The sequence below is a fragment of the Vombatus ursinus genome, unplaced genomic scaffold (assembly GCF_900497805.2).
Source record: "Vombatus ursinus unplaced genomic scaffold, bare-nosed wombat genome assembly UNPS02001419.1, whole genome shotgun sequence".
Classification (NCBI taxonomy): domain Eukaryota; kingdom Metazoa; phylum Chordata; class Mammalia; order Diprotodontia; family Vombatidae; genus Vombatus; species Vombatus ursinus.
In genome coordinates, this window is record NW_020941197.1 from 21,899,315 (window position 1) to 22,043,493 (window position 144,179).

Sequence of the window (144,179 nt, forward strand, 5' to 3'; positions counted from 1 at the left end):
GGGAGAGAGGAGGGAGGAATTCATCAAATGGATTAAATTTTTGAGAATCTGACTAAAGTTTTTTCCTGTTTCCACATCCACAAAATGGCGAAGCAGGCAAAAAACATTGGCAGATTGACCATGGAACTAACCAATCATTTTAGAATCCTGCCCCGCCTCCCACCTCTCTCTTTCTTGTACAGGGAGACCCCTCCCTCAAGTGAAAAAGGTTGGGTAAGAAGGTTAGGGGTTTGCAATGGGCTCTACCTGTCTGAGGAGATGGATCCCCAAGTTGTTGCCTGGGAATGTCATCTTTCAGGTAAAACTTCCTTGTGACGTCACGGCCTCAAACAAAAGAGTGTGGGTGTAGCAGAAAGAGCACTGAGCCTCAGGAGTCCTGGCTTTTTAGGGTCAGTCATTCCATCATAGATTTAGAGCCAGAAGTACTCTAAAGGACCTCTCATCCGACCCTTCTTATTTTATGCATGAAGAAGCTGAGACACAGAAAGATTTAAGTGACTTGTCCAGACTCACAGCTAATAAGTATCTGAGGCAGGATACGAACCCAAACTCTTCTGATTCCAAGTTCATAGCATATTATACCATGCTGCCTCCCTGAGTTTTAGTTACCTCATCTGTAAAATGGGCCCCACAATATCAGCCCTAATATGGAGTTGTTGCAAATATCAAATAGGAAAAAGTTTGTAAAAGCGCTTTATAAGCATGAAGCATTCTGCTAATGCGATGAATTGATTGTTACTGTTATTATAGTTATTGTGATGGGTAGTTACGTTACTTTCTGTTTTTAGAGATTTCTATATATTCAGGTTCCCTGAGTTCATCAGGTTGAGGTGGGATGGGTAATGGGTTTGGATAGGGCATGGTAAGTTCGTATTCCTCGTCCTGGAAGCTGGGGGACGGCTCGGGTCTAGAAGGGACCCTCACGACGGCATATTCAGTCTCATGCCCAGGAGCCAGCTTAAGCTTGGGGCCAACATTCTCATAGTCCTCCTCCGTGGAGTTTATGGAAGGCATTCGTCGAGGCACGTGCGTGATGAGGGCATAGAACGGCTCCTTTGCGTTGTCTTCCTGGCTTTCCTGCCAATTGGTTAAAAAAAAAAAAGGCCACATTTGCCTCAGGCGCTCTCTCACCTCCTGCTTTTGGGCAACCCTCCTCCAGTGGTGCCTTCTCCTTTTCTCCCCCTAAACTACAGCTCCTCCTCCCCTGCTGTGCTCTCCGGCCTGCCCTGTCCTAGCAGTGCCCAGTTTACTAGGGCGCTCTGCTCTCAGCTAGCTGTCATAGAGGAAAGCTTTATCCATGAACATTTCAATGAAGATTTGTGACAAATAACAGCTGAGGATGTTCCCTTCCCAAGCTCTGCATTTCTTAAACTTGAGAGGACAGCATTTTATGCGAAAGGGTGGATTTCTAATTGTCTCAAACTCAGTGGTAGATGAAAGGGAGAGGGGTTTCCTTTTATCCCTCCAGATGATGCCACATGGTGGGGGGCAACCCTGTACGTATACTCCCTGGCATGTCCTTGAGTGCACAAGCCCGAGGAGTCTGCATTCTTAGGTCTGTTTCAGAAAAGCAAAATTAATTTCTCCTTACCTGATGATAAGAAGGTGAAACTTCTTCACCTAGAAGAAGAAAGATAAAGCAGTCACTATATAGGTCAGGCCTCTAGGGGTACAGGATTTTGGGGGGGGGGAACAGGCATGGAGCTACAGATGAGGAAAAGAATGAGCAGAGGCCTCTCCTATCGGGAGCCAATCCTATTTCTCTGCAGGCATGAGCTGCTGAACAGAGCTGGAGGAAGTCACAATGGATGTGACAGGGTCCACTCCAAATCAATGTTACTTAACTTCACCATGGCAAAGCAATTCTTTTACTTCTCTCTAATTGATTCTTATTCCTACTCCCCATAGAAGATGTTCCAACCTTCTCTACTCAAAGCTCCCACACTTCCTTCTCCCTCTACCCACTTTTTCAGCTGATGACTTCTCCGATTACTTTACTGAGAAAACAGAGGACATTCACTGTGACTTCCTCTTCTCCCCTCCTCTTTATCTCAAAACCCCATTGACACAGTCTCTCCTTCTTCCTTTAGTCTCTGATAATGAGGTAGTCCTTCTCCTCAACAAGGCCAAGCCCTCTCCATGTATTCTTTTTTTTTTCTTTCGCTTTTTGGTGAGGCAACCAGGGTTAAGTGACTTGCCCAGTGTTGCACAGCTAGTAAGTGTCAAGTATCTAAGGCCAAATTTGAACTCAGGTCCTCCTGACTTCAAGGTTCTATCCACTGTGCCACCTAGCTGCCCCATCTCCAAGGATTCTTGATCCCATTGCCTCCAATCTCCTCTAATAGATTGCCTCTTCCTTCATCTTCCCACCCTCCCAGCCATTTCCAATCTCATCCTATCTACGGGTTCCTTCCCTTCTGCCCACAAACATGGCCAAACCTCTTCATCCTTAAGAAACCTTCACTAGTCCTTTCCATCCCTTCAAGTTGTATTTTTCTCCCTTTCCAGACAAACTTCAGGAAAAGGCTGTCTGGAATCATTGCCCCCATTCCCTCTCTTCTCACTCCTCAACCCTTTGCAATCTGGTTTCCCCACTCAACTTGAGCTTCAATTTCTTTAACTGGCAAATCTAATGGCCTTTCCTCAGTTCTCCTTCTTCTTGACCCTTCTGTAACATTTAGCATTGTTGGCTTTTCTTTTTTCACCTCGATCCTTTTTTCTCTGCTCTTTTGTGACATTGCCCTCTCTTGGCTCTCCTTCTATCTGTCTGCCCACTTCTCAATCCTTTGCTGACTCTTAATTCATACCATATTCCCTCACTGAAGGCATAATCTAAGATTCTGTCCTAGGTCCATTCTCATTTCTCCATAATCTTTCACTTGTTTGGCTTCCTCAGTTCCCATGTTTTGAATTATTATCTCTTTGCAAACTCATGTTTCTCCCAAACTCCAGTTTCAAATCACCAAATAACTATTGGACATTTCAAGTTGAATATCTCATAAATACCTCAAACTTAAACTGTCCTAGGCAGCTAGGTATCACAATAGATGGAGTATTGGACCTGGTGTCAGGAAGACCTGAGTTCAAAATCAGGCATCAGAAATTTACTAGCTGTGTGGCTCTGGGCAAGTCCCTTGAGCTTTGTTTGCCTCAGTTTCCTCACTGTAAAATGGAATAATAATAACAACCACAGTTACTCTACAGGGTTGTTATAAAGATCAGTTGAGATAAAGTGCTATGTAAATGCTAGTTAATATGATGATAACGATGATGTCCAAAATAGAGTCAAGTCTAACTCTCTCCTGATCTTCCTTATTTCTATTCATGGTATAACCATCCTTCCAGTCTCCAAGTCTGTAATCTCTGCATTATCCATGATTCCTCATCCTCTATCCAATCAATTGCCAGATCTTATTGTTTCTACCTCCACAACATATCTTGCATCTGAGTCCTTCTCTGTTCTCATATAACCACCACCTTACTTCAGGTCCTCATCATTTCTATTCTGGACTACTGCAATGACCTCCCAATTGGTCTCTCTGCCTCCACTCCAATCCATCCTACGTATGATTTTGAAAGTGCAGATAGAAATGTGGATTTTGGTTTCTTACAAGATAGAAGTGAATCATTTCATACTATAGATCCTGCTTTAAAGCAGGGATAGGTCAAGATCAGACTTCTGAGTGAATCAGAAAGTCCTTGGGCCTGGGTCCAAGAAGTCACTTCCACACTTCAGAACCTGAACTGCCATCTGCTGCTTGGTAGATCAAATTGATGGAAAAACTGATTAGAGCTGATTAAAGGGAAAAGTTTGCTTTTCCATGAAACATTCTTCCTTTACCTTTCTTGGCACTACCATCTACTTCATGAGAAGTGGAAATCAATTACGTAAGGAAGCAGACCTGGACTTAGGAGAACTGCTTTTGACTGAAAGAGTCAGTCACCAAACCTTTCTAAGAAATGATCATGGAAAAGCTTTTCAGTCTCAAGGAAGGAAGGAAGGAAAGAAGGAAGGAAGGAAGAAAGGAAGGAAGGAAAGAAAGAAGGAAAGAAGGAAGGAAAAAGTATCATGAATGAAGTTAAATGATACGCTATTCAGGAATTAAAAGAATTATGCATAGATATATATCTAGATTATATAGAATTTGCAGGATTCTGACACTACTGTAGCAGAAAGAATTTTTTTCATCAAATGATAGGGTTAAAGATGTAGTCTGGCACTGTGGCTAGAGTTTGACATTAAACCATACCAGTGACATCAATTGTTACACGTGGTTATTTAAAAACCACTTTTGGTGTGGCTTCTAACACTCAGCATAGCACATATGGTGACTGAGATACAAATGATCTATTTGGCGAATTATTTAAAACCCCTTATGGCCAGTGATAGAAACTGGGGGAGGGGAAGGACAGATGAAGGGCAATAGAGAACTTTCTAACCTGCCCAATTTGAAAAATTATTTTCATCTTATGTCAGTGATTGAATAATTACATAATCAGATAAGGGATAAATAAATCCAATAAAGAACAAAATAAAGCCTATTTTTTATGGATTACACACAAAGGCAACATAAGGATATTGTGATTTTGAATTGGTAGACAGCCTTTACAATGCTCCAAGATGCCAGACTGGCAGATAGTCTTCAGGGTAGCCAACCACTACTACTTACTCCCTTGAAAAATTGAAGTATCTCCACAGACTAGTGGGAAAATGCCATATACTTTTTAAAGCAATCTTTAATTGATATGAATTTAATTAAATGGCACCAAGCTAAAATTAAAAAAAATTAATTACTTGTAATGTGTAGAATACTGTGCTACCAGGATACATAAAATAATAGAATTTTTAGGAGCACAACAGACTGAAGTTACAAGACAGAATAGCTCCTGAGTATCACTGTCAAAAAACAGCAATAAAATTCCAAAGAACTCCTAAAAGAAGTTTGCTTTGAGAAAAACTAAAAAAAATTAACAGACAAAAGCTTTCTGACACAATGATAGATTAAAAGAGACAAAAATGCTAGAAGAAAAATATCATAGAAAAACCACAGAAATATCAGAACTAAAATTAGAATTTTCTAAAGATACAGTAGAGTAGATAATAAATACATTGAAGTAAAAAAAAAAAAAGAAAAGAAATGAAATTAGCCAAAAAAATCATAAGATATAATAAAGAGCTGGGTATTCATAAGAAATCCTAGGGAGAATCAATAAATATTCAATCAATTAAGAATCTGTGATGTGCCAGCCACTGTGCTAAGAACTAAAAATTATTATGAAATAGCAGTTAAGAAATACCTTGGAGGAAATATAAATAGAACAATAGACTTAGTGAAAATCAGAAGTATTTTCCTGGAGTACATGATATCCGAAACAGAAGAAGAAGAAAAGAAACATGTCCAACAAATTACACAAAATAATCATGTTGTTTCAATAAATAATTGAATGGCACAAACAAACTTGAAGAGGAAAAGAAAGAGGAAAGGAAAGAGCAGGGCAAAGAGGGCGAAATGGGTAAAGAGTATATGTTGTGTTGTGTGTGTGTTATGGTTGGGATGAGATTAGTACTAATGAAATAAGGAAAATTGTATGATTTCTGATAAAATAAATAATTTTACAAAATATAGTGAGCTAATAGAATATATTGCATTTGCGGTGAGATGAATAATTCTTATCTATTCAAGAAATAGAAGTTACAAGAGAAAAAAAAAGAAAGATTTTATTATTAGCCAGAGTCAAATAAAGAACTTATGAACAACTGCAAAAAAAATCTAGAATAAAAAGGAAAGAAAGAGACAAGGAAGGAATCATCGCTGTAAATTCAAATACTTAAATGGATCTGTGATCTTGTCTATGCAATGCAGATCACAAACCAGACATGTCTGCCTATCCTGTCTAATTCAACCTAGTACCCAGAACCCAAAAGCACTACGAATAACAGCACCCAAGGCCATCAATCCCATTTCTGTCCTAGCTCAGATAGATATTATCTCAAGAAACAAGCTCTGTGGAAATGCGACCTATTTGATGCCTCTTTGCTGGCGCTTTAGTTCCTATCTCCACAGCGGAGGCATCTACTGAATACTTGGAAAAGAAAGTTTTACGTAGTAATATAGTCCTTGGCACCATAAAATGATTCAACATCAGGAGTAGATATGGTCTTATCAATGGAAATGACGTTAAACAAAAATGCATTAACATACGTTTTGCTGCTGTACCCTAAGAACAATGGAGCCTTTCCATCTGATTTGCAGAAGAAACTTCCTATCTGTGTTGTTTTCCCCATTAGAATGTGTGGTCCTTGGGAGCACAAAATTGACCGTCTTGCTTATCTCTAGCTACGGCGCTTAGCCCAGTGCATTGCATATAATCTGTGTTCATTCATTCATCATTCATTCATTGATTCTAGGCATGGTATACAAGCGGTACAATTGCATGGATACAGGACACGGAGTGCTGTGTATAAGGAATGGAAAGAAGTCCAGTTTAGTTGGACTATAGAATGTAGGAAAGAGAAGAATGTATAATTAGTTTTGGAAAGATAAGTTGGGGAAAATTATGAAGCATTTGAAAAACCAAACAGATGAAATATTTTTTGGACATGATCAACTTGGTAATTTATTTTGCTTGGCTATGCATATTTGTTATGAGATTTTTTTTTTCCAATGGGGAGAAGAAGAGAAAAAATATTTTTGTTAACTGAAAAAAAAATTAAAAAGAAGAACCCTCTCCCTAAATGCTGTTGAGAGCTGAAGAAGAAGAAGAAGAAGAAGAAGAAGAAGAAAATGGATTTATATTTTACTGTAGAGACAATAGGGGGCCAGTAGAATTTATTGAGTAAGGGAGTGACGCAGTTGTTGTTGTTTTTGTTGTTTGTCCTTCATTTTCAAAGAGCACCAATGACATCATGGGGTGATGTCTTGACTCATTCGTGAATTGGATGTAAATGAGGAAGAGCTGACTTAGTGACATAGTTAGATCTGAGCTTAAGAAAAATCATTTTGGCAGCTATGTGAAGAATGAATTTGATTAAGGTAGGAAGGCCAGTTAAGAGACCAGTTCCTCTTAGTTGGGTAAGAGTTGATGAGGGCTTGAGCTAATCAGGTGTCTATGTGAAGAGAAGGAAGAACTCTGATGTAAGAGATTCTTCAGAATAAAAATAACAGAATTTGGTAATTGATTGCATATGTGAGGTGAGAAAGAAGGAGCTGTTGAGGTTAACACTGAGGTTTTGAACTTGGAAGTCTAGAAGAACTGTGCTGTCTTCAAGACAGAGAGTTTAGGGATGGTGTGGTGTGGTTGGGAGGAAAGATAATGAGTTCTGTCTGACACTTCAATTTTTAGATGCCTGTAGTATACCCAATTAAAAATGTCCAATAGGCAATTGGCAATGCAGGCTTGGAGAACAACTTGGATTATACACACATACTATATATATTTACATATAATATACATATATATTAGTGCATTGAATATGAATTTTATACTACATATGAATTCATATTCATTTTATTCACATATGCATAAATGTAAATACATACATAAATATATCCCAACTGAAGCTGTAAGAAATAAACTTCATTTAGTATAATGAGGGGCAGCACAGTGTAATAACAGTATTGATTTAGCTGATATTAATATGGTTGTGATGAGGAAACTGAGACTCAGAGGTTAAATGACACATTCAGTTAATAGATCATATAGTGGAAAGAACACTGGTTCTAAAGTAAAAAGACTTGGGTTTGAATTTTAGCCATGCTAGCCATACCAGGGTTACAAGAGGAAGACAAGATGGACCAGCCTTGTGTTGAGGGTGAGGGATGATGTGGACAGCCAGAGTATTCCACAAGTACCTCTGTGATTCAGGAGAAAGTGAGGAGCATGTGTGGTGGATCAAAGTGATGAATTTATGGCATAACATTTTCCAGTCTGGCTTCCAGCATCATCATTCATGTGAAATGGCTCTTCCCAAAGTGATCAGTGACCTCTTAACTGACAAATCTAATGATCTGTTTTTTTAGTCCTCATTCTTCTTGACCTCTTTGCTGTATTTGACAATGTTAGTCAGCTTCTCTTCCTAGATTCTCTATACTTTCTGGGATTTTGTGAAACTGTTCTTTCTTAGTTTTCCTCCTACTTATCCAACCACTCCTCAGACAGCTTTGCTGAGTCATCAATATTATGTTCCTTAATTGTAGATGTATGCCAAGACTCCTTACTGAGAACTCCTTTCTTCTCTATCCACGTTCTTTCTCTATGCTCTTATCAACTCTCATGATTTTAATTATCATCTCCATGCAGATGACTCAAAGATCAATTATACTCTTTTTTCTCCATTGTTGCCCTCAAATGCATCCTTCTCTTTTTTTTTTAATTTGAAGATCTATTCCACCTTCTCCTTAGCAACTAAAATAGGTCCCTTCAAACTCCTTCCACATGCAGATACACACCAGGATAGTTCAGCCAGCTTTGAAATTTAAAATCAAAATCTCCTCATTGGAATGGACCTCAGAGGTCATCTAGTCCATTACTTACCTAGAGGGTTATTTTATGAGAAGAAAAGGATATATATCACAAAGAGATAGCTAGCTAGATAGATAGATCCCTGACAAGTACTCATCCAATATCTATTTGGTGATCTCTAATGATAGGTATATTTCTATCTGAGGCAACCTATTCCATTTTTGGATAGCATTAATTATTAAGAAGTTTTTCTTTATATTTATTCAAAAGTCAGCATCTCTACAGTTTTGACCATCATCATCATCATCATCAATCATCATCATCATCCCTAATACTTCTCCAGGATAAATATTCCCAGTTCCTTTAATTTCTCCTCTGATGGTCTGTTATCCCCTCACCATCCTAGTTACCCTCCTTTGAATACACTCCAGCTTATTAAAATCCTTTATAAAATATGATGCCTAATTTTTTTTTATCACAGTGCTTCAGATGTGTAATCAGGGTTGCATACTGAGTACTTCCTTAGCCCTGGACAATATTCTATAAATGTAGCCTAAGTTCAGATGAGCAATTTAGGATGGTTAACTCATATTTAGCTCAAATTTCTCTAAAGCTACAGATCTTTTGCATTTGCATTTGCTTGTCTGGACATATCATGTACTAATTTAGTCAATTTTGTGATCCATGTATAGGATTTTACATTTATCCTTTATGAATTTAATCTTTTTTTAATTAACTTATTTGGAATTATCAACAATCACTTCCATAAGCTTTTGAGTTTTAAATTTTTCTCCCCCTCCCTCCCCAAGACAGTGCACAAACTGATATAGGCTATACATATATATTCCTATTAAACACATTTTCACATTAGTGATGTTGTAAGTAAGAATTAGAACCAATAGGAGGAACCACCAGAAAGATCAATTTAATCTTTAAAAAAGAAATGTATCAATATTAAAAAAAAAGGAATTAAGAACTTACTTTCCTTGTGGAACTCTTTCTTTCTTCTCTTTATTACTTGTCTAAAAAGAAAGGAAACAATTATTTGTTTGTTTTATTTGTCTAAATATATATTTGTATTATATGTATAAAAAGAAAGGAAACAAACTTCAATATTTACTACATCTGAAAAGGTTCTTATAATGGTAGTAAGAGATTGAATCCAATCTCTTTAATATATCCAAAGCTGTAGCTGCACTAATGACAAAGTGAAACTTTGAGTCCATGGCCCTCAAATAGAGCAAAAGTCAAGCCATGGCAAGGATTTCACATTAGAGGCAAGATGGTAGAGTGGACAAAGAACAATACTTGAAATCTGGATGAATTGGGTTTGAATGCTACCTTATTATCTGTGGGACTGTGTGTGTGTGTGTGTGTGTGTGTGTGTGTGTGTGAGTCAATTTACCTCTTGGAGCTTCTGTTTCTTTATCTGTGAAATGAGGATAGCTGTATTGCTTACCTCACAGGGTTTCATCAATTGAAATAACGTTTTTTCACAAACTTTTAAGGTACTGGAACATGGATAGGGTCTGGACTTGGATTCCATTAGTACAGCGAACTGCCAGATGAGGAAACTTTCTTCCAAAACATGTCAGCACTTTCTCTTTGACTTAGAGTCTTAGAGAATTTGTTAGAATGCTGAGAAGTTAAGAGACTTGACTAGGGTCACACAGCCAGGTTGTGTCAAAGATAGGACTTGAACCCAGTTATTCTTGGCTACAAGGCTGGCTCTCTACTCTTTATGCTGTGCTGCCTTTTTAAAGCGTTAATTATCATCATCATCATCATCATCATTCTGATGATCTACAAACTTTTCCTGTAGAAGTCAAATTCCTTAGGAAACAGGACATTTCCTTTTTGTCTTTGTTTTGCCAGCTTCTAGCAGAGCTCAACTAGTCAGGTTACTACGTACACTATTCAATTTCTTTCCTAAATTGCAAGTTTTGTTATCATCTAGAGACAGGATTTTTGGTGGACAAAGTGGCTAGCCATCTCTATGTGGGCTGAGGGGCCAAAAACGTTTGTCCATCATCTAAAAATATCTGCCTCAATTCATCTAGCATAAGGTTGCAAAGCTCTCCTTCCTGGCCTAAAATTTCCACTGATAAAATAATAATAGTAATTTATATTGTGCCTAGTATAGCCCACTAAAGTTAAGTGCTTTACAAATATCTCATTTTATCTTCACAACCACTCTGGGAGATAGGTGCTTTTGTTATTTACTTATATTTATATAATTATACTGTTGTATTATTAGAGTCACCATTATGGTTTAACAGACATAAAACAGACATCCCCAAACTCACCCTTGCATCACCATACTTAAGATAACTTTTTCTTTACAGGGAAGGGAAAAAAATGTGAAAGATGCAAAATTTGTCCTTGAGTTCTCTAGCATCCCTCTTCTCGACTTTGATTTTATATTGTAGGTATTGTGGCTTAGAAGAAAGGACAAGCTTAGGAGTCAGGTGATCTGGATTCACCCTCCTACCTCTTTCACTTATTCTTCAAGATTAAATACTTGTTCCATAGACTCTTTGGGACCTAGGCCATCTGCAGTGAAATGTACCAGAAGTGCATTTTGTTCTTTAATATTAAACTTGTCTTATGCTCCTTCATAATTTCTTCACTGCTCCCAACTTCTTACAGATCTCTTCAACACTATCAGAAGCAGGAGGGCCTTCTTTGTCCTTCAGTCGGGTTCTGGGGCCACTCAAACTTGCCTCCTTTTGTCCTACAAATTCTTGTTGTTCAGCCGTTTCAGTCATGTCTGAGTCTTTATGACCCCATTTGGGATTTTCTTGGCAAAGATACCAAAGTCGTTTGCCATTTCCTTCTCTAGCTCATTTTACAGATAAGGAAACTGAGGTAAGCAGGGTTAAGTGACTTGCCCAGAGTCACATGGCTAGTAAGTGTCTGAGGCCAGATTTGAACTCAGGAAGATGAGCCTTCCTGACTCCAGGCCCATTGTTCTATCTACTGTGCCACCCGGCTATCCCCTACAAATTCTACTAGTCTTTCACCATAACAAGGATGAAGGGTGCTCGGGAGATCCGTGTCTTCATTACTCTTGGACTTCACTTCTGGGTGTCCTTACGCTGTGAACTTTCTCCATCACATCCCAGTGGGCATTTTCTCCCTGCCCCCTACTTTTCAGCTCTCTTGTCTTTCACATTAGAATGTAAGGTTCTTGAAGGCAGAAACTTTCTTTCTTCTTGCCTGTAGTTGCATTTCCAGTGCTTAATCCAGTGCCTGGCACATAGGAAGAGCTTAATAAATGCTTGTTGAGTTGATAACAAGAGGAAAGTCACTTGACCTCCCTGGGACCCGCTTCCTTCATTTTTAAAATGAGTAAATTAGACTAGATTTTTTCTTCCAGCTCTACACCTATGATTCTAAGGTCCTCTACAGGGGCTCTTCTTTGTCTCCTCTTCAAGCATCTCTTTTGTCCTCATTTAAGAACCTACACATTATCTATCATTCATACCTCAGAGTGAATTTAAGCAAATGAGCTAGCATTCCAACCATATTTGTATTTTAAACTCACTTTCTCCATTTACAGAATAAAAGGGTTTATTTTATTCGGGAATTTCAGGTGTCTGGTATCTGAAAAATATGTTTTTTATGTGTGTGTGGGGGGGGAGGAAGTTCTTTCTACGTCTCTGAAATCATTCCAGATAAACAAAGTAGGTGGCTGTACATACATAAGAATGTCCTCTTTTGTTAGACTGTATTAACCAACTTAGAAGGGGATGTTCAAATCCACAGTGGCCCTGGGATATCTGAAGGGTCTTTACTACTTTAAGGTTACTGATTCTTATTGGACAGAACTAGGGGCTTTAGTCCCAACATGGGGTCTGAATCATATATGGATTTAGAGGTAGAACCAGAGGCCATGGAAGTGATCTAATCCAATTCTCTAATTTTACAAATGGGAAAATTGAGACCCGGTTTTTTTTTCCAGTAGTAAGTGGGAAAGTTTGTAGACAATGACCATAACTACCTGCTACATAGAGGATTTGAATGAGGATTTTGAATTATTCACCAGATAGTAGTTACCTTGATACAGCATTCATCCCAGGGGCTAGAGTCAGTGAAGTGAGGCCAGGGGAACAAGTCGACTTTTCTTTTGTTGTTGTTTAGTTGTATCAGTCATGTCTGACTTTTTGTGACCCCATTTTTGGGGTTTTCTTGGCAAAGATACTGGAATGGTTTGCCATTTCTTTCTGTAGCTTATTTTATAGATGAGGAACTGAGGCAAACAAGGTTAAGTGACTTGCCCAGGGTCACACGGCTAATAAGTGTCTGAAGCAGGATTTGAACTCGTCTTCTTGATTCCAAGCCCAACACTATATCCACCAGTGATCCCATATAAAAATAGCTAGCATTTATAAGTTGGTTTAATGTTTGCAAAGCACTTTACATATATTACCCCATTTGATTCTTGCTGTAACCTTGTAAAGTATTTGAATAATTGTCATATGGAAGAGGAATTAGTATCCCTTCACTTGGCCCCAGAGGAAGAACTAAGGAGCAAAAGGTAGATGCTATGTAGAAGCAGGTTAGGTTCCATGTAAGGAAACCCTCTTAACTACAGCTGTCTAAACAGTGGTGCAGACTTCCTCAGAAAGTACTGGCATCTCTGTAGGTCTTTTTAAAAGTCTCGATGACCTCTCGGCATGTGAAGAAAATCTTTTTTCAGATACTGGTTGGATTAGACGGTCCCTAGGTTCCTAGCAACTGTGAAATGCTGATTCTGTGACAGGTTCTTTCTCCCTGGGGAGAAAACTGCCGGGCTGACCCAACACCGTGCACCCATTTGTGCTTGCTAAATGTCTGCGGATGTTTGATTCACTGCTCTTCCTTCACCTCCTTTAAAAAAAAAAAGGAACCAGCAAAAGCTGCCCCGTAGGCTCTATCGTCAGCAAAGACTGTATTGTCTTCTGAGGTTGTTAGGCCCTGGGCTCCTATTCTCCTCTGGTATTTCAGACGCAGGCCGCTATGAAAGGAGTAGGTGGAAAGAGTTTGGTCCGGTTCAGATTAACTGACATCAGAGGCCCTTTCCCACAAACCTCAAAATAATATCAGTGAAGCAGGAGGAAAAGGAAGTGGCCGCCTCAAAAAACAGAAACCAAGAGCTACAGATGAAATGATTGAAGAGGAGATTGGGTACAAAGATACGTGAAATGAGTGTGCAAAATAGCAACGGATTTAAAGCGTCTTGGTCTAATTTAACTGTGTGTGTTTCTGTTCACCTTGGTCCTGGCAGTAGCAGAGCACTCAAAGCACATGAGATCTCTCTTGCCTTCTCCCTCTTCTTTAGCTGGTCACTGTTTGAAGGTGACTTCTGAGTCCAAAGAGGGCAATCAGTTACCAGCAACCATTTCTTAAACACTCGCTATATGACAAACATGGTGTATTGGGGAATGCAAAAACAAAACAAAACAATTAGGGGAGATAACACGTAAGTAGATACAAAATGTAGAGAGTAAATATGAGATAATTTGGGGGAAAAGAGAGGAGGAATAAGCATTTATTAAGCACCTACTATATGCTAGTCACTGTGTTAAGCGCTTTATAAATATTATCTCATTTGATCCTTACCACAAACTATTATTTTGTGATATAACAAACAAATACATGATATTTGTTACATACATAGTGAATTATCTCTATTTAACACTTGAGGAAACTGAGATCAACAGTAGTTAAGTGACTTGCCTAGGGTCACACAGATAGTAAATGTCTGAGGTCACATTTGAACTCAGATCTTCCTGACTCTAGGCCCACCTAGCTACTAGCCTACTAGTTGGGGGTGAGGCGTCAGAAAGGGCTTCATGTAAAAAGTGGTGCTTGAGCTGAGCTTCAAAGGAATCTGGGGGCAGGGGGGTAGCTCAGTTGCATAGTGGTTAGAACACCGGCCCTGGAGTCAGGAGGACTTGAGGTCAAATCTGGTCTCAGACCAGACATTGGACACTTACTAGCTGTGTGACCATGGGCAAGTCACTTACCCCCAATTGCCTGGCAAAAAAAAGGAATCTAGGAATTCTAAGCTATAGAGGAGGAAGGAGGGCATTCTAGGCATGGGGCACAGCCTGTGCAAAGGCAAGAACACAGAAGATGCAATGTCTTGTCTGAAGAATACCAAGAAGGCCAACCTGTCTAGCCAAGAGAGTTCCTAAAGGGGAGTAAGGTGTGATAAGTCAGGAAAGGGTAGGCTGAAGTTAGACTGGGAAGGGATTTAAATGCCAAATGAAGGCATTAGTATCCCATCCTGTAGGCAATAGGGAGCCAAAGGAGGTTTTTGAGCTGATGAGTGGCCAGACCTGTGCTTTAGGTATTAATTTCACAATTATGTAAAGGAACGACTGGAGAGAGGAGAGAAGTGAGGCAGGGAGTCCACGCCTCCTCCATAGGGCTTTTTTTAAGTTAATGAACCCCAAGACTTTGGCCCTATAACATGACATTCAATTTGGCAACAAATACTGCTCAGTTTGGTTCTCACCTGTACTTTTTCTGTTCTAGGTTTCCAGTTCTCGGCTTCCTGTGTTCCTCTTGGTTGTCCTTTGGCTGGCTACAATAAAACACACCAGGTTCAGTGCTCCTTCCCAGCCCCTTTACACTCTCTCACACTCATTTTTATTTTTGAGGCAGTTAGGGTTAAGTGACTTACCCAGGGTCACACAACTAATAAATGTCTGAAGCTGGATTTGAACTCAGGTCCTCCTGACTTCAGGGCTGGTATTCGGTCCACTGTGCCACCTAGCTGCCCAATCTCCTAGTCTTTTATTGGTGCCCGCAGGAGCAGCAAACCTGCCCTCTACGTCCTCCAGTTAGGCTCTGGGGTCACCCCAACTTGTCTCTGGCTTTTGTCCCACAAGCTCTACTAAATTTAATCTCCTTGAGCCTTAGTTTCTCACCTGTGAAATGCAGACATGGGACAAGATGTCCTCGGAGGTCCCTTCCAGCTCTAGGTTTGCCATAAGATTATCCCATGTGATCCTCACAGCCTTGTTCGGCAGATGCTATTATTATTTCTATTTTACAGATAAGGACTGATTAAATGACTTGGCCAAAGTCACAAATAAATGAGATAGGATTAGAACCTGGTCTCTCTGACTTTAAGTCCAGAAGTTTCTCCATTAAACCTTGCAAAGTGCCTTCCTCTCTATTCCAAAGGCCAAAACCTTAATAAATCCCTGTTTGCTTCAGTGCAGCACTGCAGAATGAACGGCAGCCGCCCAATGAGGCTCTCTGCCATTTGTTCCAAGTGTAACGCCGGCTAAGACAGAGCCCTCTTTAATCCCTATCTTGTGGGCAGGGGTGGCCTCCTTTGATTGGCTGCCTGAATCTTTAAAAATGGAAAGACTGAGCCATTAACTCTTTTTTCCACCACCTTTTTGGATTTGCTCTTTTCCAGTGACTCATATTTGCTGTGTCTAGTATGCATGGGATGCCGTGAGCTGAAGCCCAGAGAGGAGAAGGAAAATCCTCCCCCCCCTCCCTTTTTTACCTCTAACTCTGAAAAATGGTCCTAGTGATGTTTGTTTCTATTCTTTGTTGTTTGTCCTCAGTTTCAGGGATGGGAGATAATCCTGTTGGATAGGGATCTTGAGGCCAGACTGCAGGCAGGGGGTGCAGCCAGACTGATCCCCATAGAAGCCCTGAAAAGCCAGGCCTCCAGGGACTCGAAACCGGGTCTGTGCTCTCTGGGAACCCAAATAAGCCACGAACCTAATTCCTTTCCCCTCCCTAGAGACTGAGGTGGTGCCAGTAGGGAGGGAGATTCTGCCTCCCACATGTTGGGGAGTAAATCTGTATATTTGTGACTATACTTTTTGCAGTAAATGTTCTCTTTGTAAAAGCTCCACAGTGTTACATGTAGGGCCTTGTCTGGGATAAAGTTGGGCCCTTCCCTTTTGCAGAGACCCCTGGAGAGATTCTCTGGTAGCAATGAAGCAGGTTCAACGTTACAACGCCCACATGACTCAAGTAACCAGGGAAGGAGATTTCTCAGACCCTCTTCTGGTGTGATCTTTGAAGAAAAACAATACAAAACAAAACAAAACAAAAAAAAACCTCCTCAGGTAGTATTTACATTTGGAGCTCTTGAACCAGAACAAAACAAAAGAAGAAACAAACAACCCCCCAAACCAACAATATCCAATCCTTTCCTATTTATGAATCTCAAATCAAATGCATCTCTAGAGAGAAAACCTTTCTTCTGATATAGTATAGTTAAGCAAAAAGTGTTCTTAAGCTGGAGTCAGAGGCAACCTGGGTTCAAATCCTGCCTCTTTTATTTACTATCTGTGTACCCTTGGACAAATCACCCAATGTTTATGGGCCGTGGTTTCCCCATTTGTAAAAGGAGGGAGTTGAAGAAGATAACATCGAAGGTTCGTCCTAGGTCTATGTCTACGGCTTCCCGGTTAAAGAGTACTAAGGTACCTTTCTGAGGTGGTCAATTCGTATCAATTCATATTTTGTAATAGTGATCAAATTATAAATACTTTGTGTATCACCACCATTATTATCTGTAGGTATTTACTGAAGAATGTGTGCGTGTGTGTGTGTGTGTGTGTGTGTGTGTGTGTGAGAGAGAGAGAGAAGGAGAGAGGGAAAGGGGGGGAGGGAGGGAGGGACAGAGACAGAGACAGAGAGACAGAGAGAGATTGTGGTTGAGTCATTTTTTAGTTGTGTCCAATTCTTATGACCCCAAGATACTGGAGTATTTTGCCATTTCCTTCTTCAGCTCATTTGATAGATGAAGAAACTGAGGCAAACAGGGTTAAGTGACTTGCTCAGGGTCACACAACTAGTAAGTGTCTGAGGCCAGATTTGAACTCAGAAAGATGAATCTTCCTGACTCCAGGCCCAGCTTTCTTGTCCACTGCATCACCTAGCAGCCCAAGCAAACATACCTTAATTGTCCTAAGTCTTGCCCAGGGTCTTCCTGACTCTAGGCCTCTCGCTCTATTCACTGTACCACCCAGCTGCCCATGAGATATGGATTACAAGAATATTAAGCAGCTCTGATTTGAGGTCAATCAGGAATCAGCAGCCAAAGAGGCTTAATGAAGGGTAAGAGACACTAACTGAGAGAAGCTGAGGAGAAAAGTTGAAGCATCAGAAGATTGAAGAGAAAAGACAGAACTCGGAAGTTATTGGAGCTGAGAGCTTGTTGAAAGCAGAGCCCAGCTAACTTGAGGGTCTGCTGTTTATATAAAGAGCTGATCTGTTTGGAGGAAAGCTCTTCTGTCTGAAAGAGCTGATTGATGGAAAGGAGACTCCTCTGCTGTAGATGAAGGGCTAGCTTCCTTGTTCTCGAGTAACAGCTACAGCATGAAGGCAAACCCACTCAAAGGCATGCTTTATTTTGCCTTTTATTGCCCTGGAGAAGGGAAATCCTTCAAAGCAAATGGAAAACAAAACCCAAACAGCTTTATAGATTCCAGTATTAAAGATGAATGCTTTTCACTGAAGGAGTGTCACACTGGCTAAAGGGACAAATACCTGGGAAACTCTGCGGATGCCAGGCTTAAAGCTGCTATTAGCTAGAAGAGCTTTTTTCATTGTTTCATTAGCCTGAGAGTAATAGGGGAGCAGAGAGGATCAGAAGAGAAGAAGGTGACATGTGGAGACCATAGGCTTGAAGTCCAGAGGTAAGAGTTGTCTAAAACACGTCAGTTTCCCTACTCATGTTCCTCACTGCCGGGTTTTTTCTAAGTGAGTACCAACTCTACTTCTCATCACATTAAAAACAAAACAAAGTAATAACAAAACTTCTGTCCACTGGTGGGGTTATATGGCCCAGATTTATAGGAGGGCTGTTATGTTTTGATTGGTCATTACTTTTACTTCTGTTGAGTAAGTATTATTCATGCTTTTGTTTTTTTGCTTAGCAAATGTTTTATGCTTGAGTTAATGGCATCATTGTGATTGATTTGTGTAAGTGGAAAGTATATTAATGGGAGCTCATTAGCTAGCATTGATGAGCATAGATGTGTTTTCCCCCACCCTAGGGTTACCCCTAGTTTTAAGAGTAACTTGTAGCAGTGTGGCAGCTGTGGCTGGCCCCCTTTCTGGGAAAATTCCCAGACTTGCCAAAAGGAGTACAAATTGAGGTGAATTAGGGTTAGTGCCATATTACATACTCATGCCCTCTTTATACCTAATAAACTTTGTATTTATGTTGTATGTTTTGTGTTTAACTTACATGTGTACTTACTTTATCCTTCAAAGACAATATAAACTCCCTGAAGACAAGAACTATGCCATCTTTATCTTTTTGTCCCCAGCTTAGACCAGTGCCTGGCTTATAATAGGATTTTAATGAATGTTGAATTGTATTGAATCACCCTCCCATTTAGGGAAGAATGGTAATAATAGCTTACATTTATGTAGTGCTTTACAATTTATAAATTGTTTTCCATTTATCATCTCGTTTGATTCTTCCAAAACTTGTGAAGCAAGCAATACAGGTCTTATCCTCGTTTTACAGATAAGGAAGAGGAGACCCAGAGAAGTGGAGACACTTAGCCAGGTTCACACACTGATTAAGTAGCAGAGCTGGAAACCAAACCCAGTTCAGGAAGAAAGTTTCCTTAGCTACCCACCTCTGTTTGAATAGGACAGTGTCTTGCTAGAAGGAAATAAAGTTGCAAAGTTCTGCTTCATGGGAACTACCTTTTTTCAAAGATAACACTGAGGTAGACACAATAGGTGGGATTCTGGGAAGGACAGAAAACCCCTTGAGGGTGGTTAAAGTCTTATTTAAAAAACATATTTCCTATATTTAAACTGGATTTCTGTGTATTATGTTTTCCTTCCTTTTTTTTTTAATTGCGCAAAATGTTGCAGAGAAAACAGCTGGTTCTTTGCCTAAAGCAGCTACACTGGAACAGCTGTGAACTTCAAGAGAAAATGATCACTTCTTTGCTTTGTCCTGCAATAATGTGGCTTTCCAGGGATCTCCCAGCTCTGACTTTTTAATTAGTCCCATTCTTCCTTCTCTGATCTATGTCTCCCAACTATCATTCATCATTTCACTGCTGACACTTAGCCCTCAGAGGGACTAGAGACAGATGTCCTCCCACAGGGTCCCCAATTGTTTTGGTCAGTAATTTCAAGCTCCTCCCCACCCACTTCTTTTTGCCAAATTAAAAAACAAAAACAAACTTTGGAGAAAGAACTTTTGTGAGTTCACCTCCTCTTTCGGAATCCTGCACTGGTGATATCTAATTCAATTTGGAACCATAAGAGTTCCTCCAACAGCTCTACTGTTCCTAAGCACACATCTCTCATTCGGTGCCCCAGACTGTACCCCGGACTACTCCTCTTCCTTCTTTTTTCAACTCCCAAACACCAAAAGGGGGTGTCTGGATAGAAACGTTACTCATTCTATTCACCCTCAGGGAGAGAAGTTAAACTCACAGTTCCCTGGTAGCAGCAGAGATTAAGTTTTAGTAACTTAAAACTTCCAAAAGCACTAAAGATTTTGCAGTGCATACATACACACACACACGTGTGTGTGTGTGTGTGTGTGTGTGTGTGTGAGAGAGAGAGAGAGAGAGAGAGAGAGAGAGAGAGAGAGAGAGAGAGATCTCCAAATAGAATGAAAGCAACTTTAGAAAAAGACTTCTTTTATTTTTGTTCTTGTAATTCCCGGTCCTTAGTACAGGGCAAGACACACTGTAGGCATTATAAGTCTTTCCTCTAATATAAACCTGTGTGATGCTCCACCCCACCCCACCCCACCTCCCCAATGCCTCCTGCTCTTGCCCTCAATTGCACTAAATCTCTTGGTGTCCTAGGCGACTAACTTTCCAAGACCAAGGGATCCTCACCTTTTTTATACTATAGATCCTTATGGCAGTCTGTTGAAACTTCTAACCCCCTTCTCAGAATTACATTTTTAAACGCATAAAACAAAATACATAGGATTACAAAGGAAACAAGATGTTAGTGAAAATAAAGATGAATTTTTTTCCTGTTCAAGTTCAGAGACCCCCTTCTGTTTACCCATGCTCTAAGATGATAAATTTCAAGTGAGTGACTGACCTGCCTATGTGGAAAGAGGTTCTACATTGGGAATTTTTTACTCTAGTGAAATCACTTGTGAAAGAAAAGAAAAATGGGCACATTCCATTTTCATATACGTCAGAATGTTTCATACATTGGCTTATTCTTTTCAAACATACAAATGATGTTTTTTTCCTAAGCAATTCCTAAGCATCAACGAGAAAACTGAGCCATGAAAACGCTTAAGTGAACTTGTCCCATAGAAAATGAGTCCCTTCTGGAGTGTGTTGTGTGTGTGTGTGCTTGGGGAAGCAGGGGAGGGAATAAGCATTTATATAGAGCCCACTATGTTCCAGACACTGTCCTAAGTGCTTTACAAGTATTATCTCATTTGATTTTCACAACAGCCTTGTGAAGTAGGTGCTATTATTATCCCCATTTTGTAGTTGAAGAAATTGAGGCGAACAGAGGTTAAGTGACTTGCCCAGGGTCACACAGCTAATAAGTTGCTGAGACTGGACTTGAATTCAAAAAGATGAGTCTTCTCGACTCCAGGCCCCGTGCTCTATCCTTCAAGTCACATAGCTGCTGTGGTGGACACAGTGAGACTTGTATCATAGGATCATAGGTCGAGAGCTGGAGGAGACAGACCTCAGAGGTCAGCTAGCCTAATCCTATCATTTTACAAAAGAGGAGCCTGCGGCTGTCCAAGGAGATTAAGTGACATTCCCAAGGTCATACAGGTAGTAAACATCAGAGTCAGGGTTCAAACCCAGGTAATCTCATCTCAGACACTTACTAGCTCTGTGATGCAGGCTAAGCCACCTGGCCTTCAGGGACCCCACGTTCCTTATCTGTAAAATGAAGAAACTGGATTCGATGGTCTATAAGGCGTCTTCCACCTCTCCGTCTTTGTTCTTCAGCCACATACAGAACCGTATTGGGAGGGAGCCCAGGTCTGTCTTAGGCTACATGGCTTCCTTCTGTTACCCACGTCCCCAACTCATCCCCATCCCAGATGGAAAGGCGTAAAGCCTTTCTATCTGCAAAGTTTCTTCCTGTAGGGCAGCTCCCTTGTTGCTCTCTGCCCAGCTCCCCGACGGGACAGAGCCCTGAGCCTGCCTAGACTCACCTGAATCTTCTTCGGAGACAGTTCCCCATCCTTTCATTGGGATTCTTAAGCCCAGCTCCTTGTTTCACTTCCCTCTTCATCTGCCCTGTACCAGACCTCAGGACAGAAGGAAACCTAATGTGAAGAGGGCAGCATCATTATTGAACTGCTAGTCTAGGGCACAGTCTAGAGGAAAAAAGACTTTCTAGAAAGGCGAGGAGGATGATAAGGAGGAAACAGAGGGAGGAGAAGAAAGGAATGCATGTCCAACTTTGTGGGTGCCTGGGTCTGCATGTGACTTCCGGAAATGCTAGACAGTGAGATGATGAAACTTGTAGTCCTCACTTCAGTGTTCCAATAAGCCCTGAGGAGGCAGAGTGTGCCAGCTAGTGTGAAATCTCACAGTCCAGACCCTCACCACCTCTCTCCTAGATCATTTCAATGGCGTCCAAGTTGGGCTCCCTGCCTCAAGTCTTTCCCAGCTCTAGTCCATCCTCCACATGACTGCCAAAATGATTTCTCTTTTCTTTTTCCACCACTGATAAATCATAGTTTATTTTTTCTACTTAATAGAATTTTATTTTTTCCAATTACATGTAAAGATAGTTTTCAACATTCACTTTTATAAGATTTTGAGTTCCAAGTTTTTTCTCCCTCCCTTCTTCTCCTCTCTCTCCCTTCCCCTTCTCTTCAAGACGGCAAGCCATCTGATATAGGCTATGTACAATCATATTAAACGTATTTCCACATTAGTCATGCTGTGAAAGAATCAGAACAAAAGGGAAAAGCCATGAGAAAGAAAAAAAAGAAAGAAAATAATATGCTTTGATCTGCATTCAGACTCAATAGTTCTTTCTCTGGAAGCGGATAGCATTTTCCATCAGGAATCTTTTGAAATTGTCTTAGATTGCTGAGAAAAGCTAAATCTATCAAAGATGATCATTGCACAGTGTTGCTGTTACTGTAGTACAATGTTCTTCTGATTCTGCTCCAAAGTGATTTTTCTTAAGGGCAGATCTGGCCAAGTCGTTTGCTACTCAGTAAACTCTGGTGTTTCCCTGTTGCCTGTAAGATGAAATTTAGGCTCCTCATGTTAGCCTGTACAACTTTAGCCCAAACCTATTTTTTCAGTTTTGTTTGTATATTTCTTTTTTTTTAATTAATTTATCTATTTTTAGTTTTCAACATTCACTTCCATAAGCTTTTGAGTTCTAAATATTCTCCCCATCTCTCCCCTCCCCTACTCCAACACGGCATGCAATTTGATATAGGCTCTACGTATACATTCATATTGAACCTATTTTCACATTTGTCATGTTGCGAAGAAGAATTAGATCCAATGGAAGAAACCACAAGAAAGAAGAAACAAAAAAGAAAAAAGAAAAGAAAAAAGAGAGAGAACAAATAATATGCTTCAATCTGCATTCAGACTCCATGGTTCTTTTTCTGAATGTGGACAGCATTTTCCATCATGAGTCCTTTGGAGTTATCTTGGATCCTTGAATTGCTAAGAAGAGCTAAGTCTATCAAAGTTAGTCATCACACATTGTGGCTGTTACTGTGAACAGTGTTCTCCTGGTTCTGCTCACTTCACTCAGAATCAGTTCATTCAAGTCTTTCCAGGTTTTTCTGAAGTCTGCCTCATAATGTCTTAAAGCACAATAGTATCGCATTACATTCATATACCACAACTTATTAAGCCATTCCCCAGCTGAGGGGCATCCCCTCAATTTTCAATTCTTTGCCACCACAAAAAGAGCTGCTGTAAATATTTTTGTACATGTCTGTCCTTTCCCCTTTTTTATAATCTTTTTGGGTTATAGACCTAGAAGTGGTATTACTGGGTCAAAAGGTATGCACATTTTTATAGCCCTTTGGGCATAGTTTCAAATTGCTCTCCAAAATGGTTGGATCAGTTCACAACTCCACCAACAATGCATTAGTGTTCCAATTTTCCCATATCTTCTCCAGCATTTATCATTTTCCTGTTTTGTCATGATAGCCAATCTGATAGGTGTGATGTGGTACCTCAGAGTTGTTTTGATTTGCTTTGTTGTTTTGATAATCAATAGTGATTTAGAGCATTTTTTCATATGACTATAGATAACTTTAATTTCTTCATGTGAAAACTTCCTGTTCATATCCTTTGACCATTTGTCAATTGGGGAATGACTTGTATTCTTATAAATTTGACTCACTTCTCTATATATTTTATAAATGAGGCCTTTATCAGAGACACTAGTTGTAAAAGTTCTTTCTTATTTTTCTACTTCCCTGCTAATCTTGGTTGCATTGGCTTTGTTTGTGCAAAAACTTTTCAATTTAATATAATCAAAATTGTCCATTTTACATTTCATAATGTTCTCTATCTCTTGTTTGGTCATAAATTCTTCCATTCTCCATATATCTGACAGGTAAACTACTCCTTGCTCTCACAGTTTGCTTATAGTCTCAGCTTTTATATCTAAATCGTCTACCCATTTTGACTTTATTTTGGTATACAGTATAAGATGTTGGTCTATGCCTAGCTTCTGCCATACTATTTTCCAGTTTTCCCAGCAGTTTTTGTCAAATAGTGAGTTCTTAGCCCAGAAGCTGGAGTCTTTGGGTTTATGTGTCTTGCACACCTAACCTATTCCACTGCTCCACCACTCTATTTCTTAGCCAGTACCAAGTAGTTTTGATGATTGCTGCTTTATAATTAATACAATTTAAGATCTGGTATGGCTAGGCCACCTTCCCTAGCATTTCTTTCCATTAATCCCTTTGATAATCTGGACCTTTTGTTCTTCCAGATGAATTTTGTTACTTTTTTCTAGTTTTATAAACTAATTTTTTAGTAGTTTGATTGGTATGGTACTGAATAAATAAATTAATTTAGGTAGAATTGTAATTTTTATTATATTAGCTCAGCCTACCCATGAGCAACTGATGTTTTTCCAATCATTTAGATCTGACTTTATTTGTGTGAAAAGTGTTTTGTAATTGTGTTCATATAGTTCCTGGGTTTGTTTTGGCAGGATAGACTCCCAAACATTTTATAATGTCTACAGTAAGTTTAAATGGAATTTCTCTTTCTATCTCTTGCTATTGGGCTTTGTTGGTAATATATAGAAGTGTTGATGATTTATGTGAGTTTATTTTGTACCCTGCAACTTTGCTAAAATTGTTTTTTTTTTATTTCAAGTAGTTTTTTACTTGATTCTCTAGGATTCTCTAAACATCATCATATCATCTGCAAAAAGTGATAGTTTTGTTTCTTCTTTGCCTATTCTAATTCCTTCAATTTCTTTTTCTTCTCTTATTGCTAAAGCTAATGTTTCTAGTACTATATTGAATAACAGTGGTGAAAATGGACATTCTTGTTTCACCCCCAATCTTACTGGAAATGCTTCTAGCTTATTACCATTACACATAATGCTTGCTAATGGTTTTAGGTAGATGCTACTTAACATTTTAAGGAAGACTCCATTTATTCCTATGCTCTCTAGTGTTTTTAATAGGAACGGCTGTTGTATTTTGTCAAAAGCTTTTTCTGCATCTATGGAGATAATCATATGGTTTCTGTTAGTTTTGTTGTTGATGTGGTCAATTATGCTGATAGTTTTCCTAATATTGAACCAGCCCTGCTTTCTTGGTATAAATCCCACCTGGTCATAGTGTATTGTTCTTGTGATAAATGTATATTTATTTAGGAAAAAAAGGGGAAAAATTGCACTATTTTTTATTGACTAGATCATCTTAAGTCCTAGGGGATAGGGGGTAGCGGGGACAAAGAATGCAATTCCCCGAATTAATTCTTTTTTTTTTTTGGTGCTAGAGGGTCCAATTTATCAAAAATGCTGTGGAAAGAACACTGGATTCAAAGTCAAAGAACTTGGGTTCAAATCCTAGCTTTCTTACTTACTGCCTACTTCTCTGACTTGACCTCTTGGGGCCTCAAGTCTTCATCAGAGGAGAGTTGGACTATTGTGACTAAAAGACCTTGGAAATTCGTCATTGCTCTAAGTCTATGATCCTATGATAGAAGACAGAATGAGGTTAGGAAAGGGAGGGGCCATGGAAAGACTTGGGGCTAATGGTAAAGGAAGTGACCAATTCTCAGAAATGATTACTCTGCTGATTATAAAACACGAGATGGGTAACAAAGGCTCATAGGATTTAGGGGACCCTTAGACATGGCTTAGTTCAACCACTTTTTATAGAGAAAGAAACTGAGGTCCAGGTCACTCAGCTAGCTAAATGGCAAAACTGGGATTAGAATCTAGGTCCACTTCTCTCAATCTGGTGCTCTTTCTTCTCTACCATCTTGGAAACCTTTCTCTAGGGCCATATCACTCTCATCATTATTGTCACAGAATTCAAGATGGTTTTGTTGATAATTTCCTGTAGGTACACTGTTAGTCAGCAGTTGTCACGACTTCAGAGTCACTGATTCAGCTGCAAAGAAGTCCAGTAACTTACTCACCAAGTGTCTAACCAGGCCACTCTACGTAGCAATCAAAGTAACTGAGTATGACTTGTTTTGGGGGTAGTTGGTGGCACAGTGGGTAGAGCACTAGGCTTAGAAGAAGACTCATCTTCCTGACTTCAAATCTGGTCTTAGATACTTACTAGCTGAGTGAACCTGGGCAAGTCACTTAACCTTGTTTGCCTCAGTTTCCTCATATGTAAAATGAGCTAGAGAAGTAAATGGCAAACTACTCCAGTATCTTTGCCAAGAAAATCCCAAATGGGGTCGTGGAGAGTCAGGCACCACTGAGCAACATCAATAAATGACTTGTTCGGCTTCTGATTGCACAGGAGTCAAATTTAAATATTAAATACATTCAATAAATTAAATAAGTCCTTATTAAGCACCTAATATGCACAAAGACACTATGCCTGGCATAAAATAAAAGTCCCTGACCTCGAGGAACTTACATTCTTCTAGAGTATAGAACAAGTAAGTAAATATAAAGTAATTTCTTTTTTTCTCAATGTAACTTTTGTTCTTTTAGGAATCTGTCCTCCCTACCACCCCTAACTCCCACTGAGAAGAAAACCCAAACTCCAAAACCAAATAAAGATCAAAACAAAAAATAAAGCCTTTGATACCTATGTGCATAGTCCAGCAAAACCAGTTCCCACATTGGTCGTGTCCTAAAATGTCTGTGTGCAGTTTTTAAAATTCACTTTTAAGTTCATTATCTCCTTTCTGCCAGGAGGTGAGTGGTGTGTTTCACCTTTATTCTAGTTTCAAGTCTTTCAAATTTGTTTTTCTTTATAAAGTTTTTTTTTCTCTCTATATAAAGCATTTTCAAGATGGAGAGAGGGTTAATAATGGGACAGGGGAGGAAGAAACAGGGAAAGCCTTTTATAGGAACATAGATTTAGAGATTGGGGCACAGTGGCTAAAGAGTCAGTCTTGCAGTTCGGAAGACTCTTCCTGAGTTCAAATCTGGCCTCGTGCACTTACTGGCTATGTAACACTGGACAAATTACTTAACCCTATTTGCCTCTGTTTCCTCATCTGTATAATGAGCTGGAGAAGGAAATGGCAAACCACTCCAGGTTTTTTGCCAAGAAAACCTCAAATGGAGTTATGACGAGTTGGACACAACTGAAATGACTGAACAAGAAGATTTAGGGATGAAACAGACTTTAGAAGTCATCAAATAAAGCCCCTTCATTTTTCAGTTAAAGAGACTGAGTCTAAAGAGATTGTGACTTGTCCAGGGTTACACAGCTAGTCAGTGTCTGAGGCAGGATTTGAGCTCAGGGCTTCCTGACTCAGGTCCAATGCTTTCTCCACCAAATGCCAAGGAAAAGTCATTTGAATTATGTTTTGGAGAGAACTAGGAATTCTTTGAGGTGGGAATACTTTCCAGAAATGTCAGTCAATATGTATTTACTATGTGCCTACTACATGCCAGGCACTATGCTATTTTCCAGGGATACAAAAGCAGGCAAAAGAGAGTTGCTGCCCTCAAGGATCTCATAATCTAAAGGCAAAGACAAGTAAGTAAGTAAATATATACAAATAAGCAATAGACAGGATAAATGGGAAATAACAGAAGAAAGGCATGAGAATTGAGGGGTTGGGAAAGGCTTCCTGTGGAAGGAGGGGTTTTAGTTGGGACTTGAAGGAAGTCAAGGAGGTCAGTAGGTGGAAATGAGGAGGGAGAACATTCCAGGCATGGGGGACAGCCAATGAAAACACCCAGAACTAAGAGATAGAGCATCTTATTCTTGCACCAACCAGGAGACCAGTGTCACTGGATCCGAGGACGATAGTGGGGAGGGGGCTACTTATGAAGGGCTTTGAACACCAGTGGAACCTCCTGCATAGGGAACTGCTTCACCAGCCTGTTTGACCGGCATGGCTTAAGGTAATTGTCACTTTACATAAATTCGCATTACACAAATTCAACTTTATGTAAAGAATTCTGAAAGATATCTGCATTCCGAAAAGCACACCTATGCTAACATTACTGTACAGTACTATGCTCTCTCCGCTCTTGCTCCCTCAGCTTAACCTCCGCCCCTCCCCCCCCCCAAAAACCTAAAAAAGTACCTCTCCAAATGAAAGTAGAAGAATTGACAGACTGCACAGGACTGAGGACTTGGTCTGGGGGCTTGGCTTGAGACCTCCAGCACAGAGCGAGGAGATCCTTGGCCCACTCAACCAGCCCACCCACCTGCTCTCCTGTCTTCTGTCACTTGGCACTCAGGTACCATGTGTCTGTCCCCAGCCCCTAACATGTCACCTGTCCTTTCCACTGTGTCCATGTCAGCCTCAATGTGTCAGCCCTCCAACAACTTTTTCCTTTAACCTGCATGTGCCTCCTCCTGCTCTTGTTTTTCTATCCCTGGTCCCTATGTGTCCTTGAACTATATCTAGCCCCCTCTCTTTGCAGGTGCATGGACCCTTCATTACCTCTACATTACCTCCTTCCTTACTTCCTTCTCTTCCCCAGGTCTTCGGGCAAATTAGCACTATGTAACCAATCCCACTATACACTGTCCTCTCCGTTGAATTTCTTCTCTTCTTTTCTTGTTCTTCTACCATCATTGCCTAATGTCAACCTAATGTTTTCTACCATTATTCCTAATGCCCAATCCTGTGTTATTCCCATCATCTGCCCTCTTAGATTTCCTTGAACTCAACGTTTCTTCCCATGTCTCTGTACTTTTGTCCAGGTTTGGACTAGACTCTTTCTCACTTCTGCCTTCTAGAACATTTAACTTCCTCCAGGGTTCAACTCAAGCGCCACTTAATTCCTGACAGAGGTGATGGATTCAGATTACATACTGAGACATCTAATTTTGGACATGGTTATGGTGGAAATGGTTTTACTTCACTACTTATTCATTACAAGGGTTTTGGTTTTTTTTTCTGCTTGTGTTTTTTTCCTAAAAAGGAGAGGATGAGGTAACAGGGAGAAAAATAATGCTTGTTAATTAAGAAAAAAAAAAAGACTAGGAGCCATCTGTTGTGCTCTATAATTCTGATGTTTTGAAATTCTGAGAATTATTTTGGATTATTTGGGGACAGAGAAACTCTCAAATGTCCGGAATAGATCATTATAAACAGCAAATTTCAGTTCTTAGAGCAAGCAGCCCAAAACATGCTTTTGGCAAGTTCCTCAAATCAATTTTTAATTTTTTAATATAATTTACTTTTTTCTTTTCTTTTTTTATTTAATTAACTTATTTATTTTTAATTTTCAACATTCACTTCAATAAGCTTTTGAGTTTTAAATTGTCTCCCCCTCCCTTCCCTCCTCCATCTCCAAGACAGTATGCAATCTGATATAAGCTCTACTTATACATATCAATCAATTTCTTAAGTTAATCAGCTAAAAATAATACAAGAAGTAATTAAGACAATTCACTGGAATGTCAATGAAGATCTTAGGACACCAGCCCCATGAAGCAAAACCCCAGGAAATTGTTCCCCAGTGAAGAGAGACACTAGAATCCAAAACCTTTGGGCAAGGAGAGACCTTGACCTCCCTGTCTTCATAGGAAACCTATGATGAAGAGAAGGCCACCAAGGAGTGAAACTGGGTGAGGGAGGAGGAGCTCTTTTGAAGTGAGGTAACTGGGAGGAAGAACCCACTATCTGGTAGCTTTCCTTTTTAACTAAATATTCTACCTACCTAGGTATTTAGCATGATTGTTTCTATATTTGTGAAGAATACAAATGCTGTTAAAGTGTAAATATAACAAATATTCAAATTATCATTTGAAATATTTATTTATACATCCTTTTTTAAGTTTCCAGGGGGCAAAATTCTGATGGCCTCACCCTGATTATTTGTTGTTGTTGAGTCATTTCTGCTGCATCCAACTCTTCTGACCCCCATTTAGGGTTTTCTTGGCAGACATACTGGAATGGTTTGTCATTTCTCTCTCTAGCTCATTTTATAAATGAGAAATTGAGGCAAACAGGGTTAAGTGACTTGCCCAGGGTCACATAACTGGTAAGTGTCTGAGGCTCTGGATTTAAACTCGAGAAGACAAGTCTTCCTGACTCCGGGCCCAGAGCTCTATCCACTGCACCACCTAGCTACCCTACCCTAGTTATCACTCTGATAAAATCATACTGTGAAACTGACTGGGATCCAGCAGAAGAATCATGCAATTACCACAGGGGCTTTAAGAAAGACATCTCCTAACTGGACAAAGTTGAGGAGTTCTGTATCTATTCTGTGTATGTGAATAATAGTATGTATGCTCATACTTTTTCTAAGTTGAAATAAATTAATTTTTATTAAACTCTAAATAATGAGAGAGAGAGAGAATTTGTGTGCGTGACTGCGTGACCATCAAAGACTAACTAGGAAGAGAAAAGGGGTTAGTCTCTATTCCTCAAGCAACAAACAAGTGTTCTGAAACAATGGATGATATCAAATTAGGTATGGAGCCCAGGATCTCACCATTATGATCGACCAATTGTTTCACAAGGTCAATACATGCTGTTGGAAGGGTTCTTGAACTCAAGTAGTCTTGGATCATAGTAGGAAATAATAACAATATTTACAGAGCACTTCCAATCTTTCAAATAACTTTCCATACTGCATGCTGGTGAGATAGAGAATGTCAATATTATTCCTACTTTACAGATGAGGAAACTAAGTCCCAGAGAAATTAAGTAATTTGGCCAATGTCACACAGGCAATAGGTCACAAAGCTAGGATTTGAACTCATATACCTTGAGTGCAAGATCAGTGCCATTCATAAACATATTCTGGATGCTACCTTCTAATCAAGAACAGTACCGGAGATTATTCAGTCAAAATTTAGAAGCTGAAATTCCTCATTAGGTCACTAGGTGGGGAAATTGAGCTGGGAATGTTTCAGGTAGCGGATGTAAGTGTTAAGAATCTGGAAATAAACTTTGGCTATTTTTCTACTTAACACTCAATTGTTAGGAATAAGAATGTTATTAAATATGTACTAACATATCTTATAAATTTTATTATTATTTATTAATCTATTTAATACTATCCAGCAATTATTAATGAAGCATGATACAGTAAAATATTGGACTTGGATTCAGGAAACAAGGGTTTAGATCTTTGCTCTGCTCCTTACCTTGTGACTTTGGGCAGTCAGTTCACCCCTCTACTTAAAAAAAATCAGCTAATTAGTTAATTAATTTTTAACATTCATTTAAAAAATTTTTTGAGTTCCTAGTTATCTCCCTCCATTTAGCCACTGCTGCATCCATTGAAAATGCAAGCAATATGATACCCATTATATGTGAGAGTTGGACATTACTGAAACAACCAAATAACAACAAATACATGAGTTTCTCTCTCTTGACCTCAGTTTCCTCATATGTCAAATGAAGGTGTTGCACCAGAATATCTAGAAAGTCCCTCTTCCTTCTGTTAATACTCTGATCCTATGACAGGTATCATGCGCATTAGTAGAGATCTCAGAGACAGTGTACTGAAGTGTATAGTGGGCCAGCACTGTAGTAGGAAGGCCTAAATTCAAGATGTACTAATTGAGTCACTTAACTTTTTAGCGTTCCAGGAAACTCTTAAAATCAGAAATTCATAGACAAGTTGTTGATCTGCCTCGGCAGAGTATCTGAACATAATATTCTCTACACTAATCAATACATATTGTTATCAAACTAGTTTAAGCTGTGTAGAAATCTCACCTATGCTGATCAATGAATTATTTAAAAAATAATAGCTTGCATTTACATAATGCTTTAAGATTTACAAAGTGCTTTATAAATATCACCTTGTTTGATCCTTACCACACCCTTAGGAAGTCAGTGCTATTATTATGCAATTTGACAGACGAAGAAACTGAGGCAGAGAACCCTTAAGTGACTTACCCAGGATTACACAGATAGTAAGTGCCCTACATACTAGAAAGCAGAAATACATACATATACACACATATATATGTATGTATGTATATATTTATTTATTTATATATATATATATATATATATATATATATACACTTTCATATATATATGGAAGTAGGAATAATCAGTGTTGGAAGATCTGTGGAAACACAGGCACACTAATTCATGAGGGATGTGAATGGACTGCATGTATCCAGAATTGACAGACATATTGTCAGGGGGATGAAGGGAGCCTATAAACATGGTAAGGATATCCTACATCTATCACTGGCATGTTTTCAGGGTCTACAGTATAAACTTTTGGACACCTTCTACTTTGATTTAAACCTAAGGAGTGCAACTTGGGGTGTGCGCACTGGGGATACAGGGCAAGAAGGAGCATGTGAGGAGGGAAAAAAATCAGTCCTATAAAGAGAGTTCCTTCTCAGACCACAAGAGTGAATTTGGCTTCCTGAGGCAGAGGAAGCTATCTTATCTGGTTTCTTTGAGTGGGGTTCTGAGAAAAATTGTGTGTTTGGGGAGCCAGCTTGACAGATCCTGGAAATGGCCAAATCTGATGCTGTTTTTGGTAAAAGCTGCTCTGTGAAAGAAGGAAAGAAGTAGGAGGGTTTGTTCATTCTCAACGACTGGCCAAAACGTTACCCTATCTCAAATGGAATGTTCCAAGTGCAAAATCTTAATATTTCTTTAGTCACATCCATTAAAACCACCACTTGCCTCCCTCAGTAATCACGGGGAACAGGATGCTCTCTCTTTCTGCCAGCTGTTCATTTCATTACTTCTCCCCCCAACATTCTTACCCTTTTACCTGTATTGGATTGGATGGGGCAGGATTTGCATCAAATTCATAATGCAATTTGAGCAGTGCTGAGGAGACTTTGTGACCTCAAATACCTCCACATGTCTCCTAACCAATTTCAATAAATTCTGAAATTCTACTCCTAGATTTGTAAACTCAACCTGATCAAAAGGAAGGAAAGTCACATTACAAAAATGACAATTTTTAAAATGAACTAGCCCAAATGATAACAAATTGAGAAAAAATAATCATCTGCTAGCAAGACTGAACATTTAAAAAAATTAACAAAGAATCAAATATAGATCTTAGATAATCCAATTTCAGAAAATTAAATTTAAGTGGTTCTAGTGTAAAGGAATTATCACAAGGCATAGGAGATGAGTGGAAGGACCTTAGCCCAACTAGATTTATTCTTGTGATGTCATTGGTCCTCTTCAAGAATGAAGGACAAACAGGTTTCAACTAGTAAGTTTTCCCTAAACAAACTTTTTGGTGAAAAAACAATTTCCAAACTTTTTTTATATATAAAGGAATGAGATTTCCTATGAATTAAGGACATCAGTTTGATTATAAACCCAAGATCTGGAGGAAACTCATTGTTATGCCTCTGTGTCATCTGAGGACAATCTCCTAGAATCTATCATTATGCCTTTGACAATTTCTCAGCATCCAGGGAACCAGAGAGAAGATAACTTTGCTATTAGGGTTGAAGAAGGAGAAGAGAACCCAGAAATTTCAGAATATCCTTCATATTTGGTGGAGATGGAGGCTTGGCTTATAACGCACACAGAAAAGAGCTGTTTTGCTTCTGAGAGGCAGAAAAGAATGTTACAGAACAAAAATGGATTTCATCAAATAGATGATAGAAAGATAGATGATAGATTGATATGAATAGATATTAGATAGATGATAGGTAAATAAACAGAATATAATAGATTATTGATTATAGATAGATAGTAGATGATAGGTAGCTAGAACCATTTATTAATTGCTATGTGCCAGGCACTATGTTAAATTTTAGGACTACAAATACCTTCAAGGATTTTACATTCTAATTGGGGAAGACAAAACATAACATGGGTCTGAAAGTTGATGGTAGTCAAAATGGAGCAATTTGGGAAAAATCAGAAAAACTTCTAGCTGGGAAAAACCAAGACCCAATACCTTTTCTTGAGATAGCATATAGTACTCTGCTGCTTTCATTCTTTCATTTGAACTTTCCTGAATAGGAATATGGGAATTGCCTTTACGCTATTACCATTACCCCCTCCGTAGCTTTGGTAAGCACTAATATTTTTAAAATCATAGACCCTTCAGATTTCAAAAGCATTTTTGAGGTCATCTAATCCAGTCTCCCACACAATCCCTTCTCCAAAATCTTTGGCAGAGGGTCATCCAACCTCTTCTTGACTCTAATAATGGAAAGTTCATGATGTCTTGAAAAGTTTTTCGGACTAGAGCTCAAATTGGAATTCTATCTCCATGTAAGTAATTATGTGGAGTTAGATACAGTGCAGCATCAGGGTATCTGTGAGATCTGGGTCCATCACTTTCCCCTCCTGCCTCTTAGATAAAATAAGAAATGTGTTTTATATTTTTAAATTTATTTTTTATCATTTAATTTTTTTTCCTCTCCCCTTCCACTCCTTTCCACTGGAAAAAAAAAGAAAAAGAAAACCCTTGTAACAAATACATAAAACAAATTCCCACATTGGTCATGTCCAAAAGTCTATATCTCATTAAGCATTTTTTAATCTATCACTTCTCTGCCACTGGGTAGCATGCTTCATCTTTGGGTTCCTTCAATCATAACTGGTCATTGCATTGATCAGAGTTCTCAAGTCTTTCAAAGCTGTTTTTCTCTGTAATATTGTTATTGTGCAAGTCATTCTCTTGCTTCTGCTTACTCCACTTTGCATCAGTTCATACAGGACTTCCCAGTTAAAGCATGAAATATGGAAAGGGTAGTCTTTGTTAATCAAGTTCCATTGAAGGAACATCCAAAGATGTCAGGATTTGGGGCCAAGGGGTCACAGTTCAAAAGCCTGTGACCTTTGAAGTAAACCAAACAGCTTCAGCCTCAAGAGAGAAGTCTGCATCGGCATTTGCTCTAGAGGCTGCTTGTGAACTTCTGTTGACTTTTATGATGAGGCAACCCAGCCCTGTCTGCTTCCCCAACCTGTCACAGCTGATTCCTCTGGTAGTAAAGAGACTTCACCTAGAGCTCTTTCTAACCTACATCAAAGGCCAGGCCCCACAACATACTCAGGACAGACTGGATGAACTTTCTCAGGAGAGTATGAGTTACTGGAAATTAAATTAGGTCCAAAGGGTTGAGGCAGCCTGATATTGACAGCTGGGACCCAGGCATCCTTATAATCTATGCCACTTTCCTCTGGTGCTGGGCAGAGCCCAGGTTTAATGGCCACTTAAAAAATATGGGACTACAGCTTTACATAGTATGGACAGCACTTGATACTTTGGTAGATACATGATTTCTTCAGTGTGGGCCTTCTTGTCCTAGGAGATTCTTGGCTATATCTTTACTTAAATCTTCAATAGAGAGTCTAACCAGTGGGTCAGAATGAATGGCAGAAAGAAGATGGAACTTTTTATCTCTTATTTTACTTCCATTTACCCAAAATAATGATATCCTAATGGGAAAAGACAACATAAATGGCCGCCATGAAGTTCAAACCCAAGATACGTAGAATAATTGCAAGAGATGACCTAGCTGCCTTTGATGAGTTCAAAATACCAAGCCAAGGTGAATGAACTACATTCCAAGATTCTGTCATATGTATTTGATGGGCTGTTGTCATTGATTTTTTAGAATTTATGGAGAAGAGAAAAATGTTACAGTATTGCAAAAAGTTAAATATTGCAATTTTTTTTTCATTGAGGCAATTGGGATTAAATGACTTGCCCAGAGTCACACAGCTAGTGAGTGTTATGTGTCTGAGGTCACATTTGAACTCCTGACTCCAGAGTTGGTGCTCTATCCACTGCACCACCTAGCTGCCCTAGCAATTTTCAAAAAAGGGTAAAGAAGGGTCATGTCTCAGAGTATTGTAGTTCAGAGAGGAGTCTATAAACCAAATCTTATCTTAGACTACCAACCTGTCAGGGGATTTGCTAACCCAGAGATCCAGTTTCCTGATTCCTAAGTCAATGAACTAAAGCCAATCGCCTTCTTATGGAAACCGGAAGGTGTAGTTGGTAGTGATGGTAGTGAGAAGAGAAAGGAATAAGGGACGTTCTTACTCTGTTTCTCTGACAGCTTTCTCATCTGTAAAATGAGGGGGTGGACTAGATGGCTCAGATTTCATTTCTGGTTATCCAATGACATAATTCTTGTGAAAAAGTAGGAAGTGGGTGGTGAAATAGAAGTCATGGAAGACAGTGTCCATGATATCCTGGAATTCATGCTAGCTATTAATAGCCAGGCACGTACCCTGGAATTTACGAGGAAGAACTACAGTGGTGCTAGGCTACCATAGGAGTACCTAATGTATAGTGAGCGAAGGAAAATAAACTTCAGTGGCAACTTTACAGACCTTCCAGGCAGGGAAAACAACAACCACCCTTTTTTCCTCCAACAATTAACTGGGTCATATGCAGCATTTATAGTCTGTAGATTAACTTGTGGATAGCTAGGTGGTACAGTGGATAGAGTTCTGCGATTGGAGTCAGGAAGATTCATCTTCCTGAATTCAAACTAACTGTGTGCCCCGGGCAAGTCACTTAATCCTGTTTGCCTCAGTTTCCTCATATGTCAAATGAGGCAGAAAGGGAAATGGCAAACCACTCCAATATCTTTACCAAGAAGACCCCCAAATCCCTATTTGACCCTTCATGAAGTCTGAACAATAATAAACTAACTTGAACAACTGTGCTGAAAAGAGATTTTCTTTATTATTGAAAGAGCTCTCCCCCCCAACCCCAAACAGACCCAAATTTAAGTCCAAATCTCCTTCATCTCAGGATGTTTAGCTTTTAATTTCCTTGAGGCCCTTGTTTTCAAAATCCCCCTAGACAACGGCCCTAAGGCGCTCCTGACTCCAAGTTTCCTTTAGCATTGTTGTCCACTTTCACTTCAGAAAAAAATCCCTAAGTTGTGGGTCCAGAGTGGTCTCTGTGTCATCTCCCCACCTCCACCTCCTGCTGTCTGACTGAATCTATGGTCACTATGACATAGACTGCTCCATCATTTAGTCATCCTCTTTGGCAGCTAGACAAATCCCCTGTTGGATAGCTGACAGACTGGCCACCACATTGATCCTTAGTTAGGCTGCCACTATTTCCTCCTTTCTTGATAGAATTAAATCATCGGAACACAGACCTTGGGCTGGAAGGGACCTCTAGGGCCATCTAATTCATTCAATCACTTAACAGATGAGGAACCTCTGGACCCAGGACAGTCCAGAAATAGAGTGGCCCTTATTCAGTACAGCCTTCTCTTTATCTTGTTGCAACTTTCTGTTCCCAAGATGAAAAAAAAAAAAACCCAGCTTGAGTTCATTCATTTAGCTATCAGGGAATCCAGAACTATGCTTGGATTAACAAAACGTTGGTGGTTAGGATTAGAGTTGTTTCATAGATGTCTCTGAGACATCATTTTAGGCATAGATCACAGGAACAAAACAGGGTAGAAATGCATTAGCTACAATAACAGATAGGGGACTGAAGGATTAATGTGTAAGATCTTCCCTATCCACAGCCCAAGCCAAAGGACAAGGAACTTCCCTAAAGTATTGTTCTGGGATTTGTTCCAACCCAGACCCACCTTGGGGAGCTATTCCTTAGAAACAGGTCTTGAGGTAAATATCCATTGACTTGGCCAGTTCCTGGGCGACCTTTTTAACTAACAAAGATTGTTCTTGAGATCGGAGAGTTTCAATCAATACTCTCAGGTCCTTAGGATCAATCACCTGTTTCTTGGCCCCCTGCCTTCTTTGTGTAAGGATGATAAAAAGGGTGTCTCTTGGGAAAGTGACTTTGGGAGTCTCCCCTCAGAGAGGATGCTCCGCCATAGGGACTTTCCCAGCCGGATACAGGACTCTCCCAGTCAGGTGTTCAGGAATTGGTACTTCCTCAGATTGGTGAGGTATTTCTTCCTCTTTATCTCTCTATCTTTCAGTTAATAGTCTTTGTTTCTAAAATTGTATAATCATATGTAATCACATTTATGTGCATGTATATTTATGATTATTATCATTATTAAATCATTTACAAGCTAGAAAAAGTGTGAACGTCTTTGTGGGTACAGATCCAAACCTGTGAAACAAATTATAAGTGCTGCGCAGCCTGTTACCTTACTGTAACAGGGACTGTGATTAGAAGTCAATGAAAATGCACCCAGCCAGTCATAGCACATTAGTTTTGTTTGGGCCAAATTTCTGGTATTAATGATAACTTGGTGAGCAATACTGTTGACTTCGATTTGTGGCAGACATATGTGATGTGTGGCAAATTAACTGAGACAAAATTAGACCCTTTACCAAAAGACCAAAATAAATTAAAATGATTGCATAATTCACACTCTGGTTCTTTCTAAAATTTGGAAGATGAATTGCTGAGATATTCTGAGGAAAATACTAATTTTTTTTAAAAGTTGTGGCATGACGGTAGAGCCAAGGTAGCAGAGAAAAGGCAGGGATTCACCTGAGCTCTCACATTTCCCCCTCCAAACAACTTTAAATAATGCTTCAGAATGAATTCTGGAGTAGCAGAACCCACAAAAGGAAAGATTGAAACAATTTTCCAGATCAAGACAACTTAGAAGGTCAGCAGGAAAAGTCTGTTACACTGGAGTGAGAGTGGAGTGTACTCCAGGAAAGTCTGCTCCAGTGCAGGGAAAGACCCAACAAACCAGCAGCAAGCCTTGGGAGCAACTGAATCAGTGGCTGTAGGAATGGTTTCTGGACTTTTTAGCCCGTAGATGGTAAAGGAGTCTGACAACTGGTCAGAAGGAGATTCCAGGGATCCTGTTGCTGGCACTGGGTGCAGGATTCTGTTTCATTGCCTATACACGGATCTGGGTTGTAGTCCTGCATGGCAGTCCCAGAGGAGCACTAGCACACCAGAATGTTCTGGGGAGTGGAAGACCATGGTCACAATTTCTTTCTTTCTTTTTTTTTTTTTATTAATTAATTAATTTTTAGTTTTCAACATTTACTTTTATAATATTTGAGTTCTAAATTTTCCTCCCTCTCTTCCCTCACTCCTCTCCAAGATGGCATACAATATGATTTAGGCTATACATGCACAATCATATTAAACATATTTCTACGTTACTCATGTTGTGAAGGAAGAATCAGGACAAAAGGGAAAAATCTCGAGAAAGAAAGAAGAGAGAGAGAATAGTATGCTTTGATCTGCATTCAGACTCCATATTTCTTTCTCTGGATGTGGATAGCATTTTCCAACATGAGTCTTTTGGAATTTTCTTAAATCATTGTGTTGCTGAGAAGAGCTAAGTCTATCAGAGTTGGTCATTGCACAATGTTGCTGTTAACTGGGTATGATGTTCTCCTGGTTCTGCTCACCTCACTCAGCATCAGTTCATTCAAGTCTTTCCAGGTTTTTCTGAAATCTGCCTGCTCATCATTTCTTATGGAACAATAGTATTCCACTACACTGACATACCACAACTTGTTCAGCCATTCCCTAATTGATGGGCATCCTCTCAGTTTCCAGTTCTTTGCCATCACAAAAAGAGCTACTATAAATATTTTTGTATGTGTAGATTCTTATCCCTTTTTTATGATCTCTTTGGAATACAGACCTAGTAGTGGTATTGTTGGATCAAAGGGTATGCACAGTTTTATAGCCCTTTGGGTGTAGTTCCAAATTGCTCTCCAGAATGGTTGGATTACTTCACAACTTCACCAACAATGCATGTGTCCCAATTTTCCCACATCTTCCCCAACATTTATCATTTTCCATTTTTGTCATATTAGCCAATCTGATAGGTATGAGGTGCTACTTTAGAGTTGTTCTAATTTGCATTTCTCTAATCAATAGTGATTTAGAGCATTTTTTCATGTGATTATAGATAGCTTTAGTTAGAAGGAGTATACATAGACAGAGGGCACAGGTTTGAGTTGAATATGATGGAATGGTTATCTAAAAAAATATATAATAAAGGAGTAAGAAAGAGGAATCCCCTGGGAGAAGGTGCAAGAGAGAGGTAGAATAGGGTAAATTATCTCACATACAACAGGTATGAAAGAGCTTTTACAGTGGAGGAGAAGGGGTAGAAAGTTAGCTCTTCAATCTTGCTCTCACTGGAATTGGCTCAAAGAGAGAACAACATACACAGTTGGGTATAAGAATTTATTTTACCCTACAGTAAAGTAGAAGGGAAAAGAGATAAGACAAGGGTGCGGGCACTGATAGAAGGGATGGTGGATTGGGAGAGGTGGTAGTCAGAAGCAAAACACTTTTGATGATGAACAGGGTGAAAGGAGAGAGAGTAGAATTAATAGGAAGAATGTAGGAGGGAGGGAAATACAGTAATCATAACTATAAAATTTTTTACAATAAATTTCTCTAATAAAGGCCCAATTTCTCAAATATATAGAGAATATAGAGAATTGGCCAAATTTATTAAAAAAAAAATAAAAGCCATTCCCCAATCGACAAATGGTGAAATGATATGAACAGGAAGTTTTCAGACAAAGAAATCAATGCTATCTATAGTCATAGGAAAAAATGATCTAAATTACTGTTGATTAGAGAAATGCAAATTAACTCTGAGATACTACCACATACCTATCAGATTGGCTAATACCACAGAAAAGGAAAATGACAATTGTTGGAGGGAATGTGGGAAAACTGAGACATTAATACATTGTTGGTAAAGTTGTGAACTGATTCAAACATTCTGGAGAGCAATTCAATACTATGCCCAAAGGGCAGTAGGCCTATATCCCAAAGAGATTTTAAAAAAAAAAAGAAAGAAAGAAAAGGATCTATATGCACACAAATATTGATAACAGCTCTTTTAGCAGTAGCAAAGAATTGAAAATTGATGGGATGGCCATCAATTGGGGAATGGCTGAACAAGTTGTGGTACATGATTGTGATGAAATACTATTATGCTATAAGAAATGATGAGCAGGCAAATTTCAGAAAAAACAGAAAAGACTTTCATGACCTGATGCAAAGTGGAAGGAGCAGAAGCAGAACAGTGTACCCGGTAACAGCAGTATGGATGATCAGCTGTGAATGATTTAACTATTCTTAGCAATACAATGATTCAAGACTATTCCAAAGAAGTAATAATAAAAAATGCTATGCAACTCCAATGAAAGAACTGATGGAGTCTGAATGCAGATTGAAGCATACTTTTTTTTCACTTTTGTTATTTTTATTTTTTTTTTTATTTCAGAAATAAGCTTTTATCTTCACATGACACTGCCTTTTAAATTCCTTTTAGAACACTTAAGGCAATTTAAAATCACATTTATTGCTTTGCATACACTAGCTCATATAGTTACGTAGATAACAAATACTCAAAAACAAAGCAATACATCTGGCATTTCCCCCAAAAAATGGCAAATATATTTTGTTGGAGAAAGAAATCAAATTATATTCAGAGAATTTGTATTTCAATGGGTAATTACAATTGATAATTATTTAAAACATTACATTGGCAAAACAATTAATATTAATTAACACATAAACAGAAACTGTTCACATGGTAAGCAGTAAAGAAAACAAAACTGAAAACACCCTATTTTAATGGTAATTTTCAAGTAGATTTCTATTATACTGCATTTCCGTTTGAGCTCATTAATAGACCATTCCTATATGTACAAAGATGCAACAACTGATACAGTATTTATTTCAACAACAAATTAAAGGTCATAATATACATAACTTAAATACCCTCCATGCTGTGACTGCTGTTGGCTTCTTATTCCTTGATCATAAACTTCACCCTTTGATGTTCACCAATGAAGTTTTCTTATTAAAAGGCATATTCTTATCTTCGGAGATGATTGGCATCAAACGAAGTTGTATCGTCATCATTATCATCATCATCTTGTTCTAAAAGTGTTCATTCCATATTTTCTAGATTTGTGTCCAAAGCTCTGTATCTTCATCTATTTCTTTGATGCCAATGTGGTGAATAGTTCATGTGTTAATTGTTTTGCTGGTGTAATGTTTTAAGTAATTATCAATTGTAATTACCCATTGAAATACAATTCTGATCACAAAGTACACCAGGACCGGGTCGCTCACCACCATCAGCAGCAACAGGGTCCTCTGGGTCATAGGCTTGTCGCCGGAATTCGGGGACACGGCCAGGCCGCTCCCTCCGACCCCGGCAAGCCGGGCTCCTGGGCCGCTGCCCTTGCCGCTGATCCCGGCCAGCCGGGAAAGGGACACGGTCCTGCCACCGCTCGGAAGGCCCGGGAGGTCCGGGGCTAGGAAGGCGTGAGCTGGGCCCAGGCGACTACGGTCGCGGGGCGTGGGCGGCCACTCTGTTTAGCGGCTGCAGCAGTAGCAGCAGCGCGGCCGGCGGACAGCAAGCAGCGGCAGCGCAAGCTACGCATCATCCCCGCGCCGCCCGCTCACCCCACGCCGCACTCGACGGCCCTGCCTCCCCGGCCCTGGCCCGCCGGGAGGAACCATGGGAGCAGCAGAGGAGGAGGCGGACGCCCAGGAGGAGAAGACCAGGCCGCGGCACACTTAATTTATTTTTCTTGGAATTTTTCTGTCTTTTCTTTCACAAAATTATAATTATGGAAATATGTTTTGCACGAGTATAACATATATCAAATTGCTTGGCTTCTCAATGAGGGGGGAGGACAGGGTAAGAGAGAAAGAATTTGGGATTCAAAAAAAAAAAAAACAAATGTTAAAAATTGTTTTTGCATATAATTGGAAAAAATACTTAAAAAAATAAAAATAGACATACTTTACTTTCAGATCTGTCGTGTTACTGTACTCCCTTCTAAATTGCCTTCTGTGTGTGTGTGTGTGTGTCTGTGTGTTTCAATGGCTCTCATTTTAGGCATCATTCTCTGACCCTGCACCTTCCCCTGCCCCAAAAACTGAGAGAAAGAAAGGAAAAAAAGTCTTCTAACAATTAAACATAGTCAATCAAAACAAATCTGCAGAGTAACCATGTCCAAACATGTTTATCTTTTTCTACACTTTGTGTCTATCATCTCTGTTAGGAGATAAGCTTTGGTCATTGCATTGATCAGAGTTCTTAAGTCTTTCAAAGTTGTTTTCTCTTTATAATGTTGCTGTCCTTTTAACTTATTCTCCTGATTCTGTCCTCTCCACTCTACATTAATTCAGATTATCCAGAATTCCCTGATACTGCTTCTTTCTCCATTTCTTGTAGTATAATAACATTGTACTACATTCACATAGCTTGATTTGTACAGTCATTACCCAGTTGTCTAAGAGGAAATCTAAGGCACCACTTTAGATTACAGCTTTGTTTCTATGTCCCCTTCCAGAAGTGGGAAATCTGTTTTTGTTTGCAGCTCTTATTCCCTACCTCATTTTATCCATCCTTTTAACCTGCTTCTGCTCAAGGCTTGCCTGTTTCCTTGCTGATTTTGATGTATTTGTACACATCACTTTGTGTATAGTAAATGACCAAAGTAATCTAGTGTCTGAAAAACCCAAAGACCCAAGCTTTAGGGGTAAGAACTCAGTATTTGACAAAAATTGCTGGGAAAACTAGAAAGCAGTTTGGCAGAAAGTAGATGTAGACCAATATCTCACACTATATACTAAGATAAGGTTAAAATGGGTACATGATTTAGACATAAAGGGCGTTATCATAAGCAAATAAGGAAAGCATAGAAAATTTTACCTGTCAGATCTATGTGTGAAAGAAGAGTTTATTACCAAACAAGAGATAGAGAGGATTGTGGAAATTATAATGGGTAATTTTGATTACATAAAATTAAAAAGTTTTTGTGCAAACAAAATCAATACAGCTAAAATAAAAGGAAAGCCAGAAACTGGGAAAGAATTTTTACAGCAAGTTTCTCTGATAAAGTTCTCACTTCTCAAAAATGAGTCAATTTAGTAAAAAATAAAAAAAAAATAAGAGCCATTCCCCTGTTGATAAATGGTCAAAAATATGAACAGGCAGTTTTCAGATGAAGAAATCAAAATTACCTTATCATGTGAAAAAAAATGTTCCAAATCACTGTTGATTAGAAAAATGCAAATTAAAACAACTAAGGTACTACTTCTCACCTATCAGATTTGTTAAACATGATAGAAAAGGAAAATGACAAATACTGGAGGGCGTATAGAAAAGCAGGGACACTAATGCACAAACTTTTTTTTTCTCTAATAGTATTTTATGACTCTTCTGGAGCTCAATTTGGAACTATGCCCAAAGGGCAATCAAACTGTGCATGTTCTTTCATCCAGCAATACCACTACTGGGTCTGTATCCCAAAGAGACCAAAGAAAAAGGAAAAGGACCTGTTTGTACAAAAATATTTCTAGCAGTTCTTTTTGTGGTATCAAAGAATTGGAAACAAGGGATGCCCATCAACTGGGGAATGACTGAACGAGTTGTGGAGATGATTGTGTTGGAATACTGTTCTATAAGAAATGATAAATAGGATAGTCTCAGAAAAACCTGAGAAGACCTATAAGAATTGATACACAGTGAAGTGGACATGACCAGGAGATACTTATACACAATAACAGCAATATCGTGAAAATTGAAGCATATTTCTTTTCTTTTCTTTATTTTTCTTGCTTTTTTGCATCATGGCTAATATGTAAGTGTTTTGCATGATTTCACATATATCAATTATAGGATATCATATGACTTGCCATCTATGAGGGAGAGAATTTCAAGCTCAAAATTTTGAAAATGTTAAAAGTACATGATAATTTTAAAATTAAGAACAATAAATCTTTGAATTAAATATTTTAAAAATACTTTGTGTGGGAGTTCAACTTTCCATTGTCCTTTTCAGATGAGAGAGGCTTATCTGATGTCCACCCTTCCCCAAGTTTGTATATTCCTTTTCTCATATACCTCAATTAGTAGAAATCAATTCCATTGCCTTCTTCCTCCTTTCTACACTAGTATACTCCTTTTAACCTCTTTCTTCTTCTCTCTTTGAACCTTCAGAATAGAACCAATCAACTTCTAAGACCTCTGTTTTTTTCTTATTTAACACCCACAATGCACTCTGAAAATATTTAGATTTGAAAACCAGGGATTTTAAACTTTGTATCATGAACCTCTTTCACAGAATAGGCAGGGATGAGAAGCCTTGAGGCCACATGTGGCCTTCTAAGTCCTCGGGTGTGGCCTTTTGACAGAGTCCAGGTTTTTCAGAACAAATCCTTTTATTAATGAGATTTGTTCTGTGAAGTTTGAATTCAGTAAGGGCTGCACTTGAGGACCTGGAGGGCCACATGTGGACTTGAGGCTAAAGGTTCCTCAACCCTGGTAATGAATTGTATAGACCCCTTCTCAATATAATGATTAAATTATTGAGGAAGTCCTAATTTCATTCAGAAATAAGTGAAAATAAAGTTACATTTTCCCTTCCAATTTCAGGAACCCTCTGGAATCTATCTACATATACCAGATTAAGACCCCCTTCCTATTCTGAAGAGATATCTGTCTGTTTTCAAAATTTTTACTGATCTCTAGCCTTTTTTAAGAAACTCTTGAAAGTCCTCTCTTCTGTTAAAGATCCGTTTCCTCCCCTGTAGGATTATACTCAGCATTGCAGGATTTTATTCTTGCTTATAAGTTTATATCATTTTCCTTTTGGAATATTACATTCTTCTCATTTCCAGGTCTTATCTGCTCCTACTTGTGATCTTAAACTGCTTCTTTCTGGCTGCTTGTATTTTTTCTTTCCTATGAGACCTTTGGATTTTGGCCAAGACATTTATGGGACTTTTCCTTTTGGAATTTCCTTCAGGAAGTGATTGGTAGATTCTATCTACATGTTGTCCTCCAGTTCTGGTAAATCTGAATGGCTTTCATTTGTGATTCCTGAAAATATAGTGTCTAACTTTTTTTGGGGGGGGTGGGTTTTCAAGGAGTTCTATGATTATTAAATTATCTCTTGTTCTATTTTCCAGTTAGTTCAGTTTTTTTTTATATCTTTTTATGTTGTTCAATTAGTAACTCAAATCAACTCTCCTCTCCCGGTGTGGGACTTGCAAAGTTTAAGTTTGGATATTCTAAAAGAAGCTGCTAAGCCAGTTACTAAATAAAATTTAAACTATTTGTCAATTCATAAATGATGGAGTTCGCAACGTTTTGCAGTCAAACTCCAGACACAAACATAGGAAAGGCTTCTCTGCTGAATATATAGAATATGTAAGTGCCTAGGACATCAGAGCTTCCTACTCTCCCACTACTATAGCATATTCTTAAGTAACTCAACTATCTACTTGTTTCTCCTTCCTTTTGTTTCAGCACTGTTCCTAATAACCCTGGGAAAGAGGTGTGGCAGGAAATGCTCCAGGCTTCAGCACCTGCAGCTTGGTCCAGGAATATAGGTGTGCACCCTGACCACTAGTTGCTCCTTGGAGCATAAAGTAGGTATGGTCTGGCATCAGGAAGACTTATCTTCATGAGTTCAAATCTAGTCTCAAACACTTACCAGCTCTGTGAGCCTGGGCAAGTCCCTTAACCCTGTTTGCCTCCATTTCTCATCTGTAAAATGAACTGGAGAAGGAAATGGCAAACCACTCCAGTATCTCTGTCAAGAAAACCTCAAATGAGGTCACAAAGAGTAGGACATGACTGGAAAATGACTGAACAACAATAGCCCTAACCTTCAGTGCTTCCTCTGCCCCTTCAAATAATTTCTCTTCTCTAAGAATTTAACACCCTAAATGAAATCCAAGGTATGAAAAACACATGGACAGCACTAACCAAGGTAATAAGACTCTTTGTCCAGCAGTAAATACAAATTCAAATATTGATACTTTAATTTTTAAATACAGCATTATAGTTATTTTAACTCTAATATTAATATATTAACTATGTGACATAGGCTTATTTTATATCTCTATGAGTAAGAAAATATACCAGAAATTTACACTGGGATCTTTGAACAAAACATAAATTTAGATATGAGGAATTCCTAAAAATGTCTTCAGGAAAAATGTTACGAGTCTAATCCAGATTTTACTGAAGTCATTGCCAAGGGATGTTAGGGTAGGATCACTGAAGTTTTGCATCTTCATCTATCCACAACAAGGCAATAGTCAAAAGCTGGAAATGTTGTGTACATAAAAAAATGAATTCTTCAATGAAGAAAGGAAGGTAGCCTTGTTAACCAGTCCTAAGAAAAAGGGTGAAAAAATAAACTTTAAGATGTTAAAGACTTTTGAGATATCAGGGTACATTCTTGAGAATTACGACCATTACAATAATTACAGGAGGTCAAATTAATTTAGATTAGCGTCTCTTGAAATAGTTAATGAAAGTATATTGTGCAAGGGAGTGTGAAGAAGGAGAGATATGAACGGTTACCCTTTTTTATCTTTAAAGTATGAGATAACTGGATAGAACATTAAGGTCCGGTTCTGACAAGCTCCCTGAACATATGGGTGATTAATTGGAGCATTGTGCCAATCCAAAGCACTGAGAGAGCTTGACTTTCCCATAGTTACTCAGACTTTGTATATGAGGCAGAACGCAGATGGGGAACAGAAACAAGAGTCTAAGCAGTTATCAGTTAATGAATTTTGGGTAGCTCAGGCGTCACCCTACTGACTGATGTTGCCACCAAAGCTATTTGAAGGAAATAATTAATCAAAGAAGTGGTTGAGATAATAACGTCATGTTATACTAACTTTGAAGTCTTTCAACTTCCAATTTCTTTCACACTAACTCATTTGTTCTTTTCTATGGAGTTATTTTCTGACTGGTATGGCTAAGTTTTTGGCACATCAGGGTGAGTTCTACTATGTCCTCAGTGACTCCTTTTTCCCTTTAAGTTCAAAGTATTTAATAATTTGTATTTTGATTAAAAGTCCTAAACTTTGTAAAATTGCTTTTATTTTACTTTATTTTTATTGACATATTTTGCTCTTAGATCACCTTCTTTTCTGAAAGTACTTCTTCATACCCCATGAGCAAATATTTTAAAAGAGAAAAAAAGCTGTCCAGCAAAACCAATGAACACCTTGACTGTGCTTGACAATATACAATGCTGTATACCTGATAGTATGTGCAATACCATATCCATAGTCCCTCTGCAAAGAAAAAAGGAAGGTGCATTTTCTCAACTCTTCTCTAGAGCCAAGCTTGGTAGTCTGTAAACCTTTAAAAGGTGCATATAGTCCTTTGTAAAGAAAGGCCTAGTGGACTAGAAAAAGGGATTGCTTAAGACCAAGACAAACATGCACATATGTAATACATATATGTGTACAAATATGCATGTATATATACATGTATCTGTACATACCTTTGTACACACACATCTATACCACAGTTTTTCACACTCCGAGACTATTTCAATTTCCTCTTAATGTGTCTCTTCTCTCCTTCCAGTTTTGCCTTACTTCAAATTTTCTTTCATACTATATCATATTACTGTTTTTTAAAAGCACCATTTTCATTATGTTACTCATCTGCTCAAAATTCTTGGCTTCCTTATGCTTATAGGTTAACATTTAGATTGAGCTTGGTACTCAAAGCCTTCCATGATCTATCTAGTCCTAACCAACACAGCTAGCCTTATCTCTCATCACTATCATGTATGAACCCATTTCCTCTAGGAAGATTGATCTATGGGTCCACTCACTGTTCTCCAAGTGATCCTTTTTTTAAAATTGTGACTTTGTTAAGGCAGTTTTCCCCTATCTGGGATATTTTGTTTTGTTTTATTTTTCTTTGCTTATCTGAATCCTGCTCACCTTTCAAGATCAAACAAGAGTCCCATCTCCACTCCTGCCTAGAGTAATTTCTATTTCCTCCTATCCGACTTCTCTCTATCGCTCAGGTTATAACTCCTTATACTGCCTTGCAATACTCCTGTTTCATGTATGTATGTCATATCTCTTGACCTTGATTGTAAGCTTCCTAAAGATATCTGGGCACTATATTTTACAGTTATTTCATATTTTCCATTAGTACGATACTGGGCAAAGAAAAGGGTCAATAAACATGTGTTGGATTGGGAACTGATCTGGACAGCTTACACCCATGAAAACAATGAATAGAAACATAAAAGGAGAACTAAGGGACATAGGTTGTCAATTAGAATGTAAGGATTTTCAGGAACCAGGACCAAAGAGATTTTTATTTGAAAAGAAGCTTTCCCAAGATAATAGCTGACTGATACTCAGAAACTCAGAAGAACCATTTTAATGGCAGGATATGACATGATTCAAGGAAATGATTCTTTACCTTCTCCTCTGCAACAACGGGTTCTAGGAAATCAGAAATGCTCAAATGCCTCCAAGTTCACCCTGATGTCAGTGGGACAGCTTTTCATGTGTTTGTGAAGATGCTAGGAAGTGAGAAAGGGTATAGTGACACTTCTGGGACCCCTTCTGACACCACTCTTGTCTTGTTATCTGGACATTCACTCCTGTGCTGTCAATCCCTCCCTGTCCCATACTCCTTAGCACTCCTGACTCCTTAGAATGGCATAGTCAGTCACGTACCCTCCGTTCCCTGGAGGTGTCTAGCCTCTTATTACAGTTATTCCTTCCACAACGTGGGGGTTAGGGGTGCAGTGCCCCCGCAGTCTGGAAAACCCACATACAATTTTTAGCCCCTCCTTTGTACCAGAGAAGAAGTCTGAATTATTATGGTATTAAAAGATAAAATGTGTTCGGGGCAGCTAGGTGGCGCAGTGGATAGAGCACTGGCCCTGAAGTCAGGAGTACCTGAGTTCAAATTCGGCCTCAGACCAAACACTTGACACTTACTAGCTGTGTGACCCTGGGCAAGTCACTTAACCCTCAATTGCCTAAAAAAAAAAAAAAAAAAGATAAAATATGTTCATATTACACAATACTATGCATATATTTTACGCATTCCTCAGTTTCTAAACTTTTTTCTGGGTCATGTGCTGGCCTTCACTTGTTTTCTACAGCTTCTGCAAAACTCCTCTCAAATTCTTATTTAATTTCTTATGCTGACCCACAATATATCAAAACCATGATAGGGAAAGTCATGATGTGGAAGGGATAACTGCACTTTCAGTTTCTCCTCCTCTCAATGGAGAAATGTTGGACCACAAGGCAGACAATAGGAAATCGGTGATTTCCTGATAATAACAGCGCTAATAAATTGCTAAATACTATCTCTACTACTGCTTCTGCTGCTAGCTAGGATTTATAGAGTACTTAAGATTAGTAAAGCTCTTTACTAATGGTATTCCATTTTGTCTTCACAACCACCCTGGGAGGTATTAACTATTTATACTCATTTTACAGATGAGAAAACTGAGTCAGGCAGAGGTTAAATGACTTGTCCAGGGCCATATAGCTAGTAAATGTCTGAGGCCAGATCTGAGTTCCATCCACTGGGCCACCTAACTACCTTTCAGATTGGTAGAATGTGGAGTAACATTGTGATTCCTCAAATCAAAATATATAATTTATTGATTGTTTATTCCTATTGGTAGTTAATGTGATTCTGGAATATGCTAATCTACATTTTTATCTATTTTAGCATATCTTAGGGATAAGACACAAAATCAGCCTAGAAAATTCTAGAACCAAAAAAAAATCATTGGCATGAGTGGTACCCTGAGTTTTAACATGCAGTTGGAAATGGTTGATGCTGGGCTGTACCCTCACCTTACACCTCTGGATTCCACTTTGGTTCAGGGCTCCCCACTACCACTTCAGAGGTAAAAGTCCAAAGTCAGGTTGCAAGTTCTCAATGGTACCTGATATGGAAAACTTCTGGCTGTAGTTTTGGTGGGCTTTAGGAATTTGAGTCATCTAGTTCATTCAAGGACTCCAACTCTTACCCCAACTCAAGTCAGTCAATGGGGTTATGGAACTGACCCAACCTTAGTCTCGTCCGTTCCTGTGGCTTCTTCTTCCTTGTGGCCAGCATATGACCCAGAAAAAAGTTTAGAAATTGTGGCTCCTTCTTCCTGTGGCTTTCCCTACTCTCTCCTTTGGAATTCCAGATTCTCTGAAAGATCCTTTACTTGGAACATTCCAAGATAGGAACTTCTTGTTTCCTGCATGATTAGGGGTTCTTTGGCTATGACTACAGAGGTGGGAAATTTCTCAGATCCATCTCTCCCCTCCCCCTAAAACTCCTAGAGCAGTCTCAATGCCTGAACCCCTAAGCTTCCCTGAAGCATGATTGACTCTCTCTTCTGACCATGGTCTGGAGACCCTCTTGCCTAAGGCTCCCTGCTGCCATTCTTGTTTTCTGGGCTGCCCCAATCCCTGTTCCTTGTCATTCTCACCTTCTCCTCCCTTGGCTATCTCCAGGTAAGCCATGTTGCCTTTCTTTTGGAAGGCCTTCCTTTAAACATAATGAATAAAAGAAATTATTGCTTTCAGTATTGATTGGCTCACTAATTCTTTTATGAAGCTTCTTTTTGTACCATCAATGGAGCTTGATAGTGAACATGGGTCATCATTTGAAACATTATTGAAAACTGCATGTTCCCGCCATGAGTTGCTCAATTGACTTTTGAGTCATAATCTTTTAAATAATAAACATATTTTTGAATATGCTTTCAAAGATATGGACCTGTGAAAAATTCAGTAGATTCCATTTTTTTCCCCAAAACAAGGAAAATAAATTGGGTAATATTCTATAGTTCAGACTTCCTTTTACTAAATTGTAAACTCAGCTAGGTGATGCAGTGGATAGAGTGCTGGATCCAGGTAGAGTCAGGAAGACCTGAGTTCAAATCCAGCTTCAGATATATACTAGCTATGTGACCCTGGATAAGTCACCTCACCCTGTTTGCCTCAGTTTCCTCAACTGTGAAATGCGCTGGAAAAGGAAATGGCAAACCTACTTCGGTATCCTGCCCAAGAAAAGTCCACAGAGGCTCATGACTGAAATGACTGAACAGCAACAACAACAAACTTAAAAGGACTGTTTTAATTTACCTCAGTGGTTTTTGAAGGTAGGTCCCTTTCAGAAATGGAATCTGTTGTTAATTTCACATGACCTGCTACAAAGAGAAGATCATATTAGACCACTAGAGAAATAATTGACACCTTCTATCAGTTCAGAATAATCAAATAATACCAGTTCATACAAATGGTGATTTAGAGCCAAGTTGGAATCTCAGCTTTGGGGGTCAGAAACCAGTTTTTAAAAATCTTATTTTTATTGATGCCATTCTTTAAATATCAAATCAAGCTGTCAAGCATATATTAAGCTTTTACTACATGCCAAGCCTTGTACCAAGTGCTTGGGATACAAAGAAAGACAAAAATAAAAACAAAAATCCAGTCCCTGCTCTTGAAAACCTCAGAGTCTAATGGTGGAAACAATATGCAAAGAATAATGTACAAACAACATATAGACAGGATAAATTGGAGATAATCAACGGAGGAAAGGAAGTATAATTCAAGGAAATTGAGAAAAACCTCTTGGGGCCTGTAGGATTTTAGTTGTGACCTGAAAGAAGCCAAGGGAAGTCAGGAGATTGAAAAGAAGAAGAGTATTCTAGGAATAGGTGACAGACAGTGAAAAAGTAGAATTGTGAGATGGAGGGTCTTGTGCAAGGAACAGTATGGAGGCTAGTGTGAGTAGATTGGAGAGTTCATGGAGGAGAGGAAGGTGTAAGAGGGCTGGAAAGGTAGGAGTGGGGCAGGTTAAGAAGGGCTTTAAAAGTCATGAGAGGATTCTGTTTGATCCTGGAGGGAATAAGGAGCAATTACCTAGAGGTTATTGAATGGGAGTGGGGTGACGACATGGTCAGACTTTCAGGAAGATCGGTTTGACAACTAAGCGGAGGATGGACTGGAGTGGGAAAATATGTGAGTCAGAGACGTCAACCAGAAGGCTATTGCAGTAGTCCATGAATGAAGCGATGAGGACCTGTACCGGGTTGGTGGCAATGTCAGAGGAGAGAAGGGAACATAAAGAAGAGATGCTCCAAAGGTAGAATTGACAGCATTTCTCATCACATTCATTGCTTAATTATAATCGTTTCTCCTCCCCTCCCCCAGTGAACCACCCCTTGAAAGATTTTTTTAAAAGGAAAAAATATACACCAATTCTGCAAAGTCTAACCTAACCAATATGTCATCCAACTATGTCTGATAGTACACGCAATATTCCACACCCATAGTCACCTGCAGCTGCAATGAAGGCAAAGAGCGATATAGAAATAACTTTTCGAAGTAAGTAGCCTACAAATTACATGGTGTACCAAAAGGCTTATTGCAGTTTTAAGACCATTAAGATAGTGAATAAGCTTAAGATAGTTTAGGCTTGAATTCAAGTCCTAAATCTAGAATCTCTCATAGTTACTGCAGAATTATTTCTGCAGAGGGTTTTGTAGAAGTTTGAGGGAGGATGTACTTGAGAGGACATAGGAAAGTCAAAGTACGACAATAGCCATAATTCTTGTTCAGTTCTCTTTTCTCTTTCTCCTTGGGATGTTATGGGAAAATGAAGAGGTTTGGGGAAATGGTTGGGTGGAGAGGGAGCAACATAGAAATAAAATAACAAGAGTAAAGAGTTTGAAGGAAGAAAAGATGGAGCATTTGGAGGTTCTAATGTTCTCTACAGAGAGGCAGCACAGGACAGCATCTTGGACTTGGAGTCGGAAAGTTTGGGGTTCAAATCCTCATCTTAATTTGAGAAGTAGAATTGAATTAAAATGTCCATGTTGGTATGAATTTCTTTTTGTAGAAAGAAAACTGGAAAAAAAAACAGATCCAACTCACCATTAGATTTACGTTTTATTACATGTTTGCAAATAGGGACATATTGTTTAGTGTTGTTCTTGCATTTCTTTAGATTAACTGATGTCTGAATTACTAGTATTTTTGTTATTGTTGCAGTACCTTGTATCTAGAGGGTCAAAAAATACAAATTAATTACTGATTGACGTTAAAATACAGTAATATTCAGTTATAACTCTGAGCATCTCTCCTCAAAGCACATTTTCTGTGGGTCAGTTAACGCTTCCAATTAGGTATTAACGAAATAACCTAAGTCACAATTGAAAAATTTGGTTAATTATCCAAGTGTTTTCAACAGTCAGTCTGTGAGGACCTGGTAAAAATCAAAATCCAGTTACTGGATTAATTTTTTTCATTCAACTTGTTAGCTTATGGACTTAGTCTTGTGATTAGTAGGCAGATCGGGAGTCAAACCCTACCTCTGAGCTTCAGGAGGTTCCCCAAAACTTTACTAAATTAAATATGATTGGGGATTTGCATTGGTTGGAGTTTTCCTGACCACAAGATCACAGATCCTTGGTTTAGCGATGTTATAATCTACGGAGGATATAGTAGCAAAAGTAGCTTAAAAACACGTAGGCTATAGAAATAAAGATTTGAAAGGGACCCCTTTAATCTCCTTCCCCATGCAGGTATCTCAGTCATTTCCTAATGACAGAGAGCTCACTACTTGAGTTAGCCTTATGAATGTCTGGACAAATCTAATTTTTAGAGGTTTTTTCCATTTACTAAGTTGTATCTGATGGTCTATAATTTCTACCTGTTAGACTTAGGCAAAATAAGTCTCTTGCCTCATCTACACAAGCCTTTCAAGCACTTGAAGGTAGTGACCTCATTGAATTTATCACTTATTTAAGGCAGTTTTCTTATTTCTAGTCTAGATATTACAAATTCTTTCAACTAGTCATTACACGACATAGTTTCTTGAACTCCTCACTATTTAGGCTCTCCTCAATTAAATTCATTCAGCACTTATTAAGTAACCTACTATGTGCAAGCTATTTTGCCTGGTACCAGAGACACATAGACAAAACCAAAAATGGTCCCTATTCTCAAGGAACTTCCATTCTACTGAACTGTCTGGTTTTGTCAATATACCTATTAAATGTGACATCAAGATCAGAACATCAAAATCCAGCTCTGATATAATCAGTACATAATAGAATGGCACTATTACATCCCTTGCCCTGTATGACCTTACATTTCTATTAATATAGCCTAAGATAATGTTTACTTTTTTAGAAACCATGTCACATATGGAATATTATACCATAATAGACATATGGATTATTACCTAGAGGTCACATAAGACCATGCCTTTACCTGATGACAAGTCTTAGGAATTAGTTTGGGTGCAAAATACATTTTCTGTAACTGACAATCTTTTGCACTTCCATATGCAAGAATAACATAGCTTGCAGTTTCGTCATAAATGTCAGCTTTGGTATCTATTGGTACATCTCTCACATACACATTACAGAGCTGTAATTGCAGATTGTAAGTCCAATCCTATAAGAAAAAAAGGAAACAACATATATTTATTTGTGTGTGAAAATCAGTCTCATTTAACAAGTATAAGTACACTCATTGTTTTCAGATGAGCCAGAAGGGGGAAGGGCAATTAGCATCTCACCTCATAAGCCAAAATTTCCTTGACTTTTTGCGCACCAACACCAAGTGCCAACTTGAGCCATATTTTATATTCTATGGAAGGACAGCACTCTTTAAATGTTTCATACAAATGATACTTGGGGATGAAATAGGTCTGGAAAAGGAAGGGAGGAAGATGTCACATCTAAAAGCAGAAATTTGTCATTTCAGTCCTCATTCTTTTAAGAAAGGTGAAAATATTCTTTGCCATCATGGTTTGAAAAAAATGTTTTTCCAGTTTATAGAAACCATAGGAGTGCAGCTTTCTTTATAGTTCAACTCTCATGGCCATACATTGCTACTGGAAAAACCATATCTTTGACTATACAGACCTTTGTCAGCAAGGTGATGTCACTGTATTTTAGTATACTCTCCAGCTTTGCCATAGCTTTCCTTGCAAGGAGTTTTTAATTTTGTGACTGCCTTCTGCAGTGATCTTTGAGTCCAAGAACATAGAATCTGACATTGCTTCCATTTCTTCTCTATTTGCCAGAAAGTGATAGGACCAGTTGCCAAGATCTCAGTGGTTTTTTTTTTTTTTTGTTGTGGTTTTTTTTTTGTATTAAACTTCAAGCCAGCTTTTACACTCTCCTCTTTCACCCTCATCCAAAGGCTTCTTAATTCCTCTCCACTTTCTGCTAACAGAGTGGTATCATCTGCATATCTGAGATTGTTGATATTTCTCCTGGCAATCTTAATTCCAGCTTTTGATTCACCCAGTCTGGCATTTCACATGATATACTCTGCATGTAAGTTAAATAAACAAGCTGACAATGTACAGCCTTGTTTCACTTCCAATCTTAAATCAATAATTTTTTCTGTATTTGGTTCTAAATGTTGCTTCTTGGCTCATATACAGGTTCCTCAGGAGACAAGTAAGATGATCTGCTACTCATATCTCTTTGAGGACTTGCCACATTTTGTTGTGACCCACAGTCAAAGGCTTTAGTGTAGTCAATGAAGCAGAAATAGATGTTCTACTGGAACTCCTTTGCTTTCTCCATCATCCAGAGTATGTTGGCAATTTGTTCTCTAGTTCCTCTGCCTCTTTAAAAACGAGCTTGCATGTCTAGTAATTCTTGGCTCACTTATTGCTGAGGTCTAGCTCACAGGATCTTAAGTATAACCGTGCAGGTGTGTGAAAAGAGTGCAATTGTTTGTGGCCATCATCCATCTTTAGGATTGGGACCTAAACTGATCTTTTCCAATCCAGTCACCACTGCTGAGTTTTCCAAATTTTCCAAATTTCCAAATTTGCATACTGAGTGCAGCTCGTTAACAGCATCAACTTTTAGGATTTTAAATAGCTCGGCTGGACTTCTATCACCTCCACTAGCCTTATTGTTAGCAATGCTTCCTAAGGCCCACTTGATTTCATTCTCCAGGATGTCTGGCTCTAGATCAATAACCACATCGTTGTGGCCATTAGTGATGTTAAGATCTTTCTTGTACAGTTTTTCTGTGTATTCTTGCCACCTCTTCTAAATCTTGTTTACTTCTGTTAAATTCCTACCATTTTTGCCATTTATCATGCCCATTTTTGCATGAAGTGTTCCTTTGATGTCTCCAATTTTCTTGAAGAGATCTCTTGTCTTTCCCACTCTATTGTTTTCTATTTTTTTCATTGCTCATTTAAGAAAGCCTTCTTACTCCTCCTTGCCATTCTCTTTAATCAAACCTCTGCCCAAAATTTTATTTTATATGTTGCCCCTTTTTGTCACTGGGGGGGAGGAGGAGGATTACCATCATTGAACTTGTCAAAAAAATTTTCATTTCATCTATTTATGTTCATTTTAATTTTAGTCACTTAAATAGCTTATCACTAAGCAGATATTTTATTTTGTGTATCAGCTATTATTTACACAGGTTTTCAAGAAGTGGACAATCAGAAGAAACAGACATTCCACTGATAAAAGCCAATTCTTTTCTTCCAAGGAAGAAAAAGAATCTTAGTTAAGGGAAATTTTGTCCCTTTTGAAATTGTGTTTATATATCTTGAAATAAGACACCACCATCATCATTATGATATCTAACATTTATATAGCACCTACTATGTGTCAGACACTTTGCTAAGTACTTAAATATTTTCTCATTTGATCCTCACAACAACCCTGGGAGGTAGGTGCTATTATTATCACCTTTTTATAGGTGAGAATACTAAGGCAAAGAGTCAGATTAAGTTACTTGCCCAGGGTCATACAGCTAGTGTCAGAGGCCAGATTTGAACTCAGGTTTTTCCAGCTCCAGATCTGGTGCTCTATTCACTGTGCCACCAAAGTATTAGAAAACAACCAAGTTTATGAACCTTTTTTTTTTTAATTCAGAAGTCTAGGCATTAAGATACAGAATGTAAAACATCATCAGCTTGAGGTATTTCATTTTATTAGTAAACTTTCTTCATTTATTTTGGTTTTGAATAGCTCCAGTTCTTTAACAATACCTTCCTCTAAAGAGAAAATTACATGTGCCTTTTTAGAAATTTATACTACTTTAAGGCAGGCCCCCAGAACATTTGGGTGGGAAATTAAAATGATTATGAGCATATTTTAAAAGAGTCTGACATTTGGATTAATAATTTATGAAAACTTCAGAAGAATATGAGATCACAAAGAGAAAGGATAATATCCAGCATATTTACTAGAAGTGAAATTAGATTTTCTTTCCCACTAAGATGGATCAGTACTGTTTCCTTCCCAAGTCCCAATGGCTCTTCATTCTTCTCTGCTTTGAAAGGAGAGTAATGCTAAAGGGAGGCAGTGGCGATGATGGCAGCTGACACTTACATTGGACCAGAGCTCTAGAGCTGGAAGTACCATCAGAGACCGTTTAGTCCAGCCCCATCATCGTACAGATGAGGAGACTGAAGCCTAGGGACTTTGATTTGCCCAAGGTCACACATATAATAAGTCTCAGGACTGGGATATGGACCCAGGTCCTTTGACTTATTTTGGGGTCATCATGTTTTAAAATTTACAAGGTGATTTATGTATATGAATGAATTTGAATTTCACAATAGTGTTTGCTTTTTTGTTTTTTTGTTTTTTTGGTGAGGCAATCAGGGTTAAGTGACTTGCCCAGAGTCACACACCTAGGAAGTGTCAAGTGTCTAAGGCTGGATTTGAACTCAGGTCCTCCTGACTCCAGGGATGGTGTTCTATCCATTGTGCCACCTAGCTGCCCCCACAATAGTATTTTGAGGTAGGTATCACATGTATTATTCTCTTCTCTTTACACATGAGAAAACTGAGGCCCAGAAAGATTATTAGCACTGAACACATCTTTACAACTGATTCCAAATCCAGAATTTTTCCCACTGTAACATGGTGCAATGTGAGTTGGTTATCGGGGGGCTGTTGTTATTGTTCAATTGTTTCAGTCATGTCTGACTCTTCATGACCCCTTTTGGGATCTTCTTGGCAAAGGTACTAGAGTGGTTTGCCATTTCCTTCTCCAGCTCATTTTACAGATGAAGAAACTGAGGCAAACAGGGTTAAATGACTTGCATGGGGTCACACAGCTAGTATATGAGGTCAGATTTGAACTCAGGTCTTCCTGACTCCAGGCCTAGTACTCTGGTATAAAAGGAATATGGAGGGTGGATAGGAAACATTTTGTATTACACATGATGGTTTTTTCCCCCCCAGGAATTGTTTTATGCTTGTTAGGAGATTTAAAAAAACAAACAAAAAACTCCACAAAACTTTATCCCAGTGCAGCAATCACACTGTATATACCTTGATTATAGATTCTGAGCTAAAAACAACTTTAGAGGTAATTTTGTTCGTTTTTATAGATTGAAAGAAACCAAATCCCTAAGAAATAAAGTGAGTTGCCAAGGTGAAACAGGTAGGAAATGACTGAACAGAGATTTAGACCCAAGTCCAGTGCTTTCAAACCCAGTTTTCTTCTTCTTCTTTTTTTTTTTTTGGCTAGGCAATGGGGTTAAGTGACTTGTCCAGGGTCACACAGCTAGTAAGTATTATGTGTCTGATGCCAGATTTGAACTCAAGTCCTCCTGACTCCAGAGCCAGTACTCTATCCACTGCCCCACCTAGCTTCTACCTAGCTGCCCCCTAAAACCAGCCTTCTGAAACACTCACTTTCAAAAACAAATTTAAAAACAATGCCAAAATCAAGTAGTCAGAGATTGGTTTTGGGAGGCCTATCCATAAGGAAAACTAAATCACACGAATAGTGGTAAAATTGGGGGCAACTGAGTGACACAGTGGATAGAGCACTGACATTGGGATCAGAAGCACCTGAGTTCAAATCTGACCTCAGACACTTACCAACTATGTGACCCTATGCAAGTCACTTAACCCTGTTTGAGTTTCCTCATCTGTAAAATGGGCTGAAGAAGGAAATGAAGAAACACTCTAATATCTTTGCCAAGAAAACCCCAAAAGGGGATGTGAAGAGTCAGACATGACTGAAAACAACTAAACAAGAACAAAAGTGGTAAAAATTTATACTCAAAACAAGAAAGTAAGTTGGGAAAAACCTATTCGGGTCCCCCACATTTTCTTGTGGAATGTAGGTCCATGATACAGTGTAGCATGAAAAGAACACTAGATTTAGAGTCAGAGTATGTGGGATCAAATACCTACATTGGTACTTGGCTGTCAGTATAACTTGAGTCAACTCTTGGGACCTCCTTCCTCATCTGACAATCAAAGAGGTTGGATTGGACTCGATGATTCTTCTAGCTCTATATCCTGTACCCCAAGCATTATAGTTCACAGTGATTTCTACCTCTGGCACTTAATATCTAGACTATTTGTTTTCCATTTCATCATAAACTACTTCATGGCGTCTCTTGCGTTCTTCTCTTTGTTTACTTAATTTGATGGTAACCTCTCAGAGAGAAGACTATCTATTTCACTTCATTGTATCTGTCACAACTCTAACACAGTGTTCGAAACACCTGGCACCCAGCAATTACTCTTTGAGTTAAAAAATGTCTTAATTGTATTGGACATACTGTAGACCCAGAATAGAGTCTCTTGTTTGAGAAGTAGATGTGAATCCATTCTGGGCCTGTCAGCCAAATAAGTCTTGGTAATTCTCTTCTTTTACAGAACACTTTGAGAAAGATTATATCCTTTTTTCTTTTTCCACAACATTTATATAGCAACCACTTTGAGGTTCATAAAGTGCTTTGCATACATTAACTTATTTCAATCTCATTTCACCAGCCTTATGAGATAGGTTCTGCAATTATTATTATCCATTTCACAAATGAGGAAACAGCCTCAGAGAAATTCAATGACTGTCCTGTAGTCCTACAATACTGGAAGCGGGATTACAGACCAGGTCTTCCTGAACTACGAGGCTTAGCACTCTATCCAATGTGCCACATCCCATTTCTAAGATGATTGTCACTTAGTAAATTACCACATCTGGTTTAGGAGCAGGCAAAGGTACCCCAACCAGTTTGAGAATCTTCCCATCCCTCAAAGTGCTTGTGTAAAAAGAAATATAGAGACCTGAGGCAGACAGGGTGCTTCTGCTATCTCTGGAAGCAGTCATGCCTTGCTTAATCAACTAGTTGTCTAAATGAAAAGAAAAAAAACTCAGAAAAGCTGGCTGTTATGTTTCAGTTAGCTAGTTAGAGCATGTATTAATTATACACTTATATATTTACATTTATATATTTATATTATTTAAATATTTTATTATGTATACATATTTACATATACATGTATATATTTATATAATTTGTTGTTGTTCAGTTGTATCCAACTCTTTGTGACCCCATATTAGATTTTCTTGGCATAGATACTGGGGTGGTGTACTATTTCCTTCTCTAGTGGATTAAGATAAACAGAGGTTAAGTGACTTTCCCAGGGTCACACGGCTCGTATCTGGGGAAGGATTTGAACTCAGGTGTTCCTGACTCCAGGCCTATCCAATGAACCACCTAGCTGCCTCATATTTATTATTATACATTTTATATATGACATATTATACATATTATTTACAACATATTATATATACATACAACAAATATTTATTATTGTATATATTTACATAAAACTAATTGATTGGATAAATTTTGAAGTAATCGTCCTGGCATTGTGCATGATAAATCTTAATGAGTACCACCTATTAACTAATTTGTTTGAAACTGTTCTTTTGGTATGATGATATACACTGAAGTTCATAAACCAGATTCATTAAACAATTCATTAGGTTAGAAAAAATGTGGACCTTTATAAGTGTCTACCATATGCAGGTTTTGTTCCTTCACAAACCTTTTTATGCCCTCATCCTCAGCCTTCATGTAAATGTGTTAAATATAGAAACATCTTTATTAAAAACTTAATAATGAATAAAAGGAAGCAATTATCAGGGGAAGAGGAAGCCATATCCAAATGTTTCCTGACCTCTACTACAGTTTTACAGATGGCAGTAAATTTCACGGGCTCATTGGTTAAGCAGTTCAATTCTCCTATGATTGCCCCACTGATGAGGTAGTCTGCATAAATTACATGATTTCTTTGTTCTATCTCCGAAACCATTTGGTCAATTCCAAAATAAGGTCTGGCACTCTCTTGCTGTTCACAAACAAAAAACAAGATAAAACATATAATTATCCTTCATTACCCCCTACCAAAAAAAAACAAACTTCCCCCCAAAAAAAACAAAACCCAACCAACCAAACCCAAACCCCTTAATGAACCAACATAATCCCCCTCCAAATAATCATTCAATTTGTGGCTCGTTATCATGCCCCATTCTTTGAATATTTATCCTAATACTTTCACATAATTTGACTTTTGGAATTTTTCATTTCTTTTGAAAAAAAATCCTTAAAGAAGGTGATCACAAAAATGGGGGAAAATGAAGTGGCAGTGAAATATTCCTTCCATGTGTTGCCTTTAATGATTCTTCCTACCTTGTGACTCATGCCCCAGACACAGCTTACCCTAAGTCAATATATTATGAAGGTAGCATGTGTGTGGCTACCTCCCTTTTCCCTTTTTGGAGAAGAGAAGGTGGTAACCCATGTATTGGGTGGGGCAAACAACAGGTTTGTTTGTTTTCAGTAAATAATTGAAGTGGACTGGCTCTTATGCAGAAGAGCTGGGCAAAACTTTCCATCCTCATTCTTATCCAGGTCAGCCAAACCCTTCTACAATCAATCCCTTTCTTCTTCTGTCCTCTTGAACTTCTGCTTGATCACAAGCAAACTCCATGGCATCCTACATTTCTTCCGAATACACTCATTGAATCTGAGAGTTCAAATAGGACTCCAGCAGGTGATCATCCAGTCTTTGCCTTAAGATCTTCAGTGAGAGAGGATCAACTCATTCCTGAGACAGTTCATTTCATTTTGGGGTAGTTCTAATTGCTAGAAAATTTTTCTTATACCGAACCAAAATTTCCTACTCTTCTTCGTCTCTATCCCCTTCCTCAGATGTATTCTCACTTTGACTCAGCTACTCTGAATCCTAATCTTTCTTTAAGGTGCAGCTCTGGGGCCACTTTTTCTACGAGACCTTGATCGATCTGTCCAGCCATTCATGTTTTCTCCCTCCACAAATTACCTTGTGCTAACTGTATCCCTTTGGAAGAATGGAAATTCCTTGAGGGTAGACAAATCTTGCTTTTATATTTCTATCCCTAGTCATTTAATGGATTTATCCACTGAATTTAATGGAGTGAGCCTATTAGTGGTGATTGTTACCCATTTATGAATGTAACTGAAAAGATTGGTATGTAGTGATCAGTCTTCTCTGTTTCACGCCACTGTCAAAAGTGTGCTTCTGAAGCAGGCAGTTTGATATAATTGAAAGTGTCTGGAACTTGGCACCAAATCCTAGTTTACACAGACTAGCTATGCATCTTTGGAAATAAATTATTTAACCTCTGTAAACTTTGTGGATGTGAGTTATTAAAACTTAGTACATGGCTTGCATAACCTACCACCACTTAACCCTGCTTCTTTCTGAACTGGCTTTCCTAAGATGCTTTCCTAAACACCAGATTAAAAGCTAAAAAAGACTTAGAGGTCATTTAGTCTAACTCCATTTTACAGATAAGGAAACTGACGCCTAGAGAGGTCAAATGATTTCATCAAGGTAATACAGGTAGTGAGTAGCAAGGAAAAACTTAGTAAGTTCTTAGTGTTATAAAGTTTTAAATGATATCATCTTAGTACAAATTTTGCCATTATGGATTTCTTACCTTTATCATGCCAGAGATAATCAGATATATTCCTGCAAGATTATCACCTTCTTCAAATATTTTGTTTCCACAATCAAAGGTCAAGACTTTGACTCTTTTCTAAAAATCATCAAATGCTCATATAAGAATGATGTTTTTGTTTGAGGGGAAGTCAAGATAAAATAATGACAACAAAATAAAATAATTTCAAAAACTAGCTCAGAATGAAAGGGTGAAAACAAAACTTGGGAGAGTAAGAAAGGAGAGAAAAATAAGTAGAAGTATAAATATTACCTTAATGAAATCTATGTGAAATTTTGATTTACTTAGCCATGGAACATGGTATAACATTTCATCAAGAGAAGGAAGTCTGACAACAGGTTCAAAATCGTACACTTCTCTTTTTCTGGCAATAATCATCTATAAATTAAATCAAAAAGAAATTTAGTCTTGGCTGGCTTTAATGGAACCACTAAAATAGTTACTGCTAACACAATGACATTTCCTATGTTTTTTTCTTTTGAAATTTCTATCTCCTTTCCTCTTGCCTACCCCTCCAATAAGACTCCTCTTTTCCTCTCCCACTACTTCCTTATGTTGCGATTGCCCAGATGGATGGACAACATTTTTGTTTTGCTTCTCCAACACTACTTTTTTATGAAACTATTTTTTATTAATTTATTTTGATTTATCAATAATCACTTCCATATGCTATTGAGTTTAAAATTTTTCTCCCCCTTCCTCCCCACCACCCTCCCCAAGATGGCACACAATCTGATTTAGGTTATACATTTACATTCATATTAAATATATTTTCATATTAGTGATGTTGTAAGTAAAAATTAAAACCAATAGGAGGAATCATCAGAAAGAGGAAACAAAACTCAACAGAAGAGAAAAAAAATAGCAATTCAACTTCCATAGTTCTTTCTTTGGATGTGGATAGCATTTTTCATCACAAGGCCTCTAGAGATGTCTTAGATCCTTGTACTGCCGGGAAGGGTTAAGTTTATCAATATTAGTCATCACACAATGTGGCTGTTATTGTGTACAACATTCTTTTGGTTTTGCTCACTTCACTTAGCATCAGACCATACAAATCTTTCCAGGTTTTTCTGAAGTCAGCCTGTTCATCATTTCTTATAGCACAATAGTGTTCCATCACATTCATATACCACAACTTGCTCAGCCATTTCCCAATTGATGGGCATTCTCTCAATTTCCAATTCTTTGCCACCACAAAAAGAGCAGCTACAAATATTTTTGTACATGTGAGTCCTTTTCCCTTTTGTATGATCTCTTTGGGATATAGCCCTAGAAGTGCTATTGTTGGGTCAAAGGGTATGCACATTTTTATAGCCCTTTGGGCATAGGTCCAAATTGCTCTCCAGAATTGTTGGATCATTTCACATTTCCACCAACAATGCATTATTGTTCCAATTTTCCCACATCTTCTCCAACATTTATCATTTTCCTGTGTTGTCATGTTGGTCAATCTGATAGGTGTGATGTGGTACCTCAGCATTGTTTTGATTTGCATTTCTCTAATCAATAGTGATTTAGAGCATTTTTTCATATGACTATAGATGGCTTTCATTTCTTCATCTGAGAACTGTCTGTTCATATCCTTTGACCATTTATCAATTGGGGAATGGCTTGTATTCTTATAAATTTGACTCAATTCTCTATATATTTTAGAAATGAGGCCCTTATCAGAGAGACTGGTTGTAAAAATTCTTTCCCAATTTTCTACCTTCCTTCTAATCTTAGTTGCATTGGCTTTGTTTGTGCAAAAACTTTTCAATTTAATGTAATCAAAATTATCCATTTTGCTTTTCGTAATGCTATCTCCTGTTTGCTCATGAATTCTTCTGTTCTCCATAGATCTGATAGGTACATAGGTATCCTTGCTCTCCCAGTTTGCTTATAGTATCAGCCTTTATATCTAAATCATGAACCCATTTTGACTTTATTTTGGTATATGATGTGAGATTTTGGTGCCATACTCTTTTCCAGTTTTCCCAGCAATTTTTTTCAAAGAGTGGGTTCTGAGATAAGTCTCAGAAGCTGGGGTCTTTGGGCTTATCAAATAATAGATTACTATAGTCATTGACTACTGTGTCTTGCATATTTGACCTATTCCACTGATCCACCACTCTATTTCTTAGCCAGTACCAAGCAGTTTTGATGATTGCTGCTTTATAATACAATTTAAGATCTAGAATGGCTAGGACACCTTCCCCTGCATTTCTTTCCATGAGTTCCCTTGATATTCTGGACCTTTTGTTCTTCCAAATGAATCTTGTTATTATTTTTTCTAACTCTATAAAATAATTTTTGGTAGTTTGATTGGTATGGCACTGAATAAGTAAATTAACTTAGGTAGAATTGTCATTTTTATTATATTAGCTCAGCCTACCCATGAGCAACTGATGTTTTTCCAATTATTTAGATCTGACTTTATTTGTGTGAAAAGTGTTTTGTAATTGTGTACATAGAGTTCCTGGGTTTGTTTCAGGAGATAGACTCCTAAATATTTTATAATGTCTACAGTAAGTTTAAATGGAACTTCTCTTTCTATCTCCTGCTGTTGGACTTTGTTGGTAATATATAGAAATGCTGATGATTTATGTGAGTTTATTTTATAGCCTGCAACTTTGCTAAAGTTGTTTATTATTTCAAGTAGTTTTTAACTTGATTCTCCAGGATTCTCTAAGTGTAACATCATGTCATCTGCAAAGAGTGATAGCTTTGTTTCTTCTTTGCCTATTCTAATACATTCAATTTCTTTTTCTTCTCTTATTGCTAAAGCTAATGTTTCCAGTACAATATTGAATAACAGTGGTGAAAATGACATCCTTGTTTCACCCCCGATCTTACTGGAAATGCTTCTAACTTGTCCCCATTACATATTATACTTGCTGAAGGTTTTAGATAGATGCTATTTATTATTTTAAGAAAGATACCATTTATACCTAAGCTCTCTAGTATTTTTAATAGGAATGGGTGTTGTATTTTGTCAAAAGCTTTTTCTGCATCTGTTGAGATGATTGTGTGGTTTCTGTTAGTTTTGGTGTTGATATGATCAATTATGCTGATAGTTTTCCTAATATTGAACCAGCCCTGCATTCCTGGTATAAATCCTACCTGGTCATAGTGTATTGTTCTTGTGATAAGTTGCTGTAATCTATTTGCTAATATTTTATTTAAAAATTTTGCATCTATATTCATTAGGGAAATTGTTCTATAATTTTCTTTCTCTGTTTTGACTCTTCCTGGTTTACGTATCAGCACCATATTTGTATCATAAAAAGAATTTGGTAAGACTCCTTCTTCATCTATTTCCCCAAATAGTCTGTATAGCATTGGAATTAATTGTTCTTTAAATGTTTGATAGAATTCTCATGTGAATCCATCTGACCCTATAGATTTTTTTCCAGGGAGTTCATCAATGGCTTGTTCAATTTCTTTTTCTGAGATGGGCTTATTTAAGTATTTTACTTCCTCTTCTGTTAATCTGTGCAATTTATATTTTTGTAAATATGTATCCATTTCACTAAGATTGTCAAATTTGTTGTCATATAGTTGGGCAAAATAATTCCTAATTGTTGTTTTAATTTCCTCTTCCTTGGTGGTAGCTTCACCCTTTTCATTCTTGATACTAGTAATTTGGTTTTCTTCTTTTTTTTTAATTAAATTAACCAAATGTTATCTATTTTATTGGTTTTTTTTTCATAAAACCAGCTCTTAGTTTTATTTATTAGTTCAATAGTTTTCTTAATTTCAATTTTGTTAATTTTTCCTTTGGTTTTCAATATTTCTAATTTGGTGTTTAATTGAGGATTTTTAATTTGTTCTTTTTTTAGTCTTTTTTAGTTGTATGCCCAATTTGTTGATCTCTTCTTTTTCTATTTTATTTATGTAAGCATTTAGAGATATAAAACTTCCCCTAAGATCTGCTTTTGCTGCATCCCATAAGTTTTGGTATGTTGTCTCATTATTATCATTCTCTTGAATGAAATTATTGTTTCTATGATTTGTTGTTTGACCCAATCATTTTTTAGGATTAGATTATTTAGTTTCTAATTATTTTTTAGTCTATCTTTCCATGGACCTTTATTACATATAATTTTTATTGTATCATAATCTGAAAAGGATGCATTTAATATTTCTGCTTTTCTGCTTTAGATTGTGAGGCTTTTATGTCCTAGTACATGGTCAATTTTTGTGTATGTGCCATGTACTGCCGAGAAAAAAGTATATTCCTTTCTATCCCCATTCAATTTTCTCCAGAGGTCTATCACACCTAACTTTTCTAATGTTCTATTCACCTCCTTAACTTTTTTCTTGTTTATTTTGTGGTTAGATTTATCTAGTCAGAGAGTAGGAGGTTGAGGTCCCCCACTAGTATAGTTTTGTTGTCTATTTCTCCCTGTAACCCCCTGAACTTCTCCTCTAAGAATTTGGATGCTATACCATTTGGTGCATATATGTTTAGTAATGATATTACTTCATTGTCCATGGTGCCTTTTAGCAGGATATAGTTTCCTTCCTTATCTCTTTTGGTAAGATCTATTTTTGCTTTTGCTTTGTCTGAGATCAGGATTGCCACCCCTGCTTTTTTTACTTCAACTGAAGCATAATATATTCTGCTCCAGCCTTTTACCTTTACCCTGTGTGTGTCACTCTTTTTCAACTGTGTTTCTTGTAAACAACATGTTGTAGGATTATGGTTTTTGATCCATTCTGCTATAGGCTTCTGTTTTATGGGAGAGTTCATTCTATTCACATTCACAGTTATGATTACTATCTTTGTCTTTCTCTCCATCCTTCCCCCCCGTTTATGCTTTTCTTTCTCCTTTCTCCTTTCCCCCCCTCACTAGTGTTTTGCTTTTGACCACCACCTCCTTCAGTCCCACCTCCCTTCTATCCCCCCTCCCTTTTCTTTCCCCTTTTCCCTCCTACTGCCTATAGGGCAAGTTAGATTTCTATACCTGATTATGTTATTCCCTTCTTGAGCCAAATCTGATGAGAGTAAGGTTCAAACAATGTTTATTCTCCTCCCTTCTTTCCCTCTGATGTAACAGGTTTTTGTCTTTTCCTGTAATGTAATTTACCCTTGTCTGCCTCCTCCTTTCTCAGTACTTTACTCAGTATTTTCTTAGATCAGACTAATCCACTTACTTGGATCTATTTAACCCACTTGATTAGATTTTTTTTATCATTACATCAAAGTCAACTTATATCCACCCCCTTTATGTATACTCCCTTAACATGGTATAATAACAATACAGTTCCCAAGAGTTGCAAGTGTCATCTTCCCTTGTAGGGATGTAAACAGTTTGCCCTTATTAACAACATCTATCTTTCTGTCCCATTTACCTTTTTATGTGTCTCTTGAATATAGTGCTTGAAGATCAAATTTTCTGTTGAGCTCTGGTCTTCTTATCAGGAAGGTTTGGAAGTCCCCTATTTTGTTGAATATCCATCTCCTCCCCTGAAAAATCAAGCTCATTTTCGCTGAGTAGTTAATCCTTGGCTGCATTCCAAGCTCCTTTGCCTTATGGAATATCATGTTCCACACCCTATGGTCTTTTAATGTAGAAGCTGCAAGGTCCTGTGTAATCCTGACTGTAGTTCCATGTTATTTAAATTGTTTCTTTCTGGTTGCTTGTAGTATTTTCTCTTTAATCTGGTAATTTTGGAATTTAGCTATTATATTCCTTGGCGTTTTCAGTTTGGGTTTCTTTCAGGTGGGGAGCAGTGGATTCTTTCTATAGTTATTCTACGTTCTGGTTCTAGAACTTCAGGGCAGTTTTCCTTTATGATTTCCTGAAAGATACTGTCCAGGCCCTTTTTTTATCATGATTTTCAGGTAGGCCTATAATTTTTAAATTGTCTCTCCTGGATCAATTTTCCGGGTCAGTTGTTTTACCCATGAGGTATTTTACGTTTTCATCTATTTTTTCATTTTTTTGCTCTTGTTTGACTGATTCTTGCTCTCTCATAGAGTCATTAGTTTCCATTTGTCCAATTCTAATTTTTAACATGTTGTTTTCTTCTGTTAGATTTTGTACTTTCTTCTCCAATTGGCCAATTGTGTGTTTTAGGGACTTGTTTTCTTCAGTGTACTTTTTTTCCAATTGGCCAATCATATTTTTTAAGGACTCTTCTACCTCTCTCATTTGACTTTTAAAATCCTTCTTGAGCTCTTCTAAGAAGACTTTTTGGGCTTCGGACCAGTTCATATTCCCTTTTGATGTTGCAGATGTGGGCTTGTTGACAGTGTTGTCCTCTTCAGAATTTCTGTCTTGATCTTTATTCTTCTCATAATATGAATCTATCATACATTTCTTTTTCCTCATGGTGTTTCTTTATTCCTTGGCCTTTAATGAGATTAAACTCTCCTGCTGGGGAGCAGAGGGCACTGACCCAAGCTTTTTGTGTTGGGAGCCTAGGTCTTGGTCACTGGCTTTGTATGCTGGGGCCTCTTATGTTGGCAATTGAAGGCTGTAGGGTTCTGGCAGCTTACCTGGTGTTGGGCTGGAATCAGCAAGGCTGGGACTTTCAGGCAAATCTAGGCTGCCTGCTTTTCCTTTCCTTTAGCTTTCTTCAGCTCCTTTTCGATGGGTGCTGCAGGGTATTTATCTGCCTGGAGCCCCTTGCAGTACTGCCTCCCTTAGTTCTGCTGAGGCGCTGGGAGACTCCTTTGCTGTAGAATGCCGAGGCACCAGGATTGCCACCAGGTGTGCTAAAGTGAATTTTTCCACTATCTGGCTGGGCAACTCCTGTTCTGTACTGCTCCTTCCCCCAGGGTAAGAGGGGCCTTTCCTGTTAATCCCTCTAGCTACCTGGGCTACTGCACTGCTTCTCCCTGTCTTTCTTCTGGTTCAGCTGTTCCAGGGTTTTTTTCTGGGGTGATATTTTCTGGGTTTTCAGAGGTTGATAGGGGAGGGTGAGAGCTACTACCTTTTTACTCTGCCATCTTGGCTCCTGGAAGCGGAAGCTCCAACATTATTTAACATGGATGATGGGTTAAAAATACTATAACTTCAAAGAATTTTTCCACCCTAAATGTCTTTATCTACCTTTCAGTCAATGGTATTGAACAACATCCTCTTTAATGAATCTTTACTAAATGTTATGATGTTTGTGGTCTTTCTCAGGCCTGCATTACACTAGTGATGAACCAGAATAACAGGTTTATCTTTTTGTTGTTGGTAGTGATTTTTACGTTTACCCCTATAACACCTAATGGCTCGTTCAGCCTGATTTCAATTGTTGAACAAGTTCTGTTTTCCCAGATCCCATATTTGATCATAAGCAATGATGGCAATACATTTTGTGAGTATTGCCTTTTATCTATATGCCTCACATTTGATCAGATTCCATATAAGAGAAAATCACAGATGCGAAGGAATAAATATCCTTAGGACAGCTATGTGGCGCAGTGGATAGAGTGCCAGACCTGGAGTCAGAAAGACTCCTTTTCCTGAGTTCAAATCCAGCCTCAGACACTTACTAGCTGTGTGGTCCTGGGCAAGTCACTTAACCCCACTTGACCCAGTTTCTTCATCTGTAAAATGATTTGGAGAAGGAAATGGCAAACCACTCCAGTATCTTTGCCAAGAAAAGCCCAAATGGGGTCACGAAGAATCGAACACGGCTGAAAACGACTGAACAACAACAAATACCCTTCGCTTAACTCCAATTTTTTTTTATTCTCTATGCCACTTCTGCTGGTTGTCCCCAGTGTTAAATGCTCACAATCTTAGCATTAGGGAATGTATTCACTTTTTTTTGCCCTTTCTAGATTGAGAAATATGAGATTCCTATCTCCCTTAGTTAACAGGGTTGAGGCTGATATTTCCAAAATAATTTTTACCAGATAACTCGGGGAAAGAAAATAAATGCAATGTATGATGAATGCATTTATAGAGTATAGGTGATTAATGATAGAGAAGGGATTAAATGAAGCCTCAGCAAGAAACAGTTTGGATTCAAGAATAACTGGCAGATTAAGGAAAGCTATAAGGACTTTTCTTCTATTTTCTGCCATGTCTTGCTTACTTGGTAGGAAATATAAGATTATAAGGATTATTGGTCATCTGAGACGTGGGTGAACTATCCTAATGAAGGGAGAGCTGCTTTTGTAGTAGAGGAGAAAGAAGCCTGGGAAAAGTGTGAAAATGAAGATAAATAAAACTACTATTAAGAGATAAAAGGAAGTTGAGATCCAGAGAGGCAGCGGAAATGCTCAATGTGGGTCGGTACATGGCAGACTCATGGAGAATTTTGAACCCGAGTAAACTATTGCCTGGGCATCTACCCTGCAAATTGGTAGAGGTGGGGAATGCCTGTCCTTACATAAAGGCATGACAATCATCAACATGGAGATAACTGAACCCATTGTTAATGTTGAAGTGTTTGCATGGTTTTCCTATTCAGGACTTCTATCTTTATTCTCCCTTTCCTTACCTACCATGTGTCATGATGCCTCATGCCCTAGGTGACCCTTGTCTCTCTGAAGATCTTCATATGAAACACAACTCAGTAGGGAGATCAGAAGGCCAGTTCACTTCATACTGGTGTATACTGCATAGGGGGAGCGGTGATGCTTCACAATCCTGACCAGCCCAACCTCCCCTCCCGGTGCCCTGTCCCCCGACTTTCTATACTTGTGCTGCTATCAGTGTCAAGCCAATTAGGCAAGGAAATTCAGCTACTCAAGATCTTAGCCACATTCATCCTCTCGAGCCACTTCTCTTGTGCCAACTCCTAAATGCACTGTCATGGCACCTATGCACCACATTTACAGTCATCAAACTCGACTCTCCCACTATGAGCTCATGTAAACTATAAGCCCAGAATATCCTCTTCCTCTAGGCTTTTGTTCTACTTCCCCGCACACAGCTCCCAGACACAGTCTGTGCTGTTAGAGAAGCAAGAAGGAAGAGGGGTCTACCCACTGTAGTGGCAACAAAAAGAGTCTCTGTCAAATGATTTTATGCAAGGGATGCTGCTAGGTCAACTATTATTATCTCACAGATAACTATTAGAGAAAATACAAGTTTTAAGCTCAGGCCTATACAATAAGTATCAATCAATACACATTTATTAAGTGTCTACTGTGTGTCCGATACCATGCTGAGTGCTAGGGGACACAAAAAGAAGCAAAAGAAAAACCCTGCCCTGAAGGAGCTTGCTATTTAATTACTATCTAATTACAATCTAATAAATACTGGTGGAATTATCCTTATTACCTTGTCTATTTCAGAACCTTCAGTTCTATTAATTACTCCTTTTGATTCTAAGCTCCTAAGAATCTCTGAAGCCATATTGAGCATAGTGTTAATTTCCTCCTTGGTTTTCATAGTGATGGCAATCTCTGGATGATCATACTCTAAATAGCCTGAAAAGAAACAGATAATGTTTCCATTGTATCATCAGTCAATGCGTTAAAGCCCAAGTCTTTGCTGTAAAATTCTACAGGTGTACGTGAGAAGGAGAATAACATGTGTCTCTTTTAGAACCGGGACCGGAGTGAGGGAGGTGGGTGACAGGGGTTGGCATTGTTCTCTGCTTCTGTCACAAATATTAACAGAGGCCTATTGGAGTCATCCTTGCTGGCTCCTGTTTATTCATATAAAGGATGGTGAAAGTCAGGTCAACAGGAAAACAGCCCTATCTCATGATCTGTCATCACAACCTATTTGTGCTGTTGTATGGAGCCATTGAGACTCTACTCTCTGATTCTTCCTCTGTGTCTAGTTTGTACCCTGCACCCGAATTCTTCCTTGGATACTTGTACTCTGATTTTTCCAGGTCTTCTGGCTTGGTCTAGACTTCCAAACACTAATCCATTTTAAATACTTGGATTATAATCCAATCTATCCTGATCTGAATCTTTGAAAACCAACCCATGTTTTCTATGCTTAGATGATGCTCCTACTTGTATTCTCCTACTTAGTTTGGATCTCTGGCTACTTTATATAATAGAGTCTATCTCCTCAGACACGGCACCTATCCAGACTCTGATCCCACCTTCTTCTTTCTAGGTTTACAGTGTCTGCACATTCTCTTCTATATCAACTGATTCCCCCAATTACAAGCTCATACCTCTCCTCCCTCCCCCACTGGCCTGATCTTAATCCTAGTTTCCCAGTTTTGGCCTCACCCAGCCTTCTCTTTCCCCCTAAGACCCATGATTGGGCATTGACACACATCATGGTGCTTTGGTGTGTGAGTTTTACTAAATTCAGTACACAAAATACCTACAAGGTTCAAGGCATTGTGGTAGGTACCAAGAACACAAAGATAGATGCTGTTTTTACTACCTCCTTCTAATCTTCTATGATGACATTAATTGGACTAAGGGTAAGTCATTTGATCAGGAATGTCCTGATCAATTCTTCCTCTACCACATAAAAAACAGGTAATGGAATTGACTTGACTTCATGGGTTGCCCTGGTAAAAAGACTTCATCACCTACTGGCCAGACTACAGGGGATATGCTTCTTTGTTCTCAGGTGGGTTGGTCCTTGAATGGCAGATTCAAGCAGTCACTCGGACTGTACCCAGAGGCTTTCTAGCAGAGTTTATGCTTCTCTGGCATAGTCTTTGAGAGCAGAGTACCTGGGTTCATGTCTTGCCTCTGACTAGCTCGCTACAAGCCTTTTAAACTTCCTGGGCTTCAGGTTCCTCACCTATAACATTAGGGGGTTGAATGGATGACTTCTGAGGTCCCTTCTAACTCTCAGCCTGTGCTCCTGAAATCTTATGAAAAAAATGGTAAGATACCCAGCCTGTAATTAAGATAATGGCAGAGAAAGAGCCTGAAAAAAAAAAAGAGTACTAGAAAATTCATTAATTACATTGCTATTTATTTAAAAATCATAGATGAGTGAGATTTTGTAATTGGAAGGGACCTTACAAGTGTCCTAGTAATATGTTAGAAGCAGCATATTACAATCTAAAGAATGCTGGATTTAAAATCAGAATACTTAGCAATGTCAGGGTTCCATCATTTAGTATCTAGGGACCTTTGCCAAATCATGTTACTCTCTCAGTCCCTTAAGTTCTTCATCTGAAAAAAAAAAAGTCTACTACTGTTGATTCTAGAATAGCTGCTTATTTGAAAAGTAATTGTAGTTAGAATAATGTCATATAAACAAAGAAAAGGCTAAAAACTTTAGAGACTGAAACTTTTTCTATAACTGTGATTCTCTTCAGGGGAAAAAATCTATATCCCTAAATATGTCCCAGACAGAATTTGAATTTATTGTGGAACTCATACTATCTCTGAACCTGTTGAAACCCAAGGCTCTGAAATGTGCTTATAATACACTAACCACATATCGAGGGTAAAACGTGCCCTTGTATTACCTACCTAGCTCTTTCATAGCATTTTCTGCATTCTTGGACACACGATTACGTAATACCTATCAAACAAAAATTGTAAAAATTCACAACCTATGTATATAACTGCAAGCAAAACTCAGTACAGGATGACGTGGCTTTTTAGGCCTAAGCTGCCTTGTGGGTATGTTTAATCTATCATGTTTAATATATACTTTGGGCTGGAGAATTTGAAAAGGGACAATGATATTTACTAGGGACATTTCCAAGAGGCTCAAAGGAGAACTAGGTATTCTCCTGGTGGTTTGTGGGGTAAATAACTACACTTTGCTCTTTGTTGAGTGGGTAAAGGTGCTACTATTGACCTTGGCAACTCTTCAGTGGATAGAGTGTTAGAAAACTTGGGTTTGAATCTCATCTTAGATACCAACTGTGTGACCCTGGAAAATTCATTTAGGCTTTCTAAACCACAGTTTTTTTTAATCTGTAAAATAGGAATAATAATAGTACATATTTCACAATGTTGTGAGAATCAAATGAGATAATGTATGTAAAAGGCTTTGTAAACCATAAGGCGCTATACAAATATAAGCCATCAAAATATTTATTTGTAGCGTAGCGGGAAGCATGATGGACTGGGAGTCAGAAAGCTCAGATTCTGTTTTTTGCTTTTTTTTTCTCTAGTGCTAAGCTGCTAGTTAATCTTGGACAAGTTACTTCATCTCTCTGGGTCTTTTCTATAAAATAAAGTAGTTAGACTATGTGAACTCTAGGGTACCTTGCAGATCTATGATAGATTCCCTCCCCCTATTTTCAATGGGCCAGCTCACTTACCTGCCTTTCTTTGTTTAGTTTGTCTGAAAAAAAAAAAGGAAGGAAGAAGATGGAAAGGGACTTAAGCACTGAGGAACAAGGCTGAAGCTCTGTGTAGGCTGCAACTTCTGTTATTTCTCCCCCTTCTTCCTTTCTCTTGTTTAATACAGAGATACGTCAACACGGTGGGGAAGCCCGAGTCCAGGGGAAAAGGGAAGGAATCAGTGCCTTCAACACAGCGCAGTTCAATTCAATTCAACTGAACCAACTTTATAGATTGTTTTATTCCATACCATGCACTGAACCAGGTAAGCAAAGACAGGATTTAAAAAGTCAGCGCCCACAGAGGTCTGGGGGGATACAACATATAAACATGAGGGTGTGACAAAAGAAAGACATCTCAAGAGGGAGAGAATGTTGACAGCTTGGTATTGTGAATGGAGGAAAGAGGAAATAAAGGCATTAAACACAACAGGAAATGCTGCCTGCCTGTAGGCATCGGATCTGTATTTGAATTGATTCTAAGGGGCAAAAATGAGGAGGCGATACATTCTAGAAATGGGAAATGAAAAGACCCAGAGGTAGAGCACAGAATACAACGGACAAGGAACAGTTAGCAGGGCCGGTTCTACTTAAATTTTGAGCACATGAGTGAGAGTAAGATAAAATTAGTTTAAAAAGACAGGTGAGAACCATGTCGTGAAAGGCTGAGAAGTTTAGATTTTATGTTAAAGGCAAGAGGAAGCCATTCCTAATGAATTGGGGGATTATATATTCAGCTTGGTACATTAGGAAATTTAGTTTGGCAGCCATGTGGAGGATGGTTTGAGGAGAGACTGGCAACCAACGATTCAATTACAAGGCTGTGCTAGAGGTATTGACAGCCCAGTGTGTGTGTGTGTGTGTGTGTGTGTGTATGATGGGCGGGTGGGGAGATGGATGTGAGAGATATTATGGAAATAGAATTGACAAGACAAGAATTTGAATGAATAAATAATAATGATTTTGTTGTCCACTGTTTTTCCATTGTGTTAGACTCTTTGTGACCCCGTTTGGGGTTTTCTTGGCAAAGACACTGGTTTGCCATTTCCTTCTCCAACTCATTTTACAGATGAGGAAACTGAGTCAAACAGAGTTAATGACTTGCCTAGGGTCACACAGCTAGTAAGTATCTGAGGCTGGAATTGAATTCAGGAAGATGAGTCTTCCTGACTCCGGGGTTTGAGGTGCTATCCACTGAGCCACCTAGCTGTCCAAATGATAAGAATAGTGGAATTAAATAAGTATACACCAAACAATCTATTTTCTTGTAGTGTGGTTTTGAAACCTCAAGTCTATGGGGAGAGGGTAACTTGGTAACAAATAAAAGAACCACTGCTTTTATATTATCTAATATCATAATAGCAGTCTTGGAAACATTGGATTTATTGTGTTAACATCTATCAACATAAGTCTAAGAATGAAAAGGGAAGAAATAAATCAAATATAATTTTAACTTTTTATTGTTTCTCTCACCTGAGCAGCTGATTTACAACTAGCAATCTGGTCAATAACACATGCTATATCTGCTTCACCTTGTACATATCCTTTTAAGATGGCATATCTAAAGGACAATTGATGGCTCATTGTCTTATCCATTAACTGAAGTAACATTGGCGTTATGAGCTGGAAATAAGGATAAATAATATTTAATACAGAAATCTATTTAACCTAAAAGATAATTAAACTGACACTGACAAAATGAAACATTTTTAAAAGTTAGCAGAGTTCTCAAGTTATCTGGGGGGTTATATGTAAATATTAAAAAGGAATTTTAAAACAGGGTTTCTACACAGAGTACATTTACAGAGTAGAATGCTGTCTGAAAAATAAATTAACATTACTTACAAACAAATGTCAGAAACAAAATGGTGTGAAACTCACCATCAAAGAGAGAGTCAAGGCTTCCTAATATACCATTAACCTTAACATTATTATCAGTGAATAAGGGAGATGATTTCCATGAATCATTCCTTTCCAAACTGGACTATGAACACCTACCACCCACTAAGCTATTCATCCTGAAGCTTCTCTGGATCTCTGGAATTCACACAGTGGAAGTGTCCTCCTCTCTTGCCAGTGCTCCCTCTGATTGGCTCCATCTAAGGAGTGCCCAGGAGAATAGTATTTCATTCTTCTCTAGGCTGTACTCCAGACTTCATCTATCATGCCTTTCCAATGGGCACCTTTTCCAGCTTTCCCTTCTCCCCCACTTTTTTCAGTGTCTTTTAATATGTTGTCTTTCCCCATTAGAATTTCAACTCTTTGAAGGCACGCAAGAAAGAAAGAAATATGTATTAGGTGCCTACTATATGCCCTGCACTGTGCAAAGCATTTCATTAATATTATCTCATTTAATGATAACATGTATTATAATATAATGTGAAGATGTATATATGTATATATATATATATATTATCACAACAACTCTGGGAGATGGGTACTATTTTTATCTCCATTTTATAGTTGAGGAAGCTGAGGCATACAGAAATTAAATGACTTGATCAGGGTTATACAGCTAGTGAGTGTTGAAGGCCAGATTTATACTCAGATCTTCCTGACTCCAGGCCCATATTCACTATGTCACAAGGACTATCCTTTTTTTTACCTGTATTTGTATTTCCAGTGCTTGGCACAATGCTAGGTACATTGCAAGCACTTAATAAATGCTTGTTGACTGACAAAATATAACACTACATTAAACTACATTAGCTGGAACAGTCAGAAAAAAGCCTATATTTAATATTCCAGATCCATAATGATGTGATTTGATAAATATTTACCTTTATGATGCGAAATAAACGAAGAAACCTCACAACTTTTATAAAAATCATAATTTTACTCAAATGGTCGGAAATTTCATTTTTTCTTTCAAATATTATTTCTCCAACGAGGTCAATCAATGTTATTGCTAACTCACATATGTTCCAACTATGTAAGAAAAATCTCTTCCTCATTGCTGTTATCTGTTTGAGCAAAAATTCATATATTTAGCAGTTGAGATTTGACAGCTGACTGACCACAAGAAAAGAAAAAGCTACAGACAGATTTTTCACTGAACAACAGTAAATATCGCACGTTTGTCCTATAGCCCAAATACACACATGGTCAGTAGGGAGAAGAGACATCAGAGAGAAGAAATGAAGGAATGATGGAAAGCACAGCTATTTACCAACCAATAGCCTTGCGTCTTTGAAGGATCCTTTCCTTAGAGACAGTTACTGATATTCATACTGATATTCATTATTATAGTTACTGATGTTCATTATTATAGGCTCAAGTCATTTAGAAATTGTGGTCTTGCACAATATGCTCTATTTGTGAAGTCAGGTAACTGTGTAATGTGTGTGTGGTTTTTAATTTCATTAAAATGGTTCATTTGTAGGTGTGATATATACAAATTTTGTCTACTTAGAACACCACATCCCAAGAAGATGTGAGATTATAAGATATGTTAGACCTTGATAATTTAATTAAAAGTCACTCTCACAAGGAATTGGCCATATAATTACATCAAACCTTTGCTTCATCTCTATTGGTGGGGGTGGGGATGGGGGTGGGGTAGGGTTAGAGGTAGAGGTAAAAGGGTCTATATCTGGGATTTTATCAGTGTAGGGAACTTCTTTCTTTCCACCAATGTAGATCTAGAACTCTTCCATGAGTTAAGAGTCTTAGAGAGTTTCCTGGGGGCACTGATAGGTTAAGTGACTTGTTCGTGGTCACTTAACTAGCATGTACCCAGAGTAGAACTTAAACCCTGGTCTTCCTGATGCCAAGTCAGGCCTTCTAACCACTAAGTCATATTGCCTCACTCTTGCACTCACACATACAGCTGTCTAAGGTGACAGACACATAGAGTGCTTGCTTCTTGCTCATGTCTAAACAACTGAAACAAAGTAGAGGATTATACTGGCATATCTGCAGCTTTCTTGGATGGATTTCTACATGTGAATTATTCTAACAAGACAGCTGAAGGAAGCAGATAATTATAAACTGTTCTATTTCATACTAGCCATGTCATCATTGTTTAGTGCTGTTTCTCTATCTATTCTCCTTTAGAATCTACAAATATGCGTTCCTTCAATCAGGGTTCTCAATTTAGGCTTATTCTAATCATGACTTAAAATTGATATCAGAGCCTTTCATATTTGTATATATCTGCAAAGACCCTACAGACATTTTCAGGCAATTTTTCATGTGCAAGAGCTATTTTTATAACTATTAAGTTTTCTATTTCTGGACTATTCTGTTTCTTCTCACCTATCATGGGATTGAGTACTGCTATAGAAAATCTATACTTGTCCATTAGTCAATTTAGAAAATGTTGACTTAGAATTTCTGGCAAGAGGAAAAACTTACTTCTAACACTATATGTATATATATATATATATATATATATATGACAAAATGCTCTTTTTCTTACAAGCCACACACTCTGTTACTACATATATGCCTGGCTTAGGATAGTAAGGTTTAATTTGAATTTTCAAATGGTCTTGGACCAAAAGCTAGGAAAGTCTTTCTTCCATTTTTATCCAAGTTATCATGGAGACTTCCTTGCCAAATGAATATTTAGCAGACATAGAATCCTAATCAAATGTGAAATAAATTTTGGATGGAACATATTTTGTGGATGAAACAGAAAAAGATTTGGAAAATTTGGGACCCAAGTTTTCTTAAGCAACTTTTCAATTCAATTCAACTTAGTACTTTCTCTAAAATGGAAAAGGCTTCATCGTTGTCAGCCACAAGTACTGTTTACTGGTTTTTGCTGCATTCTTCCCTTCTCTTGAGAAGATGTAAAGGATATATGGCACTCTGAGATAAAATATACACTACACGTGCATCTAAAATGGATATGTTGATTTTGTAATTAAAATTATTTTAGAATGTCACAAGTATCCTAAGAAAGAACATGTTCCAACTGTATGCTATTATAGACTTATAGAGCTAGAAGGAGATTAGAAATAACTAATTTAAACCTCTCATTTTACAGATGAGGAAACTGAAGCCAGCAAGCCCAAGGAACTTGCCCAGGATCAAATTGGTGGTCTGTGATAGAGCCAGGAATAGAACACAGGCATCCTAATGCAAATTTCAGTACATTTTAAAGTTGACGAAATTTAGTTTTCTTTCTTCTTCTTTTTTTTTTTTTTTAGTAATAACTCAATACAGATTTACATTTATGTACTTATTTTAAAACTTCTTCATCCTTTTCTTCTAGGTAAATGATTATCCAAATAATATGTCTTCAGCTTATAAAATAACCTTGGAAGATTATATTTATTGGTGGTTTGGTTTCAAATGTATGCTTCCATTATCTTTGTACCATAATAATAACTAAATACTTCTAGAGATTCATTATTTCCTTGGTATGGGTACTCTGCCCATCAATATAGATGACAACCCCTCTATACCTTAGTGGATGTATTCATGAGTTGCGGTAGCCATAAACACATTATTTGGTGGTTAACCTTACGCCTAGCCTTTCTGAGTTCACTGGCTAGTCCTCAAATGATAGTTGAACATTGATATTCAAATCCTTTCCAATTTGGTAGGATCTGCCAAAACTTTTGCTTTGCTGGAATTGCCTTTGAGAATCCAGCATCACATTTAAATCTTGATAAGGCATTGGAGTAGGATCTTTAGAGAGGACTTCGTTGATCCTCTACTACATGTTGGAAAGAGTCCTGGACTTGGAATTATAGTGTATGGGTTCAAATCCCAGTTCTTTTGCTTATTAGCTGTGTGACTTTTGAAATATCTCTTCCCTTGTCTGGGCTACAGACATTCCCTCTGCAAAATGAAGGGTTTGGCCTGGATAATTCACCAAGGACCCTTTCAAGGTCTAGATCTATGATCTTATGACTTCAATTATAATAATAATGATTATGACCGTATCTTGCAATTGCAAAATACTTTTCAGTTTATTAATCAATCAACAAGCCTTTATTAGGCACTGTGCTAGGTGCTAGAAGTGCTTATATATATATATATATTATTTTTTTTGATCTTCAGAACAGCTCTACGAAGTAGGTGGGATACTTTTTTTTTTTTTTTGCCTAAGCTCACAAAGCTAGTAATTAATAAATCGGGAACTAGAGATAAAGTCTTCTGCCTCTAACTCAGGTATTGTTGTTTCTGCTAGTCTGAACAGTTTCTCCTACACCACATGTTTTCAATTTTCCTGTAACACTTCAAACTGCATTTATATTTCCCAAACGACAGATGTAATTCACTATCTTTAATGTCTAGCTTTTTAGCCTCAGTCTCATAAGACAAGAGTTGAAATATGATCACATTTCTAGTTGCGTTTGTAAATGTCTAAACATTTACTCTGCACTGAAGTGTATAAATCAACATTAATTTTGTACTGATAATTGAGGAAGAATTTTTGACATCCCTTCAGGTCGCTAGTGATACCTAAGTGGTATGACAAAACCAAGTTTGGGAATTATTTCTTTAAACACAACACATCTAAAATCACACACACACACACACACACACACACACACACACGAACACACATATAGATGGGCAATAGATGATTATTACCTTAAATATGGCCTCCAGTATGTAAAACAAAATGAATGTATGATTTATGACTTTGACTTCCTTGTCATAGATCACGTTTAATTGTGGTAACAAAGAAATTACAAGAGGAACCATACTCAATATGATCACAAGATATCCAGTGAATTCAAATTCGTCACTAAACACGATCTTATGACAAAATACAAGAATTGGCATTCTGTTTAAAATAAAGTTTACAGAAGAAAAATTATAGCATTATTATATACTTAAGCTCTTTGTCAGACCTGTTAGGACCCATCAGAGAAACTAGGTCCTCATTGCCATTATCAGCACCTATATAATCCTACTTTTATGCTAGAAAATAGCCTAGACTTTCCAGCTGTTATCTGACCATATCAAAAGAAAAGCTTAAAATGAAGACTAAAAACCTTTATTCCAGCATCAAAAGTTGCATCCCAATTGTGCTGTTGTGTGGACACACATACATGCTCTTGATCTTGAGCTGCAGTTCCAGGAACCTGCTCTAAGATCCATTTCCCTCCTAGTTTCCTTGTGTATGACTTGGACCCTCACTTGTGCCCAGAAGTTCTGCCCATACTTTTCATTTCTTGTATTTTTTGGAATGTTTGAATACTGTTCATATTCAGGTTGGACTTCTGATTAGAAACAATTTTACCGCAAGTTCCCATTTTGACCTGACTCACTAGACTTTAACTTTGCTATTAAATAACCCTCATGGTAAATTTATTCTACCGGCCTCACTCAGGAGAGAACCTTGCCTTATATTTCACTGAGAAAAAGAGAAGCCATTTGCTGAGACCTTCCTCTTCTCCTCATCTCCCATCACTCACATGCCTTCTGCCACTGTCTCCTCCTTCACCCTTTTCTCACAAGGGAATGGCTCTTTTCCTTACCAAATCAAGTGATCCCTTTCTATCCCATCTTTTCCAACAGATTGCCCACTCTATCATCTCCACTCTCCCTGTCTGCTGGCTGCTTCTCCCCTGCCCACACACATTCGTATCTTCCCCACCCTTGACCCATCTATCCTCACTAGCTCTTTTCCCATATCTTTCCTCCTTTTTGTGGCTAAACTCCTAAGAAAGTCACCTACAATATATGTCTCCAATTCTTTCCTTTAACTCTCTTCTTAACTCTACAGTCTGACTTCCAACCTCATCATTCAACTGAAACAGCTCTCTTACAACGTTAACAAATTCTTAATTGCCAGTTTTAATTGCCTTTTCTTACTCTTCATCATCTTTGACTTCTCTGCAACCTTTAACACCATTGATCATCCTCTTTTCATTGATACTCTCTTCTCTCTCAGTTTCTGTGACGCTACTCTAGCTCGATTCTTCTCCTACTCCTCTGAGCACTCCTCAGTCTCCTGTGTTCAGTCTTCATATAGGTCATGCCCACTAACTGTGGCTATTCCCCAGGGATCTGTCCTCTAAGATATGTGTATATACATATATGTAATATTTTTATATTATGTGTTTATAATTACATATTACATGTATTATATATTTCATCTGGTGGTCAGCTCGCATGGATTCAATTGCCATCTCTATACAAATGATTCCCAACCTACTTATCTAGCCTTAACCTCCGGACTTATATTTTTAATTGCCTTTTGGACATCTTAAACTCAAAACGTCTAAAATCGAACTTATTATCCTTTTCTCCAAAACCTTTCTCCTTCTAAACTTTCCTTCCAGTCATCCATCCAACTTATACCTAGTTGTCATCCTCAACTCCTCACTTACCACTCATATACAAGCTGTTGCCAGGTCTTGTCCACTTCACCTCAACATCTCTGATTATGCCCCCTTTTCTCCTCCGACACTGCCACCGGCCTGGCCTGGGATCTCACTACTTCATGCTTGGACTTACTGCAATAACCTGCTGGTTGGTCTTCTTGCCTCAAATCTTTCTCCCATTCCAGTCCATCTTCCACTTAACTATCAAATTGATCTTCGTAAAGAGCAGGTCTGACCATATCAACCCACTACTCAATAACCTATATCAAATCTATAAAAGGATCAGATCTAAAAAATCCTCTGTTTGGCATTTCATACCCTTCCTAACCTGACCGCCTTCCAACTTTTCCAGTCTTTTTATACCTTACCCACCCCAACATTTTTAGAGATCTGAACTCCTTGCTTTTCCTCACTTAAGATAATTCATTTCCCTTTCTCTGTGAATTTTCACTTGCTGTCCTCCATGCCTGGAATTCTCTCCCTCCTCATGTATATCTCCTGGCTTGTGTGGCTTCCTTGAGTCCTAGCTAAAGTTCCAATCTCTTCAAGAAACTTTTCCTAATCTCCCCTAATGCCTTCCCTCTGTTGATAATCTCCAATTTATTCTGTATATAGCTTGTTTCTACAAAGTCATTTGCATGTTGTATCCTCTATTGGACTGTGAGCTCAAGAGCAAGGGCTGTTTTTTGCTTTTCTTTCCCCAGTGATTAGCCCAGTGCCAGGAGACACTTCATAAATACTTATTGACTGGCTGATGCTTGCCCTTCTGCTCTACCTGCAAGCTAGTGTTAACACATTTACATTACAAACCAAATAACATCTTTATTCCATAATCATCTTAGATCACAGGTTCTTAGTTTTGTTTTTGTTTATGGACCCTTTGGAGGTCTGAGGAAGCCCATTGACCCCTCAGAATAATATTTTTAAATGTATAAAATAAAACATGTAGGATTACAAAGGAAATACATTATAGTGAAATATATTATCAAAATTGTTTTAAGTCCGCAGGTCCTAGGCTATGAATACTTACCTTGGAATAAAAGCAAAGAATGTAATAATATATTTCGTAGTAAATTTTTTGATAAAATTTTTCTTAAAGGTTGATGGATTAACATGCCAAATGAATAAAGAAAAAAAGTATATTGTTTATGTAACCTCATAAATGAAAAATAAAAAATGGTATTCATTAGCTTAATATTTTAGACTTAGCCTGTAGCTATATTTCATCATTCACAAATACCAAGGAGTGACTTCTAGCCATCCTTCTGTAGCTTATTTATTCATTTTTAATTTTTAAGAGAGAGCTTTCAGGAAACAATTTAGTGAAAAAAATAAACTAAGAGCTAGAGTTCTGTTTCCAGTACTAACTGAAGCAATTATTAAAAATTTGGGGAGCAAAGTAGTCAAGTTTACAAAAACTTTTAGCTTATTTCCATTTCAGAGAGGCAGCATGAAAGAATTTAGGATTTGGAGCCCAAAAAACTGAGTTTGAATTTGAGTGCAATAGTTACTCTCTGCGTAACCATAGTTACTGTCTGGGTTACTTGCATGATCTAACTCCTGGGGCGGCTACAAGAAAAGTACTTTGTCAACTCTAGTGCACTGTAGAAATAAGTAATCATTAAAAACATGGCTATCTTTAATAATTACTATTCTATGTTACTACACAGTAAATAAGGAATTAAACCTTGGAAACTTGGAAAAGTTTGCATAAATGTAATTACATTTAAATTAGAGTTGTATGGTACTCACTTTGGGGGCACTCCTTTCTCTTTTTTAGTGTTATAAACCAAATTTAGTAATATTTTCCTGAAGATATTAAAAATTTTCTTTTCTTCAGCATAGGCCTGTATTGTCTGAAAACTCATAAATCTGAAATGAAAAAAAAAAGAAAGATAAGAAATTCAAATGTATTCCTGGGATATTTTGACTTCAAGTTCATCAGAAAGCAAGCCTTATTTCCTGGCTAGACAGATCACATTAAATGAGCTGTAGTGACTGTTGTCATGTTGTTCGTCAGGAGGAAAATGGCTGAAAAAAATGGCCTAAATCTTTTAGTGGACAAAGACCAGTTTTGTAGAGCCTTTATCAAGCTTGTGGGTCACACTGCACCATAACAAGGCATGAGCACTCACTCTGAGAAGATGAAAAACTCCTGACTTGGTCAAATCCAAAGAACCTCAATGATATAAGGGGCTACAATGGAGGAATCTGCTTTGCTTGACTATGCATATAAGTTAAAAGGGCTTTGTTTTTCTTTTGCAAGGTAAAGGCGGAATAAGGGTAGACTAAGGTAAGGAAGAAAGAAGGAGAGAGAGAGAGAGAGAGGAAAGGGAGGGAGGGAGGAAGGAAGGAAGAAAGGAAGAAAGAAAGAAAGAAAGAAAGAAAGAAAGAAAGAAAGAAAGAAAGAAAGAAAGAAAGAGAAAGAAAGAGAAAGGAAGGAAGGAAGAGAGAGGGAGAGTGAGAGAGAAGGGGAATAGAGAGAGAGAAAGGAAAGAAGGAAGGAAGGGTCACTGAGGCATCTTTTTTTATTTTTAACAACGCAGAAAAGAGAACTGAAAGAAGTATAGACAAGCACGGCACCTTTGAAAGTTGTAGGCCCAACTCACATACTTTAGAAGAAAGAAAACTATATAAAACAGTGATCTACAATTTCATATAGGGCAGCTAGGTGGTTGGGCATTGGGCTTGGAATTAGGAAGACTCATCTTCCTGAGTTCAAATCTGATCTCAGACACTTACTAGCTATGTGAGCCTGGTGAAGTCACTTAACCTTCTTTGCCTCAGTTCCTTCATCCGTAAAATGAGCTAGAGAAGGAAATGGCAAACCCTTGCAGTATCTTTGCCAAGAAAACCCCAAAATGGTATCATTAAGAGTCAGACAGGACTGGAAGGACTGAACAACAAGTTTCATGTACAATTTACTTTCTCATTATAGGTGGAAATGCCTGTTTTATTTAGTGTTTATTAAGTTCAGAATAGAAAAATAGGAAAAAAAAATCTAAGGGTATCATTGGAGGGATTTTCCTCATCAGTGAAATAACAGATTTATTACAAATATCTCCATCTACCCATCCACCACCCTAATTCAGGACCTCATTACTTGTTATTTGGATATCATCTCTTGCTATATAGTTTTTAACTGGTTTCCCTGCTTTCAGCTGCTGTCTCCAATTGAACTTTCACACAGCTAGCAAATCAATTTTCTCAAGTTTGACCATGTCACTCCCCTACAAAATTAATACATGAACACACACACACACACACACACACACACACACACACAAAATCTACTTAACATAACATCTGTTCACACAGTCTGAATCCTAGCCAAACTAGCCTACTAGCTATTTCCCATTCATTAAATAACTTTCTATGTCTCTACTCCATGGAATTAGATTGTTCCCCACTCCCCACCCCACCCCCAGAATAAGACCATCACTTCTAATCTCATCACCATGGTGCTAACTAAAGCCTTGATTAACACCACCTCTCTCAGCCTCCTCTCACCTCTGTTTGCAGGGCTGGAGGGTGAAAAGGTCATGGTCTCCCACAGTATCCAGGGCCATCTCCAGTCATCCTGATCTATATCTTGCCACTGGACCCAGATGGCTCCAGAGGAGCAAGTGAGGCTGGTGACATTACACAGCCCTCTCTCACTTAAATCCAATTCATTGCAAGTCATGGCATCACCTTCCTGACTGCCATGGCTCTCTTCGAGAATGAAGGACAAACAGCAACCTGTGGGTAACATGAGCTGCCTGACTGGGGACTGATCCTCCTCTCCCTGCCTCTCCTTGCTTCTCTTTTCCTCCTTCCTCTTCCTCTATCCTCATAAGGTAACATACCCTTACCTGCTCTGCCCAAAGGAATGTAAATTTTGACTGCTGAAAACTGACAAGCTATCTTTGGGTTTACAGGCTTAGATTTCTTTTTTTTTTCTTTTTCTTTTTTTTAGGCAATTGAGGTTAAGTGACTTGCCCACGGTCATACAGCTAGTAAGCGGCCAGTGTTTGGTCTGAGGCCGGATTTGAACTCAGGTCCTCCTGACTTCAGGGCCGGTGCTCTATCCACTGTGCCACCTAACTGCCCCTTTAGATTTCTTTCTTAAGGACCATACCTTAAACCCAATTCACTCTGCGTCTCATTGATTGGCATAGATTGCAACCCAAACTCCCTGGCCCCCTCTCCCCCAAGTGGTGATTGTTTGGGCTCTGATTGGCCCAAATGTAAATAGTGTTCTCCCTTTGAGAAAGAAGGACAAAGAACAACAACAACCTCCTTTTATGTGTTGTCTCCCCAATCTACATTTGATTGTGAGCTTCTTGAGGGCAAGAACTGGATTTCTTTTTATTAATTGTATTTCCAGTATTTAGCACAGTGCCTGGCACATAGTAGGCCCTTTGTTGTCATTCATTTGTTTTTCAGTCATGGCCAACTCTTCATGACCCCATTTGGGGTTTTATTGGCAAAGATACTGGAGTGGTCTTGCCATTTCCTTCTCCAGCTCATTTTACAGATGAGGAAACTAAGACAAATAGGGTTAAGTGACATGCCCAGGGTCACACAGCTAGTAAATGTCTGAGGCCAGATTTGTACTCAAGAAGATGAGTCTTCCTGACTCCAGGCCTGCCACTCTATCCCTTGGGCCACCTAGTTGCCACAGTAGGCCCTTAATCAATGTTTATTGGATTTATTGGATTGGATTGCCCTAATAGGATGTCATTCATAAGAGTAAGGGCTATTTTTTTTGTCTTTGTATCACCAGTACCTAAGATAGTCCCTTGAATGTAGTTGACTCTTAAGAAATATTTGTTGAATAAATGAATGAAAGCATTAAATAGGCACTTACTCTCCCTTTTTATCGCCAAAACTCCCTGCAGCGCCTACCAAGACTTTGACTGCACTTTGGGACAAAATCTCACTTGTGTATTGCCTTTCATAGCTTGCCTTTAAAGAAATAATGAAATTAATTATAATAGGGAAGGGTAATAAGATGTCATACTGTCCTTTTCTCTAGGGAGAATAATTTTGTATGCAGAAATAATAAGTGCTGAAACACTTTTTTTTTGCTACATTTTAGCCTTCATATAGAATTCAATCTGTGAGATCATATAGATTGAACACCTTGATCATGCATGTATGCTAGTAACTTAGCTTATTTTCTACAAGCATGCTTCCCCAACATCCACTGTCAGTGACTGTGTGACACATGAAAAAGCGTGTGGAATGGAATATTAGAAAGAAAATGACAACAACCACTAGATACAGCACTAGAGAATAATAAATGAAGAAAAAGGACCAAAAGCCTTCTCCCTGTTAGTGGTTTTTCCCTTTTTAAATTATCATGTATATATTTATCTGTTTCCATGTGCCATTCTTACCCCACCCCCAACAATAAAATGTAAACTCATTGAGGGAAGGTCTTGCTTCTCATTTTGTCTGTGTGTAGCTCCTCCATACCCAGCACAGTGCCTTGAACATAACAGGTACTTAATAATGAGCGCTTGCTAGTTTGAATTGGATTGGTCTGGTCTGGCCAGGAGTGGTGCCTTACCTCCATTCCTTAAAAAATGTAACCTTAATCCTTAAGTACACAATGCATTGAATTGATGGACATTAGAACGACTATCTAATGACCTTGCAACAATACCTCTGAAAAGCTTTGTGCTACTGTAGGCGATATGGCAGCCTATATATTTAGCACCAAGGGTTGTAAAGTCCTTTATGGGTCTTGGTTTTTATATAGGCCAGAGGGTCTATATAAAGCCTATATATAGGAGAGGCAGTGTTCTATAGCAGATACACTCCAACTACAGAACTGGACTTGGGGTTACTAAGGTTCCGATTTGAAAATTGTTATTCACTTCAGCACTACCTAAACGTTAACTATGATCAGATGTGTATTTAATGTTGGGTTTCCTTTCCTTATGTAAATACCAAGGAAAGAGACATTTGAGTTGAACATAAGTCAAGATTAGCCAAAGTAGGAGGTTAGCATTTTTTTTTTTGGCTGAGGCAATCAGGGTTAAGTGACTTGCCCAGGGTCACACAGTTAGTAAGTGTCAAGTGTCTGAGGCCAGATTTGAACTCAGGTCCTCCTGACTCCAAGGCCAGAGCTCTATCCATTGTGCCACCTAGCTGCCCCTAGAATTTTTTTTTTAAGACAAACAAAAAAAATAAAACAAAGTACTAACTATTTGTGCTGATAAGAGGCGTATTCTTGCCAGTTCCATGATTTCAGTGCTAATGCCAGCCTCTCCCATTTCCTTGTTACAGCTCGGACATTTGATCTTCTGATCTGCATCTTCTGGTGTCAACTAATTGTAAAAATCAAATATGCTACTATAAATACAGAATTAGTATATACATCAAGTAATTAGCAAACAGGATTTTTTTTTTCCAAAAAGGATAAATAATGAAGGAAAAAAATCTTTCATCTGATATCAAAAATACTATTTCCAGAACTAATCAAATTATCTGGATATCCAAAATTCTCCAAATAGGTAGGCAATGGCTTACTTTATAGATAGCTTATAGAGTTTGGTTTCAGGGAACCAGTTATTTTTCTGAACTGTATTCTGAAGTCCTTGGATTTGGGTTATGATATTGATGGGGTGCTTGGGTGCTTGCACTCAGATCCTACTTCTAAGATCATATTTCTCCCTAGCCTCAAAACACTATCCCTGACAATTTTCTCACCAGCTCAAAGACCCTATCTATGGCAATAACTTGGAGTGGGCCCAGTAAGGCAAACTATCTCACTCTCTCTCCCTGTTTCAACAACAATTAGAATTAGAATTACCCCAAATTAGAATGGCCCTTGAATGAACAAGACTAACTTCTCTCAATAAAACTATCATGTACTGATTCCCACAGTTATTGTATACAATCCAGAAGTCAAGTTATAGACATTAACTCCTATCTTGTTACAGACATAATAAACCAAAATATACCCCTACACCCCTTAGGAACCCTCTCTCTGGTTTCCAGTAGTGAATGACACCTGTGCCCAGGGTTGTATGTTACCACTTAATTAGCATACTGGCCACATAATTCACTACTTTTCCTATATAAGCTTTAGTATCATTCTTGTTAGATGGCAAGCTCCCTAGGGAGCTCTGTTCACCATATTAGCATTACAATAAACTTTTTACCACATGACTGGAAGACTGCTTGACTGGATGAATTCTTTCCAGACAAGTCTGTGTTGTATTTTGGTATTTTGAGGTTCCTACATCCCCAAACTGCATCAATATCACCCAGGAATCTAAGGGCTTTTTTCCCACTGCCAGGTTCCCTGAACTAGGGTTGAACTTACCATTGGTTTTGACTTACTTCTACTGGAGTGTGAATCACTGATTAAGGATCATAGGAGTCATCTTTGGAACACTTTTTCATCTGATACCCTTTCTTCAGCTAACACCAGGAACATGAGGTAATTTCATCCCATTCCACTATAGTAGATTCTGTGGGGGATGCTGTTAGGTAAGATAATGAAAAATATTATGACAGCATTCTCCATAGCACCTGACTGGGATGGAAAGACCTCTTGCCCCTTAAATAGGGGCCTAAAACTCCAGTGGGGGGGCAAGTCAGAACCAATGTTCTTCCTATTGTGCTATTAATAATAATATCAATAATGATAATAACTAGCATTTATATAATGTATTACAAATATTATTTCATTTGATCCTCACTACCACCCTAAGACGTAGGAACACATTCTGTATATATTAATTAATATCTACAAAGTTCCTCCCCCCCACTATTGTGCTAAACATTAGAGAACCACTGTAACTTGTCTATTGATCCTAAAGATCAAGAATCATGAATCTGTACTCATTTCATGAATTAAATTTACTTGAGGTTAATCACATCATACTCTGTAGGGAAGATAAAATAGATTAATTGCTTACCTTATATGGATTTTGAAATGCGATTTTTTTGTCAACCAAGTTCCAATCTGCATTGGCAAGATCTCTGTCAAATCTTAAAGCAGAGGCTGCAATCTTGGTTATTTCTTGAAAATGTTGAACTGTGTAATAGAGTGACTTGCGTTTTGTTAATGTAATATCACGGAGGCCTATCAAACAAAGAATGAGTCTTTAAATTGTGGAAGGCTTGGCTTCTCTCTGTAGATTTATATGATTTCCACTCATTCAGCTTTTAATGTCTTGATAAGAAATATGAAAGGAAATGAAAACTGAGACACTCAAATCAGCCAGTTTTATGATGGAAACAACTTAGAATTTCAAATGGTTTTACTTCCATACTTTCTTTCATTTGGAAGAATGAAAATCAGGGTCAGAATGCTTGTGAACAAAATTACCCATACTCCCTTGTTTTCAGTAAGAGTTTCATACAAAATACAGAATTGTTGTCAGCCAGAATAAAAGCTTTCTAACTCCCCATTGTTTCAATTGCCTTCACTTCAACCTAAGCTCTGTTCAAAGACAAAAGTGAAACAATCCCTGCCTTCAAGGAACTTATATTCTACTGTGAGGAGGCAAGATGTCCATATGTGTCTATACAGATTCTCTCTCTCTCCACACACACATATACATACACATGTATATGTGTGTATATGTATATATTGTGCATCTATATCTGTACATACATACATATATATGTATATGTATATGTGTATGTATGTGTATGTATGTATGTGTGTGTATATATATATATATATATATACATATATATATATATACACACAAGTTTTGAGAGGGAAGGAACTAGTAACTTGGGTAGGGAGATTGGGAAAGGCCACATATGGAAGACAATACTTGAACTGAGTCTTTAAAGAAACCAGAGATTCCAAGCAGTGGAGGTGAGGAGGTAGAGCATTCCAGGCATGGGGGACAGCCAATGAAAAGGTTCAGAGAAGGAAAACAAGATAGCATGTATGCAGAATAGCAAGGAAGTCAATATGATTGAACTTTAGAGGGCATGGAAGAAAGTGATGTGTAAGACTGGAAAGGTAAGAAGGGGGAAGATTGTGATGAAATTTGAATGTTAAGCAGAAGAGTTCATATTGATCCTAGAAGTAATAAAGAGTCACTGGAGTTTATTTAGCATGTGGAGTAGGGGGATGGGACATCTCCCCCACATCCTATCATTTGCCCAGGCGTCTTAAGATCTTTAACCTCATTCATGACCCACCTCAAGTGCCACCTCATCACTTGGAAGGCCATCTCCATCCTAGCTTTTTCCCCAATACAACTTTTAATACTCTCTCCCTCCTCAAAAATCTTCATTTTACTAATCTGCCATGTATCTTTCCCGTGAAGTATAAACCTCTTGAGGATAGTAATTTTTTTTTCATTTTTATTCCTGTATCACATGCCTTGTATATAATGTTTGCCGAATTGAATTGAATGGCTGCTTCAAAATAGTCAAAGTAAAAAAAAGGAAGATACCAGTTCAAACTCTGCCTTAGATACTTAATAACTTGTGACCCAGGGTGAGTCATTTAACTCCTTGTGGCTGCGGTTTCCTCATCTGTAAAATGAGGTGGTTGAATTCAAACACACTTATGATCTCTTCTAGGTCTACATCTATGACCCTAAGTTTATGACTGATATACCACATATTACTTTTTTTTTCACATTTGGTTTTAATTTTCTCAATAGTACATTGCATTTTGCCATTATTGCCTTTTTAGTTCTTCTAGTCTCAGTAGCTATTTATGGACTTCCTGTACAAAAGTTTTATTTTGTTTGTTTTGACTGATTATCTTTTATAAGTCAAAGTAATTGATTTGAAAACCCATAAAATAGGCCAGGAAAGACAAAGGAGTCAGGACAAATAGCTTAATTGACCCTGATGTTAATTATCCATATTTCCCAGTTTGTTCCAATTTCTACTTCTGCCTGTGTAGAATTATATTTATTTGGCATGTAACTTATTTGGGTTCATGATGATCAATTTTTAGCTTAATTAGCAGAAGCCATTTTGAGTTGAATGCTACCTAGGATTTTGGTCCAGCCTTTTCATTGATCTGCTGTGTGGTCTTGGGCAACTCATTTAATTTCTCTGGGACCTGGATTTCCTCACTGGTAAAATTAATAGGTTGTATTAGATAGACACTGTTTACTATCTCTTTTCGTAGATTCTCTGCATATTTTTTGTCTTCACAATATAAATATGGCTTACCTAAGTGGATAACTGCTCGAGGTAATGTGATTGAATTCATTAACAAAGTAATTAAACATACTGTCACTCCATGAAGTAATATCTAGAACAGAAAAACAAAACAAGAAATCTCCGGCAATTCATATATTATATCATTACCAATGTAAAATTAAGATCACTCTTAGCTATATTAATAACCCTGTGTACAAGTAGCTGATTCAACTTTAGCGTATAGGCAATTTTCCTTAAAATTGTATGTGGTAGTAGCATATGGTTGCCCTGCCATTCCTTTCCTTGCTCCCCAAACTGCTTCTTTGTGTCTTTGAGTGCTGTGCATCTACGTCACAAAGATCACCTGACCTGGGGAAAGAACAGGTCATGGCAGAGAAGCCCTGCTAGGCCCTATTGCCCTGTGAATTCTCTTTTCTGCTTCTTTTTATGCTTTCCAGAGGAAAGCATTGTATACATTTAGTTCTACTTCTTCCTCGCCTCCATTTCTTATACTTCATGATAAAACTCCTTGCAGAGATTAGGTAGAAACATGAACTAAAGACTTCTCCATCTCAACCTAGATGACATTGCTTTAAAAGTGCTAGCTTAGAAAATACTCAACATTATAAACAATTCCCTTTTCCAATGGCCAGACCATAAAAAAGATGAATGACCCAATGTGGAGCTAGAATAACTAGTATTTAAAAGTTTACTGTCATGTGGTATAGTGCAAAAAAGACCAGACAAGGAATCAAGAGATCTGAATTTTGCCATAAATAGTCTCTACAACCTTAGACAAATCTATTTTGGCACTAATAAAAGTATTGGACCCAATGTTCTCTAATTTCTCTTCCAACTGTGAAATTGTTTGTCTATGGTTTGAGCTGAGCAGAATTAAATAAAGATTGGAAAGGCAAATTTATTTCAAAGAGGCAAAAGGAACTATGAAGGATGACTGATATAAAAGCTTTTATTGAACCAATTCTGTTTCCTGGTTTAGGTCTTCAGTATATATTATTCTGTGGTTAAGGATCTGTTGAGTTATTCAAATACCAACAGCAGAAACATAATATCAGACTGTGTATGGTGAAGTAGAATCATGGAATAAAGAATAAGGAGGTAAGAGGTAACTCAAAGATCATCTAGTGAAACTGCTCATTAATCTTCTTTAAAATATCACCCACAATTAGTCATCCAACCTTCACTTTGTTGAGTCTTTGAGGTGCGTTTGACTCTTGATGACCCTATTTGGAGTATTCTTGGCAAAGATACTGGAATGGTTTGACATTTCCTTCTCCAGCTCATTTTACAGGTGAGGAAACTGAGGCCAACAGGGTTAAGTGGCTTGCCCAGGGTCACACAGCTAGTAAGTGTCTGAGGCCAGATCTGAACTCAGGCCTTCCTGACTCCAGGCCTGGCACTCTATCCACTGCTCCCCATAACTGTTCTAACCTTCACTTAAAGATTACCAAATGGTTAATCTGCAGTCTCTCAAGGCAGTCCATTCTACTTCTGGAGAGCTTTTTCACAAGAAGGACCAACAAGGATTTTTTAAAATTTTCTTTGGCAATTTTATTATCACGTTATTATAATTTTGCCTGTGTAAATGCACTTTACATACAAATAATTTTTGGCAAATATCATATTTTACTTAAAAATAAAAATTTTCATCTTATTACCTCTAATATGTATAAGAGGACTGCATCAATTGATGCAGTTTGCTTCTTCAAGGTATTCTTAAATTCTAGTCCTTTAAGTTAATTGTTACGATTTTTCTTAATTACATCTCAATATTTTTAAGGATCTGTGTTCCCGATAGAGCATGTTTGCTCTATCAATGCAGAGTCCTACCTATCCAATATTTTTTTTTATCCCTGAGTAATTCTTATCCATATACCAGATACCTTCTCTTAGATCCTTGCATAGTTCAAGATAACAGGGCAGTACTCAGGCTAACCATTAATTTTTTTTATTATTTTAAAAAATGTAATTGTCTCAGTTCTTTTTCAGATCACCCATTTTCTGGAAGATCTCTTATGCCACTTTTTGCAGGTAAGTCATTGCTGGAAATAGGCTGCAGCTTACTTATGTGCTCCGTTGACTTTTGCAACTTTGAGTCTTCAAAGATTATGGCACTTCAGAATTCGCAGCCCAATGTTACAGCATCAGCAGGAAGATATTATTGTTTAAAAGATTTTGTTTATGTGTGTGTGTGTGAGAGAGAGAGAGACAGAGACAGAGACATAGACAGAGACAGTGAGACAGAGAGAGAAAGATTGAAAGGAGAATGTCAGAGAGCAAGCAGTCAGAATCTTTAAAAGTACTTCATTATGACTAAGCAGCGTAATTGTGGGAAAATCACACAACCTTCCCAAGGAGAGGATTCTGGGAAGATGGCAGAGCAGTTCAGAAAACTTTCAGCTCTCCAAATTTCCTCTACACGCACAAAGACAAAATGTTACCTCAGAGTGAACACCGAGCAACAGAAATGAACAGGAGTCAGGATAAAGCAATAGTCTTCTTAACAACTTCAGAAAACCCTAGGAAAGATTGGACCTCCAGGGGCTGGTGTGCAAACACCTTCAGGCTGACTCTGCAGAATCAACAAACTACAAGCCCTGGGGGCAGCTGGGTTGGGAGGCAGCATCAGCCTCAGGAACTTTCACCTCATGGACAGTGTGGTGCTCAGAAGACTGAGGAGGAGAAGATTGAAGGACCTTCCACTGTTGAAGGACACCAAGAACAGTTGTGCTGACCTGATGCAGTCCTTGGCTACGGGCTGTTGGGGAGAAGGAGCTAACATATGCCTGGTGAGAGTGGTAGCAGAGGGGTGGGGACCCTGTTGGCTGTGGGCACTTGCAGGAGAGCAGAGTTTCTGGTTTCAGCTCCAGGGCAGAGAAGACAGCAGTAGTTTGCAACCACTGGAGGGACCACATGAAGCAAGAGCTTTTACAGGGCAGTGTGGCTGGGACCCTTAGCCATGGCTTAGAGGTAGAGAAGAGAAGAGAGGTAGAGAAGGTTGGGCCCCAGGACAGAGTTCAGAAAATAACAGTAAGAAGGACTTGAGACTTGGAGCATCATTCTCCACCCTTCACAACTAGAACTTGAGTATAATAATAGCTGCTAAATACAAAATAAAAATAAAAAAGAGTAAACAAAGGAGAAAGAACCCAACCATAGATGACTACTATGAGGGTAGAAAAGATCTGGGTTCATATTCAGAGGAAGATAGTGGGGTTAAAAACTATTCCTTTTTCAATGAGAAACATCAAATGGTCACAATTCCAAAAGGTGTTCTTGGAAGAACTTTAAAAAAGACTTTAAAAATAAAATAAGAATGATTGAGGAAAAAATAAGAACCATCCAAGAAAATCAAGAAAATTGTGAAAAGAAAGTCAATTAAAAGGAAATAGAGAATCAAACACTTGAGAAAGAAAATTATTCCTTGAAAACTAGAATTGAGCAAGGGAAAGCTAATTCTGTCATAAGACACTAAGAAATAATAAAACCAAATCAAAAGAATGAAAAAATAAAAGAAAATGTGAAACATCTCATCAGAAAAACAACTGATCTGGAGAACTGATCAAGAAGAGACAACATAAGAGTAGTCAGACTACCTAAAGGTTATGATCAAAAAAAGAATCTTAATAAAATATTACAAGAAATTATCAAGGAAAATCATCCTGTAGTTCTAGAACAAGAAGGCAAAGCAGAAATAGAAAAAAAAAATCCACTGATCACCACCTGAAAGAGATCCCAGGAGGAAAACTTACAGGAATATCACAGTCAAGTTTCAAAGTTCTTAGGTTAAGGAGAAAATATTGTAAACAATAAGAAAAAAAAATTAAATATCATGGAGCTACAATAAGGATTATGTAAGACCTGGCAGCTACTACATTGAAGAACTCTAGGTCTTGGAATACTATATTTCATAGATCAAAAAAGCTGGAGTTATGACCAAAGGTAACTTACCTAGCAAAGTTAAATATAATCCTGAATGAAAAAAAAAATAGACATTTAACAAACTGAAAGACTTTCAGGTATTTGTGACAAAAACAGCAGAACTTAATGTAAAATTCAACATATAAGATCCAGGAAAAATACAAGGTAAACATTAAAGGTCAATTATAAAGGACTCAATAAGGTTTACTTCTTGTACGTAAAAATGTTATCAGTATTCTTATGACTGTTATTATTATTTGGGTAGTTTGAAAGAAAAGCTTGGGCTGAGCTGTGTATGATTGGGTGAATCTAAAAAAATAAAACTGTGTAGGGAGAGATAAAAAGGAGTAATTACCTCATACAAATGAGACATGAAAGGAAGAGCTGATCCAGAAGAAGCAAGTGGGGAGTGGGGGGTTGGGAATAGGGCAGGTAGTGCCAGAACCTTACTCTCTCATTGGAAATGGGATAAAGAGGGAACAACACACATCTAGAAGGGTATAAAAGTCTTTTAAAATTTGAAAGAAGAGGGCAAGGATAAGAGAATGACTCTTAGAGGAGTAGGTAGGTTAAGGCATAGGAAGGTAAGGTAGTAGGTAGAAGTAAATTAGAGGAGTGAGGAAGGATAGGGTTAATAGGGCAAGAAGGGTAGAGAGGAAAATTAGGAAGGAGGGAAATACACAACACATAATTATAGCTTAGAATATGAATGAAATGAATTTACTCATAAAACAAAAATGGATAAAAGATTAAAAATTTGAATTAAATAATTTGTTGCTTTCAGGAAACACAATAAGAATTAGAGATACACACAAAGATGAAATAAAGGGATGGAGTAGAATTAATTATGTTAAAAAAAAGCAGAGGTAGTAATCATGATCTCAGACAACATTAAAGCTAAAATAGATTTAATTAAAAGAGAAAAATAAGGAAACTACACCACATATCACCAATATTAATCAATAGTATTTTAGATCATTTAGACAGAATAAAAAACCTAAGAGTATACCTGCCAAAAAAAAAAAAAAGACAAAAAAAAACACAGGAACTACATGAACATAAACACTTTTTATACAAATAAAGTCAGATTTAAATAATTGGAGTAATATTTATTGTTCAATATAACAATAAATTACAATTTTACCAAACTATTCTACTTATTCAATGCTATCCCAATTAAATTACTTTAAAATTATTTTACTGAGTTAGAAAAAAATAATAACAAAGTTCATTTGGAAGAACAAAAGGTCAAGAATTTCAAAGAAACTAGGGGAAAAATATGTAAAGAAAAGAGATTCAGCAGTATCAGACTTTATACTATAAGGCAAGAGCATTATTGAAATATAAAATGGATAATTTTGATTATTTTAAATTAAACCTTTCTTGTATAAATAAAATTTATGCAGGCAAGAATAGAAGGAAAGCAAAAAACTGAGGGAGAGGAGAACTTTCATAAACAATTTCTCAGATGGGTTGTGATTGTGTTGGAATACTGCTGTGGTATAAGAAATGATGAGCTGATTGACTTAGAAAAACATGGAAAGACTTGGACCTGTGAAGGAAGATGCTATCTACCTCCAGAGAAAGAGATGACAAGTGGAAATATAAATAGTATAGTCTTACACATATATGAATATGTATACATATATATGTGTTTGTGTGTGTGTGTGTATGTATGTTTATAGATATCTATGTATATGTATACACACTACATATATATATATCTCCACATTTAATTGTAGCCTTCTCTAGGGCAGGGAGGGAGAGAAGGAGAAAAAAAAATAAAGTAAAAAGTACACAGCAGATAACAAAAGAAAACCTAGAAGGAAGCAAAGAAAAGTTAGGTAATTTTTTTAAAAAGTGTTTATTATTATTTTATTTATTATTTGTTAATTTTTATTATTTATTTATTAAATAAGTTTTCTTGAAATGTAAATTTATTGTTTTATATTGAATCCTGTCTTTTGTTCTACTGTATACATAGAAATGTACTTTTCTTTTCCTTTTTTCATTTTGTATTTAAGTTAAAAATGAATAAAATGTATATGTATATGTATATACATATGTATCTATCTATATATATATATTCATAACATATCTCCGAGAATGATACATATAAATAGGCATACATATAATATAGTGCTTAGAAAGAGGCCTCAAATTCTATTCCAGTGGCAACATAGAGGAGAGCTGCCCCTGGGTTCTCAAAAGCTATGCCAGTGCACAGTGAGGTCTGGCAGGTATTACCAAGATAGAAAATTTTTGACTTGCAGGTCTGGTGATGGGCAGGATGCCTACCATCTTAATATCAGCCTAGCTACATCTGGAGCTCATTACCAAACCACTGGTCACCAGGTGATTGTTTTGGGTCATAGCATCTACTAAAAACGGAGATGGGAACTGTGGTCAGTATCAATGAAGGGAGCACTCATGTTGATAAAATTATAGATCTTTTAAAGGAGAGAAGATTCCCCTAACTTCTAAGTTTAATAATACTGTTATCAAGCCTTTACAAATTCCATTTAAGAGTTAAATCTCCTCTAGTCATTGGCCCTCAGGCTATATCTGTACTACACAGAGATTTCTAATCATCTAGTTACTTTATCAAGTGATTACTTGAGAAATTGCAATTGGATGATTATAAAACTTGTACTTTAGAAAGTTCATTATTAAATCTGAAATGCTTTTCTATTGTTAGCCCATGTTTGATTTTATTCCTCTGTAGTTTTTTTTAATATTTCCCCTGAGATTCTAGATGTTTTGTCCCCTCTAATAAATTATTTTATCTGATATTATGAAGCAACTGCTTATAATTCAATTGATATAGCACTGTCTATAAATTGGCCCAACCATAAATAATGGACATCCCTTTGTTGATAAAGATCATATTTTATGTCTATAAAAAGTGTATTTATATATCCAAGCCTGATTTGAAAAGTCATCAGAACTGATATTCTTACCTTGGAATACACAAAGGGACTTTGGGAATGCACCTTTAGCTTTAATAGGGAAGTTGGTGCCTTTTCCCCCTTCTTCATAGCCTTGATCTGAACCATTTCTTCTGTATGTGGATAAGTGCTATTGATCTACTTCACTGAAATATACGTAGGTTGTATTCACCAGAAGGATAGCATGGGATAGTGGGTGAATATCCAGCCTCAGAGTTAGGAAAACCTGAGTTCAAATCCTGTCTCTGAAACACATTGGCTGTGTGATTCTGGACTACTCAATTAATCTCTTGATATCCTTAGGCAACTCTCTGAGATTACAAATTGTAGAGCAGTTTCTTCTTCGCATTGGTGGTAGGGCAAGTTTCCAAAGAAGTTCTCTTCACCAATGAAAGCATAGATTTACACACACGCACACGCACACACATACCTGATAAGCACTCCTCTGATGCTTCATGGAATATCGAGGTGGCCTTGGGCCATTGGAGGTTAAGCCAGAATGTAAGCATTAGTAGGTCTTGCCCACAGTGAAAAACCTTTGATCACTGGCCCAGTGACGGACAATGTGTCTTTTGTCCAAGGACTAGACTAGCTGAGTTCAGAGAAGTATATCATAACAAAATTTCTTGGCCACAATTAATACCTATAAAACCAACTACCAAGATCCAGAGAGGCTATAACTGGTATTGGTGGAGGAATGCCCACAGTGATAAAATCAAGGATCCTTGAAATATTGAAATAAAATGAAACAAACGTTTTACAAAAGTTCCAAAAGAAAATTGCAATTTTCTTTACCTGAGATTTTTGCCTTTCTGATCCAATGGAATTTTCAGAGTAAGAAAGTATAAGAGCCATGTTTATGTTAAGCAGCCCCCTCATTTCACTCCAGACAATTGTAAATGCCCAGCGCCAGGTAAATCCATAGCCAAGACGAGATAAAATGGGGCTCAGTATCAGAAAGACCAGAATTCTGAAAGAGTTAAGAAACATCACTTGTTGTAATTATCAGGCCCATTGTATTCAATGAGAATTGTCATCTCTCAGAAGAACGTTATCCTGCTCAGGAAGGCAAATCATTCCTAGGAATTAGCTGTTACTGCTGGAAGATAATAAGCCAAGACAATGATATAGATAGGGGTTCAGCTCTGAGCAGCAGCTCAGGACCCCATTCAGGACTAATCAGCTATGATTGGTAGACTGACTATGCTCTTGAAACTTGATCTTGAAACTCAGGGTACCTTGCTTGATCATTTCAGGAGGAACTTCACCTTTGAAGTGTCTAGTAATTGATCCTATTTTTTGTGGCTTGAGGATTCTGTGTCCTTTGGCTATCCCTACAGTCATTGACCCAGGGCAGGTCATGGAATCCTAGAGATGGGTTGGTCAACTGGTTCAAACTTTTGTTTTAAAAAGGAGGAAACACAGACTTAGTGGTAACTTTTTCACACTGTTGTCTTCTGTATAGCCTAGAAAGTGGGGTTCCCTTGTTGGGATCCTGTTATTTTGCATGTTTTATTGGGGAAAAGAGGGACTTAATGCCAACTGATGTAAAGCAAAATGGGTCACTAAGTTGGTTAGTAGCCTAGAATGAAAGTTAGCTCATAGGCTATTCAATTCCTAGACTCCCATTCATCAATAAAGACAATAGAATAAACAATGCGATTTTTTTTTTTTTTTTTGCAATTGGGGTTAAATGACTTGCCCAGAGTCACACAGCTAATAGGTGTCAAATGTTTGGTCTGAGGCAGGATTTGAATTCAGGTCCTCCTGACTTCAGGGCCCTTACTCTATCCACTGCGTCACCTAGCTGCCCCAAGAATGCAATTTTTGATGAGAACAATGTGGGATGTTTTGCTTGGCTATTTTTGTGACATAGGAATTTCTTTTTTTCTTTCTCTCTCTTGCCTTTCTTTGTTTCTCTTTATCCTTCTTTTCTCTGTCTCTCTCTTTCTCTAAGTGCATAAGGTCAGATTTGAACCCAGGAATATAAGTCTTCAGACTTGGCACTCTGTGCCACCTAGCTGCCTTTAATAAATGTTAATTGATTGATTTATAAATTCATACTTCATGTTTCCATTGGGCTGGAATAAATTTCATATTTTACATAATTCTAACTTCTAATAGTGTGAATTCAAATATATGGGAGCTCTTCTGAGTATTTCCTATTCATACTAATCAGGACTTTACTGTATAAAAGAGAGATGAAACTGTAATTGCTCATTAGTTATAATCATTCATACCTGATGACAATCAGCGTGAAGTAGAGGTGCACTGCATAATATATATCTGAGAATGATACATATAAGTAGGCATGTGCAGGGATCAACATTCCAACAAGGGTAAATACCATCAGAGAAGCAAAAAATCTGATAGTTTTCCAGAATCTGTGTTTTTGAGAAAAGCATATATTTAAAAATTAAAAATAATTCTAATATGTTTACAATTTTACATACTATTTGAATCAGTATCACTTGTTTCTAGCTCAACTTGAAAGAAATATTAACACTAATCTATAGGACTGATTGGGACTGAAATATAACAGCAGTTGGATTCACCATGGCTTCTGTAGGCGTCCAAGGATACCGCCTGCTTTGTGGGATATTCCTAGTCTGACTCTCATGAAAGCAAGGTCTAAAACTTTTGTTATTGTATCTGGCAGCTATTACACAAGAATCTGACATATCATGTTATGGTTCCGTATTGCCATTTGATTTTGTGATGGTATAAGGATTTAAGGTCTTTTCACCCTAGAGGGGAGTAAATTGCATTGTTTCCCAATTCCGGATTCTGCTTTGGAACTAGCAGCCCCTAATGACTACATGCAATCAAGTTTGCATACATCTCAGTTAAAAGGGAACTCTAGGGCTGAAACTATTTCATGAGAAGAAATGTTTGCCTATGTTCTTGGTCCTATATTTCCTTTTTTGAGACATTCTGTCACTGAGGCATAGAGGTTGCTTCCAGTTCATCAAGAATATTTCTTTGAATATAACATACTCAACATTTACAAAAATAAACTCTAAAAAACATTAAAAAGGAAATATTTGACTTATAATTGTATTTAAAAAGAATAATGAATCTAAAAGATAACCAGAAGAATACTCAGTAGCAAATATCCTAATAGTTGGTCCTTATTCAGGATCATTTCCAGTGAGATTTTACTCATCCAGTAAACTTGGTTAACTGCCTCATTTCATGGCCAAACAGCACTGTCTTTCTTTTACGTAAGGACTGAAAAGCTATGATGGTCAAGTCCAGGAGTGGGGAACCTGCAGCCTCAAGGCCACATGTGGCCCTCTAGGTCTTGAAGTGTGGCGGCCCTTTGACTGAATTCAAACTTCACAGAACAAATCTCCTTAATAAAAGGATTTGTTCTGTAAAACTTGGACTCAGTCAAGGGGCCGCCACACTTCAAGACCTAGAGGGCCACTTGTGGCCTTGAGGCTGCAGGTTCCTCACCCCTGGTCAAGTCTGTTCTCTTGCAATTACCTTCTTTTTGGCCAAATTATGACAGTTCTACAGAATCACAATGACTTCGATGTTCAGTTCAACATTTTACTTTGCAAGGGTTGGCAGACTACCGCCCTGACAGCCACCTATTTTGTACCACTCCTAGCTAAGAATGGTTTTTACATTAAAAAAAAAAAATTTATTGTATTTAAAAATGTAAAACCATTTTTAGCTCCCAGGCTTCACAAAAATAGGTAGAGGGTCAGATCTGGCCCTCACATTTAGTTTTCTGATCACTGCCAAACTACTTCTCTTACGCGATTCAGAGTTACAGCTTTGTGAAACCATATGAAGACGTATCAGCTACTCACTTGAAAAGGAATAGATCGATTCCTGGTTTAAAGCTTGAAGAATTTAAAAGAAGAGCTGACACAGACAAAGAAATAATTCCAGACATTCCACTCCATTCAGCTATTTGAAAAAGCAAACAAAAGTGTTAATGTGTCATTGATAATATATATTAATATCACTGATGATATAGAACTGCCTCTATATCAGAGTACAGTTATCCCTTCTAATGGGGTGCTTGGGTATTTATGTTTAGGTGCTTGTGCTTGGACCCCAATTTCTCCCTAGCCTCAGAAACACTATCCCTAACAATTTCTCCTCAGCCCAAGGACACTGTGCCTAGCAATTCCTCATGAGTGGGCCCCAGAAAGACCCTTATCTCTTTCCTTGGTGCAGTTACAAACAGCACCTGAAGGAATTCAGTTTGAACTGGCTTTACACTGGGTCATAAAGACATTCTTACTCACTGGACTATCTATACTACCACCCTACCTCATTATCTACATCCTGAACTCCTCATTATCTGTATTCTAGACCTAAGACACATGTATACTCCCTACATCTATCTTGTCAAACAAGACATTGACTGGGGGCAGACTGGACAACTCTCAGTTACCCCTGAACTCTAGTTAACTTAGTGACATAGCAGGCCTAAAACCACACCTCCATGTGGCCCCCCTTGTGGGCTTTTCCCAGTGAACTCTGGGTAAAACACCTGCGCAGTAGGTACAAGAAGTGCATGTTCCTTTAAGAACTGACCACTCCTTAACCACTCCCTAATCCTGCCCTGAATCACCTAGTTAGCATATTTGACACATGTTTTATTATATTTTATCCTATATAAACTTTAACTGTACCCCTCTAAGATCACAGGTTCCTTAAGAATCCTTGCCCGCTGAAAAGTGTAACAATAAATCTTTGCCACCTTGACTTAAAGAATGCTTGAGTCTGCGAATTCATTTCAGACGACCCAGTCCTGTACTTTGGTCTTTGAGGGGTCTCAACCTCTCAGACAGCAACACTTCCACACTGCAGGGGTTAGGTGATGGCACCCCCGAAATCAATCTGGAAAATCCATGTAAAATTTTTTGGCTCTCCCTTCATACCAGAAAAGAAGTCTGAATTTTTTCTTTTTCTTTTGTGGGGTGTTTATAGTACCTCAGTGTAAAATTTGGGTTAAGTATTTGGTCATAGGCTCTGTGTCATCTGTTGGCTTTTGAGTATTGTCTGCACCTTCCTCAAAACTCCCCAAAAATTTCCATTTAATTTCTTGTGCTGACCCATGATATGTCAAAACTGCGATGGGGAAAGTCATGATGTGGAAAGAATAATTGTAATCACATTGGATAACTTGACCGCATGATGACCTTCTGGAGCTGCTAACTACTACTAACTACCTATTGAATACCTTGTTCTCTTAAATTCAACATGACTCTAAAAGAACTCATTACCTTTCCCCCTAAACCTTAACCTTTTCCCAACTTCTCTGTTTCTGTCAATCCCATTCACTCCCATTCCTAACCTTAGTGTCATCCTCAACCCCTCGTTCTCTTTCACTGCCCCTCCCCAACTTATCTGTTGCCAAGTCCCATCAATTTTATATTCACAAAATCTCTCCAATATGCCTCCTTCCCTCCACTAACATTGCCACCACTCTGGTGCAGACCCTTATCACCTTATGGGTACAGTATTGTCATAGCCTTCTTTTCTCAAGTCTCTCCCCACACTAATCCATCCAACACTCAGTTACCAAAATGATCTTCCTAAAGTGCAGATGTGATTAGAACTTAAAACTATATTATAAGGTGAGAGCATTGTTGAAGTGTAAAATGCATAATTTTGGTATTTTAAAATTTTCTTGTATAAATAAAACCTATGCAGCCAAAAATAGAAGGAATGCAGAAAATTAAGAAAAACTTTCATAGACAATCTCTCAGATAGAATGTGATTGGGTTGGAATATTGCTGTAGTGTAAGAAATGATGAGCTGGTTGATTTAGAAAAACATGGAAAGACTTGGACTTATGAAGAAAGATGCTATCAACCTTCAGAGAAACAGATGACATGTGGAAATAAGCATAGTACTGTCTTATAAATATGTGTACGAGTATATACATGTATCTATCTTTGTGTTTATAGATATCTATGTATATGTATACAAACACATATACATATATGCATATACATATGTATATTTGCATACATGTGCTTAACTGTGCTTAAATGTGCTTAATGTAACCTTCTTTGGGGAGGGAGGGAAAAAACTAAAAAGTACACAGTACAGAAGAAAAGAAAACCAAAAGGAAGCAGAGCTGGACGGCTTTGAAAACAATGTGTAGAATTTATTATATAGGTTTTCTTGAAATGGAAATTTATTATTTTATATTGAATCCTCTCTTATGTTCTGCTGTGCACACGGCAATTTTTTTTCTTATTTTGGATTTAAGTTTAAAATAAACTTAAAAACTTACAAAAATAAATAAATAAAATGCAGGTCTGACAGTGTCCCTCCTCTGCTCAATAAACTGAAGTAGCTCGCTGTTACTTTTCGAATCTAATATAAAATCTTCTGTTTGGCTTTGCCTTTTACAGCTTGGTCCATTCCTACCTTCGCTGTCTTCTCACACCTTCCTTCCCTCCACGTGCTCTACGATCCAGCAATGCTGGCCTTCTTTCTTTCTTTCTTTCTTTTTTTTTTTTAAAGTTTTTGTTTGTTTGTTTTGGCTGGGCAATGGGGTTAAGTGACTTGCCCAGGGTCACACAGCTAGTAAGTGTCAAGTGTCTGAGGCTGGATTTGAACTCGGGTCCTCCTGACTCCAAGGTTGCTGGCCTTCTTTTTGCTGCTCATACAAGCAGACTCCATTTCCCACATCCATGCCTTTTCCCTAGCTTTCTTCATCTCAGTCTCCTGGCTACCCTGATTTCCTTCAAGTCCCAGCTAAAATCCTACCTTCTACAGGAAAACTTTTTCCAGTTTCCCTCCTCCCCCTCCACCCCACAATGCAAGTGCCTTTCCTCTGAAACTACCTCCCAATTACCATGCATATATTTTGCACACAGCTGATTGCATGTCCTCTCTTAAAAGAATGTTAGCTCCTTGAGGGTAGGAATCTCAATTTTGTCTTTCTTTGTATCTCTAGTAGTTAGCACACTGTGTGGTAAGTACATGGTAAGGGCTTAATAACTGCTTACTGACTGATTGTACTTGAATTTCAGATAGATAGTGCAGTGATTATAAGGGTACTTGGGAATTTCTCCATGTCACCAGGGTTACACCAGGGTTTTCAAATACTTGCTCCACATTTGTACTGGGTAATGTGGGTCCAACCCAATGGCAAGCTGTGGTCACTTATGGTCAACTCTGCTACAGAGCAGAGTTGCTAACAACCCCAGGAAATGGGTGCTATTATTATCCTCACTTTAAATTTGAAGAAATTGGGGCAAACAGAAGTGATTTGCTGAGGGTAGCACAGTTAGTAAGTGTCTAAAGCTGGATTTTAATTCAAGTTTTCCTGATTTCAGGCCCAATGGTCTATTCACTGCATCGTCTAGCTTCCCTGAGAAAAGATCATTATTTCTGAATAATTCAATTTAAAAATATCTGATTGAACACCTATTAATTGCCAACTATGTGCAGAGCAAGGGGCTAGATGCTGAGAGACTAGCAAAGTTTGGATAAGATGTGATTCCTTCCCTCATAAAGTTAGCAGAATAAAGCCTATGACTAGCAGAATAAAACAAGCAGAATAAAGGGTTCATGAATAAGTTTTCACTTACCCACATAAAAGTTGATGTATACTAATGAAAAGCTAAGCATTCCTTCACTGACATCATCACTAAATATACTCCCGAGCCAAAACTTGAAAATTCTGTAGTTTACAAATCCAAAAGCAAGACTTCCGAGAAATTTTTTCATAATTTCATTAATAATATTAACACCTGCAGGAAATTGGAATAAGGGAAATGGAAAGTTTAAATATCTGTCCCCTAATGTGAATCTCATCCTGAGTCCACACCCAAATTTCCTATCTGGAAATTACTTTTGGATGAGGAAAAAGAGGCATTAATAAAACAATTCTGGCATAATGTGATAAATCAGCAATACTGCATCATGACTACTAAGGTAATTTTGCTGCATGTTGTTAATGGTATTTTAAAAAGTTACCATTGTCCTCACAGTATAAATATGAATACTTCTATAGTCATAGGCTAGACACTTGAGAAACTCTTATCCTAAGTGAGTAAGGAGTGGAACCAGTCAAGAAGACAAAGGAGCAGTTAAAAAAAAAAAGCCAGGAGAGCATGACATCTCAGAATTCATAAATTCAATTCAATTCGAGAGCACCCACTTTGTGAAATGCATTATGTTAGGTGATGAGTACACAAAAAATGAAACAAGACATAGTCTCTACTCTCGAGGAGCTTACAGTCTAGTAGAATTCAAAGGAATAAAGACTAGTAAGAAGGAAGGAAGAAGAGAATAAAATATTAAAAAGATGTCAGAGAAGATAAATACTGAAAAGTGCTGTTAGCTCTGATGATAAGGAAGTTTTGGGGGACTTTTGGGCAGAGGGGTCCATGACTGCAGAGGAGAGTCTTAGATCCAGTTTCTTAGGGACCACCAGTTTCCCTAATAAATTGAAACTGCTCAGAATGCCTCAGTGTCCTTGTTGTTGCTGATTGGAATTTTGGAGTCACCAGGAGTTTTCAAGAGATATTGATTGCAAAAGTGAAATCAATAGGTCTTGGCAACAGATTGGATATGGTGGTGGGGAGAGGTGGAGAAGAGAGATAATGAGGACTTAAGGATGACAAGTTGCAAGCCTAGGAGTTGGAGCAAAGAAAGGAGAAGATAATAGGTTCTCACTTAATGTTGTAGAAAGGTTCTTATAATAACTGTCAGCAACTCCTAAGGTGATCCTGAAGGTATTATCAGCTAAAGCAGCCAACAACATGCATTCTCCTTTAATTAGGTGTGTGAGGCCCTTTGAAAGACCTGCGAAGAAAAGAAATTGATTTTCAAAGTGGTATTAAATGAAGAGATTCATATTTATTAGTAAACTGCAGTCTAACTGCCAATTGCATAGCACATGTATCTTTGTCTGCTTTCTAGCCACACTGACCCACCTCAACAAAAAGTCATTTCAAGAGAACTTAGTCACAGGAAAAACTAATTCTGCATTCTTAACTAATTCAATTGACTTAGGGTTGCTTATGGTTTTCATAAAAACTGCAACCTTAAAATAATCATATCCTGAAATGATACCATGTTTAAAAGCAAAGAAATGTTTGCATGGAACAACATAGCAATACATAGTAGTAACTGGAGTAAGAATCTTAGAATCAAACTCTCAGGCCTGATTGACATAGTGCAATGTTTCCATTACATTTTTGCATTGGATTAGGAGGTCCAAAGACCTGGGTTTGAATCCTGAGCCTGCCACTGAATAAATGTATGATTCTGTACTAATCCCTTAATTTTTCTGATTTCTAATTTTCTAATTCTTAATGTTCCCTTAGTTTTCCTGCCCATAAAATGGGAAGAAATAACCTTGCCCTACCTGCTCTACAGAATTGTAGTGAGGCTCATATAATATAGAATGCTTTGTAAGCCGTGATGCACTATACAAAAATGCAACAATTGTTATCATTAAATGGTCGTCTAAAACGGATGTGCCAAGCAGAAAGTTTTTGAAAATTGATCTCTTTATTTTTTGGTGAGGCAATTGGGGTTAAGTGACTTGCCCAGAGTCACACAGCTAGTGAGTGTTATGTGTCTGAGGCAGAATTAGAACCCAGGTCTTCCTGACTCCAGGGCCAGAGCTCTATCCACTGTGCCACCTAGCTGCCCCAAAATTGATTTCTTTAGCAAAAGGACCTTTCTAGAATAATCTAAGCTTTCAACTCCAGCTCAAAACTGGCCTGAAAAAGTTACAACTCAACCCAGTGATCCTGACACCTCCCCTCCCCACCCCACCCCACACTCAGGATATCAATATCAATTTCAATAGCCAAGGGAATTTAAATGCAACCTAGGAGAATCTAGATGGGCAAGGAAGGAGAAAAATGTGACCTACCAAGATTCCTTATGGTACTTGCAGTCAGCATGGGATCTGTACAAACAAGGATGATTGCAAATAATACCCGGGAAGTGTTTTCCAAAGCTAACTTATTCACAGCCCTCAGATACCAGTCAACTAAGGCATAATTCAGGAAAAAGCCAGGGACTGTAAGAATGAATATCTGTGGAGACATGTCACAAGACAAAGAACTCAGACCATCTGTATGGCCTTATGTTTCACCCTTATAAAAGTAGCTACACAGTGACAGTGGGGCATAGAGAGCTAGCCTCTGAGTCAAGGAAGACCTGGCTTTAAATTCTGCTGCTGACACACACTGGCTGTGTAGTCCTAGATAAGTCACTTAACTTTTCAGTACCTTCAGGTGACTCTAAGACTCCAGTTACAGTGCAGGTGCCTATTAGCATTGGTAGAGGGAGTTTCCTTATTAAGAATTCTCTATAACTGTGAAATTTATTACTTCCCTAGAAAAAGCATTAAAAGATAAACATGACAATATCTGCAAATATATGAAGACACATCATGTTAAGAGAGAGAAAGGAGAGAAGACACAGAAAGTAGAAGGGCAAAGAAAGTAATAACAAATGAAAACAATTGATATTTTTATAGCAATTTAAGGACAAAGGGGCTTTATGTCCATTGAAGACAGGAAAGGAAAGCAAGAGATGAAACCCAGATAGTATCCTTCCCAGCCTCTAACCTTCATAATGCTTTGCCAGGGCTGCCTCTTCCTCTGCTCATGGCAGCTGTTTGTAGATGGAGTGTTTAGATAGATTTTTAGATAGACAAGATTTTTTTTTAAAGAAAAAATAACTTAGAATAATGAAACAAACAATAGTGCCAGCAGGAATCCAGTAATAAAATAACTAGAAACCTTTTTTGTGGCTTTTCTGATGGATGTTGACTTGCGTGCAACAGAATACAATTAAATCAAACAAATCTTGAAATGCGTTTTAAGGTAAAAAAACAGAGCTGTTTGTGAGTCAATGATGAAACAACCTTATTAAAATTTTAGAGAGCTTATGAGAATATGAAAGGGCTATGAGGACAAATCCCTGTCCTTCAGATCCAGAGACACATGAAGCAACTGAGTTGAAAATAAATCAGAGGCTTTTGGGGGAATTACAATTTTTCAAAATGAGTACTCACATAGAGCAACTCTGACCTGTGTCTTAGCTTGGCCAAAATCAGTTCCATGTCCCTTCGCTTAAAATGACATGACTTTAGTGCCTGAGGTTATGGGAGGACTGAAGGAAGTTTTGAAGGGGGTGATTTTTTTTCACTCTCCTTCCCTATGTCTTTCTACTAATAGACACTGTTATAGACTGTTTTCTTCTTTTTTTAAAAAATCTGAGCTAAGCCCTTTATCCAGATTTTGCTTCATATAAAAACCCATGGTTGCTCATGAAGGCTTATATCACTCTTCTGTCACACTTATCCTTGTATACTTGCTCAATGTTGGGAAAAAGGAAATGAAGAAGAAATGAGGGGGGATTGGCTAAAAATATGCCAAAATCTCAGTTAGAGTAGAGAGCAAAACCTCTGTTCAAATATTGGAAATATTCATTACTAGGGGCTCTGAGCTGTTATGACTTTGTTAATAACATTTAGTGTGATATGAGGTCTATAAAACATTAGAGAAAGGGACCACATAGACTTGAAGACTCAAGGCTAAAAGGTAAAGTTGTAAAAGAGTGGAGTTGCTTAATGCTTCATCCTCTGATATGAGAGAAAAGCGGGACAAAGAGGTAAGGGTGGTGAACAAAGAGGTCACACCCTGAACTGAACTTGTGGTAAGTGATAAGCAAGGCCTTAAAGAATTTAGACCTACCCTTTTGCAGAAGGCCCTTAGTTGCTGACCCACTCCACTCTCCAGTGACACTTGTTAGTGACCCTATGTTAATATATTAGTTAACTTAAAGCACTTAGCTGCTAACTTTCATATTTCCATGGCTGTTTGGATGACTCTACTACTTATCCAGATCCTAAGGAAACAGGATGACTAACTAGTAGATCAGCATAACAAAAACAAAATATATTTAAAAAAAGTTATTTTCACACACAAAAAGTTTCCTTTTCCTTAGAAACTCATGTTTCTATTGTGTAGATAAACAATAGAGGTCTCAGTTTATCCAAAATATTTGAGTTAGTGGCTCTATATAAGTATAGACTAATTTAGCTCTTCCCTAACTTTGTAGGCACCCAAGCAATTGCAAATAGAATCAAAGAAAGGATTGCAGAACAATGAGACTATTAATAATAGCTAGCTGTCCTATACCACTTTAAGTTTTGAGAAGGGCTTTTTCCACGTTATCTCATTTGATCCTCATGACAATCCTGTGAAGTAGATGCTATTTTTTATCCTTATTTTACAGATGAGGAAACAGGCTGAAAGAGGGTAAGTGACTTGTCACACGGTCACAGGCACACAGCTAGTATGTGTTAGAGGCAGGATGCAAAAGCAAGTCTTAACTCCAAGTACTGCATACTATAAGCCAGGCCTCAGCTAAGAAATTAAATACCCAGATTTATTTTTGTCTGAATGAATGGAAAGCACTCCCTTCTCACCTCTGCCTGCTCTTAGAATCCATAACTTCCTTCAAAGGTAAGTTCAAATGCTACCTCTTTTTCTTTTTTTCATCTTTTTATCTCTTTTGCATGTTTTATATTTAAAATTCTATTTCTTTCCCAATTACATATAAAAACAATTTTAACATTCCTTTTTCAGATTTTGAGTTCCAAATTCTCTCTCTTCCTTCCCCTGCCTCCTACCCCCCACATTGAGAAGACGAGCAATTTGACATAAGTTATAAATGTATCAAATGCTGCTTCTTACAAGGACTTTTTATTGACACTAGCTCCTCCTCTCACTCTAAGTATATTTTGTATTAATTAATGTTGGTTTCCCTCAATGGAATGTAAACACTATGAAGGCAGGAAATGTTTCATCTGTCTTTGTATCCTCAGGGCTGAGCACAGTGGCTACTACATACCTGTCACTTACTGGAGTGATTAAATCAAAAGTAGGAACTAACAATTGAATCATTTCTTTAACATTATTTTTCACTCTCCCAGACATAGCTTCTCCCTAACTTTGAACCTAAAGAAAAAAGAAATCCTTTTTTCTTAAGAATCTTAGTTGGATTTGAAACTAACTTCTGGAACCAGATATTCTATGTACTCTAGGCACCTCCTAACATGTAGCTAAATTATATTAAATTACATTATAGGAGAGAAAATCACATTGCTTACTTGCCAAAATAGTTTTTGAAGCATATAAAAATCTGTCTCAAATGAAACTGAAAATATAATTACTGGAGTAAACAAATTAATAAATATGACAGGATCCATCCATTGTATCAACTCTGTATATTTTTGCACCTGGGAACATGAAGGGAAGTAGAGTATTTCAACATCACAAACAAATGCCAGCTTCACATATTATAGCTTTTAATAATAGCATCTATATAAAATGCAGACTATCCACAAAATATGGAAAGAGTTCATTTAGTTTGCCAATGTGCACTTTAACAACTGAGTCATTTTCAAAGTTGAATCTGTTGTTGAAAACCTCATAAGCACATCAAGTTATTTTTTATTCCTTTTAGCCAATCCAGTGGGATCAGTGCCCTTCTTTCTATTCACCGGGTCAACACCTTAATGTCAGTCACTTGTCATTTTTCAGTTGGATTACAGCAACGGCCTCCTACTTGGTCTACCTGCTCCAAGTCTCTCCTCTCTCTACCCTATCCTCCACACAGCTGCCAAATTTATAATCCTAAAGCATGGGGATGACCATTCTCTTCCTCGAGACATTCCAGGGGTTCCTTACTATTCCCAAGATAACATACAAACGCCTCTACTTTGTCACTCAAACTCCCTCACCTTCTGGCTCCATCTTGCCTTTCCGGGTTTGCTGAATATTGTTCCCCTTTATGAGTCAAGTCCTACATTTCTGACAAAGTGACCAACTTGCTGTTCCCAGTTTCCAGTATTCTATGCCATCTCCAATCCCTTATATAGGCTCTCCTCAGTGCCTAGAATACGCTGTCTCCTCTTCTCTACCTCTTAGAATTCCTAGCTTCTTTCAAAGTTCAGCTCAAGGGCTACTTTTTCTACAAGACCCACCCAGAAGCCTCCTCTCCTTCCCTCTCATCCTAACCTCCACAGTGTCAGCACGTTCCCTGAAAGTACTTTGTATATATTTTCTATTTATGTTTTCAGGTACCGTTGTGTCCTACCAAGTAGAATGTAAATATCTTCAAGATAGGGACTATATGGTTTTACTTATTTATTTTGGATTTGTTTTCCCAGAGCCTCCTACAGTATCTGGAAGGAACACCACTGAATAAATACTTGCTGGATGTTATGAATGAATGAATGTGGTTATGAGAAGCAATCTATTGTCAGAGAAGGTCTTGTACAAAACTGATTGGGCATTGCCTTCCTGACTCTGATGGGTTAGACCTCCCAAACTAGAAACAAATGATTTTAGCTAACTTGCAGCAAAGGACCTTCTCTTTACCTTCTCAAACTTTTTTCTACCCTAAACAAGAAAAATATTAAAACTCCAATCCTGCCTCAGATACTTAACTTTGAGTGAGTCACAACCTCATCCGTAAAAGGGGGATTGCTGAGTCGTTTTAACCATATCTGACTCTCCATGACCCTATTTGGGATTTTCTTGGCAAAGATATTGAACTGGTTTGCCATTTCTTTCTCCAGTTCATTTTGGAATGAGATGAGGAGATAAGGAACTAAGGCAAACAGGTTTAAATGATTTTTGCAGAGTCACACAGCTAATAAGCATCAAGGGTCAAATTTGAACTCAGGTCCTTTTCTGACTTCAGGGCTGGTGCTCTATACACTGAACCACCTACCTTCCCCCAAAAGGGGGATAATAACAAACTTTACCTCACAGAGTTACTCTGAAAAGCAAATGAGTTAGCATAAATAAAGTGATTATAAAACATTAAAGCACTATATGAAAAAAATTTTTAATATCCCCATCTTTATAGTGCTATTATTACAAGAATCAAAGTTCTGTTTGCTATTGGTGCCTCCCAAGTATTGACTTGTTCTCCACCTGGGTTTCTGGCCAAGCTGTTTGACAAATTTCCTTGCTTAGATTCTGGGCCTATGGCCTATAATTCCCAAAATTAAGCTTCAAATAGACCCAAAGGACTAAATGACCTTTAAGATCTTTTCTAACTCGCCAGTCTGAGGTTCTTATGATGCCGGCTCAACAGCATGACTCCTATTGCCTGCTCTGATGTCTGGTATTTGTCTTCCTCAACTCTCTTGGTTGCAGCTCCAACCTTGGGAAGTGGGGACAGCCACTCAAGCCATGAGTCTTCATCTATAACCACATTTCTGGCTTGGGTGGTAAATTCAAACATGAGATTGTAGGATAATGGAGTAGGAGCTGGAAGTGAACTTAGAAACAATCTACTCTAACCCCCTTATTTTTACAAGCTCATAGGTTAAGTGACTTGTCCAAGGTCACATGGGTAAAAAGCACTAGAGGCAGGATTTTAATCCAGGGCCTTTGAAGTATTTCATCTGCTAATCATGAAAATAATCCATCATGACAATAACTGTTTTTGTGTTGGCTGCAATGAAAATTCAACTATAAAAAAGGGGTAGAAAATTTATCAGATGAGTAGGGCCTGTGTTCCTTTCCAACAAAATAAAAATTTTCTGTGGTTAGGCTTACATAGCAAAGCAAAGATTTATATAATAACCCCTCCATATTTTCAATTTCTGATTCATAGATGTAAGTATTAAAAGTTCACTGTGTTATTCCACGATCTCACCTCAAATAATTATGTCTCTTAAACTATTGATTCTTGCCCTTAAATCCTACCACTTGACCCTGACAAGCTTGGTCATCTGGGCCAAGAATTGGGATTATGGGATGCAGAGTTGACAGAGAGTCTGGATGTCTTCTGTTCCAACCACCTCATTTTGCAGATAAGGAAACCTGAGGCTCAGAGCCATTAAGTGGTTTGTTTCAGGTCACAGCTGTAAATAGAAGAGCTGAGATGTGGAACAAAATCTAAGAGTTGGGAAGTCAGAGACAATGTAGTTCAACCTCTCCCTGCCATAGGTTCCTGCCCCACAATATTCTTAACAAGGGTCTGCCGTGTTTGAAGACCTCACCCTCAGTGAGGGAGAACCTGTTATCTCCTGGACAGTCCATTCTACTTGGGGAATCCTCCAAGTGTTGGGTGGTTCTTCTGCATAGCAAACCTAAGTCTGTCTCTTGGTAACTTCCACCTATACAGTTCCTCGTCCTGATCTCTGGTACCAAGCAGAACAAATCTGTTCTCTCTTCCCCATGACTGCAGTGGATTCTGAAAGAACAGACCTACACAACGTTTGGCCGATGGGCCGCTTAGGGCCTGTACACCACTTCTGGTCTGCAAAAGGATTTTGCCTGCAAAAAATGTAGAGGATGTAAACTAGGCCTGCACAACATACCGCCTATGGACTGCTATGGCAGGCCATAAGTCACCATATGTTGTACAAGCCTGTGACAGAACATGTGCTCCAATTCCCTAATTATTCTAGGCAGCATTTTCTAAACATGCTCCAGGTTGTAAATATCTTTCCTAAGATGTGATGCCCAGAACTGAACATAGAAATAATAAATAAATAAATAAATAAATAAACAAATAAATAAATGAAACAAAACCCCTTTATCTAATGTCCTTTTTTTCTCTTTCTTTCTCTCCTCATAAATCTAACTGAATGAGAAGTCAAGAAGCCTGAATTTGACAGTCAGTTCTTTTACTCAGCTGGGGGAATTTGGGCAACTCATTTAACTATTCTAATAACCCTTAGGTTCTTTACCTACAGAATGAGACCATTGAACTAGTAAAAGATACCTTCTGGCTCTCAAATTTGAGGATCCAAAAATATCTTTGTTTCTTTCCTCCCATACATGCAGACTACTTGATTACAATTAAGTGACCTCAAATAGTTGAGCAATGTATAAATGAAAAAATATATGACCAGGATAATCACTTTTTACTACATATATTGGTCTGGGTAAGGCTGCTTGTAATCCTCTAGCACAATGGCAGGGCAGGGGGGAGGGAAGGGAAGATTTCCTTCATTTTCCTGTCATATTCTCCTCAGTAGCCATAGGACTCCAGCATCAATAATAACTCTCTATAACTGCATGCATATTGGAAGCACCTCACGTGCAGAAACCCCGTTTTTCCCTTTTTCTGTGTCCTAATGTCTTCTGCCAGTGCAAGTCACTTATCTATTAAAACCAAAGCCAAAAACATTTGTCATACAGATGTTTCAAGAGCTACCTTAACCCAGTCTATATTTCTGTTGCTTTTTACTAACATATAATTTTTGATACAAACCTTAAAAGATGAAAAACTTAGGATTTCAAAGGCACATCCTACTAAAAACAGGATTATTGGGAGGGGAAATAGTGAATCTTTCAACTTGATCTTCAAAAATGCTGCAAACAAAAATATTTGCCATTAGTGGAAGGGAATATATTTATCCAACTTTCAGATGGCATATTTGGCTAGGAATAACAGTGATGCATTTATATATATGGTCACATTTTGTGTTTAATTTCTTGCATTAAAACCCTTGCATTGCTCCACTATGAGGTTCCTGAAATTTAAAGAGCTGTTTCTCAAATACGGACTCATTTCTCAAATTCTTGGCAAATACCCATAGCACCAACAATGGAACAGATTCTGACAGAGGTTCTTGCACTAACAGTGCTTAGTAACTTTCAGAATCAAAGGTCCAGTCCCTGTGGTGCCTGTCTCTAATTGGTGAGTATTCCCCTAATTTTGCCAGTCTTGGGTTCACCATGCCACTTCATGGCTATCTCTACCTGAACCCCAACTTAAGAGCACACCAATCAAACGTCTTATGACTCCTATCACCATTCACTCTGACTTTCATTAAAAACTCTTCCTTGTCCACCATTTCCCTGAATGTACATTAATCCCTTCCATATTGCAGGGGTTAAGGGTACAGCAACCCAACAATCTGGAAAATCCTTGTAAAATTTTTTGGCCCTCCTTTTGTACCAGAGAAGAAGTCTGAATTATTATGCTATGAAAAGATAAAATATGTTGATATTATACAATACTATACATAAATTTTATGCATTTGGGAGTTTCTAAACCTTTTCTGTGCTCTCTGCTGGCCTGCAGGTATCTACAGCTTCTGCAAAACTTCCCCCAAATTCCCATTTAATTTCTTATGCTGACCTGAGATATATTGAAACTGCGATGGGGAAAGTCGTGATGTGGAAGGGATAACTGTACTGTCTTCTCTTGTTAAAATGTAAGCTCTTTGAGGGCAAAGACTGTCTTGTTTGTTTCTCTTTGCATCCCCAGAGCTTAGCACAGTGCATCGCTCAAAGTAAGATCTAAACTGCTTCTTTCATTTTCTTTACCTCACTGAGGTATTACCTTCCCATCTCTGAAATCCTATAGGCACTAATTGATAAAAGGACTAACCATCTTTAAATCTGTCTCCTGAAAGATATCAAAGTAAATACTAAAGAGAAAAGCCAATTAGAAATCTCCAGGATAAGGAAAGTTCATAGTCACTAATTTTATTCAATGCTTATGTAATGTTTTACTCTTTTTCCTGATTTTAAAGCACATTAAACAACATCCTAGTTAATTTCTGTTTGTTTGCATAGTCCTACTATTTTATACACTCAGCAACTTAGTCCTTTCTTACCACTATTTACACAAATGACCATAATGAAGAATTGGCCTTTTTTAATCAAAGAAAACAGCAAGAAGAAACCAGAGAAGTTATGTAGATTAGAATATAATAATTATTATTGTGGGTAACATTTACATAGCATACTATGTGTCAGGCCCTGTGTTAAATGCTTTACAATTATTATCACATCAACCATGGGAGGTAGGTGCTATTATGATCCTCATTTTACAGATGAAGAAACTGAGGCAAACAGAGGTTAAGTGATTTGCTCAGGGTCACACAGTGTCTGAGGCTGAATTTGAACTCAAGTCTTCCAGATTCTAGGTCCAATGTTCTATTCATTGTGCTACCTAGCTGCCTAATATATCAAAGAATGCACAAGTAAATGAGCTCTTCAGCTGGAATTGAGATAAGATCTCAGCCCAAACCAGGAGAGAGAACAAGTTTATCAAAGGGTAGTCTGCTGTCAGTAGTATCTAGAGATGTAGGAGCTGAAGGCATAGAGACATATAGGGACCAGCTTCTCCTACAGGTCCCCAACATAACCACAGTCCAACATTCAAAAGTCCACACCTTTCCACTCTCACAAGTCTCCTTTGAGGTCCCAGGTAGAGTTATGTGTCCATCAAGTTGAAGTTAAGTCCCTTCTCCATTCACCCAGCATTATGGCTTAGCATTCTCTCAGTAAATCAGGATTCATGTCCCCTTACACAGATACAGTGCAAGACTTTCAGGGCACCCTCTGAAAACCCACCCTCAAGTTGGGAAAAGGAAGAGTTACAAGTATGACTCTCTCATTGTTTTCCATCAGTAAGGCAATTCTACAATATGGGAAAAGAATATGGGAAGAAGTTTCTAGATCTGCTTCACCAGCAGGGGACTAAGTAGATTCAGGTCATTCTCTGCATGAAGGTGTAGACTTAGGGGAAAAAAAAAACTTTCAAACTATTTACTCAACATTGCCCTTAATTCTGAAGGATGATCCTTTCAAGGTATAGCAGACAAAATAGAAAATGGAATAGAATGTTAAGGAAGGAGAATTGTATACATACCTCCAAATATATTTATAATACATAACCCAAATACAATTTTAGGGAGATACTTTGAGTGGGTAAATATGTGACCAAAATATGTTTTCCAGTTGTAACGCTCAGTACTACCAATATAGGCATAAATCCAGGTGGCATTTTGGGGAAGGAGTCTCATCTTGCCACCTTTGAAAATCTCACTGTGAAGTCTTATCCCTGCATCAGAATGAAAAAAAAAAACATGAGACTTTCTTTCATCATACTCTAGATATCATTTGTGTAGTACTTTCCCTACATTTCCTTTTATACTATTTCCAATGATTCCCAACTATTTAGGAGCAGCGACTTATCATGTTAGGTCAACCTGAAAGTCAACTGGCTTCTTTCTTCCATCATCAATTAGGCAACACGACTAGAATGGTTTCTAGAATGATTTAGGAGCTTCTAGCAAAGTCCTGGAGAAGCTGGTATGGAATTGGGATATATCTGAAGGCAGAGGAGAAGAAATAAATCTTTAACAATTGGCTCTCTGGAGGGAGAAATGTACACTGGATACATTTAAGTTTAATCTCTATTATTGGCAGTTTCTCCATCACTTTCTTAAGTCTAGACAATCAATAAAACCATCAAAACAAAACTGAGAGCTTTTCTCATTATATAATTGTGTGCAGTGTAAAGTTCTGAAATCAGCAGACATGGATTCAAAACCTAGCTCTGTTGCTTACTAGCTATGTGGTTATGCGCCTTACTATTATTGATGATGATGTAAATAATAACAATAGTTGTCATTTATATAGCACTTTGAAGATTGCAGAAGACTTTATCCAAGTTTCATTATTTATAATAATGAGGGAGTTCAGGCTTGTTGATCTCTAAGGTTCCTTCTATTTCTAAATACTATGATCTGACAATCTAATAAATTAACAGTGTGATAGACAATACTACTGGATTTGAAGAAAGAATATCTGAGTTCATGTTCCAATTCCACCATTTACTATGTGATAATGAGCAAGTTGCTTCATTTTACCTGTGTTGCAGTTTCTCCAAAATGAGGAGTTTGAGGAAAATGATAAATGTTGGAGAAGATGTGGGAATATTGGAATACTAATGCATTATTGGTAGAGTTGTGAACTGATCTAACCTTTCTGGAGAGCAATTTGGAACTATGCTCAAAGGGCTATAAAACTGTATGTACTCTTTGACTCAGCAATATCACTTCTAGGTCTGTATCCCAAAGAGATCATAAAAATGGGAAAAGGAGCCACATGTACAAAAATATTTATAGCAGCTCTTTTTGTGGTGACCAAGAATTGGAAGTTGATGGGATGCCCATCAATCGGGGAATGGATGAACAAGTTGTGGTATATGAATGTGATGGTATACATTCCATAAGAAATGATGAGCAGGAGGGTTTCAGGAAAACATGAACTGATGCTGAGTGAAGTGAGCAGAACCAGGAGAACATTGTACACAGTAACAGCAACATTTTGCGATGACTAACTTTGATAGACTTAGATCTCAGAAATGCAAGGATTAAGACAACTCCAAAAGATTCATGATGGAAAATTCTATCCATATCTAGAAAAAGAACTATGGAGTCTGAATGCAGATCAAAGCATGCTGTTTGTTCTCTCTTTTTGTTGTTGTTGTTGTTTCTTCTTCTCATGGTTTCTCCCAATGGTTCTAATTCTTCTTTACAACATAACTAATGTGAAAATATGTTTAATATGAATGTACATGTATAGCCTATAACAGACTGCATACCTTCTTGGAGAGGGGAGAAGGGAGGGAGATGGAGAAAATTTAGAACTCAAAATCTTTTGGAAGTGAATGTTGAAAAATAAAAATAAATACATAAATGACCCTCCCAGGATAAACTCATCATTTCTAATCTCATCACCATGAAGCTAACTCAAATCTGGATTGACTCTACCTCCCTCAGCCTCCTTTCCCCTCTCTTTGGAGAGAGGGAGGGTGGAGTATCAAATATTCCTCCCAATACCTTCCTTTATGGGGGCACAAACTGGACTTTTAGCTCACTCCATTTCTGCTGCCCTGCCTAGTTTCAACTCCATGGAATATAATACCTCCACTCTGGGTACCTCCTGTATCCCTTCATCCTCCCATCCCTGCTTTTTTTCCTCCTTTCATATGTTGTCTCCCCCTTTAGATTGTAAGCTCATTGAGGCTGTCTTTCAATAAAATTTATCCTTAATGCTTAGCACAATGCTGGCACATTATAGACACTTAATAAATGTTTGTTGGATTAGATTATTGGATTAGAAGTACCCTTCAGCTCTAGATGTACAATACTAGGAATTCCTTAGTACGTTTCCTACTTCTTGGCTGGAGATCATTGCTAGAAATATGACAAAGACTAATTAGGTCCAGTATACATCTCTCCATTGCCCTTTGGGTTACCAGCAACCTTAATTCCAGCATGTCCAACACATGCAACATCACTGTAAGAAGATGGATGATAAAGAGATGACTTTTTATGTCAAGGAGCAGCTAGGTATTTTAAGAAGGGCAAAAACCTTTGGTAAGCACACATGCCCAATGTTTATAAAAAGAGGATTTTTCAGTTGAATTCTATCTGTTTGTATTCAAGAAGGATTCTTGCATAATCTTGACATATTGACCTTATTGGAAGAGAGCCTGTATCTGTGCCCCGATGGGGCTGTGACTCACAGAGGGAGAAACTGAAGCCAGGGACTTCAGAAACTGCACTGAAGACTATGGAAATGTTTGAAATATCCAGTCGGGTCCACATTGTTATGCTTTCACATGATGGTAGATTTTTGTGAAGATTTGTTGCTTACTCTCTTTCTGTTGTTGTTGTTCAGTTGTTTCAGTTATGTCTGACTCAAGGTGATCCCCCCCATTTGGGGTTTTCTTGGCAAAGATACTGGAGTGGTTTGCCATTTCCTTCTCCAGCTCATTTTACAGATGAGGAAACTCAGGTGAACAGGGTTAAGTGACTTGCCTAGGGTCACATAGCTAGTAAGTATCTGAGGCCACATTTGAAATCATGAAGATAAACTTTCCTGATTCCAAGCTCAGTGTTTCGTCTATTGTACCTTCTAAGAGGTTACACTAATTCATGGTAAATGAGTTACACTAACAATCTCCTCCTTGAAAAATGAGATAATCATTTCCTTTTTCCTCTCAATTTTAGCATTTGTCAGCAACCCGTGACTTGCTGCTCTACTCTCTATATCAGACCACCAGAGACCATGGCTGAAAGGAGCAAAGTTTTCTACCCTGTCTTTCTACCCTGCCACAATCTTTGAGTCACTGCCTTCTTCAATCTTCTTCCTACCTCTTGTTCTGTGTGCTACAGTCAAGTGAAATATTATTATTGCCTCTGTCAAAAGCCCATGAATGGACTGACCCCATTGCTCCACTCACTATCTTTGTGACTTCCCAGACCATCATTCCTTTCCCTGGCTCCCACCAATTATATGTGTTGTCTCACTCTTTAGAAAGTAAGTTCCTCTGAAGTTAGGAGGTATCTTTACTTTTGTATTTCTATCTCTACTGCTTAGTGAAATACTTGGCACACAATAAGCCCTTGCCAAATGCTTACATTCTTTAATTGATCTGAGATCCAAATGACAACTCAAAAGCTATGCTTAGCCTAATATTGCTTGTGGATGTGACCATCTAGACAGGAAGATGGGTTTCCCACTAGTAAAGTCTCCACCTTACAATAAAACATCAGGTCTACTCGTTAAGAGAAGATAGGGCAACAGGTATACAATCTAATTTACTTTACTTTTAATGCTTCTTCATTCTTGATAGTTGGTCAGTATGAGTCCTTCCTCCGTTTCAGAAATCAGCTCTCAAAACCTGAGGAGATGAACACCAATAAACCATCAATACATCCTCTCTGGGGATGCAGTTACTGCATTTTATTTGCACCAAGGATTTATCTAGCCTGACCTATGTTGTTCAGGGACTATCTTACATGACAGCACTGGAATGAAAAAAAAAAATCGAAGAGTTGGAATTTAGTCAGCCCAAGCATTGAAAGGGTAGGTGGGAAGAAGAGGAAGATCTGGAGAGAACAATTTAGGAACCTGAGTGGTGGGAGCAAAGGAGGCAATTTCCAGCAGTCTGGCTGATGCTGGCTGGTTGCGTGAAGAGGCAATTGCTTCTCTCAGGAAGAAGACAAATGAGATTTAGGGGGAGGAATTGCCAGTGAGGAAGAGCTCTTGGCACTGAGGACATGTCATGGAGATGGCTAACTGAACCCTGCAGAACCTTGTCTAAGCCCCACCCCTGCTCTTCACCCATTGGCTCCTAGTACCTGATCTATTACCTGATTGGCCACTGTAGTACAAGTCAGGAATTCTCAATTCATCTGTTTGTTGTTTCTTGAGATTTCAGATGCTGAACAGGAAGTCACTGTTCTCAGGTTAAAAAACTTGACATCATGAGGTGGCAAATACAATTTTCATTTTAAAAACATTTGAATTCTTTAGTTTATATAGCAACTATAGGTAACAACAATTAATGGTGCTGAAATTATTTTTTTTAACACAGAACAGAAAACATTTATGATATCAACCTTGCTAAATAACGAATTATATCCTGGCTTCACAAATCCCTACATCATTGCCTAATTATTCCCATACCATTGTGAGATATTTAAGGGACATTATCTTAAATAGAAATATATACCTATGTATGTATGTAGGTATAACTAGTAGCAGGCAGATGATAAGTCCAAATACTCATCTACTTAGTTGTTTAGGATGTAGAAAGGACTATAATTCTAGGCTGTCTAGCTCAGTTGTTATACATCTGCATCTTATTATAGTGAGCAGCTTGCAAAAAGTTTGACAGCTCATTTAACAATCAAGGTTTCTTATGTTATTTACAAAGATCAGCTCAAAGTTGTTTTTTTGTTTTTGTTTTTTTAGGCAATTGGGATTAAGTGACTTGCCCAGGGTCACACAGCTAGTAAGTGTCAAGTGTTTGGTCTGAGGTCGGATTTGAACTCAGGTCCTCCTTACTCCAGGACTGGTGCTCTATCCACTGTGCCACCTAGCTGCCCCTTCAAAGCATTTTTCCAAACTAAATCATACATACTCTCTTTTCTTTTCTGTTTACTTACTCTTCACTTTGCAAAATCTGGAGAGAGTTTATATTTGGTAATTCGTAAGTCAAGAGAGTTTTAAACATAAATGGCTGAAATTCTAAACTGATTGCGTTTAAGGCCACTGTGGAGAAAACTTGATCAAAGTGTGCCTTAAAGGACAAAAAACTTATTTTGCAGTTTTAAACACGTTGCCCTAATATCAGATATCAGTTGGGCAATTGTAGGGAACAGAATACTATACCCAGACAGCTCCTCAAATTGAACATAATCTACACACTTTAGGTTTGGGATCCAATTAAACCTGGATTTATAAACATTTAGTATTCAAAATAATTTTCCAATTAAAGTTTTAGCCTTAAAAGCGCTTAGCTTCTAGATGCTGTTTCTGAGTTAAACAAAACTTCTTTCCACACTCAGCTTTAGTCAGTTAGCATTTGTTAAGTTTCTACTGGAAACTTAAGAGGACCGTGACATCAGGGAGGGGATGCCTCCCTGAGGATTGAAGAGAATCAGATTGAAGTGAGGGAGGGCTGTGCAAAGTCTTATCAACAGAAAGAATGTTTGTTCAACTTCTAAAACTGGTGCAAGAAGAGGGTGAAGGGAATACCTGAAAAAAAGCTGGGGCAAAAGAAAATCTATCTTTGAGATCTACAGTCTTTCTCCTTCATGCATTACTGCTCCTTAGAGAACCTACTGATGTCATTTGCTTTCTTATTTTGGGGCCCCAGTTTTTCTTTCTTCAATTTTGGACAATATGGCCTCTTTTTTCCTCACAGTGAAAGCACTTACATGGATTTTGAGATGTACACCTTGCCTGTCACACTACCTCATCAGGGCTCCCGAGACAGATAGGAAGAGAGCTAAGACAAATCTGTACAGATTTCCTGTACTGAAATGACAGCCTCATCTTTCTCCAATTCCTGCCCCTCTTTTCCTTTCTCCCATCTTTTCTTTTCCTCATAGAAAGTGTGTAAGGCAACATATTTGATATACTTAATAGGCATACTATACCAGCCAGGGTATCAGTTGTAGAAATGTTTTCATATTTCTGGCAGGGATTGATTAACAAATGGGTGCAGATAATACATGCATCTCATGAACTAAAGGGGTCTAGCCTCGAACATAGTTTAGTGTTTTTGCATAGCCTGTTGTAAAAATGATTAGTATTCTCATCCTCTTTTTGTACTTTCTCCTGAAATTTCATCAATCTTAGGGACATTCTCTAAGGGGAGAGATTAGATCAAGAGAAAGGTTTGTATTGTCTAATAAAAGCACATTGACGGATTAGACTAAGGGGAGAAATTTAGATGAACTGATTGCCATTTTCATGTTTTCTGTTTTCATTTTCTGTTTTCTCTGGATCATTTAGGGAATCCCTTTGGCTATGCTGTTTTTACTATTCTTAGTTCCTATTACATACAAAAATTCTTAAGCTCATCTAGGTTTAAATCTTTGAGTTTAACTTCTAACTCAGTCTTTTGGGCAGTTTAGCTTGGGTGGATGAGAGACTATCAATGAATCCCAATTGAGATGTGGGTGGTCTACCCTTTAAGAATTAAAGGTACAGGGTACATAATAAATCTCCCTGGTTCATAAACTAATGGGAGGCAAGAAGAGTTGGGGAGGGGGGGAACTACACCTGTAGAGATCTACAGCCCCAACTTCCTTTTGAAGCTCCATGTCCTGTTAGGATTTGATGCACACTGTTACGCAGCTTAGCATTTGCAGACAGACCTCCCTACAATACATCAAATGCTGAGGGAGCCAGAAATTATATTTTATCTCCCTAGGTTACTTCTGGAGATCCCTATTAATTTGAATGAATTCTACTCATGACTCCACTGTGAGAGTAACCAATTATTAAAAGCTGCACCACATCAAAAACACAGCAGACATAGAACATATATTATTCTTACCCAGAGAAGATCTAATTGTTGGGAACAGGAGAAAGTCAATCTGCAGCCAGAGTTCCTAACAGAAAAGTTTCCCTTTGTGAACAAATTTTCTACTTTCGGCGCAATAAAATGGAGGTCTTGGATAAGAACCTGGGATACAGAGCTCTGATCCTTTTGTGGTTGCCGAACTGTGGCAAATCAAATCCTGAGAAGCAAGGTTTACAAGTATTAATAGTCAATGTATTTATTAGGCTAGAAAGGGGTGGGGAACCTGTGGCCCCAAGGTAAAACGTGTCCCTCTAGGTCCTCAAGTGCGGCCCTTGGACTGAATCCAAACTTGAAGTTTGAAGTTTGGATTCAGTCAGAGGATTCAGTCACTTGAGGACCTAGAGGAAGTTTTAATTTAGTCAGAGGACTGCACTTGAGGGCCTAGAAGGACACATGTGGCCTCAAGGCCGCAGGTTCCTCACTCCTGGTAGCCAATAATTAATCAACTGATAGTGGTTTCTCTCAGTAACCAAATACACCAAGGAAGACTCTTAAACACCTTAAATCAAGTGTATTCCTTCTAACAGGGAACTCCCCTGACAAATGAAACTCGACACTGATTGTTAAATATTTAATGATGAGGTGGGCTAGAAAATCTTTAGCTCCTCTTACAGATAATGTAGCTTGATCATGAGACTCAGCAACCTTCAGCAATCTGGGCAGGGGAAGCCATTTCCATTCCATTGCCTGACAATTCCAGAAGAAATGCCAGGAGCAGAAAGGATGTCTGTACACAATGTTCATTGATCTGACCAAGGTCTTTGATCCTGTCAGTCATGAGGACTTCTGGATCATGGCAAAATCTGGCTGCCTGGAGAAGTTCATCAGAATTGTATGCCAGTTTCATGACGACATGCTTACCCAGATTTTGGATAACGGATGATGCTCTCATACTTTCCCGTTCACCAAGGGAGTGAAGCAGGGCTGCGTACTTGCTCCCAAGCTTTTTAGCATAAAGCTTTTAGCAGATGTTTTTGGAGACCTTCAATCAAGACAAAAATGACAAAAAAAAGGTCAGCTACTGCATAGACAGCAAATTATTTAACTCAGCGACTACAAACCACCTAGCTAGTCCTGTGGAAGTACTTTTTGTTGTTGTTGTTCAGTTATTTCAGTTGTGTCTGACTCTTTGTGACCCCATCTGAGATTTTCTTGGCAAAGATACTGGAGTGGTTTGCCATTTCCTTCTCCAGCTCACTTTACAGATGAGGAAACGGAGGCAAACAGTGTTAAGTGATTTGCCCAGGGTCACACAGCTAGTAAGTGTCTGAAGCCAGATTTGACCTCGGGAAGATGAGTCTTCCTGACTCTAGGCTCAGTCATCTCTGCCCTTGTAGCTGCCCTTGCGGAAGTACTGCAGAGGCACAAATAAAACATGAGAGAATTGCATTCTCCAGAGAACAGGCAATACAGTATTGAAAGTCTTTTCTGAGGCCTTTTGCCTCATTTAGCAGTAGGGAAGCCTGGATGGTGAAAACATAATTATAAGGAGACAGAAAGGTTTACCCCTGGCCAAAATGCAGGCTCAACGCTAGGAACATTTCACTATTGGTCGTCATACCTAGTGTTGACAGGAGAGTGGGTAGCAGTCAAGGCAATAACCTTGGCTCCTTTGGCTTACCTTTTGTTCTGGCTATTCATTTGCAGGTCATCACAGAGAAAATCTTGGAAATTTCTAATTCCAAGTCTGGGACAAGAGACTCTGATCTCGGTACTAAGTACAGGGTTTGGGGGGAAAAAAAGACCATCTTAATCAAATGCAGCTAGGAGGTGCAGTAGTGGGCAGAGCGCCAGTCCTGGAGTCAAAAAGACTCATCTTCCTGAGTTCAAATCTGGCCTCAGACACTGGGCAAGTCACTTAACCTTGTTTGCTGTCAGTTTCCTCATCTTTAAAATGAGCTAGAGAAGGAAATGCAAACCACCTCAGTATCTTTGCCAAGAAAACTCCAAATGGGATCACAAAGAGTCGGATATAACTGAAATGACTGAACACCCGCAACAATCAGGGAGCATTCTGAATGTTTTTTCTTAGCTGTGTGTGGTATCTCCTGACTATGAAAAAAAGAACCTTTTGGCTATCCTTAGGAAGAGGCTTTCTTGGCACTGATACCCTAGTAGACTGGAGCTGAGATGCTGATAGCAGAGAATAATGCCCATCAGACCAGCAATGAGAGGTGGTGAGGGGGAGAACAGTACAGATGTGATGCCACATGCATGTGCAGGCCCAGCACTGAGCAGTACCCACTGGCAGCAAACCCACAGAGATCAGGGTCACATCAAGAGATGATGTCACATCAAAAACAAGAGTAACTTCTAGCAATTTGTTCCCCCATATGAGCCATTCTACATGCTTGTTCCCTATGTGTTGGTGCCCATATATGATCATAAGGTGAGTCCAGTCTTCCCATAGGTGGTACATATATTTGTGGGGAAGTATGCCCAAGTTGATGGGGCAATACTATTTACTGAAATTTTCTATGATTCTGTGACATGTCTCTGCTTTAAACTAATTAGCTAAACTAATTCCCACCTACCTCCCAGAGTTGTTGTGAGGATCCAATGAGATAATCAGAGTAGAGCAGAAAAAAGTAGAGAAATAGAATTTTATGAAAACATTGAACTAAAATCAAAATTTAAATGTTACTGAAAGTTAGGAGGTGGGTAAGAGTGTTGCAGGCTGGGAAATTCACACCTGGAGCTGTTGCTCAGTTGGTAAATGAGACGCTATGTAAGAATAAATCCAAATGTCTATGAGAAAAAAATTTGACCCCTACTTTTATGTTCTCTCTGTTTTAATCTTTCCTTTCTTCTCCTCCTCCATGGGACTGCAGGAAGAGGTCTGTGGTTTTTAAATTCCTCTCAGGTATATTTGAAGGATGTGTCACTCTGGGAGGGAAATAAAAAAATAAATTCACAGAAGTATGTAGATCCTGAGTTATTTCTGTAAAGATAAATGGTTTTGCACAATTCATTCTTCATCAATTTATAAAAGTCCTCAACATTATTCATTTTTATAATATTGATGCCATAAATCATTCTTTTGACTCGGTTTACTTTACTCTGCATCAGTTCATCTAATTCTTCCCAAGTCTTTCTGAAAACCATCCCCTTCATCATTTCTTACAGTACAAGAATATCCCATCCATTCACATACCACAATTTACTCAACCATTCCTCAAATGTTGGGCATCCCCTTAGTTTCCAGTTTTGTTTTCTTTTGTTTTGCTTTTGCCACCACAAAAAGAACTGTTTTGAATGCAAAAATGTAAAAGCAAACAACTTTGAGTTGTAAGAAGTATGATCAATGAAGTCATCATTCATGATTCCAGAGGACCAACAATGAAACATGGTATTCATCATATAGACATGATGGATTTAGAGTATAGAATTGGATACATACTTCTGTCCACAGCCATTGAGGGAATTTGTTTTGCTTGACTATGTGTATTTGTTACAAGAAATTTGTGTTTCTTTTTTTCTTTCTAATGGAGGTGAAGGTGAAAGGGAGAGAAAATAGATTTCTCTTATTTTTTTTTTAAAGAGATGTGAGGGGTTCTAAAGAAGCAATACCTATATTTTCAGATGAGGTCACTGCATTATTAGATTCACTTAATTATTTTACTTTGTTACAAGAGAACTCTTAGAGGGAGTAATCTCTAAATGTTATAATGTAAAAATAACACTGTGTGTATGTGTCTTTCTGTCTCCTCAGTCAATAAGACAGGACCAACGCAGGGGATAGTTTCTTACTTGGAGATGAAATAGGAAGTCCCTTTTAACAAGGATTCTTGTCCTGGGGCAAGGTGGGGGGTTTCTATGAAATTGTTTTTTCAAATAATATTATGATAACTATTTTAATATAATTAACTTCCTTGCTATTCCTTTGCATTTTATTTTATACGTTTAAAATATTCTGAGAAGGGGTCTTTAAAAGCTTTCCCAGACTACCTTGGGGATTCATGACACACACTCAAGGGTGAACACTATGCTATAGAGGAAGCCGGAATTGGGGTGGAGCTTAGAGAAAGAGAGACGTTAAGCCTGTTTAAACAACTTTGAGCGGGTTTTTCAGTCCAGGGGAGCTGTTTCAAAACGTGAATCCAATATCTGTCAGGAAGATTTCAGACACTGCTTCTATGCTGTCTCTGCTCTGGTCTTTCCTCCTCTCCCTCCTCAGGACAGAAGGAGCAGGTAAGAAGTTTTAACTTGTACCAGATACTTTTGAAGGGCATGCCATCCCAGCAGGGAGATTAGTCACTAACAAATGAAGAGGATGCGAATCTTGGGTTACTTCTGCAAAGGGAAATGAGCCTAAGAACACTAAGCTTGCTAATCAAATATTCACCCTTGGATCCTTTTCTCTCCTTCAGCAGCTTTGTCTAAACAAATTAACTTGAAGTTCATGCAGTTAAGTAGCCTTTTATGGAAACTAACAAGACAGATATTTTCCAGAAACTTTACTCTGGTAGGTGCTACTACCCCCTTACTCCAGCGTTTTATATGTCTAAGAATATTAGGTGAAATAGGTGAAGATTTTTTATTTTTTGTTATTCACATGTATTGCATCTATTTTGTACATACCTACATGCATTTATGGTGTCTATCCTTACCCTCATCCTCTACATCAGGAGTTCTTAACCATTTTTGTGTCATGGACCCCCTTTGGTGAAGCCTACAGACCACCTCAGAATGATGTTGTTAATGCATAAAATCAAATATATGAGATTACTATAGAAACCAATTATATTAAAATAAAGTTGGGATTTTTTTTTTCTCCATTCAAGTTCACAGACTTCTTGAAATCTATACACAGATTCCTTGGGGATCTCCACCTGAGATTATAAGCTCCTCCAGCACAGGGACTCTTTCACCATTGTCTGCATCCCCTATGCTCAGGATAGTGCCTAGGACATTGTAGATGCTTCATAAATGTGAATCAACTGATTGAAAGCTGAAAGAGGGATATGGTGCCAAAGGTATTACTGTCCCACGCTGGAAGAGAAAAAAACAAACAAACCAATAATCCTCTAAAGCAATGTGTGCTTTGAAAGAGATATTTTTTTAGAATCACCCCATCATACACAACTCAGCCCCAACCTTTCTTTCAAACTACCCTTGTATTTATGACAGTTTTAACAATACTGATAACATTTTTATAGATAAGAAGTAAATACACCAACTGCTTTTAATAAGCCTACAGTTGACTTCTGTTGCAAGTCCTGTAGGTTAGTTTATATAGCCCTGCTGCTATCAGCATGGGGATGGGGGTGGGGTTGGAGAGCTGAGGGAGTTAGAGATCAGAGGTTAACTTTCTTTGTTGTTCATCAAGTTTTTACTTTGTTTATATTCTTAGTGTCCCAAACCATGGAGATGGATGAAATTGTTTTATTTCAGGAGCATAATTTCTATTTTAGGGAGATTTTAGAGATTGTGAGGATTAGAGAAAATATTTAATCCTCTAGCATGTTGGTCACTGACCTGGCAAATTGGTTTCACTTTAGCAACTGCCCCAAACCATCTCATCTCTCCTCAAGCCTCCTATGACACCCATTCCCTTCATTCTTACAATTGGTTAGAACTATACCTCATACTTTACTGAAAGAAATTAATATTATGCAATTTTATTAATAGCTAATTATGAATTTGTGATTCACCTTTTTCCTTCTATTTTTGTTAATGCCCCCCAAAAGGTCTGTCTCTGAAGGGCGTGGCTGAGTGATGAGATTACTCCTAGTTCCCAAGGCACAAGTTTATTAACTAGGTTAGGCTGGATCCCACCCAATTGGGAAACCTAATTTCTGTTTAGAGTATAAACAAAATCCAGTCTGAGTGAGCCTTTGACTGGTAGAGGAACCTCCTGTCCTTGATACCTTCTATTAAGAGTTTAGAGCAATCCAGCTCATGAAGGAGAAAACTAGCTAGAGAGGTTCAGATGGAAATAGCTTCCCATGCCCAGACACCTTAAGTCTCTTGATCAAACCACATTCTCAGCAAGAGGAGATAAAGACTTTTAGCCCACCTCATTAAATGTCTACCAATCAGGGTTGAGCTGCACTTGTTAGGGAAGTTTTCTGTCAGAGGATATTTAAGGTGTTTCAAAGCCCCCTTTGCCATCTTTGGTTACCAAGAGAAACCATCAATTGACCATCAATTTATTGATTATCTGGCTAGCCTAATTAATAAGTTGATTACCCAACAACTGTGTCTCTTGGGGATTTTCATTCATCACATTACCAAAACAGAAACAAAAACTTGAGGCTATTTGCCCTGAGCTCTCTCTCCCCCTCATTTCATATCTCTCTGATATATCCTCCCCCACTGCTTTCTCCTTCCTCTCCAATGAAGATAATGGACTTCTCCTTTCCACATTCAACTGCAAACTGTTCCTCAATTGCTCCTATCCTTAAAAAACTTTCACTGGATCACACCATCCCTATTCACTATTGCTTGATTTCTCTCCTTCCCTTCTCTGATAAACTCCTGGAAAAAAATTATCTTTTCTCAGTAATTCCATTTCCTCTTTTTTACACTCTTTTCTAAATCAACTACAATTTGGCTTCTGACCTGATCATTCAACTGAAACCTCTCTCTAAAGTTTATGATAATTCTTTAATTGCCAAATCTAATGACTTCCTTTGGATTCTCATCCTTCTTGGCTTCTGTGCAGCATTTGACACCTTTGACCATCCTCTTCTTTTGGATGTTCCTTCCTTTCTGAGTTTTCATGACAATCCTCTCTCCTGGTTCTTCTCCTACCTTTGGCTGTTCCTTCTCATTGCCAGATCCTCATCCTTATCATTACCCCTAAATTATCACCCACCTGACTGTAGGTGTCTCCCACAGCTGTGTACTGGCCACCCCCTCCCCTTTTTTTTTTCACTGTACTATGTTCTTTGGTAATCTTATAAGCTCCCACAGGATCAGTTATCTTCTCTATGAAATTAAGTCCCATATCTACGTACATATCCCTAGTCTTGCTCGGGGAGCTCCAACTGCATCTTCAACAGCCCATTAGGTATGTTGAATTGGATATCCAGCAGGTATCTCAAACTTACCATATCCAAAACAAAACTCATTTATCTTTCCCCAAAGTCCTACCCTCTTCTAAAATTCCTTATATTGTCAAAGGCACCACTATCCATCTAGTCTCTGGGTTGCCAACTTCAGTATGCTTCTCAACTCTTTACTCTCTTTTAACTCACATATCCAATTAGTTTCCAAAACTTGTCATTTCTACCTTTACAATATATCTTCAGGCCTTCATCACTTTTCATCTGCACTATTACAATAGTCTTCTGTTAGGTCTCTCTACCATTGTCTCTTCCTTCTCCAATTCACCCTTTACACTGTCTCCAGGATGATTTTCCTAAAGCACAAATGTGAATGTATCACTGTCTCACTCAATAAACCCCTTCGGTTGCCTATTATGGCCATCCGATGTGAAGTCTATTGTTTTGCATTTAAATCTCTTTACAACCTGTCTCCTTCCTTACTTCCCAGTCTCCTCACTCTTTACTCCTCTTCCCCCATTCAATGGTTCATTGAAACTGGCCTACTTGGTCATATGTATAGATCTTCATCTCCTCGTTTCCTCTTCTGGACATCTATGACCTCTTGTAAAACTTATTTCAAATACCACTTTCTTCAGGGAGGCTTCTCAGTCCCATTCCCCACCCAGACTCTGGTTACTTTGAAGATTATCTTTCTGTTGCTCTGAATGTCTTCATTCTGAGAGCCTTTTGTGTACTTATTTATAGAATAATAATAGCTAGCATTTATATTAACATAATAGCTGTGTGACCCTTGGCAAATCATTTAACCTCTGTCTGCCTCAGTTTCCTCATCTGTAAAATGAGAACAATTATAGAACCTACCTCCCAAGGCTGTTGTTAAGCTCTAATGCCATAATATCTGTAAAGCACTTTGCAAACCTTAAAGTGCTATATGAATCCTAGTTGTTATCAGCATCATTAATTATTGTTATTATTGTTTTTTGCGCTGTTGTCATTTAGGCCTTTGAGGGAATAGTAGACATTAAGATGAAGTTTCCTTTTGAAAAAATTTCTTTTTTCATCCTCAGGCTGTAGGCAGATAAAAATATCTTGTTGGAGTTAAATTCTCAGTTTTGTCTTCGACTCTATGAATACCTAGGGAAGAGGGGGAAATCAGTTTGAATGTCATAGACAATGAAAAATTTATTTTTTTTTAATATCATAAGATTTTGAACTGAAAAGGACATTAGGCATCATTTACTCTACCCTCCCCCCAACTTTGCAGATAAGGAAAGTGAGACCTAGAGAAGTGAAATAACTTGCCCAAGATCACAGGGCCAGTTAGTGGCAGGAGTAAAACCCAAGTCCTCCAATTTCTAGTTTGATGTTCTTTCTTTCAAAAAAAAATTAAATAAGATCTTATTTATATTTTCTGCTCCTTACATCATCATATTTATCTCTATTATCCCTCTCTCCCCACTGCCAGAGAGCCATTCTATATTACAAATTTTTAAAAAATTTAAAAAGAAAAAGAAAAGAAAAAGAAGGGGAAAAAGTCACACAATTGATCATTAAATTGAAAAAATCCAAAAACATGCATAATTATAATACCTGTGGACCTCCTACCTCCATGAAGGGGTAAATTGAAGGTGTTCTCTCATATTTCTTCATATCAGTCTTTATAACTTATATTTATCATATTATGTTTATAATTTATTGATCTTTATAATTTTGATACATTCAATTTTGATTGTTTTGTGTGTGGTTGTTCTTTCAGCTAATATTGTTGTAGTTACTATGTACAGTATATTGTTTTCTTAGCACTGCTTACTTTACTCTGCTTCAGTTCATACATACCTCCCCATGCTTCTCTGTATTGATCACATACATCATTTCTTATAGCATAGTAATATTCCGTTACATTCACATACCACAATTTGTTTAGACATTCTCCAATACATAGGTATCTACTCTTTCCAGTTCTTTGCTATCACTCTCTCTCTCTCACACACACACACACACACACACACACACATGAAATCACCTCTCCTTTCCAGAGAGGATTTATCTTGCTCTCTTTATTATCCATCCTCTCTTTCTGTCTCGTGTACACCCTATCTATGCAGGGGTGGGGAACCTGCAGCCTCGAGGCCCCATGTGGCCCTCTAGGTCCTTGGGTGCAGCCTTTTGACTGAGTCCAAGTTTTACAGAAGGGGATTTGTTCTGTGAAGTTTGGATTCAGTCAAAGGGCTACACTTGAGGACCTAGAGGGCTACATGTGGCCTCAAGGCTGCAGGTTCCCCACCCCTCTAGTCCCTCTCTATTCACTGTATTCCTCCCTAAATCAAAACTTCCAAGGTATCTATTCTGGGCTTTCTCCTCTAAATAATTTCTGCTACTGTCTTGTAGAACTTTCCCTGAATATTCCCCTTTTCTATTGTGCCTATAAGTAAGGTGAATTTTAGTGTGTGTAAAGTAGATTTTTTTGTTATTCTTTCTTAGAGTTTTCTTCCCAGGATCCATAGCCATAACAATCTCTACTTCCTAGAGTAGATATGAGTTCTCATGATCATGGTTCAAAACAGTTTCTATCATGCTTGCACAATGGATATAGGGATGAAGTGATGTAAAATTGTGAGGCTATGGCTGGCAATATGCCTTCTTTGTTGCCCTATAAAGCAAATGGACATTGGTCAGAGACTGGGGACCCCCATAGGGGTGAATGTGCAGGCTGAATACTGTGCAGCTTGATCAGCCCCTATGAAGGCTTGGCAGGGGGAATCTGTGTTTGCCTCAACTGGCCCCCATTGAGGCTTAAGGGGATTTAGGGGAAAGCACAAGTTGTGCTGGTCTTGACTGACCCCATCAAGACGAGGGGTAGTTGTCCCCCCCCTTGATGAAATCTCGAGGCTTAGGGGTGCTGAGACCCCAAAATCACAAGATGTGGGTCCTGCCCAAAAGAATTCGACCCAAGCCTTCTTTCAGCCAAAGACCAGGAATCTGAACATTAGTGAGCTATTGGCTAGATTATAAGAATCTGAGCATCTTAATGGACACAAGATGGACCTTATATACAAAAAGATTATGGGAGGGATCTAGGAGTAGTCAAGTAGTCTATGAGGTAATAGAACGCCTGGGAACTGAATCACTTGGCCAAGGGAGAATGGAGCCTAGATAGGATTAAGGGTGTGAAGTGGTCTGGGGCCCATGGGGAGGTAACACAATGGAGGGCTAGGCTAGGTTAAGGGTAACAGAATTGGGAGATTAGGTGCAGCCACAATGAAAAGCCAGTTGATGGGATTATAGCCTCAGGTGAACCAGAGATTTGGCCGTTTGGGAAAGTCCAAGGTTTTTCTTTTTGGAGGGCTAGATTCCAACCTCATCACCTTCACACTGGCCCCTGCAGATGGGTTGTTAGGGAATGCTGTAGGAGTTGGTGCTATTTACTATTTACTATTATTAGTAACTCCTTTTGAGAAGACTAAATTAGAATAAAGTAAGCTTTTTCAACCCCTTATTATTACCGGATCAAAGTGAACCTGCTAGTGAGAGAGGTGCTAGAAGCCCTCCTGTGTGTCTTTCCTAAGAAATGGCTTAGTCGATGTGTTTATTTGTTCAACACTTGGCATAGTGGGCAGGATCTGCGCAGACTGAAGGCCAGAAGGAAAACATGGGGTTTAGTAGGACTGGCATGGGTATCCCAAGATGATTTCCTACGATTTTGTTATTTTATGTAACTATAGTTCTATGGATTTCTCCCCAGAGATGGGAGGATGGAGGATGGCCTCCTTCCCAGGAGTGGGAGGATGTGCCCCTTACCCCCAGAGGCTTTGAGAAAGTTTTGCTGAAGTTTTGGGGGAACACTTGATAAAAAGGGAGCTAGAAAGGCTTCGGGAGTTGTAGGAATCCTGTTTGAGACTCAGACTGACTTAGCCCCAAAGGAGCGGGAGAGTCAGTATGCAGTGGCAGAGACAGCAGCATTCTGGACCAGTCCAGAGAGACCCTGGAGCAGTGGCAGAGGCAGTGGCCTTGGAGCAGGTAGCAGCAGCCTGAGACGAGCCAGGCGAGGAGCGGGGGCCGAAAGCAGCAGCAGCAGTGGGAGTGGTTTCCCTAGAGCCTCGAGTAGGGCCCCCTGGGGACAACCTCTCCTTCTGTTTCCCTATCCCAGCGGTACTTGTGAGAAAATGAGTCAGAGGTGACTATGACTGTGACTGCGGGGGTTGGGAGAGGAAAGTAGGCAATTCAGTTTCTAGTCTTGTTAAAGTTAACCGTTGTGAGAAAAAGTACTGACCAGCTACTGTCGGTGGAAGCCCAGTTATGAGAGGTTCGGACTGATTTATCTCAGGAATGGGAGGAAAGGGAGGCATATGAGAAAACCCAAGAATTGTTAGAGACTGAGACCCAAATTCTCAGGGCTTGGATGTTTGTTATTCCCTCTGCTCAAGAGCCAGAGCTTTCAGATGAGCTGGAGGAAGACTTTGAATTTGTTGTAGTAAAGGTAAAAGGTGCATGGGAGAAATTCCTCTTCAGTTTCCTTGCACCAAAGGAGGAAAGGGTTAAAGCTAAGAAGCAGCCGGAGATAGGGGAGGAGGCCTGGTCGGAGAAATTTCTTTTGAACTTCTCAGAGCCAAGGCCATCTCTGGAGTCAGAGCCAGGTGGGAGTAGCCCCTCCCTAGGAGAGGCTGGAGGGAGATAAGCTGCCCAGAGCCCAGGCTGGAGTAGCCCCATCCTGTGAGATGAGGCCCCTGAGTGCCAGAGGGGCAGAGGCCTTGGAAGTGTGCTGTGCCCAGAGCCCAGGTTGAAGTGGACCCTTTCCCTGTGCAGGGGGAGGTAGAGCTGCCCCAGAGTTGGGGTGGTGCGGGCCAGGGACAGAAGCTGGGGGCAGGAGACCCCAGAGCCTGCTGTGCCTGGACCCAGGAGGAAGCAGGGAGCTGCAGAGGGTAGAGCAGCCCCTTCCAACGTGAGGCGAGACCTGCTGCAGGAGCAGGGAGCCAAGGAGCCCCGGACTCAGCCCTGGGTCAAGATGGAAACTTCTCAGCAAGGCAGGAGCACTGAGCGTGCTTTCCTACTACGTCCCCCTGGGATGGGTTGGGACCCAGGGGTGGGGTTGTCCCTGGTGGGATGGGGACCCACCCTGTTGGCTTTGTCTCCCAGTCAACCCCCAGACCTTGTGGTGGGGGATGGAGCCGTACTGGGACTTGTACTTTTTGGCCCACTCAAATGTGAGCACGCCAAGGAGCACCAGGTGGGAGCCTACAAGGAGGCACCAAGGACCTTCTGCAAGAGGATTGGACCCTCTGCTTTGATTGAGGGAACTTGTAGCCTACTGTGGCTCACCTAGGGGTGGAGAGTGTTGTGTTCTCTGCTGCCCCTGGGGATGGGCTGTGTTAAGGGGAGACCCTGGCCTGGGACTGAATAGTACCAGAGGGAGGAGGAGCTGACTGCTAGCTCCCCAAAGACATTGGTCCCCCAAAGAATGTATATGGGGGGGAGGGAGATGTGCTACGTTACACACTGAATGCTATGTTCAGTTTTAGGCCTTGTGACCACTCTGATGATATACTGTATTTGTATACTTGATCATGCCCAACATAATGTCTATGTTGCTGGAATCTATATTGTTATTTTAGCATCTTATTTTTGCATATTGTTGCAGTTTATATTGCTGTTATGTTATTATGGATTGTGGATATTACGCTTTAGTTTCTTGGCTTGAGGACCCCTCAAAGTGTCACCTATGTAGACTGTAAGAGCCAAAGTGTTACCTGTGTAGATTGTAAGGGCCAAGTGTTAGCTATGTGGATCCTGGAGGGGTGGAGTGTAAGTAAGGTGAATTTTAGTGTTTGTAAAGTGGATTTTTTGTTATTCTTTCTTCCAAGGATCCAGTCATAGCAATCTCTACTTCCCAGGTGTTAGAGTTCTCACAATCATGGTTCAAAACAGTTTCTGCCGCTTGTGCAGTAGATATAGAGATGAAGTGATGTAAAATTGTGAGGCTATGGCTGGCAATATGCCTTGTCTGTTGCCCTATAAAGCAAGTGGGCACTGGTGAGTGACTGGGGACCCCTAAGGGGTGAATGTGCAGGATGAATGCTGTGTGTGCCTTGATCGGCCCCCATCAAGGGTTGGGAGGGGGAATCTGTGTGTTTGCCTCAACTGGCCCCCATTGAGGCTTGAGGGGATTTAGCAGAGAGCAGAAGTTGTGCTGGTCTTGATTGACCCCATCGAGACGGAGGGGTTATTGCCCCCCATTCATTCTGGCCCCTGCAAGAAGGGTTGTTAAGGAATGCTGTAGGAGTTGGTGCTTCCATTATCAGCAAACTCCCTTTAAGAAGACTAGACTAGAATAAAGTAAGCTTATTTAACCCCTTATTATGACTCCACTCTTGTCTTCCCTGCTTTTGAGAGAGGTGCTGGAAGCCCTCCTTTGTGTCTTTCCTAAGAAATAGTGGAGTCAGTGTGTTTATTTGTTCAACAGTGCCTCACTCCCCAAACGATGCCAATTCTTGCAGGTTACAGAGAGGACACTTATTCATAGGACCAACTCTCTGTTTCTCTCCCTGTCTCTCTCTCTCTCTTTCTCTCACACACACACACACACACACACACACACACACACAATTTCCCTGAAGCAACTGGATCTATTCCTGCCACCTGATTACCTTATTTCCCCATTTAATCTCCTCCCTCAGTGCATGCCCTCCCACTCACTAGTTGTCCTCAGGAACTCCAACTTTGCCATTCCCAAGGTAAAATGAATAGACTTATTCTAAAGTACCAAATTCCCCAGATAACACCTTGAACAAGGTCCTAATATCCCTTCACACATTTCTTTTCACCCTTAGGAGCATTCATCTGCAGAACTGCCTCTCACCACCAAAGCTAGAACTCTCTCTTCCCAGTTTTTCAATAGTCTGATCCCTCCCTCCCATCATCTACTGTCTTGCCAGCTCTTGGGGTCACCTTTCCCTCATTCCTAGACTTCACTTTGACCAAATACATCACATACTTCTGTCTCTCCCCGTTTACCTTTCCCCTTTCATGTACCCTTCCATTTTGTTATACAGTCCCACAAAAACAAATAATGATTAAGCTACAGGCAGGGTGTTACCAGTTTCTGTCCATAATGTCTTAGGCTTGCCTCTCCATTGTTACCTCCGCCAGACTTCCATTTTTATCACTGCCTCCCTGTGTACATTAGAAAGAAGGCTCTTAGGACTTTGCTGTCATTGTTTCATGTTGCTCTCTTTGGCTGCTACATTCATTCATTCCTCCTGTATTTCTCTTGTCAGGTGAGTTCAAGAAGCAAATAATCTCTTCAGGTCTAGTTTTCTTTCTAGTAATGTTTCAAATACCTTTTTATTATTGAACATCCATTTTCCTCCCATTTATGTAGTCTCATTTCACTTTGCATCTGTTGCTCTGCCTGGTTTCAATGCCATGAAATAATATGCCCCTCTCAGGATGAACACATCACTTCTAATCTCACCACCATGCTATAAACTCAAGCCTTAACTGACATTACCTCCATCAGCTTCCTCTCTCCTCTGATTGGAGGGTGAAGTACCAAACTCCTCCCAATGTCCCTTATTTCTGCCTTCTAGGCAGAAGCTGGACTCTCAGCTCATTCCACTTTGCATCTACTGCTCTGCCTGGTCTCAACTCCACAAAACAAGATGCCCCTGAGTACCCTGTATCCTGATGTCTCCCCCACTTTCCTGCCTCCTTTTGCATGTTGTCTCTTCTTTACCTGCACGCCATTAGATCGTAAGCTTCTTGAAGTTAGGGACTGCCTTTCCTTTTCTTGATTGTATCACCAGCACTTAGCACATGGCCTGGCACATAGTAGGCACTTAATAAATGTTTATTGAATTGGATTTAATACCGCCCTCCCCCTCCCCAATATACTCCCACGTTGTCCTTTCCCATTCCTTGGGTTCCTCAGTTCTCTGGCCCAGTGGTTCAGAGCTCTACCATCCTGGTGCCATTACGATCAAAGGTGATTTCTATCATTTGGAGTTTTCAGGATTTTGGGGGGAAGGGGGTAACACATAGGGTTGAGATCTATTTCAAGTCCAGACACATGTCCTGTTCCTTTCTTATCCTCCAAACTCCAGTAGAAATCTTTTGCAGCACAGAATGTTGTTGTGACACTGGACACCCAGGTCTCAGCAAACTTCTGTAATTTGCAGCCTGGATCTTCACTGGAAAAAGGAAGAGGAGAACAGGGGTTGGGTCCTTGGGTCAGCTAGTATAACTTCAAAACTGGTAATATGGTTGGCAGTGGGAGAAGGCATACCAGGTGAGCTGGGATAGGTTTCAGTTCTTTTTTTGGTTCCAGGTGTCCTAGGCCATGGAGATAGCTGGAGTTGTTTTATCTTTGGTGCATAATTTCTGTTCTGGACAGGTTTGAGAGATTGTGAGGATCAGAGAAAATGTCTAGTCCTCCATCTTGTTGGTCATGTGACCCACTCAATGCCCATTCTACTATCCTTCTGTGCCTACATTTGTTCAGATTGTATGTTTTTTGTTTTTTTTTCTTTTAATTGTTGCTTTTTTTTTTAGTTTCAGATTCTTTGTTTGTAACGAAGAATAAAAGCACTGATATAGCTCCTCTTGGGAACAATGTGACCCTGAAATGTAACTTGACGATCCCAGCAGATGTTCTGCAGATTACCTGGCAAAAGGTCCAAGGGTCCATACCAAAAAACATAGGCACCTACAGCAGCCAGTATGGTGGAAAAATTTTCCCGCCGTACGATGAAAGGATCCACCACAGCAGTGCAGAATTGACATCATCAAGCATGACTATATATAATGTGACCTTGGAGGATGATGCATGTTACAAATGTCTCTTTAATGTTTTTCCAGATGGTATCCATGGAGGACAAATGTGCTTCAGTGTACAAAGTAAGTGGAAAACTGTCTTTGTGCCATAATGTTTTCTAGAAGAGCCAGATTGTCCCAAAAGCTGGAAGGGGGGACAGAGGAGGCGCAGACATTACACCTAACACTTTGTTATAATGACGTTTAAGGTCAGGGTCTTTAGTCATGGAATATTAGGACTGAAGGTAGTTTAGAAATTGTTTAATCTAAACTTCTCATCATGCCACGCTATATCTCCTAGGTCAAATAACACATTTATGTGGTCATGACCTGTGAAGTAAGTCCAAGTATTTCTTGTTGAGAAAATGCAAATAGAGGCTACAAAAATGCTCGGCATTCAGAAGGTATTTAATAAAGGTGGATACTTATTTTTAAACAATAGCAAAAAGTATCTGAATGAAAGATGAGTACGGCAGTGTAAAGAATTGCTCAAAAAAAAAGTCAACTGGTGGTTCAGTTGTGACTGCTGTTTGCCTCTTCCCTTCCCCGCCCAACCACCCACACACATACCTGGGTGTTTCTTTACCTGTGGTAACTTTCTTTTCTTCTTGTAATATTCAAAGTCAAGGATTGTATGCCCTCAAATGAAATTAATTTAAAGACTCCAT

At 38.5% G+C, this 144,179-nt stretch overlaps 3 protein-coding genes across 6 annotated transcripts in view; 1 reads left to right on the top strand and 2 right to left on the bottom strand.

Annotated features, from left to right (window-relative positions):
• Positions 1-602: 602 nt before the first annotated feature.
• On the bottom strand, positions 603-21,769 carry GCSAM (germinal center associated signaling and motility). Its single transcript, XM_027865963.1, has 5 exons — positions 21,620-21,769; positions 14,969-15,037; positions 9,445-9,485; positions 1,592-1,620; positions 603-1,077 (listed from the first exon to the last, which is right to left on the bottom strand). The coding sequence occupies exons 1-5, from the start codon at positions 21,697-21,699 to the stop codon at positions 772-774; spliced, it is 525 nt and encodes a 174-aa protein (XP_027721764.1). The 5' UTR covers positions 21,700-21,769; the 3' UTR covers positions 603-771.
• A 29,246-nt stretch (positions 21,770-51,015) lies between these two features.
• SLC9C1 (solute carrier family 9 member C1) lies at positions 51,016-120,821 on the bottom strand. Its single transcript, XM_027866814.1, has 27 exons — positions 120,668-120,821; positions 118,274-118,374; positions 114,144-114,272; positions 110,889-111,054; positions 109,679-109,807; positions 108,589-108,750; positions 104,836-104,935; positions 103,255-103,398; positions 101,810-101,984; positions 94,155-94,236; positions 91,916-92,082; positions 90,194-90,316; positions 88,849-88,946; positions 85,749-85,868; positions 82,255-82,450; positions 78,483-78,665; positions 77,176-77,325; positions 74,879-74,930; positions 72,753-72,901; positions 63,784-63,909; positions 63,511-63,609; positions 61,707-61,877; positions 55,304-55,435; positions 54,994-55,179; positions 53,653-53,779; positions 53,046-53,112; positions 51,016-51,259 (listed from the first exon to the last, which is right to left on the bottom strand). The coding sequence occupies exons 1-27, from the start codon at positions 120,819-120,821 to the stop codon at positions 51,016-51,018; spliced, it is 3,732 nt and encodes a 1,243-aa protein (XP_027722615.1).
• Positions 120,822-131,722: 10,901 nt separating this feature from the next.
• The window catches only part of LOC114046976 (OX-2 membrane glycoprotein-like), a 30,548-nt gene continuing 18,091 nt past the window's right edge, over positions 131,723-144,179 (top strand). For 2 of the 4 annotated variants that reach the window (XM_027867627.1, XM_027867630.1), the window contains exons 1-2: positions 131,723-131,884; positions 143,251-143,595. In XM_027867627.1, the coding sequence (XP_027723428.1) occupies positions 131,830-131,884; positions 143,251-143,595 (400 nt within the window). In that variant the 5' untranslated portion in view covers positions 131,723-131,829. Of the gene's footprint in view, positions 131,885-138,955; positions 139,010-143,250; positions 143,596-144,179 lie in introns of those variants that run through there. The other 2 variants (XM_027867644.1, XM_027867637.1) reach the window with 2 other exon arrangements.

Coding starts and splice junctions, on each gene's coding strand:
- GCSAM (XM_027865963.1), bottom strand. CDS start 21,699: ATGAAGAGGGAAGTGAAACAAGGAGCTGGGCTTAAGAATCCCAATGAA. Junction 15,038..21,619: donor TGTCTCCGAAGAAGATTCAG/GTGAGTCTAGGC, acceptor GTTTTATTGTAG/CCAGCCAAAGGACAACCAAG. Junction 1,621..9,444: donor GAAAGAGTTCCACAAGGAAA/GTAAGTTCTTAA, acceptor TTCTTCTTCTAG/GTGAAGAAGTTTCACCTTCT.
- SLC9C1 (XM_027866814.1), bottom strand. CDS start 120,821: ATGAGACTCCTTCCCCAAAATGCCACCTGGATTTATGCCTATATTGGT. Junction 94,237..101,809: donor CAGAAAGGCAAAAATCTCAG/GTAAAGAAAATT, acceptor TTTCTGTTCTAG/ATATTACTTCATGGAGTGAC. Junction 74,931..77,175: donor GTTGTAAATCAGCTGCTCAG/GTGAGAGAAACA, acceptor TTTGTTTGATAG/GTATTACGTAATCGTGTGTC.